Raw genomic sequence first — 111666 nt, forward strand, 5'->3', positions numbered from 1 at the left:
ACCCCTGAGCTGATTGGACAGGAAAAGGGTGGGCCCTCTTTCCCAAACTTCCAAAATACCTCCCCTGCCCCAGAGAAATTCCACAGGCCTTTTTACTAAAGCGGATATATACTCAGTGCTATTTTCATAGAAAAAGAGATGCTGGAACTCACCGTAAACGCCTCCTTTGTTTTCTTATAATGGCAATGGAGCCCACCTGAGAGGTGCTCAGTTCCAGCGAGTTCCGGCTGGGGGAAAAGCCCTGGATATACTAATATTGTCCTACATTAAAGGGAAAGGGACCCCTGACCACTAGGTCCAGTCGTGGCTGACTCTGGGGCTGCGGCGCTCATCTCGCTTTATTGGCCGAGGGAGCCAGCGTACAGCTTCCTGATCATGTGGCCAGCATGACTAAGCCGCTTCTGGCGAACCAGAGCAGCGCACGGAAACGCTGTTTACCTTCCCGCCGAAGCGGTACCTGTTTATCTACTTGCACTTTGACGTGCTTTCAAACTGCTAAGTTGGCAGGAGCAGGGACCGAGCAACGGGAGCTCACCCCGTCGCGGGGATTCGAACCACCAACCTTCTGATTGGCAAGTCCTAGGCTCTGTGGTTTAATCCACAGCGCCACCCGCATACGAGACTGTTATGAAAAATTTGGCACATTTAAAGATGCCCTTTAGAGAGGCATCATTATTATCTGAGTGGCAGGAGGCTGCTGTTTTAATTTAATTTTAATATTTTGGCTCAGGTGCAGAAATGTTTCCAGGCAGACAGGCAGATATTACTTTAGGCAAGGGTGCCACACAGTTAAGTGAAGTCCTCTGGGGAGGTTCACATACATCATAACCCAAGTCTCCTGCAGCATTTGGAAAATGGTCACAATATTGTTGTTTCAGCAGGTCTAAAGCTGGGCTTTTGTTGTTGTTTAATTTGATTGGGTGCTAAGGGATTGACTGAATTGTCTTTACCACGGCCTCGTTTTCTCTCGTTCCAATGAATATTTCATGTAGCCTTGCCCTGCTTCTCTCTGGTTTGGTGTTCTTTCCACCCCACCCTTCCTTGTTAAAAATAAAACAAAATTGCAGCAGCACGAAAGAATACAAATAGTCAGCAGGAGCAACCCAAAGCAGCAATTAAAACACCTCCACCACATAATAAGAATCATTATGCCTGTTATTATACCTCCACTGTAGAAACAATATGCATCTGAATACGAGGTGCTGGGAACCGCAGGTGGGAAAAGTGCTGCTGCGCATCTCTCTCTGTTGGGGAGAAAATAAACAGGTCTGTGCGGGGGCCACGACTGAGAAGGCCCTCCTGCCAGTTGCCATTCTTGGCAGGCTTCCAAAGAAATAACACCTGGGGGGCAGCCATATGTTAGGAGTAGCCAATTCTTCAGCTACCCAGGTCCCAAGCTATGTGGTGGAACTGGGAGCCAGTGCAATTGTTTCGGCACTGGGGAGCTGCCCAGCACTAGTTGGCATCCAAGCATATAATAAATAATAATAATAATAATAATAATAATAATAATAATAATAATAATAATAATAATTTATTTATACCCCATCCATTTGGCTGGGTTTCCCCAGCCACCCTGGGCAGCTCCCAGCAGAATATTAAAAACACGATAAAACATGAAACACCTAAAACTACCCTAAACAGGGCTGCTTTCAGATGTCTTCTAAATGTCAGATACAGTGGCACCATGGTTTAAGAACAGCTTAGTTTATGAACAACTCGGATTAAGAACGCTGCAAACCCGGAAGTAGGTGTTTTGGTTTGTGAACTTTGCCTTGGAATAAGAACATGTTTCGCTTCCTGTTGTGTATGTTCCATTTGTAAATTGAGTCCCCTGCTGCTATGGGAAAGCACACCTTGGTTTAAGAACGCTTTGATTTAAGAACGGACTTCCGGAACGGATTAAGTTCGTAAACCAAGGTACCCCTGTAGTTGTTTATTTCCTTGACATCTGATGGGAGGGCGTTCCACAGGGCGGGCGCCACCACCGAGAAGGCCTTCTGCCTGACTCCCTTTAACCCCACTTCTCGCAGCCAGAAGGCCCTCAGAGCTGGACCTCAGTGTCTGGGCTGAACAATGGGGGTGGAGACGCTCCTTCAGGTCTACTGGGCCGAGGTCATTTAAGACTTTCAAGCTCAGCACCAACACTTTGAATTGTGCTCAGAAATGTACTGGGAGCCAATGTAGGCCTTTCAGGACCGGTGTTATACGGTCTCAGCTGCTGCTCCCAGTCACCAGTTTAGCTGCCACATTCTGGACTAGTTGTAGTTGTAGCAATGGCTGAAGCCATACAACCTGGCCTTGCAGCAGCTCGGTGGCTGACTGGAGGCCTGGGCTTGTGGGCGGCCGCAGCTGGCTCCAGGCCTAGTACATCAGGTTACGCCGCACCTCCCTCTTGGTGGCCCTGATTCCCAGATTACAAACCTCCTCCTTTTGGTGGAGTACAACCGCATCCGGAACAAGTTGAAACAGCCTCCCAAAGCACATAAACACCCACCAGTCTTAATCCGAGCTGAGCTTCGGTTTATTGACTTGATGCGACACATGACGGGTGCCAGGCACCCAACCTAGCATGCACCTGAAATCGGATGTAAGGGAGTAGTAGAGCTGAGCATCATTAACCCATTGATGACCTCTCCTGCAACTCATCTCTTGATGGCCTCACTCAGGTAGATCAATTCTGGGGAAACTCCCCCCCCCCCTTTTAGGGTTGTTTTCCTTCAGGGGTAATCTTGGAGTGGGGGCTTGCATGACGCTTGGGTCACCATTTTTTCTCTCACTTCCTTTTTTCTCTCCCTGATCCCCTCTTCTCCTTTGCCTGCAGGTTGCTTGGGATGGGGCAGGGAAAACAGATCACTCTTGCCCAGAGCTTTCCAAACTGTGCGTCTCAACATGTTAGCGTATGGTTGCCAGATGTCCCCATTTCCCGGGGACAGTCCCTGGATTTACATATCTGTACCTGGACAAAATGGGACACGGGTGGCGCTGTGGGTTAAACCACAGAGCCTAGGACTTGCCAATCAGAAGGTCGGCGGTTCGAATCCCCGCGACGGGGTGAGCTCCCGTTGCCCCGTCCCTGCTCCTGCCAACCTAGCAGTTCAAAAGCACATCAAAGTGCAAGTAGATAAATAGGTACCTCTTTAGCGGGAAGGTAAACAGCGTTTCCGTGCGCTGCTCTGGTTCGCCAGAAGCGGATTAGTCATGCTGGCCACATGACCCGGAAGCTGTATGCCAGTTCCCTCGGCCAATAAAGCGAGATGAGCGCCGCAACCCTAGAGTCAGTCACGACTGGACCTAACGGTCAGGGGTCCCTTTACCTTTACCTTTACCTGGACAAAATCCGTTCCTGGAATGTCCCCGGATTTCTTTTAATGTCCCCGGATTTATATTTTAAGGGATTTATATTTTATATTAGTAGGGAATGAATGTTGTGTGATTGGTTCAACGGCACAAGACACATTATATGGGGACTTCCAGCGAGGCAAAATGGCGGGTGCCACGGCAGCGGGCAGCTCCTGAAGCCAGCCAGAGCCAACTGCGCTACCAGGCTGGCTGCGGGCTGCTGAGACTGCCACTGCCGAGGGAGAACCGGGGACGCCCGGCGCGTCAACCACTGACACACCCCCCCCCACGACCCAAATCAAGCTGGGAGCGAGAGAGCACCTGGCCAACTGCGCTCTGGGGCTAGGAAAACCCCGGAGCCAACACAGGGAGAAGGAGGAGAGGAGGAGGAGGAGGAGAAAGAGAGAGGAAGAAAAAAAGGGGAGCTCTTACCTTGCCACGCCACTGCCGCTCAGGAGGAGAGGTAGGAGAGCACTGGGAAGGCTAGCGCTCCAAGAGAGCAGGCCAGGGCGCAGAGGAAGGCCGCACGACAGAGGAGACTACAGAAAAGATATTACTTTTTTTTAACTTTAAAAAAATAACTTTTCTCTCTCTTTTTTTAAAAAAGTGTCCCCAGGTTCTGGTAACCTTACATTAGCGTGTCGGCTGCAGTGTGTAGGTGTGTCGCACAAAACACTCCCCGCACTCCTCCCAGGGCTGGAAAAAGGTTAGTTTAACCTCCGGTTCGCTAGTAAAACTGAACTAGGTAAAGGGTAAAGGGACCCCTGACCATTAGGTCCAGTCGTGGCCAACTCTGGGGTTGCGGCGCTCATCTTGCTTTACTAGCCGAGGGAGCTGATGTACAGCTTCTGGGTCATGTGGCCAGCATGACTAAGCCGCTTCTGGTGAACCAGAGCAGCGCACGGAAACGCCGTTTACCTTCCTGCTGGAGCAGTACCTATTTATCTACTTGCACTTTGACATGCTTTCGAACTGCTAGGTTGGCAGGAGCAGGGACCGAGCAACGGGAGCTCACCCCGTCGCAGGGATTCGAACCACCGACCTTCTGATTGGCAAGTCCTAGCCTCTGTGGTTTAACCCACAGTGCCACCAGCGTCCAAAACTGAACTATTGTGTCGCAAAATGGTGCATGTCTAAAAAGTGTGTCACCAACATGGAAAGTTTGGAAAGCTCTGCTCTTGTCAGAGGTCCGAGCTGATCGCTTGCTTGTAGATCACTTTTGAAATCAGGCTGCAGCTTAGCCCTGCCCCACTTGAAACAGAGGTTGGAAGCCATGGTGGCAAGGAAACCCAGGTAGGTATGGCCCCACAGAAGCACAGGACCCCCCAAACTCCAGTTCAGAGAGCTAATTCACAATGCCATGACTCATTGGCAGATAAAACCACTCAAGCTTTCAAGAGAATTATAGCAGGATTGTATTCCCCTCATCCTCCCAACACAGGTTATTAATCAGGATGGCCAAAGCAGTTCCTGTGCCAAAACCAGGCCAAACTGGATACAGGAAAGGAATAGTAGCTATCAGACAATAATTGCTACCATCTTCTGGGCTCCAAGGCTTTTTGAGGACACGTCCGGGAATCACTCCCAAAAATTGGCATCTGGGCGGATTTTTGCCAAATCGGCAAAGTGTCTGGGAAAACCCGGACATATGACAAGTGGAGCAATTTTTAACAGTGCCTTAAAAATCCCCCCAAAGCCTCAAAATGTAAATGATGTTCCCAAAAGAAGCTCAACAACGTTGACGAAGAACAAAACCAAACCTCTGTCCGGATTTTCACATTTGGGAACCTTAATTATGGGAGCGGGTGGGGTGTGATCTTTTGGCTTCCTCCTAACGCTGAGATTTGACATGCCATTTTTCAACGTGACATCTAAAAACCACCCTCCCATGCTGCTCACATTTCCTCATGTACATACACAGAGGCATCACTTCCTCTCCATACTCGCTTTAACTGAAACCACACTATTTCCCTAGCTGACCCATGCTATATTAATATCTTTGCTTCCGTCTCACATACTTACATCATTCCTGCCATTTGTATTGCATCTTTCCTCCACAGAGCTCAAGGCGGTATGCCTCATTTTATCCTCTCAAAATCTCAGTAAGGCTGTGATAGTGATTCACCCAGTCACCAATGTGTCTTAAAAATATATATTAAACATTCTCTCTCTCTCTCTCTCTCTCTCTCTCTCTCTCTAATACATTTTTAAATAATATCACCTGTTCATGGACCTTTCCTTTTTCTGTCAGAGTTACTGTCTTGTGTAAAGCATCTTCCTGAGTAGAAAGCCCATGCTGGTTGCCTGGTTTGTGTCAACAATGGAAAAGGACTTTTGGACTGCTGGAGAATCACAGCGCCTGCTGTGGCTGCAGAGACCCGTAACTCATAACGGCTGCCTCTTGTTTTTGCTGCATTAGCAGCACTGAAGTGATTTCCCCGGGGCTCGAGCCTGCCTAGGCAGTGTGCCTGGAGGTCCTGGGCTGCTCAGACGACAAGACCTCCCTTCTCAGCCTCGCTGACATGGTCCAAATGAAAGCAGAGCCACACGTTTGGCACCAGCTTGGCTGCAGGTGTTGCCAGAAGGAGGCGTACAAGACGCCACCCAACCATCTTAGTGTTAGTTTCTGTTTGCCACTGAGCAGCTGCTTTTGGAGTCACAAGACTCTGTTTACATTCCAGGGATTCCAGGCTATTGGAAGTCTCACGGGAGAAGGGAGACGGGATGTGACGTTAGTGGTGTCCTCTTTACAATGTAGCCCAAACCTCTTGTCGCTTCCCTGTGCTGGGACCTCTGCTGAAGAATGCGGCTTGGATCCTCATCAAAGGCTCAGATCATTAAACACGCCGGGAGGCGATTCTGAAGGCTCGGCTAGGAGGAAGGTGAGGCTTGGCCGAGCGCAGATTCCGACACTTAGGGCCTCCACTCTGGATTTGTGTAGGGTCTACTACTCCCTTAGCCTTTTCCTCTCCCGAAGATGTCCCACAAGACAGTGGGCATGGATTTTTGCTTCCAAAGCCTTTCTCACAAATGACGATAGCCGCAAGGCAGCAGAGATTTAGGATCAGAGTTTTCCTTCTCCTTGAGGGGTTACCTTACCTGGTCGACAAGCCCCATCTGTCACTCATTTCCCTCGACAACATGTGCAGTCACTGTCGTCTTGACCTCTGGACCCATGATTGGTCTCGTTTCCTCAATCCGCCGGAGCCTGTCTTCGCAGGCAGGGGATAGACAAGTCCCTAACCCATCAATGGTTTACGACTGCCCTCACCTGAGTTAGCCACCCACTCAAAGCTGTTTCCCTGATGTGGTCACTGTCGCATGCTCATAGCTTCTAGATGCCACTGGTGAGAGCTCTCAAGTGCAGGGTAGGAACCAAAGGTGAACAAACAATGTCTCCCCTAACACCCAAACTTTGAAGGCAAAGCAAGTTGCAAAGAAACGAGAGGTCCCTGAGTTAGTTCCTTATTAAATTACTTTTTATTATCTGCATAGAAGATTAAAATGGAAAATAAAAATTCATCTCTGGCACCCATTGGCCTAGCATTAAAAAAGAAGGAGCAGAGAAGTGGTTTATTATTTGTAAGAAGGTCACTTTGCTTAAGAGGGTGCTGGAATGTGTTTTCCCAGAGGATTCAGCAGCTGTTTGGCACGTGGCGATTCAGGGGTAGCCTGTAAAGTGCGGAAGGCACAAGAACTCTGCTACAAAGTGCATTAATTTAAAAACAAAACAGAAACCCCCCCACCCTTTCTTATCGCTTTTAGAATCAAAATGTCCGCTAACGTTTCGTCTCCCTAGGAGTCCAAGTCCGACAAGTCTTACGCGTATCAAATGCTTGCTGGGCCCGAAGCAGCCAGGTATTTTGTCTGCAGAGGCCGGAAAGAGACAGAAATGAAAGGATTGGCTCCAGGTGGCAGATCGGCAGATCGGCAGATCGGCAGAAGGAAGCCACTGCCTCCTTCCCACCTTTCTCTGTCAGAAATGTGATCCACAGCTGATGTTGCCAGAGCCCAGGTGTTCCCTGGTGGGTTGAACCTTCAGGGGAAAGGAGTTGTGTGACTAGCCAGGGCCTTCCTTCGCTCCAAAGCCTGCCTCTGTTCTTTTCCCAGCTGTCCTCTGGCTTGCCCCCTTAAGGGCTGTGGTCTGCCCCTCTTCAGGGAGAGGTCATTTGCAAAGGGACGCCTGCAGCTTCTGATGGTATTCCTCCCGGCGGACGCAGCGAGGACAGAAACTGGCATTTGCCTGGCAGCTGCTGTGGAAGACAGTCTTGCACACCTTGCACCTGTTGGGAAAAGAGGAGGTTAATCGCTGAAGCAATTCATGCAACCTGGAAGGGAGGGGAAAGAAGTACAGACAGCCCATTAAAGTGGGGGTGGGGTAGAGAACTCCCTCTGTCAAGAGCCGCATTCCCTCAAGCGGAATCTGTTGGGGGCCCTGATGTGGACAGGGCTGAAGTCAGTGGTGGGACCAGTCATTCTCCCACCCTCACCTTCTGACACCCAATTTTTCTTCTCTTCTCTCTTTCTTCCTCCACATCTAGCAAGCTGCCAAGGGAGGCACAGATCAACAGAGCTCTGAACCGCTCGCTTGCAGGTTTTTTTTTTACAAAATTATGCTTAGTTAAACATGTTAAATTAACTTAATTGGAAAGCTTGCAATTACCAGATAGGCTTAGGATTTAAATATGCAATGTGATGAATTAATATGTTTAAAGTTGAATGGTTAAGAAAGATGTCAAGTGATTAAGTTAAATTTTTAAGAGTTTAGGTTTTGGAAAACCGTTAAAATGATATACACTGAAATTCAACCAGGGGGATACGAGGAAGTCACTTAATAATGTTATGAAGATCGGTTTATTTACCGTGGATACGTATGTATGTTTGTCTGTCTGTCTGTTTTTTTTAAAAAAAAAATCTGGAAAATTAATTTGAAAATTTGAAAAAAACGAAAACAAAATTATGCTTAGGACTGCCGGCTACCACCTTCTCCATCCCCTGTCTCACCACCCCTTTTCAAGTCACCATGCTGGGCTTGTTTAAAAACCTCTCTGTGAATTTTGCGATCTGTTCAGTTCAGAACAAACTTCCATGCTTGCATTTGGCTTTTGGAAGAACCATCCCCCCGTTTGCAGCCAGCACGCAGCACAGCCCTCAGACTTATTTTTCTCTTTTCCTCTGCTCAAAAGCAGACTGGTAACTTTGTGCCCCTGCGGCTGAACGGCTACGCAAGAGGAAGTGACCCCAGGCTGCCACCTGTGCAGGACAGCGATTCAGGAAGCGCCTGCTCCTCCTCGGAGCCATTGTCAGGAGAGCTCCAGGCATATCCTGCCTCCCCAGGGAAATAGCCTGATTCGGGCGACAGGAAACTGCATCAGCTCAGCAAGCAGGCACTCTTCCTGCCTCAGCACAAAGCCAGCGAGCAGAGGGTGGTAATCTTCAGTGAACCAGGCCTGCCGACGGCTCTCTTGTCTGCGCTGCTCCGATCCCGCAGCCGTGTGAGATTGAGCTGGGGTGCGGGTAAAAGGAAGTCGGGTATTCAAAAGCTACTTTAAAAGAGGAACCGGTGCCTGAATTCCTGTTCAGCGCTCTGACCGTCCCTGCTGAACAGAGATGAGGAAGACGTTCTCTTCCAGAAGCTGTTGGTCCACTGGCTGCGAAGGCTGCAGGGCCAACGTCATCCTGATGGCTACAGGTTGCTAAAAAATGGTGGATCTTCTTGCCACTGAAGCATTATCCCAGCCCCCACCCCCGCTTTTCAAAAACACTGCCCTCTTACAATAATAGGATTGGAAGGGATGTCATGGAACACCAGTGTGCCTGAAGATAATGATATGATAGCCATGTTCAAATATATAAAAGGATGTCACATAGAGGAGGGAGAAAGGTTGTTTTCTGCTGCTCCAGAGAAGCGGACACGGAGCAATGGATCCAAACTACAAGAAAGAAGATTCCACCTAAACATTAGGAAGAACTTCCTGACAGTAAGAGCTGTTCGACAGTGGAATTTGCTGCCAAGGAGTGTGGTGGAGTCTCCTACTTTGGAGGTCTTTAAGCAGAGGCTTGACAACCATATGTCAGGAGTGCTCTGATGGTGTTTCCTGCTTGGCAGGGGGTTGGACTCGATGGCCCTTGTGGTCTCTTCCAACTCTATGATTCTATGATTCTATAATATACCTAAAGAACCCCCAATAAATGCCTTGCCAAGCCTTATTCCTCAGCTGCACCTTGAGCTCCAGGGCATGGGAGATAACACTGCAGGATGATTTTTTTGTTATTTTATTTATTTATTTATTTATTCATTGAATTGATATACCGTCCTATACCCGGGGGTCCGAGGGCGGTTCACAGAATAAAATCACAAAACACATAATAAAAATAAAAACAATAACCCAATACCCCTCCCCCCATTTTAATCATGTGTTTATATCTTTTTGGTGTATTTTAAATTTTGCATTATGTATGCTTTTACAGTTCTAAGTTGCTTTGGGGCATTTTTGTTGTAAGATACAGTGGTACCTCTGCTTGCGAACAGGATCCATTCTGGAGGCCCGTTCAAAACATGAAAAGCCCACAACCTGAAGCGCCGTATCTGTGCAGGTGCACGGCGTGATTTGGTGCTTGTGTGCATGCGTGAGCAGCAAAACCCGGAAGTAACCCTTTCCAGTACTTCCGGGTCTCTGCGGGACGCAACCTGAAAAAACGTAACATGAAGCAAACGTAACATGAGGTATGACTGTATTATTATTATTATTATTATTATTATTAATAATAATAATAATACAGTGGTGCCTCACAAGACGAAAATAATTCGTTCCGCGAGTCTTTTCGTCTTGCAATGTTTTCCGTCTTGCGAAGCACGATTCGTCGCAACTGCGCCTCTTCAAGCGGCTTTAAGAAAAAAGCGCAAGACGTTTTCGTCTTGCGAAGCAAGCCCATAGGGAAATTCGTCTAGCGAAGCAACGCAAAACCGAAAAACCCTTTCGTCTTGCGAGTTTTTCGTCTTGCGAGGCATTCGTCTTGCGGAGCACCACTGTAATAATAAATATTAATAAAGAAATACTTATTCTTCACCTCTCCCCCTCCATTGCAAAACAGGCAGTGTGGCGCAACAGTTAGTGTTGGACTATGGCCTGGGAGACCAGGGTTCGAATCCCCATTCAGCCATGAAGGTCCCTGGGTGACCTTGGTCCAGCCACCGTCTCTCAGCCTGACGAACCTCACAGGGTGGTTGTGAGGGTGAAGTGGGAAGGAGGAGAACCATCTACACCACCGCGAGCTCCTTGGAAGATAAAGGTGGTATAGACACATGACAAATAAATGAATAAAAATGAACACAACTGCGAAAAACGAATCGCTTCTTTGAAAACTTGACTCCAAAGCCAAGTTGGGGAAGAGAGGAAGAACGCTCACCTGGTCGTCGTGTCAAATTCAAAGGGGAAGATGATGTCGTTCCTGTTGCAGATCTCGCAGATGAAGCCCCTCTGGGTGCACAGGTCGCAATTGTAGACGTGATGGGAGGCAAACTGAATTAGAGACTGGAGGAATGTCTCAAACACGCCGTCCGCTATCTAGGAACAGAGGAGGGCTATTAATAATAATAATAAAAAATTATTTATATCCCGCCCTCCCCAGCCGAAGCCGGGCTCAGAGCAGCTAACGGCAATAAAAGTAACACAGCATTCTAAAATTAATATTCTAAAATACCGTATTTTTTGCTCTATAAGACTTACTTTTTCCCTCCTAAAAAGTAAGGGGAAATGTGTGTGCGTCTTATGGAGTGAATGCAGGCTGCGCAGCTATCCCAGAAGCCAGAACAGCAAGAGGGACTGCTGCTTTCAATGCGCAGCGATCCCTCTTGCTGTTCTGGCTTCTGAGATTCAGAATATTTTTTTTCTTGTTTTCCTCCTCCAAAAACTAGGTGCGTCTTGTGGTCTAGTGCGTCTTATAGAGCGAAAAATACGGCAATTCAAAATCAAATGGCAACCACTGGGCCAGAGTTCTACGAGGATCACCAGAGGAGGGGGTCAGACTGTGCCTTGGCCCAAGGCCTGGTGGAACAGCTCTGTCTTGCAGGCCCTGCGGAAAGATGTCAAGTCCCACAGGGCCCTACTCTCTTGTGACAGAGCGTTCCACCAGATCGGGGCCACAGCCGAAAAAGCCCTGGCTCTGGTTGAGGCCAGCCTAACCTCTCTGTGGCCTGGGACCTTCAGGATGTTTTTATTTGAAGACCGTAAGGTCCTCCGTGGGACATATCAGGAGAGGCGGTCCCGTAGGTATTAGCAGGTGGGGAAGGGTGGTCGTAAAAGGGAAACCTTTATCTATGAGGCAGCTGTGAATACAGAGAGGCCAGGTGACTGACTCACACCTGAAGGTCTGACACAGATAACAAAGCATCTGCAACATGCAGGACAAAAGGGAAATTTGGCACATATTGGGGAGAGCACCAATGAGGTTCCATACGAGCCCTTAAGACCCCAAAGCTGTTTTCGAAGCTCTCTCAAGGCAAAGGAATAAAAGCTTGCTTCGGAGCATGCTCAGACCAGTTTCTCTGTTTTGGTTCAGCACGCTGCATTCTAAGGTGTGTAGGTTAAGGGGCGCCAGCCTTGGGCTGGGTCGTGGGGGAATCGTGGATAAAGTGGGGTACGTTTTCCCGAGGCAAACCCTCGTTTCAGAAGCTTCCTCCTTCCAGATCTCCTACCTGCCTCAGGTCAGCCACGCTGTATTTATGGGGACATTCCAGGAGGTAGTGCCGGTGATCAAGCCTTCGGAAAGGATACAAAAGAGAAGGAACAGTTTATTAAGAGCTTTTCCCATCTGCTGCCAAGAGCTGTATAGACGCCATATAATCCCTATGCTCCTAATTGGCTTGCAAGGACAGGGCGATAGGGAAGGCCACACTCTTTCTTGCATGTCTACGGTCAACCTTCTTCGGCTTTTCCCCCCAATCTCATTTCTCTGCATCTCCTGCTTCTACATTTGCCACAGATATAAAAAATGCTGTGAAAATGCTTTTTTTAAAAATGTTGTAAAGTATGTCTGGAATTTGCCATTAGCTCATCAGTGCCATCTAGTGTCAGATTTGTATAATGCACTTAAAACGTTGTAAAAAAGAAAAGGAAAGGTAAAGGACCCCTGGATGGTTAAGTCCAGTCAACGGAGACTCTGGGGTTGCGGTGCTCATCTCACTTTTGAGAGTTTGAGTTTGTTTTCAAAAGCATTGTTTAATTTGATGACGGCACAGTGCCCTGGATAAGTAACGTGCAAGCAGCAAATATTTGCAAGCAGCCTCAAGTCCACTCCTAAGAATCTTGTTCAACTGAGGACCAGCTCAGCAAAAGAGGCTCTGCCCAAAATCTCATTCTTTCTTTGAAATCGTCACCTGGAGGGTTTATGGAGGGAGCGTTCCTTTTTTGAAATGTACGTAAAAAATGAAGCCAAGATCTTCAAGGATCTGCATGACATTTTCCATGCATGTTAGCTGCCTGCCCTTATCCAGTTAGGAACATGGACAAGAGAGAATGGGTCAAAGGCCAAAATCTGTTTCTGTATGGTACGGCCGCTGCAAGAACCCTCCTGGCCCAAAGATGGAAAACACAAGACATACCAACCATCCAGGAGTGGCAGGTGAAGCTGACAGAATATGCAGAACTTGCCAAATTGTCAGGGAGGATCCGGGGCCAGGAAGATCAAAGATACCAAAATAATTGGAGTAAATTTATTGAATATTTAAAGGAGAATTGTAAAGAGGTCAAGACACTAGCAGGATTGACATAATACCTTCAATGTATAATAGTACTATTGTGAGAATGATGTGCGTGATAGAAAGGGGTTAAATATACCAATTGCAGGGAGGGAGGGGAGTCGCGACTCGGCAGAGTCAAAGGGAATGTATGGCATTAATATGGTTTGTTGGAAAAGAATGTGTAAGGAAAACAATAAAAATTTACTTGGGGAAAGAAAAGAGGGTATGGGTCAAAGGCTTGGGGCCTGGAAGAAAGGGGGGGGGGGAGAAGGTGGACCCCCTGTATAGTGAAGCCTCACCTCTTGCTGATCTCTTTCAGGGCTCCACTGCGGCAAAGGACCAGGTAGTCACCAAGGAGTTTCAGCTGCTCCCGGCTCTTGTAGATGTGGCTCATGTGGTCCACATGGTCATAGAGAGTCTCGTTCACTAGCTTCAAGTTGATCAAGGGCTGGCTATGAATTTGGGACAGGAACTTCAGAGCCTGGCGGCAGACCTAAGAGATGGAAACACCTGTAAGTGTCCTACGTTGGCATCTAGAGAAGCCAGTCAGAGGGGCTGGTTACAATTTCAGGCTAGCACCCTGGATATTTCCCCATTATCAGTTCCGTTTATCTTCCTCTCAGCCTTGACAAGCCCAGATTTTTTGCAAGTAAAGGTAAAGGTAACGGTAAAGGGACCCCTGACCATTAGGTCTAGTCGTGGCCAACTCTCGGGTTGCTTTATTGGCCGAGGGAGCCGGGGTACAGCTTCCGGGTCATGTGGCCAGCATGACTAAGCCACTTCTGGCGAACCAGAGCAGCACACGGAAACACCGTTTACCTTTCCGCCCGAGTGGTATCTATTTATCTACTAGCACTTTGACGTGCTTTTGAACTGCTAGGTTGGCAGGAGCAGGGACCGAGCAACAGGAGCTCACCCCGTCGCGGGGATTCAAACCGCCGACCTTCTGATTGGCAAGTCCTAGGCTCTGTGGCTTAACCCACAGCGCCACCCGCGTCCCTCAGAATCAGGACAAATAAGAAACTGTTATAAGAATTTTAAGGTCTCAAATACAGAATATTCATAAATGCACACATATCTAAATGTATGAACCATGTGTCTGAAATAGTACGGAAGAGCAATCCTGAAGCCATTTTGACTCTCCCAATGATTTCAAATTTTCTTCTGCAGTAAGGGAGGCAAATGGGGAAAGCTTTCCCATTGTCTTTTTGCTTGCAAATCCTGTCTTAAGGTAGTCTTTGTGTATGAATAGGGTGAGCCTGTGACCTGGGATTCAGGAACTAAAGTATTAGCTATCACAAAAGAATGGCCAGGCTGCTCAGGTAATGCAATCAGCGACCATTATCAGGGTTCCTGGCAGACAGGATTTCTGCTGTAGACCACCTCCTTCTGTGATGTATGTGTGATATTTTAGGGGGGTGGTTGTGGGCTACAGGGTGGGCAATTTCAAAAGTCTATTTAAGGGCTTGCGCACTGTTTTTCAGGGTTCTCCTCCCTCTTGCATGTGGTGAGTGGGGACCCTGTTGCAACAGCTCCTTGAATAAAAATCAGGCTTAGTAGCTACTTTGCTTCTCAATATACTCTGGTTGGCCTGTTATTTTCTTCTACCGATAGGGAACCCACTTAAGGACTCTATATGGGCTCCGGAATACCCCATAAAGGAAAGGAAGCAGTTTTTATTATAACAAAATGAACAATGCACGAGCCACATCAGGAGTCAATCAGAGCACTGTACGCCCCCCCCCCGCCTCACTGGGGCTGTTGCCACCCCAGGCCTGTGCCCCCTATCCTCAAGTCGCCCAGACTTACCGGACGCCTGGTGAGATCCCAGTTGTGAATCAGCCGTGAAGGAATCACGGACTCTTCATCCCAGTGGCAGCTGTCGCAATAGTAGAGGCCTGTGAATGCGCAAAGCTTCGGCTTCACGAAGGAAAAGCCAATCTGCCTGGAGCAGCCTGGAAAGAAAAGCGGAAATGGTAATGGCTGCCGGCCACAACAACTAGGTTATATCTCCCCTGTCAGAGTGTCAGGCACTGGACTGAAAGGGGCGAGTTGGAGGGGGAATGGTGGAGGTCGCCCCCCATCCCTTCTCCTGAAGCTTCCAGAGGAGAGGAAGGCAGTACAGTGGATGCTTGGGTTGCAAACGTGATCCGTGCGGGATGCACGTTCGCAACCCACAGTGGCGCATTTGCGCACGCGCGGGTTGCAATTCAGTGCTTCCGTGCATGCAGAAAGTGCAATTTAGCACTTCTGCACATGCGCAACTGCCGAAACCCGGAAGTAACCCGTTCCGGTACTTCCGGGTTTCGGCGGTCCGTAACCTACAAAAAATGCAACCTGAAGTGTCTGTAACCCGAGGTATGATTGTATTGAATTACAGCAGTGGTTTGAGGAAGGTCACAGCTCAGAGACAGGCGAACAGAAGAGTTGGGAGGTGTTGGGAGAAGGGAGGGGGGAGACAGAGACAGAGCGGAATAGCTGATGTGTTATCACTGGATATTATTTCTGAGCCCCCTTCTCCCAGAACTCGACATTCATTGTGGGTGCAAGAGCAAAGAACTCAGAGACAATTAGCCCCTGGCGGCCACCGTAAGAGAAAGTGCTGTTGGAAGGAAGGGAGGCGGGAGCTCAGTTGGAGCAACGCCGTTAAGGGAGGCAGATTGCATTCCTTGTCTCTTGGTGCGATGACTGAATAAACTCATTAGTAAGAACTCTTTGTTTTTCTCTGCTCCTTGCGGCCACCGGGGAGGGAGAGAATTCCCCGGAGCCTGAAACAGAGGCAGGATGTCTCAGAATACCAGCTGCTCGGAATCGCTAGAATCAGAGAGTGCCGTTGCACTCGGGTCCTGCTGGGCACCTGGTTGGCCACTGTGGCAACAGATTGCTGGATAAAATGAGCCTTCGGCCTGATCTAGCAGGGCTCTTCTTATGCTAAGGGTTCCTAAAGATGCTACCCCCATGGATCACTGCCTTGCCGTGGCGAAGGGGCTTGAATAACTCAGAGAAGCTATGAGCTATGCCGTGCAGGGCCACCCAAGATGGACAGGTCATAGTGGAGAGTTTTGACCAAACGTGATCCACCTGGAGCAGGAACCGGCAAGCCACTCCAGTATCCCTGCCAAGAAAACTTCATGGACAAAGCCTGTTGTACTCTGCTCCATGGGGTCATGAAGAGTCGGACACGACTAAACGACTAAACAACAACAACAACAAGGATGCTACAAACTGGCCCTTGGCAATTTTGAGAGTCTTCTGTACAGTGGTACCTCGGGTTACATACGCTTCAGGTTACATACGCTTCAGGTTACAGACTCCGCTAACCCAGAAATAGTACCTCGGGTTAAGAACTTTGCTTCAGGATGAGAACAGAAATCGTGCTCTGGCGGCGCGGCGGCAGCAGGAGGCCCCATTAGCTAAAGTGGTGCTTCAGGTTAAGAACAGTTTCAGGTTAAGAACGGACCTCCGGAACGAATTAAGTACTGTATTTTTCGCTCTATAAGATGCACCAGACCACAAGGCGCACCTAGTTTTTGGCGGAGGAAAACAAGAAAAAATATATTCTGAATCTCAGAAGCCAGAACAGCAAGAGGGATCACTGTGCAGTAAAAGCAGCAATCCCTCTTGCTGTTCTGGCTTCTGTGATAGCTGCGCAGCCTGCATTCACTCCATACGACGCACACACATTTCCCCTTACTTTTTAGGAGGGGAAAAATGAGTCTTATAGAGCAAAAAATACGATACCTAACCCGAGGTACCACTGTATCTGTTTCCCCACCCCGAGCTCTGCGTGGCAGCCACCTTGCCGCTCCCCAACCTACCCGCACAGATGAAGCTCTGGCAGTCCAGGCCTTTCTCTGTGGGGATGGCAACCAGGTACTTGAGGAGGAAGCCATTCCCCTTGGTGGTGCTTCTCAAAACGGCCTGCGAGTTCCCGTCCAGGCTGCCCCCCAAGCTCAAGGCCTCCTCCGCCGTCTCCAGGTATGACATCAGCATCCGGCGGACCAAGTCCCTCCAGTCGGCTGCCTCCTCCGCGTTCTCGGCTCTCAGCTTCAGCACCGCTTTCGACGTGATGACCTTGAAAAAGGCCGGGCCCCCGAGGCTCACGTCGGGCAGGATGTCCTGTATGGTCTCGATCCCGTAGCTGTTGCTCAGCGTTTTCTCCCCGTTCCGGGCCCTGAAGCACTTCAGGGTTTCTAAGGACAAGGAGAACACAAAAGGGGACCACGTCTTTTCGGTTTCCAAGTACAAAACAGACTCCTTGACCGCATCCAGCTCGGGGTCCCCATCGCACGTCCAGTCCAGCCCGTTGCTGCCTGTCCCGTTGTATTGCAAGAGGGCCGAAAGCTCGCCGGGCGGACCACTGGCAGAGTTCGCATCCGGGTCCTCCGCTGCTTCGGTGCCCTCCAGGGTCTCCCAGCCTTCGTCCGGCTGAGGCCTACATTTCTGAAGTGCCTCGTGCAGCCGGTCCAGCCAATCCTCCGCCTCATCCTGAGAGGCGGCTCGGAGGCAAAGCCGTTTGCCCGAGAAGGACAGGTCAAAGCGGCCGTCGCTGTGAGCTGCCCCCAGGCAATCGCACCGCAGCAGGGAACAGGTCTCCACGCACACCCGCTCCTCACTGTCCACAAAGAGGCGCAGCTCCAGCGGCGAAAGCTCGCAGAAGAACTCCTTCCAGATGCCCATGCCTCCTCGCCGCTCCAGGGTCCCCAGCTTCAGCAGACCACGGAAAGGGTTCGAAAGGCCTGGAGGTGGAGGATAAAAAAGAAGAAGGGAATTACAGACCCAGCCAAAGTGATTCAGAAGTCATAAATAACGATGCTGCTGACCACCGTTTTGTCTTGTCTTCCGTCATAAGAATTCTAAGGTGACATAAACGCAATCAGCGCTCATAAGCGCACAAGGTAAACACACATACGTTAAGTACATAAACCACATATCTGAAATAGTACAGGGAAGCAATCCCGTGGTCATCTTGACTCTCTTAATGACTCCAAATATTTTCCTCTGCAAAGAAGGAAGTACCTAGACAGCATCTTAAAATGCAGAGACATCCCCTTGCCAACAAAGGTCCGTATAGTTCAAGCTATGGTTTTCCCAGTAGTGATGTGTGGAAGTGAGAGCTGGACCATAAAGAAGGCTGATCGCCGAAGAATTGATGCTTTAGAATTCTGGTGCTGGAGGAGACTCTTGAGAGTCCCATGGACTGCAAGAAGATCAAACCTCTCCATTCTTAAGGAAATCAGCCCTGAGTGCTCACTGGAAGGACAGATCCTGAAGCTGAGGCTCCAATACTTTGGCCACCTCACGAGAAGAGAAGACTCCCTGGAAAAGACCCTGATGTTGGGAAAGATGGAGGGCACAAGGAGAAGGGGACGACAGAGGACGAGATGGTTGGACAGTGTTCTCGAAGCTACCAGCATGAGTTTGACCAAACTGCGGGAGGCAGTGGAAGACAGGAGTGCCTGGTGTGCTCTGGTCCAGGGGGTCATGAAGAATCGGACACGACTAAACGACTAAACAACAACAAATCAGTCCTGCACTGCAGGGGGTTGGAATAGATGACCCTTGGGGTCCCTTCCAGCTTGACGATTCTATGATTTTGGAAATAGTTTTTTTCAGTTGCAAAATCCTTCAAACCCTGTAAACAGTCTTATCACATGAATAAGGGAAGTCTGGGACAATGGATTTAAGAACTAAGGTATTTACCATTTTGAAAGAATGGCCCAGACTGGCCAGGATAAGGCAATCAGTGACCATTATCTGATATCTTGACAGACAAGCCACACTCTCAAATTTCTGTTGAAATGTAGACTGCCTCTTAGTGGTATGATGCTTGTAGGTGGTCTTTGGCTAAGGGGGTCTGGCAAATTCTAAAGTCTTTAAAAGTTGTTACACACTTTCATTCTAGGCCCTCCCCTCCTTGCAAGGGAGGGAACTCTGCTGCAACTGGAAAAAATATAAAGATTTGCCTTGCTTCAACTGGTTCCTGCCTCCACAAGTTCTTCTCTGATTTAGGGGGACACTAAGTCCCTTGATGGGGAGTTGGGCTGCTAAAGCCAACCCCAAATTTATCTTCTATCACTTTCTCCTCCCTGCCCCATCATTCACCCCATGGCAGAAAGACCGTTACCCATTTGCCTCCGGTGAACGACGCTAAAGCCCTTCGATTCCGCCTCGGGGGACAGTTTGGGCTTCCTGGCCTTGGCTGAGGTCACGTGAAGCTTGTCTTGGTCCAGAGCGCCGCTTGGTATCGATGGCTGGCTATCGGCAGGATGCTCTGGCGAGGGACTGAGTGAACGGGAAAGGCCTTTCGCCGTCTCCTCAGGAGGAGGAGAGGGAAGGTAAATGTCATCCTCGGTGATCCAGTTTGTTTCCTGTCGGGGAACAAAAAGAGCTGAATTCAGCTGGACTATTCAACAGGGAAATTAACAAGTAGCAAATAACGTTTTTACCGCGCTAAGGGCTTTATAGAAGTGGCGCAGTTCCTGCCCAAGCCCTGCAGTAGGGCTGGAAGGCCTGTGCCCCTTGGCGTAATTTCAAGTTGCAGAGTGTGGGGAGTCCAAGGGAAAACCAGGATGAAAAACCAAAAGAAATGGAGAGATTGAAGGAGGGGAAATAAGTCTCCTATGAGCAATTAGTTCAGTCCCCCGACGAGACTGGTTCAGTTTCCTCCCAACATCCTGCTTGGACACGGAGGAAAGGGGAGGGAAGGGGTTTCCAAAAGAGAAAGGAAAGTGGGGTGTTTTCTCCCACTTTTGGCTTTGACCCCAACCATCACCTGCACGAGTCTCCCTCAATGGATTTAGAACAGGGTCAGTATTTGGAGTGGGTAGGTTTATCAGTGGCTAAGACTAAATGGAGCCCCCTTGATCCAAGTCAATATACACCCCGATGACCATATGGTGGGAGACATTGTATAGAGGTGGTTGTTATCCTGAGGGTGGCCTGTTTTAAATTAAGGTGGTCGAAACCGTCAATTTTAAACCATCAAGAAAAGACACCAATGATAAAACTTGATCTACATAAAGCTCACATACTTTTTGAGCAAGCATGCATTCTAAATGATTGCTCTAGTGATATGTATATATTGGTTTGTAACTAAATAGACACTTAAAGGTAAAGGGACCCCTGACCTCTAGGTCCAGCCGCGGACGACTCTGGGGTTGCGCGCTCATCTCGCTCTATAGGCAGAGGGAGCAGGCGTTTGTCCACAGACAGCTTCCGGGAGGTCATGTGGCCAGCATGACTAAGCTGCTTCTGGCAAACCAGAGCAGCGCACAGAAACGCTGTTTACCTTCCCGCTGGAGCGATACCTATTTATCTACTTGCACATGATGTGCTTTCGAACTGCTAGGTGGGCAGGAGCTGGGACCGAAAAGAATAGGACACTTAGGTAACCTCAAATCAAAATGTCTGGCCATGCTGCTCACACAGCTTTTGGTATTGCAGAACCAAATATGTCTCCTTATGAAGGATATGAAACAAAATAATTTACTTGAAGGTTTAGGCTTCTGTCTTATCCACCCTTATTCAGAAACAAGCACCACTGAACAAAGTGGAGTAAGATTTGGCTGTGGCATTAGTGTGTCCGAAAGCAAAATTACTGAGCGCAAAATTGTTTAATTGGTTTAAAGGTTACTAGTTTCTTCCAAACCGAACACAGTGCAGCACTCAGGGAGTTGGGCTTAAGGGTCTATGTGGGCTGAGTTGTTGATCCCAGTGAAATACAGGATGGCATGATTGAAGCAATGATTCTTCAACATCAACTTGGTTGGACTGGTCATGTTGTGCAGGTGCCTGATGATCGTCTTCCAAAGCAACTACTCTATTCCGAACTTAAAAGTGGAAAGCGTAATGCTGGTGGTCAACAAAAGAGGCTTAAAGACTCTCTCATGGCAAACCTAAAAAAATGTAGTATAAACACCGACAACTGGGAATCACTGGCCTGCAAGTGCTCCAAACAGCCTTTACCAAAGGTGTCACGGGCTTTGAAGACGCTCGAACTCAGGAAGAAAGGGAGGAACGAGCTGAGAGGAAGGCAAACTTGGCAAACCCTCACCATGATCGACTCCCACCCTGAAACCTATGTCCCCACTGTGGAAGGACGTGTGGATCCAGAACTGGCCTCCACAGTCACTTATGGACTCACTGCTAAGACCATGTTCATGGAAGACAATCTTACTCAGCTACGAGTGTTAAGTTCAGATTTAATTTTGAATGAGGTTATCTTAAAGAGAGAGAAAATTATAACAGAAACTTTTAAAAAAGCTTTTTTTAAAAATTTAAAAATCCACCTATTGTTAAGCATAGAATCATAGAATTGGAGAGTTGGAAGGGACTCAGAGGGTCATCTAGTCTGACCCCCTGCAATTCAGGAACAACCTTGATTATCCTTATGGTTAATAATTTGTGTATCACTAGAAAAATGACAAGCACCATTATCCCCTAAAGATCTGCAATACATTCAGGAATTTGAAATATTTGTTCAGCCCTGTGCGGGATTTCTGCCTTGTTTGCCCTGGCAGTAGCTTTGCAAGACAGATGATTAATACGCCTATTTTATAGATGAGGAACCAAGGCAATGAGTCACGGGCTGAGATGTGATATAAACCCATGGCTCCCAGATCTCTATAGACACAGGACCCACGGTGACTGGTTATGGGAACGCCTATCCGAAGTCTTAAGTGCAGCCAACTTTCAACCGCTGAACCTTAAGGTTTTAAAGGGCTCTCCTCTGCAGAACGCAGAGCAGGTATGTGGGCAGGTTGACTCAAGCAGCATGACATCACTTCCTGCTGCGTGTGTAACATACAGATTGGCTGACCGCCAGGTATGAGAGAGGCTTCCTTTGAAGGCACCCGGTACAAAGAGGAAATGGAGTTGGGGAGAGGAAGTTCCCAATTAACTGCAACGAAAAGCATTTCCTGACCTGCAGAGTAACTGCTTCGTCAACACCACTCACTCGCTGAGAGGAGCAGGAGAGACTCTGCTAATTCTTGCACCTATAATTGGTATTAGTCACAAGAGCCTGGTTGATGTCAGACGAACAGCCACATTTGAGCAGGTTAAGCCTTCCCACACCCCCTCAGGTTCCCAGAGGATCGTGAATGAACAGTGAGATCGTTCAATAAGTAGTGAAAATAAAAACTCAAGATTGACTAGTCAGTCTAATTTGGGCAGGGGGGCCTTTTTAAAAGCACAGTGTGATCTCCTAACTCAGGACGCGGGTGGCGCTGTGGGTTAAACCACAGAGCCTAGGACTTGCCGATCAGAAGGTCGGTGGTTCAAATCCCCGCGACAGGGTGAGCTCCCGTTGCTCGGTCCCTGCTCCTGCCAACCTAGCAGCTCGAAAGCACATCAAAGTAAGTGGATAAATAGGTACCGCTCCGGCGGGAAGGTAAACGGCATTTCCGTGTGCTGCTCTGGTTCACCAGAAGCGGCTTAGTCATGCTGGCCACATGACCCGGAAGCTGTACGCCGGCTCCCTCGCCAATAAAGTAAGATGAGCGCCGCAACCCCAGAGTCAGTCACGACTGGACCTAATGATCAGGGGTCCCTTTACCCTTTACCTATGATCTCCTAAAATTCCAAGCTTGGCCAAGAAGTCAAAAACCCTCTTGTGCACCAAACACATTCACACAACTTCAGAGACATGCTGTCACTAGGCTTTTGAGCAAAACATTTGGGCTTTTGCCCTTGCCACCAGAACTACAGTGGTGCCTCGCAAGACGAAATTAATTCGTTCCGCAATTCTCTTCGTCTTGCGGGTTTTTCGTCTTGCGATGCACGGTTTCCCATAGGAATGCATTGAAAATCAATTAATGCGTTCCTAGGGAAACCACCTTCAGACCAGGTCCGGGGACAGTCTGTCCCCGGACCTCTTCTGAAGGCTGGGGGGGGGGGGGACAAGGGCTTTTCTTCCCACCCCCAGCATTTTAAAAAACCCCGGGACAGCGGAGGACTTCTCCGCTGTCCGGGCGATCTTAAAATGCTGGCGGGCGGCATTTTAAAATCGCCCCGGACAGCGGAGGACTTCTCCGCTGTCGGGGCGATTTAAAAGCCCCTGGGAAGGCAGGCAGGGGGGACAAAGACTTTCGCCCCCTGCCCGCCTTCAGAAGGTGTTCCCACCCCCCCGCCCGGCTTCGCAGCAGCGCTACGAAGCCCGGCAGCTGGGGCAGCTGTTCCCGCCCCCCCTCCCCACTTCGGAACATCGTTCCGAAGTGGGGCGGATGGGGCAGCTGTTCCCGCCCCCCCTCCCCCCTTCGGAACATCGTTCCGAAGTGGGGCGGCTGGGGCAGCTGTTCCCGCCCCACCTCCCCCCTTCGGAACATCGTTCCGAAGTGGGGCGGCTGAGGCAGCTGTTCCCGCCCCACCTCCCCACTTCGGAACATCGTTCCGAAGTGGGGCGGCTGGGGCAGCTGTTCCCGCCCCACCTCCCCCCTTCGGAACATCGTTCCGAAGTGGGGCGGCTGGGGCAGCTGTTCCCGCCCCACCTCCCCACTTCGGAACATCGTTCCGAAGTGGGGCGGCTGGGGCAGCTGTTCCCGCCCCCCCTCCCCACTTCGGAACATCGTTCCGAAGTGGGGCGGCTGGGGCAGCTGTTCCCGCCCCCCCTCCCCCCTTCGGAACATCGTTCCGAAGAGGGGCGGATGGGGCAGCTGTTCCCGCCACCCGCTTCGGAACAGCGTTTTAAAATGCTGGGGGTCGGCAGCGAACGCTCCCGACCCCCAGCATTTTAAAATCTCCCCAGGACAGAGACTTCTCTGCTGTCCCTTGGAGATTTTAAAATGCTGGGGGTCGGCAGCGAACGCTTCGCTCCCGCCCGCCAGCATTTTAAGATCGCCCGGGGCAGGCGGGGGGAAGGCAGGCGGGGGGGAGCAAAGACTTTTGCCCCCCGCCGGCCTTCAGAAGAGGTCCTCTTCTGAAGGCCAGCTGTGGGCGAAAGTCTTTGCTCCCGACCGCCAGCATTTCCCTATGGGCTTTCGTCTTGCGATGCAAGCCCATAGGGAAATTCGTCTTGCGAAGCGCCTCCAAAACAGAAAACCCTTTCGTCTTGCGGGTTTTCCGTCTTGCGAGGCATTCGTCTTGCGGGGTACCACTGTATACGGAAATCCCATTCTGAATTTTCTTTTCACAAGAGCGAAATAGTAAAGATTTTAACAGGACCTCATAGGATTTGGGGAGGCAAGGTATGACTTACAGGTGAGATTGGTGAGAGAAGTCGTCCTGTCCTTGGGTGGCTTTCCTCACGGACAACAACTTGACTGATCCTATATTTAGCCCCTCCTCTCTTAAGGCTACGATGAGTTTGGGATGCATCCGCTACTCCTTTAGCGGCGTCTGCTGTGTCCAGCGCAGGCGATTGCTGGACCCTGGAACCAGGAGCTGCTTCCTTGGTTTGAGGTGGGTCACCTGGACTTGGAAGCTGTGAGTCTGCTGCGTCAGGAGGCTTGATGCTGGCAGGGTGTTTAGCTGTTACAGGACAAGGAAGGCGTGCGGTGCAGAGATCAGTGGTGGGACAGGGGCACTGCACTGAGGAAGAAGCCGACAAGGTGTCAAATTGCTTGGCTTCTGTCGATTCCGGCTTTCCCTGTGCTCTGCTGAATTCTGCTAGCACCCTTGAAAGAAAAACAAAAGTTTAAAACAAAACTCAAAAGAGTGTGAGGGGGGGGGCATGTTATCTGTTTGATCGCATCTCCCAGTATACCGTGTGCTATGCCAGGGTTTCCCAAACTTGGGTCTCTCTCCAGCTGCTTTTGGACTACAATTCCCATCATCCCTGACCATTGGTCCTGTTAGCTAGGGATGATGGGAGTTGTAGTCCAAAAACAGCTAGAGATCCAAAGTTTAGGAAACTCTGTGCTATGCCAACAGAGGCAAGGCATTCAGTAACCCCCTTTGGACATCAAATAGTCTCCAGGCTCCTTATCTGCTAAGACACTAATTCTAGCCTGAAATAAGGAATTTTAGCCCATGTATACAAATGTGTTAGTTCTATGCACAGAGTTGGATAATAAGATTAATGCAAAGGAATTTGCTTTTTTGTGGTTTAGCACTCCCTTTTGAGAATGGAGTGGATCGTTATACAGAAAGTAAGACGGAGGGGAGTATGTTGTGACTCAGGCACGAGTTCAAATTCTTCCTCAGCCACAAATTTTGTTGGGCAAGCCAGCCAGCCACCGCTTCCTCATCTCGTACAAAAGGTTGTTGTGGACCTGGAAGCTGGCTTAAAAGGTAGTTTCAGGCACAATACCTATTGCAGTATTTGCTTAACACCAATAAATGTCAAAATGGAAAGCTACCGTGGCTCTTCCTTCAATACTGGGAATTATCTGCTGAGCTCAAAAAGCTCAAGAGGGTAGAGGAGGTCGTGTTGGGAAAGCTACAGCTAAAAAATATGAGCACCCATACATTGCATATGTGTCAGTTATGGGTGATTTCCTCTGGGATCCACAGCTTCCTTCGGGATCTGAGCTTCACACCACATATATATGAGTCATTTAATAGAGTGTCTTTAATGTCTTTCTTTGGCTCACCAAGGTGAATGGTGATTGTGTGGTACCATAATGTTCTGTCTCTCTGGGGTTTTTTTTTTTATTAGCAGTGCAATCCTAGGCGTGCTTACTTATTTGAAAAAACAGAGTGGGGTTTATTCCCAGGTGTGTTTTTAGGATTGCAGCTTAGATCAGGGTACTGGGCTTAAAAGATAATGACTTTAGCTTCTGCGATCTGCTCGGCAACACCTTTTCTGTAATAAACCTTACTATGCTACTCAGAAGCAACTATCCTCAATTAGCGCTTTTGCTGTTTTCAAACTGAGAGTATTATTTGAGGCTGAGAAAGCGCCTCTCTATCGGCTGTGGAAGTGCGTGATCAAGTTCTCAGATCAGTCACATTTGTGATCTGGACTGGGCTACACAGAATACTGCAAACTGCCCTGCGATCCTTGGATGAAGGGCAGCCTATAAACTTAATAAAGCAAAAAGAAAGGAACTCTGACCACTCAACCCGGTAGAAATATCATGTAACAGATTCAAAACCAGACATCGCATGCCAGCTGTGGGCAAGCCCCTTAGCCATTGGCTGCGCTGCTGTGATGTCATGGACCATTCCAAGCAGAGAGTTGAAGACTGGAAGTGGAAAATATGTTTATTGGGGGAGTTGGGGACACCTCATATATACTCAAAGGGGACACCTCATATATACTCAAGAAATGCCTGACAAAGAGGTCTAACAATATCAGAGCAACTTTCTGTTAGGTAGGGGAAGAAGGCTGGTTTCCATACATTAATTCAGCCTGCCAAATATAAGGCTTCCATGCATGATTTTAATAACAGGTTGCTATCCACCTGGAACTTCCCAGGTACACCAAGATCAAAGATTAGGAAAAAATAAAATAAACTCATTGCCAAAGTAAGATATGATAAGGTCTAGGAGAAATCTGGTTTTCAATATCGTTATACAGTGGTATCTCGGGTTACATATGCTTCAGGTTACAGACTCCGCTAACCCAGAAATAGTACCTCGGGTTAAGAACTTTGCTTCAGGATGAGAACAGAAATCGTGCTCCGGCGGCGTGGCAACAGCAGGAGGCCCCATTAGCTAAAATGGTGCTTCAGGTTAAGAACAGTTTCAGGTTAAGAACAGACCTCCAGAACAAATTAAGTACTTAACCCAAGGTACCACTGTATAAAGGTAAAAAAAAAGGTAAAGGACCCCTGGACGGTTAAGTCCAGTCAAGGGAGACTCTGGGGTTGCAGCGCTCATCTCACTTTCAGGCCAAGGGAGCCGGCGTTTGTCCACAGGCAGCTTTCTGGGTCATGTGGCCAGCATGGCTAAACCGCTTCTGGCGCAACAGAACACCGTGACGGAAATCAGAGCTCACGGAAACGCTGTTGACCTACTTGCCACAGCGGTACCTATTTATCTACTTGCACCGGTGTGCTTTCGAACTGCTAGGTTGGCAGAAGCTGGGACACAGCAACGGGAACTCACTCCGTCGCAGGGATTCAAACCGCCGCCCTTCTGATCAGCAAGCCCAAGAGGCTCAGTGGTTTAGACCACAGCACCACCCGCATCCCCATCGTGATATATCACCAGCTGAATACTGTGATATGCTGATATATCACGATGTCTGGAATATTTCCCGGTGGCTTCTCCCTGCCCACCTTAGAAACAGCTGAGATATCCGCCCAGTTCTAATGAGCAAGCCCCCATACCATTCTGACTCATGAAAGCTGGAGGGGCATGGGGGCTTCCTTAAATTGCTCAGCTGTGGGGTGGGAAGCCTCCTGCCCGCCCCCCTAACTAAGCAAGCCCCAATACATCTCTAGCTTGCGCGAGGGGGGGGGGGGAAGGCAGGTAGGCAGACAGAGCCCAAGAATGTGCTTGCCCAAACCTTCTCAGGCTCCATCTTTGCTGTCTGCAGGCAATTTGAGCTGGGAATACATCGCGGCTCCCTGCCCACCGTGATGCATTGGCTAGCTCAAACTGGTATCAGGATCTGAACACCAATTTACCCGCTCTGTCAGGGGACTGCCATCAGAGCAGGGGCTGGAAACAGAGGGGCAGTTGTGTTACAGGGAGCCTCTGAAAATCTTGCGAAGCAGTTCCTCTTCCGGTGAGGAGCAAAGCCCCACCTCCAGTGGGGAAGAGATGAAAGGACCAGAGGATGCTGGGGGGAGCCTCAGCCCCACTCCTGGCCAAGCCGGCCAGGAGGGAAGCATACCCCTTCCGTCGCCCACCCTGCGCAGAAGTCTAAAGCGCAAAGAGGGAAGGAAAAGGCTGGGCATAACAAGACTTTTATGTTGGGGGAGGAAACAAGCACTCCTGGATTCTGCTAGCGATTGAGGCAGACATGAACTTTGGGGTTCTGCACTGTAAATAGTTTTGCACCTAAATAAAACCTGTAAAGACAGGTCAGAGTCCTGCCTGGTTACTCGTGAGCGACCACCTTTGCCATCTGACAAGCTCGAATAAGGTCTTCCCCTAGCATTTATGTATGCCACAACAGCAGCTGGGATTTTACTAGCCAGAAAATGGAAAACACAAGAATTACCAACGGTAGAAGAATGGCAGATGAAAATGATGGAATTTATGGAGCTGGCTGATCTCACCGGGAGAATCCGCGACCAGAAAGAAGAGGAATACCAAGAAGATTGGAAGAAATTTAAAGACTATTTGAACAAATATTCTAATATTGAAGTTATGTAATCACTTGAAAGAACCAATCAGGCCTAGGATTAAATTAGATTTAAATATATAAATAAGAAAATGTATTATAAGAAAGGTAAAGAAATTGGAATACGACTGTAATATTGTTTTATGAAATAATGATATTGGAAACTGCTACATTCAAATTAAGAGGAAATTCAGATGGGGGAAGATTAGAGGAAGTCAACCAAAATGTTTATGAAAATGCATTTTAATGAATTAATTGAGTTTCCTTTTTTCCTGTTTAGGTATCTTAAGTTTGTTACTCCCCCCCCCTTCTTTTTCACTTTTCTATTGTGTTGTTGTATATTTTCTTTTTTGTTATGTCTGTTGATGAAATTGAATAAATATTATTGTTAAAAAAAATAAAATAAGGTCTTCCCCTTTCCTCTGCATACTCACTCTTGGAGGGACTGGTCCAAGTCTTTTGCTGTTGCCACGCCAATTTCAGCATCATCCGAGATGGGCTCCTCACCCCTGTCCGCGTTCTGCGTGGCAGCAGATGTCCCAGGGGGGAGGCCGTCGGAGCTGAGGCTGGAAGACAGCTGTGAGGAACCTGTTGTGCTGATGCTCAGGTTGGATGCGGTGAGTTTCTCTGCCCGTTGGCTTTTAGCGGCGGGCAAGAGGGCTGGGGAAGCCTCAGTGTCATCCGAGCCAGAAGACAGCGAGAGGGAGCCCAGCGATTCTTTCCTCCGGGGCTCCAAACTCACAAGCAGCTCTGAGGCTGGGCAAAGTCCCGAGAGGGATAAAGGGGTGACCGTCCATTCGTTCAAAACTGCCGACTTGTAGGAGAGGTCAAAGGCCAGGGAGGACAAGCCCTGCAGGTAAGTGAGAAGGAACTCAACCTCCTCGGTGTCCAGTAGCAGGGCTGGCGAATGGTAATACTCAGAGAGGTGGGCTTTCTCGTGGAGCAAGAGCTTCAGGTAGCATTCCATCAAGCCGTCATTCAGCGCCAGCCTTAGCCAAGCACGGCAGCGGCCCACGTCTGTGTTGATGAAGTCCAGGTGCTCCAGCTCAGAAATGATGTTTCTGGAGAAAAGTAAAGAGAGGAGCAGGGAAGGGGGAGAGAGCACAAGGCCCATTAATGCTGCAGCTCTAATAATAATAATAATAATAATAATAATAATAATAATAATAATAATAATTTTTTATTTATATCCTGCCCTTCCCAGTTCAAAAACCGGGCTCAGGGCAGCTAACAACAAATTTAAAACACTTTAAAACAATTATAAAAGCAGCATAAAATACAGTATAAAATATGAATAACAATAAAATTCAAAAATCAATTACATAATCCCCAGGGCTTAATTGATCCTACTTGATCCCACATAACACCAGTCCTGAGAGATCTGCATTGGCTCCCAGTACGTTTCCGAGCACAATTCAAAGTGTTGGTGCTGACCTTTAAAGCCCTAAACGGCCTCGGTCCTGTATACCTGAAGAAGCATCTCCAACCCCATCGTTCAGCCCAGACACTGAGGTCCAGCGTCGAAGGCCTTCTGGCGGTTCCCTCATTGCGAGAAATGAGGTTACAGGGAACCAGACAGAGGGCCTCCTCGGTAGTGGCACCCGCCCTGTGGAACACCTTCCCTTCAGATGTGAAGGAAATAAGCAGCTATCCTATCTTTAAAAGACATCTGAAGGCAAGTTTTTCAGGGAAGTTTTTAATATTTAATGCTGTACTGTTTTTAACATTTGATTGGGAGCTGCCCAGAGTGGCTGGGGAAACTCAGACAGATGGGCGGGGTATAAATAATAAATTATTATTATTATTATTGGGCCAGCAAGGAGGCCAGGGGAGAATTAGCTGTGGGGTCTCAGAGCAGGTGATCTTCATAAAATGGGAGGGGGAAGGGGGAGCTCTGAAGGACCTTGGAAAGTGGGGAAGGGTTTGTTAAAAAACAAGACTTTTTTTATCCCCCATTCCTCCTCTGACCTGTCTTCACTGTCCCACCCCAACCCAAAGCCTTCCTCTTCTGAGGCTCATCCCTTTCAGGTTCTCTGACAGGGATCCCCGGCCACTCCTCATTGTCCAGCCAGCCCCTGACTTTTTTTGCCTATAAAGGTATAGGTAAAGGCACCCCTGACCATTAGGTCCAGTCGTGACCGACTCTGGGGTTGCGGTGCTCATCTCGCTTTATTGGCCGAGGGAGCCGGCGTACAGCTTCCAGGTCATGTGGCCAGCATGACTAAGCCGCTTCTGGCGAACCAGAGCAGCGCACAGAAACGCCGTTTACCTTCCCGCCAGAGCGGTACCTATTTATCTACTTGCACTTGGACTTGCTTTCGAACTGCTAGGTTGGCAGGAGTTTTTGCCTATATCCGCCTAAATTCCTAGCAGGACTTTAGCAAGAAGTCCCTCCATCAGCCACATCCCCTTGAACTTTGGTTAACCACCGTAAGCAGAAATCTCACATTTGCATCTCGCAAATGCCCCCACTCCACACCCAGCAATGTTCAAGCATGTAATATCAGCAAATTTTGCTGATGGCTGCAATCTCCACCCTCACAGCGGCTGTCTTCCCCACCTCACCTGTGTGTGATTGTTTTCAGCAGGGCCCAAAAGGCTGGTTGGGGAAGGGGCAGGCGCCCGGCAAATTTCTTCCCTTTCGCTCCCGATTCTGCCTTGATATGCTTGGCCTTCAAGCCGTGCACAAACACTGCTTCGAGGGCGCAGCAGAGGGTGTTGGCATCTCCATCGTCACTGGTCACGAGGGCGTCGGAAGTCACGTAATGTTTCTGCAGCGCTTTGATGGAGTTGACCAGGTGTGTCTTGATCAACTAGGGTAGCATAAAACAGAGGCTGTATTAGGTTAGGGCCAAGATGGAAGAAAGCCCTCCTCCCCAAGGATACAGTGGTACCTCGGGTTACATACGCTTCAGGTTACAGACACTTCAGGTTACAGACTCTACTAACCCAGAAATAGTGCTTCAGGTTAAGAACTTTGCTTCAGGATGAGAACAGAAATCGTGCTCCAGCGGCACAGCAGCAGCAGGTGGCCCCATTAGCTAAAGTGGTGCTTCAGGTTACGAACAGTTTCAGGTTGAGTACGGACTTCCGGAACGAATGAAGTACTTAACCTGAGGTACCACTGTATTGCCAAAATGTTGAGGACAGCAGGAAGGCCTCAACTGGAGCGCACTGTGTTAAGATCCGAAAGGTTGAGAAGAGGATTGTGAAACTAAGGCCTATAAAAACAAGGTGCTATTTATGTACAATGGCACCTCGGATTAAGTACTTAATTTGTCCGGAGGTCCATTCTTAACCTGAAACTATTCTTAACCGGAAGCACCACTTTAGCTAATGGGACTTCCCACTGCTGCTGCACCCCACTGCTTGATTTCTGTTCTCATCCTGAATCAAAGTTCTTAACCTGAGGTACTATTTCTGGGTTAGCGGAGACTGTAACCTGAAGCGTATGTAACCCGAGGTACCACTGTAGTATTTCAGACCTAGTCATATGATCAGATTCAAGTTACCTAAACTATGTCTGTTTGAGCAAGAAACAGATTATAGGTGGAGCAATAAATGTGAGACTATCAGCACCCCTGAAGCAACGGCACTGATTATAGCTCAGTAGGTTACAGCATGGTGCTGGTGATGCCAAGGCTGCAGGTTCGATCCCCGCGGGGGGGACGGGACAGCTGCATATTCCTGCCTTGCAGGGGGTTGGACTAGATGATTCTCAGGGTCCCTTCCAACTCTACAATTCTATGATTAAGGAGATATCACAACTTGATACTGTTAACATTTTCCTTCTGGTGTTGTCCTCTTGATCATGCCCAACAGCAATACTTACAAGATCCACATTTTCCAACTATGCCATCTGCCTTCCCCAATGGCCAAAGAGGATGGTCAGAGGAGGAGATTATTTCTATATTATTTACTATACAGTGGTGCCTCGCAAGACGAAAAGAATCCGTTCTGTGATTCTCTTCGTCTAGCGGTTTTTTCGTCTTGCGAAGCAGGCCCATTGACGGATTAGCGGCTTTTAGTGGCTTTTAGCGGCTTATCGGATCAGCTGATAAGCGGCTTAGCGGCTTAGAAAAAGGGGGGGAGGGGAAAAAACCAGCAGGAACTCGCAAGACATTGTCGTCTTGCGAAGCAAGCCCATAGGAAATTCGTTTTGCGAAGCACCTCCAAAACGGAAAACCCTTTCGTCTAGCGAGTTTTCCGTCTTGCAAGGCATTCGTCTTGCAGGGCACCACTGTACTGCCCATGGGCTGAGAACCCTACACGTAGTTTTCTATCCAAGTTGTTGTAGACCTTTTCTGTGCTTTCAGGTTTTTATAAAGATTTGCTTCCTGTTATTGAATCATGATAAAAAATACGGTGCCAACAGAAAAAGAATATTTTTACACAACTTGACATAAATTTCTCCAGGCTGCTGTTGTTGTTGCCTGTTTTATTTAAGCTTGCTGGTAAGCACCAACTGCTTCTTCCATTTGTATATCTCAATGACTGCACTTTGGAGTTTTTGGCTGAAATTAATTCTCCTCTGTTTGCGATCTCATACTGGATTGGCCTACAATAATCTTGAATTGGCCTTGAGGATTTTAAAAAGAAGAAATGGGCATCTGTTTAGAAGAAAAGTAATTGAAGGAACTGAGTGGGCTTAGGTTGGAGAAGAAATTAGGGGATGGGATGTGTGAGGGAGAGAGAAATTATAGAAATGTTGGCAATGGACAAAAACGCCAGTGTCCTAGGGTAGCTCAGTTGATGGAGAATGAGACTCTTGATCTCGGGATTGTGGGTTTGAAGAGGGTTGGAATAGATGACTCTTGGGGTCCCAGCTCTACAATTCTATGATTCTATGAAGCTGGGGAGGGGAGGGAATGTTCCATGTCCAGAATGAATCTCATAGCAGGTTTCCACGCAGCGTCATGTATGACTCAAGAAGGGCTGAGCTTGGTTGCCACCATCAATGGCTGTCGGAAGCAGTGCCTTCCCTCCATGGAACAAGATCACGAGATGCCTGTTCATGCATCCAGCCGCCACTTCCAAGTGATGCTCAGCCCCTTCCTCTGGAAAGGCCTGGAAATGTTTCACAGCCACTTGACACCCCTATGGCCAGTGAAGTCTCACCTCCACAGGCCAGCTAATCCAGAATGCGGCAGCTAGACTGGTGATTGGCCTACATTGGCTCCCAGTACATTTCTGAGCACAATTCAAAGTGTTGGTGCTGACCTTTAAAGCCCTAAACGGCCTCGGTCCAGTATACCTGAAGGAGCGTCTCCACCCCCATCATTCTGCCCGGATGCTGAGGTCCAGCGCCGAGGGCCTTCTGGTGGTTCCCTCATTGCGAGAAGCAAAGCTACAGGGAACCAGGCAGAGGGCCTTCTTGGTAGTGGCACCCGCCCTGTGGAACGCCCTTCCAGCAGATGTCAAAGCGATAAACAACTACCTGACATTCAGAAGACATCTTAAGGCAGCCCTGCTCAGGGAAGTTTTTAACGTGTGATATTTTACTGTATTTTTGGTTTCTATGGAAGCCGCCCAGAGTGGCTGGGGAGGCCCAGCCAGATGGGCGGGGTATAAATAATAAATTATTATTATTATTTATTATACCTGGGTAACTTCTTGGGGCTGGCATCCATTCTCAGCTTTGTGGTTGGAATGCATACCTACTGCTGCTTCTGCCCAGTTCTGGAATCACATGGTAACCTGAGGAAAAGCAAACAGGAAGAAAGTCAAACACCACGTGAACAAGTCCACTAGCCTGACCTCTGTGCTTATTAGTGTGATGGCCTGGGATTCGGACTCGGAGGCTGAACCTGAGGAATCCCAGCCTGCACAGGAGTCCCCGCCTCCAGGACCAGCTGAGCCGGGGCTGGGGCTTGAGCCTGAAGGGTCCCCACCTGTGCTGGATCCTCAGGTGCAGGCACCAGCTGAGTCTGCTCTGGCTCCGGAGGTGATGGAGGGCCCATTGCCTGCAGGTGCTCCACTCTCAGCCCCGTCAGGGGAAGCTAAGGTTGCCTCTGGGTCCAGTAACCCTCCAGCCTCTCCTGAGCTGCAGAGGCTCAGGGCAGAGAGGCGAGGGAACTAAGTTCCCGCAGGAGGAGTGCTCGCCTCCAGGCCAGGAGAGGCGAGTCACCTGTGGACCGGGGCCGCCCTAGGCCTCGGGGCGGATAAAAGCTGGCCAGTCCCAGGTTGCAGGAGCAACATTGTTGGTAGCCTGTTCCTGCCTGCACCCTGTCCTGCTCTTCTGCCAGAGTTCCTGACCACACCCGACTCCCCGCCTTGGACCCCGCTTCAGCTTTGACGGACAGCCTCCATACCGCACCCTCGACCTTGGACTGGACTCGGACCTCGCCGCACAGTTAACCCTCGGGACCAGCATAATTAGTCTGGAATACCCACCACATAACAGTCACATGAGCAGAGTCACATGACCAGAGGCCAGCTCGTACAGCCTTCCTCCAAGCTGGTGCTCTCGAGATGCTACAACTCCCATCAATATCTGGGGGACCAAGCAGCCAGGGAGCTGGCCATGAGTGCGAAACACCCCCCTCTAAAGATGTGAGACAAGTTCCCAGTTCCCCCCTCGAATTATGCCACGGATCCTGGGCCCCTCTTGCTTCTTCTACAGGCTCAGGGAGCTCAGCTCATGGCAGGCTCCTAGAATCATAGAACTGTAGAGCTGGAGGGGACCCTGAGGGTCATCTAGTCCAACCCCGGGCGACACAGGAATCTCAGCTAAAGCACCCATGACAGATGGCCGCCCAGCCTTGGCTTAAAAACCTCCAATGGAGGAGAGTCCACCACCTTCTTTGGGCCGTATGTCTGATCTAGAATCACAGACCTGGAAGCAACCAAAAGGCCATTCAGTTGAAGCCCCTGCGGGGAAGCGGCACCGCCCACCCAGAACCTCCCCCTCCCCACTCAAAAGACATCCCAGAAGAGCCCGTAACACCAGATACGGAGAGCAGGTGAGCTGCAGAAAGGTGCTAACTGAGCAAAACCGCTAGGTGGCTCAAGCAAGCGAGCCAAGCTGCATGCAACTCATTCCATCAGAACGGCAGGCAGTCAGACCACAGGGACCAAATTCCTTCTCAGAGCCACACGATCATTCGGCAGGGTCCTAGGATGAGCAGGCCCTTTCCGCTAAGCCTTCACAAGAGACAAAGATGGAAGGAAGAGACAACCCCGACCAGAGAAGAATGGCAAGCCAAGTTGATGGACTCTGCCAACATGGCAAAATTAACTAGGAAGCTCAGAAATCAAGACGACAAGAACTTTAAAAAAAGAATGGGAAAAGTTTATCATTTACTTACAAGACCACTGTAAGCAGGTTAAAACATTAGCAGGATTTTAACCTCACTTGTAAAGTAATGGAAAGTATGGATAATTTAGAAGGATAAAAATTTGGATCAGCATTGATATGCAGTTGTAAATATTATCATTAGGACCCATGGAAGAGATGGGGAGAAGTCAGGAGATTCAGAGTAATCTCAATATTTGGATTTTGAATTGTTTTTTGTTGTATTTTTATACTTTTAAAAATCAAATCAATTTTTTTAAAAAAAGACTTTACAAGAGAAACTTGAACAGAATAGTCCACCCACAGAGGAACATGGCAAAGTGCTCAATATTATATTAGTAGTCTCCCTTCCGCTTCCTAGTAAGCCCCTTTACCAGCAACGCCAGCCAGGATGGAAGCAACTGGGCTTCACGGCTACTAATCTATCCCCAAACTGACACAGCAGATGCACAAACACCAACCTGCTCCTCAAGGAGTTTGCGGACAGCCTGGGCAGGACCAACCGAGTCCAAGCAGAGAGAGGACAGTCACGGACAAAAGCTGCCTAGGGAGACGGGGCGGGTGGCGAGAATGTAAGCCCCTTGCCTCCCCGCTAGGCTTGTCACAAGACCTGCTGAACTCTGAACGCTGCAATTTTAAAAGCTAAGCACAGCAACCACAAAAGCCACAGCTCTCTTAACCTCTGATCTACATATTTATCGGACAGTCTAGGGAGACAAAAACAAGCCCCCAACTCCTCCCGTCATTTGCACTGACTTGTATTTCCTCCCGTGGAAAACTGAGAGAGGTGGAGGCATCCCCAGAATCTCAGATCAACACCTCTGCCTCATCCATACCCTGGATTGCCATGTTGGAGTCACATTCCCCCATGTCTAAATAACAGGCGGTTGGAGGATGGATGGCGGCTAACAGATTGAGGTTCAACCCTGACAAGGCAGAAGTACTGTTTTGGGGGGACAGGGGGCGGGCAGGTGCGGAGGACTCCCTGGTCCTGAATGGGATAACTGTGCCCCTGAAGGACCAGGTGCGCAGCCTGGGAGTCATTCTGGACTCGCAGCTGTCCATGGAGGCGCAGGTCAGTTCTGTGTCCAGGGCAGCTGTCTACCAGCTCCATCTGGTATGCAGGCTGAGACCATACCTGCCCGCAGACTGTCTCACCAGAGTGGTGCATGCTCTAGTTATCTCCCGCTTGGACTACTGCAATGCGCCCTATGTGGGGCTACCTTTGAAGGTGACCCGGAAACTACAACTAATCCAGAATGCGGCAGCTAGACTGGTGATTGGGAGCGGCCACCGAAACCACATAACACCGGTTTTGAAAGACCTACATTGGCTCCCAGTACGTTTCCGAGCACAGTTCAAAGTGCTGGTGCTGACCTTTAAAGCCCTAAACGGCCTCGGCCCAGTATACCCGAAGGAGCGTCTCCACCCCCATTGTTCTGCCCAGACACTGAGGTCCAGCTCCGAGGGCCTTCTGGCGGTTCCCTCGCTGCAAAAAGCCAAGTTACAGGAAACCAGGCCTTCTCGGTAGTGGCGCCCGCCACCAGATTTCAAAGAGGAAAACAACTACCAGACTTTTAGAAGACATCTGAAGGCAGCCCTGTTTAGGGAAGCTTTTGATGTTTGACGGACTATTGTATTTTAATATTTTGTTGGAAGACGCCCAGAGTGGCTGGGGAAACCCAGCCAGATGGGCGGGGTATATATAATATGTTATTATGATTATATAACATTGCAAGTTTCTTAGCTGGCTGAGAGACCTGGATTAGGGCCACAGCCCAATAGCAGGACACATATTTGCATGGTAGGGAGCCCAGAATTTTGAGTAGTAGGGCTGTTAAAGTCCCCGCATGACACCTTGTAAATCCACTGTTAGTCAGACCAGGTGGTACTGGGGGAGGCAGGCCATTGTGGAAAGAAAGCAACTACTTACAACCATTTCCACACAGATTCTGGGACATGCATGCTGTGGCAGCCCCATAGCCTATTTTAAACACCGGACCTTGACTCCAGTGCAGGAAATCATGGCACAAGTGTGTCTCTGAGCATGTACAAAACATCTTCTCCCAGCTGATATATGCCACCTCCACTCATCTGGAGCAGGCTGGACAACTTTGAAATCTTGGCCTGTGCACAAGGTTATGCCGTGTTCTGAAATGCTTCTGCTTTGAAGGCAACCTAAAGTGCAACAGCAAAAGCATTTCAGACTGCGGTACAATCTTGTGCACAGGCCAAGATTTCAAAGTTGCACTGCTCCACATGTCTCTGGGACACTTTCCTTTGCTGCTTTACAGTGGCTTAGCTGTACAGTTATTTAACTTTACAGTCCTTTCTAGCCAGGAGAACCCAGGGCCACACAGACAGCGCAAGTCCGATAAAAAGCAACTAAAAACATCCAAGTATAAACACACAAAAACCCTGTTCTCTATTCCATGGTTCAGCCTTGGAACACACCAAGTGATGAGAAGTGTGTGCTTTCTCCTCACTAAATAACTATCAGGCTCCATGCAGTTTTAGAAAGACAGATATATAAGCTTGGTGCCAAATGGCTCCTTAAACCAGGGTTACAGTTGCCAAAACAGAATGTCTAGTCATATTTTGGGGCCAGACAGCACAAAAGTCATATTTTTCAATACAGTGGTACCTCAGGTTAAGTACTTAATTTGTTCCGGAGGTCCGTTCTTAACTTGAAACTGTTCTTAACCTGAAGCACCACGTTAGCTAATGGAGCCTCCTGCTGCTGCTGTGCCGCCGGAGCACGATTTCTGTTCTCATCCTGAAGCAAAATTCTTAACCCGAGGTACTATTTCTGGGTTAGTGGAGTCTGTAACCTGAAGCATCTGTAACCTGAAGTGTATGTAACCCGAGGTACAGTGGTGCCTCGCAAGACAAATGCCTCGCAAGACGAAAAACGCGCAAGACGAAAGAGTTTTCCGTTTCTTGAGTCGCTCCACGAGACAAATTTCCCTATGGGCTTGCTTCGCAAGACGAAACGTCTTGCGAGTTCTTGCGAGTTTGTTTCCTTTTTCTTAAAGCCGCTAAGCCGTTAATAGCCGCTAAGCCGCTAATAGCCGTGCTTCGCAAGACGAAAAAACCGCAAGACGAAGAGACTCGCGGAACGGATTCATTTCGTCTTGCGAGGCACCACTGTACCAGTGTACAGTGGATGCTCAGGTTGCGAACGTGATCCGTGCGGGATGCACATTCGCAACCCGCAGCGTTCGCAACCCGCAGCGGCGCATCTGCGCACGCGCAGGTTGCGACTCGGCGCTTCTGCGCATGTGCAAAGCGCGATTTAGCACTTCTGCACATGCGCGGCCCCCGAAACCCGGAAATAACCCGTTCCGGTGCTTCCAGGTTCCGGCGGGTCCGTAACCTGAAAAAACGCAACCTGAAGTGTCTGTAACCCGAGGTATGACTGTACATACAAGGGGCTTGTTGACAGGATCCCACCACGGCCACCGCTTGCCGTCGGCACACAGAGCCTTCGCTGCTGCTCCTGACAAACAAGGGGTTGATGACTGTTGCCTCGCTACTTCCCATAACAGAAAAGCTGGGTGGCTGCTGACTAGAAACATATCTCCTCCTGAAAAACACCGGGCTGAACGCCAAAGTGTGTGACGGCTCAGAGGCACCGTTCCCAAAAGTCTCTTCACAAACAAACACTGGAAGAAAAGGACCGGGTTTGTGTGGCGAAGGGGGAGGCAGTGTGGAATCTTGCCGAAGGAAGGCATTTCGCAGCAGTGAAACATAAAGCTCACACAGATTTAAGTTCTCTCAGCTGCTCTTAGTAAATATGCATCGAAACGCAACACACTGAGAGCACAGGGGCTGGTTCAAATCTTTCTCGTGTACATTAGAGCAGCTGGAATAAAATCAAGGGCACACAATTGTTTGAACCCCCTGGTCTCAAGAACAGAATCCTCAATGCACAAACCCACTTCATTCAAGCAGCTTAAAAAACGAACAAACTCTAAAACAACTGGTTTTAAAACAGCATACTCCAAAAAAAGGGGGGGAAAGCACATACAGTATAAAGTGTGCTATGTAGGCACAATTATGACACGGAGACATAGTTGTGCAAGGATATATTTTGGCATTCCACCCACTCACCGTGATATTATCCATGAGGGAGCCACATCTATGTTAAAGCAGGCTGCTAAATCCGGAAGCCACTGGTATTCTCCAGAAATCTGAAACTGCACATCCCAGAGTCGGTCAGATCGCTCCTTTCTTTTAAGACAAAAGGCGGCTGTAAGCAGTGGACAGACTCCAAGTCATCGTCATGAGACGCAAGGTTATAAGCAACAATAGACAAGTCACATAGTGACTAAGTCGGAACCTGGAAACTTAAAAGCTATTCATCTCTGGGACGTGAACACTTTGTTCCGTGCAACGTGAACGATGAGACTTTTCCTCCTCACCTGACCGATGCTGTGTTCCCACATTTGGGGTCTTTATCGGGGATGCTGGCAAATGAAATATCTGTAAGCTTGGAATGTCTATGGTGATTATTTCTGAAGAAGCTGAGAAAGCTTTACAAAGCTTTTCCTGCTTGGCAGGGGGTTGGACTCGATGGCCCTTGTGGTCTCTTCCAACTCTATGATTCTAAGTCACCTGTTGGGTGAGCACCACATGGTTTTCTCCCTTTCAGATCCTGCTCATCCTATGCAAAGAGAAAGAGACAGGCAGGCAAGCAGGGAGTCCCACCCACTAGCTCTCTAGAAATCTGAAGACCTTGTTCAAAATAAATACAAAGAACTATTTTTTAAAGTCTAAAGACCCCCTCTGTAGAAATATCATGTCTCAACAGGTGGGAATGCCTTGCAGACAGCAGCAGCACGTGTAGACAACCAGCCAGGTCATGCTTCCATAGCAGCGGCCAGAGGAGGAATGACCACTGGGAGGAGCGCAGAAAGAAGAAACACCATCACCTGCAGCAGCAAAACTGGATGCCTTCATCTGCCCCAGCTGCAACGAAACATGTCTCTCCTTTATCGCTGTCCACAGCTACAGCAGGTGCTATAACCTTCCAGTGGTTTGACTTCGCCCTCCCCCAAGACACACTCTCCCATTGTCTCCCAAGACAGACGGATGCCAACATGTTGGTTCCAGAGGGTTTATAACGGGAGTCAAAGGAAGCAAGTTTTGAGTGTCTGAGATCCCAAATTCAGTCCCCAATATTTGCAACAGACCTCTGAATGAGATCATGGAATGCTGCTGCAAACCTGATGATGATGATGATGATATAGCAGAAGTAGGTGGCAGAGGGCATGAAGAATAGGACACCCAACTTAAAAGGCTGAGCCTTTGGTCCAGAAAATTAAAGACATTTCAGGAAAACTTCCTGATGACAAAGAGCAGTTCAGAACTCAAACAGGTGAAGCAGAGGAATCTCCTCTCTCGGGTTTTTTAAACACAGTAGTACCTCGGTTCTTGAACTTCATCTGTTCCGGGAGTCTGTTTGACTCCTGAAACAGTTCGGAAAACCAAGGCGCGGCTTCCGATTGGCTGCGGGAGCTTCCTGCACTCAAGCGGAAACCGCGTCGGACGTTCAGCTTCCGGAAAACATTTGCAAACCGGAACACTCACTTCCGGGTTTGCGGCGTTTGGGAACCAAGGTACAACTGTAAAAGGTTCAGCAAAAACATGTCAGAGATACTTCTCAGATTTGCAGTAAGGCTAACTAAATCAACGAATCACTATTTCTCATATTAATTGCCTCCCTCACTGGCCAAAGCCCAGGCACCACGGCCTTTAGGAAGGATTTCCGCCACACCTGCTCCCTTCAGTCCTCCACAGGACCCTCACCCCATCAAAAATTGACCGCTGACACTGAAAAGGTATTGTACAGACGTACCTGCTACCTCTGAGGTTGCTCTTTGTTGCCACGGCCCATGGCGGGAGCAGCAATCCACAGCAGGTGAGGAAGGACCTTCCACCTGTTTCTTACTAGCCAGCGTGACAAATGCTTTGGTGGCTTGTGAGTGAGGAACATCTCGTTCCCCATCACCTGCCCGGGGAGGCCATTAAGAAATGAGTGAGATTCCATCTGCATGAGCCGTTAGCCCTAAAGGGAATATTTCAAAATTCAACGTGCAGCCAGCACGGGATACAGAGGGCTCATCAACGTTGGCAATGCAGTTTCTGCACTGTAAACGTGCCTGCTTTTGCAAGCCTGAAGGAACTGCACTCATTTTGGAGGAAACTCTCTACTTTCTTCACTGCTGCGGTAAACAATGGTCAATGCATTTTGGGAAGCGGGGAGCTGCGCCCTTCCTCCTCCAAGCCAGCTTTGCACTGCTGGAATGACATACCCTCCACAAGCATTCAGGCCCTTTGCTTGCACCAATGCTCAGCCTGTTGGCATTCCTCATGACAGAAAGCATAGAGGGGTGAGCTGTTCCTCAGTCACCTCCAAGCTTTCATGAGTCCAAGCTGGGTAGTCTGCCTTAACTATGGGGCATGGCAGCGGAGATGGAAGGGAGAATCATTTTCAGCATTTTCCCATGATCCTCGACTGCCATGCCCCCTTTGGCACGAGAAATGATCCAAAATGATATCTAACAAAATGAAAAAAAAAAAGGTTTAGAATTTTGTTGTTGTTTAGTCGTTTAGTCGTGTCCGACTCTTTGTGACCCTATGGACCAGAGCACGCCAGGCACCCCTGTCCTCCACCGCCTCCCGCAGTTTGGTCAAACTCATGCTGGTAGCTTCGAGAACACTGCCCAACCATCTCGTCTTCTGTTGTCCCCTTCTCCTTGTGCCCTCCATCTTTCCCAACATCAGGGTCTTTTCCAGGGAGTCTTCCCTTCTCATGAGGTGGCCAAAGTGAGAGATTTTACTTTCTTGGGCTCCATGATCACTGCAGATGGTGACAGCAGTCACAAAATTAAAAGACACCTGCTTCTTGGGAGAAAAGCAATGACAAACCTAGACAGCATCTTAAAAAGCAGAGACATCACCTTGCCAACAAAGGTCCGTATAGTTAAAGCTATGTTTTCCCCAGTAGTGATGTATGGAAGTGAAAGCTGGACCATAAAGAAGGCTGATCGCTGTAGAATTGATGCTTTTGAATTATGGTGCTGGAGGAGACTCTTGAGAGTCCCATGGTCTGCAAGAAGATCAAACGCATCCATTCTGAAGGAAATCAGCCCTGAGTGCTCACTGGAAGGACAGATCCTGAAGCTGAGGCTCCAATACTTTGGCCACCTCATGAGAAGAGAAGACTCCCTGGAAAAGACCCTGATGTTGGGAAAGATGGAGGGCACAAGGAGAAGGGGACGTCAAGCATGAGTTTGGCCAAACTGCGGGAGGAAGTGGAAGACAGGAGTGCCTGGCGTGCTCTGGTCCATGGGGTCACGAAGAGTCGGACATGACTAAACGACTAAAGAACAACAACAACATGACCCTCGTGGTCCCTTCCAACTCTACAGTTCTATGAGTCTATGTGACGTAAACATCATGTCACCTTAGTTCAAATGGCTTTCTCTAGAGAAAAGCAGAAGGCATCAAGCCACGTAGCCAAGGGACCAGATAGATGCAGAGGCTGCATTCACAAGCTCCCAAGTTCTCCACACTGTTCCTAGCGCCCTTATGAACATGAATGAAATCAGAACTACAACCATCAGCAACGGGGGTAAATCAGCAGGAGCCCTTTCCCCCGTAAATAGTGAAATAAAGGCAAATGCTACACACATCAGGTAGAGGGAACCTGCGGTCCTCCAGGCACGCTCAGTTTCCAACACCCCTCAGCCCCAATCCACATGACCTGTGGTCAAAGATGATGGGAACTTGAGGGACGCAGGTTTCTCATCCCTAGCACAAACACTTGATGGCTATTGAGAGAAGCAGCAAAGTAATCTGCAGCTTTCTAGTCTGTCCTTGCAAGGGAAAAGACAACGCTTGGATAAAGAATTGCACAATTAAGCTTAAAAACTGATGCCAACGTCAGCTTGGGGAGGTCAGTAATTTTCATTAGGATTGTGGAATCGGGGAGAAGGTCAATTGCCCTTTCCGTGGTTCCAGTCTTGATTGGGCTGCCTGTAGCTGGTTTATTATTATTATTATTATTATTATTATTATTATTAAGAAACATCAATATAAGTTTGACATTTCATGTAACGTCCAGTTTGGCCTTGAAGAGAACAGAGAAACATCCCTTTTCAGGGGGGGCGGGAACCCACTTGCAATTAGGTAATTAAACAGTTCTGTTCATCTGACCTATCAAAAGTAAATGATCCCTCCTCCTTCACTCTTTACAGGTTACAACGGTTTAGGTCAGTGATGGCCAAACTTGGCCCTCCAGCTGTTTTGGGACTACAATTCCCATCATCCCTGACCACTGGTCCTGTTAGCTAGGGATGGTGGGAGTTGTAGTCCCAAAACAGCTGGAGGGCCAAGTTTGGCTATCACTGGTTTAGGTGATAAATGCCCATATTGTCCAAATGCCCAAATTATCAGGTAAACCCTCCAACAAGAGCAACAAGCAGTATTTTTGCACAGCGAGGAAATCGAGTATCTTGGCCATGACAACTTTTGTGCTCTTGGTGGCAGATTTCCCAACCTCTGAGATTGTAAAAGCTCGTACTGTCACATTTTGCAAGCTCCCAGCTCAGATTGTGGTTTCCTTGCATAACTGAGTGGGAAGGTTCACATGAGTGAAAGAAAGGCATTCAGCCCTGACACGAATTATGATCAAAGTTCATCATTATCTGTGCTTAAATGCCCATGAACAAGTAAACAAAAAACCAGACACAAAATATACTCAGATTCCAAAAATGAAAACAGCACACAAGACAGTGGTAAGCAGAGGCAGAAAGTTAGCAATAAATTTATCTGTAAAATCATTCTACGCAATCATTCACCTATGCGGGGAAAACACAGCCCTGTCATTTACCTGGATTCTGTATCTTGATCATACTAAAGAATAACACTATCTGCAAAATGCCTGTGCAGGGTGAGAGTGGGTGCTGTGTTTGTCTGTGTGTTCGGCATCACATATGGCAAGGTGCAGAATCAGTGGCCTTCTGGTCATTGTTGGGAGTCCAGTTCCCATCCAGCATGACAACTGGTCTAGGATGGTGGAAGGTGGTCTAACAACACCTGAAGTACCCTACGTTTGGTAGCTCTGCCCCACAGGATCCTTTTGGGGAGGGGCGGGATCATCGGGTACTGGATGTGGAAAGCAGTTATTTCCCCTTCTTTATTTTCAGCAGCGTTACTTTTCTGCCTTGATGGCAGTGATATGCTTAAAAAAATATATGTGATCTTTGCACCAAATGTTTTGCAACTATGGGCTTCAAGCAGAGTATGTTAAAGAGCTTTAGGTGCTCATAAAATCTTGCATGATGGTTTTATTGCATTGACATGTGAAATAAAGAGCACACACTTTATATAAACTTTATAAACACACTTTATAAACTCAAATGCACACATTCACACTGCACAGCTATAATGTTTGCAGAGCAATCCTATGGGGAAATGCATACGACTACTGTCAATAAACTGAGCAAACCATTTACAGTGTGTTGCACAACTAATATGATGCTTCCAATGATTCAGAAGGAATACTTTGAATACTATTTTAAATACAAGTACTTATGCAAATTGTCAAAGAAGAGCAAGCAGGCTGTCTGCAGGTGTCTGGTGATGTGAAAAGGAATGGCTGTAATCCTTCACAAATGAGTAAATCCCATTTAGATCACTGTCCTTGGTTAAACTAAATATAGGTGGGCTTGCAGCTCACAGGCAATAACTTAATTAAAAACTTCTTTATAGCTGCTATTCTATTTTGTGCTTTTAGTTTACTGGAGTCTGCTGTTTTATATTCTCCTGTATTTATCAGTGTCTGCTGACCGTATTGGGGCTGAATATGTTATCCATAAATTGTTATTAATCCGTTTTTGTGAGCTGGCTTGTGAGGAAAGCTGTCCTAAAAGGCAGAGTATAGCTTTACTAGGAATCCTTTATAGAAACAAATAGGTCTGTGTGCAGAAACACAAAGACATTCTTACCCCTCAATTCAGCAGAAATGAGAAAATGCCTCTGCTGGATTAAGTGTGTTGTAACATGTTACAGCAAATGTGCTTTTTCCTGTATAACTATTTTTCGTATGCTAATTTATGCAGATATAATCTTAAATATAGACCTTAAATATATACAGCTACATGACTGACCCGATTTCTTATTCAGATTGACAGCCCTAACATAACACACCTGCACAAACGCATAGAGAGCTGGGTGTTGGTGATGCAAGCACAAATTACATTGTAAGCACATCAAAGAGTACAGTGCTATGTGCCACTGTCTGTGGACAAGCATCGCACCCTCCTGTGGGGTGTGCTTCAGTGGTGGCCCAACCAAAGTTTCACATGCTCGGGGGCAGGCATTACCTTACAGCAAGTGTCCCCCATGAGCAAGGTTTTACCAGTGTTGAAGCAATAATTCTTCAACATCAACTTCATTGGACTGGTCATATTGTGCAGATGCCTGATTATTGTCTTCCAAAGCAACTATTCTATTCCGAACTTAAAAATGGAAAGCATAATGCTTGTGGTCAACAAAAGAGGTTTAAAGAGTCTCTCAAGGCAAATCTTTAAAAAAGTAATAGTCATACCTCTTGTTATGTTTGCTTCATGTTACGTACTTTCAGGATACGTACTGCGCGACCCGGAAGTACTGGAGAGGGTTACTTCTGGGTTTCGCCGCTAGCGCATGCGCAAACGCGCTAAATGATGTCGCACACATGCGCAGAAGTGGCAAATCGCGACCCGTGTGTGCGCAGATGCGGGGTGCATTCCTTTCATGTTGCGAACGGGCCTCCAGAATGGATCCCGTTTGCGACCAGAGGTACCACTGTATAAACATCAACAATTGGGAAACACTGGTGGGCGAACGCTTCAATTAGAGAATAGCATTTACCAAAGGTGACATGGGCTTTGAGACACTTGAACTCAGAACGAAAGGGGGAAGCGCGCTAAGAGGAAGGCATGTTTGTCAAACTGTGATCGACTCCCGCCTGGAAACCTATGTCCCCACTGTGGAAGGACGTGGATCCAGAATTGGCCTCCACAGGCGCTTACAGAATCACTGTTACAACCGTGTTCATGGAAGGCCATCTTCCTCAGCTAAGAGGGATCTCCAAAGAAGACTCTTTCCGTTATAGCAACTACTGAGAAAGCAAAGGGGTGAACTCTGGGGCACCACTGTGGTGGAAGCTGGCGCCCTCCCATACGTGACTACTCAGAATTAGGTGCCATTGAATTCAAGGCTAGATTACTGCAAGGTATTATACATGGGGCTGCCTCTGATGACGGCTCAGAAACTTCAGCCGGTGCGGAATTCACCGGAGCAAGATGGTTTGAGCATATTACACAGATTCTGCCCCAACTGTACTGGCTGCCAGTTAGTTTCAATGCAAAGTACTGGTTTTGAACTATAAAGTCTTAAGCGGCTCAGGACTGCAATACCCCAAGGACTGCCTCTCTCCATATGACCCTACCCTGAACCTGAGATCATCTTCTGAGGCCCTTCTTTGTGTATCTCCTCCCGAAGAGGTCTGGAGGGTGGCAACATGAGAATAGGCCTTTTGTACAGTGGCTCCCCACTTGCAGGATACTCCCCCTAGGGAGGCTCGCCCGGCACTTTTGCTACATATTTTTAGGTGCCAGGCAAAAATGTTCTCCCAGGCCTTGGGATGATTAAACAACGCATGGCCTTTTAAATGTGTTACTGCTTTTCTGTTATGCATTTCTGTGTTTTTATACTGCAAACCGTGCTGCGTTCTTCAGATGAAAGGTAGAATATAAATTTAATAAATAACAACAACAACAAAACAACAACAACAACAATGTGTGCATAGGACTGCGGTCTAAAGCTGCTCCTTGCTGCTGGTGACCTTAGCCATAAATAAATTATCTGTACTTTTGCATTCTTATCCGCGCTCGAGTTAAGGCAGTGCAGGCAGATCGCCTCCCAAGGCTGCCGAGCTGAGTACCGTATTTTTCGCTCCATAAGACGCACCAGGCCATAAAACACACCTAGTTTTTGGAGGAGGAAAACAAGAAAAAAAATATTCTGAATCTCAGAAGCCAGAACAACAAGAGGGATCGCTGCACAGCGAAAGCAGTGATCCCTCTTGCTGTTCTGGCTTCTGGGATAGCTGCGCAGCGTGCATTCGCTCCATAAGACACACACACATTTCCCCTTACTTTTTAGGAGGCAAAAAGTGAGTCTTATAGAGCAAAAAATACGGTAGGTGCAAAATAACAACAACTATATTTGTACAAGCACCTCCTAAGAAGATCCATAAAAAGAAACTGTAGCAAAAGGAATTGTTTTGAAAATAAGAATTATTTTCGAAAGAAAATAAGAACGGTTTCCTCCTGGCTTGGGGCGCCCTGTTAGTGAAGTCTGCTCCTGTGCTTAGCACCTCTGCCCTGGGTTCTGCTCTTGGTCACGAGAGAGGGTGACAGTGTGGTGGCTGTTGGTCACACTAAAGCATGGGTAGGCAAACTAAGGCCTGGAGGCCAGATCTGGCCCAATCGCCTTCTAAATCTGGCCCGCAGACGGTCCAGGAATCAGCGTGTTTCTACATGAGTAGAAAGTGTCCTTTTATTTAAACTGCAACTCTGGGATATTTGTGGGGCCTGCCCGGCGTTTCTACATTAGCAGAATGTGTGCTTTTATTTAAAATGCACTTCTGGGTTATTTGTGGGGCATAGGAATTCGTTCATTTTTTCCCCCAAAATATTGTCTGGCGCACCACATGGTCTGAGGGACAGTGGACCGGCCCACGACTGAAAAAGGTTACTGACCCCTGCACTAAAGGGTGACAGGAAAAGCAACTGTAGCAAAAGGAATTGTTTTGAAAATAAGAACTACAGCATTTTGGAAAGAAAATAAGAACGGTTTCCTCCTGGCTTGAGGCGCCCTGTTAGTGAAGTCCGCCCCTGTGCTTAGCACCCCTGCCCTGGGTTCTGCTCTTGGTCACGAGAAAGAGTGACAGTGGGATGGCTGTTGGTCACACTAAAGGGTGACAGAAAAAGCAACTATAGCAAAAGGAATTCTTTTGAAAATAAGAACTGAAGTCCACCCCTGTGCTTTGCACCGCAGCGCTGGGTTCTACTGTTGGTCACGAGAGAGGGTGACTAGTGGCTGCTGTTGGTCACACTAAAGGGGGACGGGGAAAGAGAGAGACCTCTATCTCAAGAGATTATCCCTATGCTTTGCACCGCAGCGCTGGGTTCTGCTCTTGGTCACGAGAGAGGGTGACAGAGTGGCTGCTGTTGGTCACGCTAAAGGGTGACAGGGAAAGAGAGAGACCTCAAGAGATCCATCCCTTCACCTGACACCGAGCTTTTCTTCCTCTTCGTCCCCCCCCCCGTCCACGCACCTTAACCCTTCATCTTCTACCCCCCCCCACTTTCTCCCCCCCCCCGAATATGCTCCCCCGACTCCTCCTCCCTCTGCACGGCCTCCTTTCACCCCCACCAGAGGCGGCGCTTGAAGAGAATGGCGGACAAGAAGGCGGCGGGGGGGGGGAAGGGAGAGAGAGAGAAAGAAATTCTCACCCGCTCGGCGGCGCGGCGCGGATGGCGGAGCTGGACTGAGGGAACCCGGAAGTCAGCTCCCAACAAGCTAAGAGGGAGGGAGCGCGCCACTCCTGACGTCACGCCGCCCGCCCGAGGAGCCGCAGAGATAAGTAGGCGGGGAAAGGGTAGAGCGGCCCACGAGGTCACAAATTGCCAGCTGCAAAGCCTACTCTGTCCCCGCCCCGTCCAGCCTCTCCCTCGCCGGGGGCCGCTGCGATTCCCCATTCAGGCTACGCGGGGGAAATATTTTATTTTATTTATTAATTTATAATCCCAAAAACAATAGGGGGGAAGCGATTAAGCAGCAGCGTGATCCCCATTCAGGCTACGGGGGGGGGGGAAATGTTTTATTTATTTACGTATTCATTTATAACCCCAAAAATAATAGGGGAGAAAAAGCGAGTAAGCAGCAGCGTATTCCCCATTCAGGCTACGGGGGGAAATATTGTATTTATTTATTCATTTATAACCCCAAAAATAATAGGGGAGAAAGCGATTAAGCAGCAGCGTATTCCCCATTCAGGCTACGCGGGGAAAATATTTTATTCATTCATTCATTCATTTATAATCCCAAAAATAATAGGGGAGAAAAAGCGATTAAGCAGCAGCGTATTCCCCATTCAGGCTACGCGGGGGAAATATTTTATTTATTTATTCATTCATTCATTTATAACCACAAAAATAATAGGGGCGGGGGGGGGGCGATTAAGCAGCAGCGTATTCCCTATTCAGGCTACATGGTGCAAATCCTTTATTTATTTATAATCTAGAAAATAATAGGGGGGAGGGGAAATGTGGTTAAGCAGCAACATATTCCGCATTCAGGCTATGCGGGGGAAGTCATTCATTCATTCATTCATTCATTGATATCCCGTGTGATTATCTGAATTGCTTGCACTTTGGGGATAGCTGCGTCTGCAGCTGGTCTACATTGCAGCGAAGGGCCACAGCTCAGCGGCAGAACATCTGCTCTGCATGCAGAAAGCCCTGGGTTTAGGGCCAGCCCAATCAAGAAGTGCATTGTCCACTGTTGCTGTGCCACGCTCCTTGGAGGCTGGATCTGCCACCTGGCCTCAGTGAATAGAAAGTGCTACTCTCAACCCTAGGGAGAAAATAGGGGGACGGGGGACGGACCAAAGGTGAGATGTTCTGGAAGCTCTGCAAACTCAGCACCTTAGTAATCAAGTGTAATAAAAAACAACAACCAAGGTCTTCTATATATAATAAATGTTCATAAATGTACCAAACAAGCACGTACATAGATATGTGGACCACATGTCTGGAGCAGCACGGGAGGACCGCCCTGAAACCATTTTGACTCCCCAACTGACCTAATCTTTTCTCTGCAATTGGGTAATCACCATGTCAAAGGAATGGGCAGACTACCAGGAAAGGCAAACAGATAAGGCATGATCAGATAACCTGACAGACAGGAAAAACAACAACATTCACATTTCTGTTGTAGACCACCTTTTCTGTGATGTAGGTATGATGTTTGTGGGGGGTGGTCATGGGTTACACCCCTTCTGTGATGTATGTATGATGTATGGAGGGGTGGTCCTGAGCGCCAGGGCAGGGAATTTAAAATGTCTACGTGGGTGGCACTGTGGGTTAAACCACAGAGCCTAGGGCTTGCCAATCAGAAGGTTGGTGGTTCGAATCCCCATGACATGGTGAGCTCCCATTGCTCGGTCCCTGCTCCTGCCAACCTAGCAGTTTGAAAGCATGTCAAAGTGCAAGTAGATAAATATACAGTGGTACCTCAGGTTACATACGCTTCAGGTTACAGACTCCGCTAACCGTGGCCGACTCTGGGGTTGCGGCGCTCATCTCGCTTTATTGGCCAAGGGAGCCGGCGTACAGCTTCCGGGTCATGTGGCCAGCATGACTAAGCCGCTTCTGGCAAACCAGAGCAGCGCACGGAAATGCCGTTTGCCTTCCCGCTGGAGCGGTACCTAGTTATCTACTTGCACTTTGACGTGCTTTCGAACTGCTAGGTTGGCAGGAGCAGGGACTGAGCAACAGGAGCTCACCCCGTCACCGGGATTCGAACCGCCGACCTTCTGATCGGCAAGTCCTAGGCTCTGTAGTTTAACCCACAGCGCTACCTGCGTCCCTTTTAATCCTGGTGTTACATGCACCCAATGTTATATCTGTGCTGCCTGGTATTAGTTTTATTCCTGGAGTTTTTTGTAAGTAGGTTTGGGAGCTTCGTGAGAGGCTGTGAAGTGGGATACAGTTATTTTACAGACGTAAATGTGAACTGCTTTGAAATCCCCCTGGCTTGTATGAGTGCTAAACCATGAGATAACAAAAGATGTTAGCTAACGAAAAGGGTACCTTTCAGAGGAATGCATTTAATAGTATTCCTTATAAACAACAATAGTACTTTATAAAGTGCTCTAGATAATATACAGCAATATTCACAAAAGGACAATCATTCATCCTCCTCTTCATCCCCTTCGCCTTCTTCAGCTGAACTCCTGCAAATGAAAAGGGAAGACGAGGTTAAAATTGAACCAGTTGAACTGGATTCTACTCCGACGCGTGTTGCAAACTTTCTCCCCAGTGCCATTACTGCGGCAGACTAAGAACTGGGACCCAGCCTTTCTCTTCTGTACTGCTGTTTCTGCTTTTCGATTCCCCCTTTGAAAGACAAATGTCTACAATTTCTGGCATCGGAGAGGCTGCGCCTCTGAATACCAGTACTGGGAATCAGAATTGGAGAGGGTGCCACTGAACTCAGGTCCGCTAGCGAGTTTCGCATCAGCATCTGGCTGGTGTGAACACGATGGTGACCTTTGTCCCGAGCTCTCCTGGGCACATTGTCAACACAAGAATTACCGTATTTTTTGCCCTATAAGACACACCAGACTACAAGACGCACCTAGTTTTTGGAGGAGGAAAACAAGAAAAAAAATATTCTGAATCTCAGAAGCCAGAACAGCAAGAGGGATTGCTGCGCAGTGATAGCAGCAATCCCTCTTGCTGTTCTGGCTTCTGGGATAGCTGCGCAGCCTGCATTCGCTCCATAAGATGCACACACATTTCCCCTTACTTTTTAGGAGGGAAAAAGTGAGTCTTATAAGGCAAAAAATACGGTATTCTGAGGCTCTGTACACCCACCCACCCACACCTTCAAAGTTCATTCAGAGCACAGTCTTCCAAAGAATTATGGGAGCCGTAGTTTGCTAAGAGTTGCTGGAAATTGTAACTCTGTGATGGGTAAACTACAGCCTTGTTATGGACTGACCAGGCATTCAATAAGAGCACCACCAAACCAGAGGGCTCCATGCGTCAGTAAAATCTGGAGGAGAGGAAAGGCTGAGCCAAGGACAAAAGATTTAGACCTTCAACCCAGATGGTGGTCAGGCACAGCACCTCAGCTATACCTTGACCTGCTCACCACCACTGAAATTGGGGCCGCTTCTTCGCCACTACCTATTGCCTGCCCACCAGACAGATCCTAGCACCACCACCCAATGTCACTATACAGCTGGGAGATTAGGACCACAGATAAGAAACAAGGACCCTGTAGTGGGTGAACCCTTCACTGTTAGGTGGGAGGCAGTAATTTCGCTAAAACTCTCCTTATCTCCTTTTGGAAGGGGCGGGCTGTACATTTAACAGCTGGGGGCATGCAGAAATTCAGTATAGTTATTAAAGATGTACGAGGCCTTGCCATAAAAATAATAATAAGGTAGCAGCTGTATTTGGCAGGGGCTAAGAGACCCACGCAATCTGGTACAAAAAGAGAAAAAGGTCTGCGATCTGCAGTGGAACCAATGCTTTTCCATCTTGTTGGAGCTACCCAGAGGACACAGTCATGTCTCAATCCTGTGTATGCTCACTTAAGAGCAAGTCCCATTGGAACATACCTTTGAAACAACAAGAATGGAATCAGGATGCACATTTCCATATACAGTGGTGCCTCGCAAGACAAAAAGAATCCGTTCTGTGATTCTCTTCGTCTTGCGAAGCAAGCCCATTGAAGGATTAGCGGATTAGCGCTTTTAGCGGCTTTTAGCAGCTTATCTGCTGATCGGATCAGCTGATAAGCGGCTTAGCGGCTTAGAAAAAGGGGGGTGGAAGGGGAAAAAACCAGCAGGAACTCGCAAGACATTGTCGTCTTGCGAAGCAAGCCCATAGGAAATTCGTTTTGCGAAGCACCTCCAAAACGGAAAACTCTTTCGTCTAGCGAGTTTTCCGTCTTGCGAGCCTTTCGTCTTGTGGGGCACCACTGTAGACACATATAGTTTATTGTTGTACATTGTTTCTAAATTTATTGTTGTACATTGTTTTAATTGTCTGTTTTAACCTTATTTGCACATCAGTTTCTAATGTTGTGAGTGTCCTCTATTTCAGAGGCTTCTACTCTGCAGCCTCTTATAGTTGTTTTAACTGCGAGTCTTTTAGTTCTTATGCTCTTACAGTTGTTTTAACTGCGTGTTTTTAGTTCTTATCTGTTTTAATTATCAGTTTTTATCCATCCATTATCCGTGTTTAATCTTGTGTTTTATTCAGATGTTTTATCCTGTGCTTGTTTCTTTGTCCTTATTTGCTCTAACAATTATTGGTTTAAAAAACACACACACCCTAACTGCTATTTTATTTACATTTTTTTGTTTTGTTTTGTTTTATCCTGGTCTGTGACCGTAATAAAGTTCATTCTTTCATATAGACACACCTGTTCTGCAACAGGCAGGCCACAGACCACATCTAGCCTACCTACGGAAATGGTCCAAACTGGTCCCGCTTCTTTGCTCGGTTCCCTACAATCTTTTCCTGTGATTTGCCAGCACGAACCAATTCTGGCCTGCTAGTTTAGTTTATGATGCTGCAGGTGTATACACAAGGCATCTTGCAGTACCTAAACACAGCCTCCTAAAGTGGCATTATTGATGCTGTTGCAAGACCTTTGTTGGCATACTTTGGCAGAGATAATAGATTAGTGTTTGTAGAGCAGGAATATTTTAGCTTAAACTTAGGAACAGGTTCTGGCAGGGTGGGGGGTGGGAATGCAAATTATACAACCACCTGGGGGTTGATGTTCTGTGCATATATGTATGTGTTGCTTTTAGTGAAGGTTAAGCGGAAGTAGGCTTTGGCTGGCTGGCAACCACGTTTACAACAAGGACCTCTTGGAGGAAGCAGAAATCCTAAGCAAGTCCTATCACTTCCTCATTCTCGTCCCTGGATTTGGTTCCAGGGGGCACCAGCTGCTGATATATACAGGGGAAGGAGTCTAAATCTCCCCCATTTGTAGTTAAAAGAACTAGTAAGTGTGCAGAAAGAAAAGAACAAGCAAATATAACAAGCAAATACAAACACTACCCAATGCCTCCGAGATGGACTTCCTAAAAGAGATCTCTGGCCACCTGAGGAGATCTAAACCTAGATCTGACAGAGGAAAACTGATTCATATGCTAAAAAATAAAATAATAATAGTACTGATTCTACCCCCCCCCCCCGCCAGTAATTTTTTTTGGGGTAAAAAAGAAAAGAGAGGAAAAAAGAGGTGCAGGTACTTAAATCTTGATAAACAGGCTGGTTGGTTGGAATACCATCAAATATATGAAATGTTTAAACAAGATAAAAAGATTGGATTTGATAATCAGCCCTCTAAACTCGAAACAGAATTAATAAATAATAAAATCAGGGTAATTTTGAGAATACATCGACTCCTCCTGGAATGGGAAGTTGAGGAGGAGGAGGTTAAGGCAACAATGATTAGATGGGCACAGGACATTGGACGTCCAATAATGATGGCCGAATGGGAAGAGCTTTGGAGAACAAATATGATAAACAGGCTGTGGGTGCCTCAGCACAAAATGACTGCTGGCAATACAGTATTCCACACTGTTAGCGAGTACCATCACAGGAATCACTGTCTTTAGCCACATACAGCTTTGTTACAAATACCCATGGGTATTATTGAGAAGTACTGATTAACTGAGGTTCTGCCTCCCTCCAGCAGAAGTCTCCCCCCACTACCAAAGCCTGCCCCCTGTATGCTCCTAGGGGGTATTTCCCCCCCAAAAAAGCTCAACAGATTTATGGGGCAACAACTTTGGGCTGCTCTCCCCAACAAAAATCATGGCTACGCCCATGCAAATACCCTGTATTCCTAAAGAAGTCTTAAGAGGAAGAGATACCCAGGGAAAACTCCTTTCCCTCCCACACAACTTTTATAATTTCAGAACTAGAGATGGAGAATAGTTATTTTCAGAGAGATGAAGGCAGGTAGTTTGAAACCGGTGCTGCTGCTCAGAATGTGTGCACATTTTTGCCTCTAGCCAAACAGGTTTGGCAGTTTTTTGTATTGCCTAATGCACGCACATACACACACACTTGCAAAACCTGCTCGATCAGAGAGTGGGAAACACAAGAAATCTGGGATTGGAAGCCTCTTTCTGAACACTTCCAACTCTTTTTCCCCCTGCTTGTCTCTAGGTTTTAAGTTTCCAGTGGTTCTCCTGACTTGTCTTTTAACAAATATATACTGGAGATCCAGTTTAGAAACAAAACCTAAAACAAAAATGGAAAGAAGCCTCCAGTTTGCTTAGAGAGAGTTGCACAGCAGCCAGTGTCCGATTTGCAAAGAAGCCACAGAATGCAATTCTGCCAGAAACATGTCATGTGCGTGAAAATGCGACGGGAAAGAAATTGTTCTTTTGCGTAGCGCTACAGCACCAGAAAGACAAAACCTTCATGCCAAACAGAATAAAAGACGGAAAGCCAATGGGAATGGCTGTTGATCAAAGGAAGGGGACCGGGCGGGAAGAAATCACCTTCTCCAGATATTATGAAGCAAATGCATGTTTCGATTTCTGAGCCTCTACTTTAAATGAAAAAAAATATATCCATCAAATGCCACCCAGGACTGCTTCTGCTCCACAACTTACTCCCCAACCCCTCCACCATTTTCTTTCCTCCACAGCTCAATTCCTTTCTCCTTTTCCAGTAATGCATGTTGTTTCATTTTGTTCCTAACAATAACTACATTAATAAGGTAGGAAAACCTTTCCACAATTATCTGCGCTTTGAAGATCGTGAATCTGCAATAGGCTGCATTATGTAGCCGAGCTCTAAAAATCAAACCATCTGAAGGAGGGGTGGGAAAACTTTTCTCTGATTGAAGGCAACCTTTGGGGCACATACGGCAGTGCTGGGTGGGGTCAGAGGCAAAAGTAGGAAAAGCAATAAGTGCAAGGTTTGCAAAGTAGGTGAGTTTCTGCCTGCACTCACACAATCCTATCCTCCATCCAGAGAACTAAGAATCCCAAGGGCCAGATATCTGCCCCCTGGGCTTGAGGTTTGCCCACCTCTGGTTTGAATGGGAGAAGGAACTGACTCTGGCGTTACTTACGGTTTCTTTGACCCACTATCGTCTTCTCCTCCTGAAGACCTGATGAGCAAGAGAGAAAAGCAGGAGTTACGTCACAGCAGCTGATCAATACATCCCTCCCTCCCTCCCTCCCTTCCCTCCTGTTATGTACTGAAGTTCTCACCCTGGGCCAGCAGGGCGATACTGAGATAGTTATGCAAATGAAGGATCGAAAGTGACGTTCAGTGATTGGATAGTTTTAGAACGTTGCTACAGTAACGTTGTACTGGAGCTCTATATAAGCAGGCTGACTGAGTCCTTCAGTTCAGTTCTGTTCTGGCCTCTGAATAAAGAAGAGCTGTTGGAAGAATCGCTGTGTCGTCTGATATGTTCACCCACAACTTAACACCTCCCTCTCCTAAATTGCAGCTGTGTGTGCTTTTACTCCATGTCATGTTCATGGCCACATTTGGGGCAGTGGAAAAGGGCAACTTTTGGATTCCAATCACAGTAGGCAGATGAAAAGGGGACAAGGTTATGCAACAGAGCAAAATTTCAGACAGCAACGTGACCCTTGCTGAAATCCCCTCTTCTGCATAGCTAGAAACCTTGTCCTCTTTTTGCTTCTGGACACTCCTAATTCCCAAAGTGTGGAAGCAGAGTTGCTGTTCCCTTGCAGCTTGAAGCAAACTGAGTGCTGCGAAATAACCCACATATCTGAGCACTTTCTGATTGATCCTCTCAGTGTTAGAAACAGAGATATGAAAGCGACGAGCTAAATGGCACCTTAAAACCTAGGTTGTGAGCACAACAATGGAATGCCTAGGCGTGCTTTTTTATAGCAAGAACACAAAGCTGAAAATGAATGAACTGTAGCTAAAATATTATGTTCATTTAGCCTTTCCCCTGACCACCCCCGTAATATTCTTAAGAGGGTCTCTTCTCCAGTCTTCAGAGAGTAGCTGGAAGTGAGGAGGCAGAAAAAGGTCCCTCTTTCCTTCCCCTCTGCAGTTTTAATCTGAATTCTTAGTCGGAGTACTGCGCCCAGAGCTCAGAAACTGCTCACACTAATGAAATTCCCTGTCGCAAAATGCACCTAGAACAATGGGAATTTTGAACACTGGACCCTCTTCCCTTCCCTAATCTGATTATCTAATCTAAACTGGTCTTAAAAACTGAAGGCTGTTCAGGAGCTCTAGATTTTCGCCACTAAGATATCCCGTCCTAAAAACTTAGGGACTCAAAGCAATCCCCCCTTTGCCTCTTTACAGATTAAGTTCTTTTCTTCCTATGTTTTTGGGAGAACAGATCCCTTCTCTTATTCTCCCCCCCCCCTTTTTTTTAGGAAGAAGAAAATGTGCTACAGTGCTGCGCAAAGCATCCTGTATTAAGTTTGTGGGGATGTGCATATCTGATGTCTTTTTAGAACATATAATCTGGCGAGCCTTTCCTCTAGCAGACTGCTTTACAGACCAGCTGTAAAATTAGATTTTTAAAAAGCCCAAACATTTGCTAGTTACTTACTCTGGCTTCGGAGCTGGAGGTGGGGGTTCTGGCGCCCTGATTAAGAGTTAAAAAGGAGATGTTAAAGAGTATCTGCTGCATCTAGGCTATCTTCCTTCCTCAATATGGCTTACTTGTTTTTGGTGCTGCAGGATGCTTTGATTAATTCAATAACCTAAGCAACCATTGCCTCTTTTGCCTAAGACATCCTATGCATCTTCTGATACAGTAGTACCTTGGAAGTTGAACAGAATCCGTTCTAGAAGTCCGTTCGACTTCCAAAATGTTTGGAAACCAAAGCGCTGCTTCTGATTGGGTGCAGGAAGCTCCTGCAGCCAATCGGAAGCCCCGTCAGATGTTCGGCGTCCAAAAATAGTTTGCAAACCGGAACAGTCACTTCTGGGTTTGCAGCGTTCGGGAGCCAAACTGTTCAACTTGCAAGGCATTCGGGACCCAAGGTACAATTGTACAGTCAAACCTTGGTTGTCAAACGTAATCCGTTCCAGAAGACTGTTTGACTTCCGAAACGTTCGACAGCTGAGGTATGGCGGTTGCAAGAGCTTATTGTACTCAAGCAGAAGCCGCGTCGGATGTTCTGCTTCCGAAAAACATTTGAAAACCAGAGCATTTACTTCTGGGTTTTCAGCGTTCGGGAGCCAAAACATACGACAACGGAGGTGTTCGGGAACCGAGGTTTGACTGTCCTTCAAGGAAACTTTCCCCACGAGGCTGATTCCTAGTTCCATATTCAATACAACAGCCTGTGCATAGCTGTCAATTTACAGATTTGAAAATAAGGGGCCAGCAACCTCGAAAATAAGGGATCAGCCACCAAAATAAGGGATTTTGCTATTATAAAGAGTTACATACATTGGTAGGATTGACAGATGCTGTCAATCTGGCATGAGGCGGTTGTGGCGCCGCAGCGGCCACTGAAGCACCGGCCTTCTGTGTCCCTCCCCATCCCCTCCTCTTCCTCCTCCCTCAGGCCGCCTCCTCAGCTGCCACCACCGCTGCCGCCTCCGGGCTCGCAGGCAGCGTGGGCGAGAGTCTCTCTCCCTCCCCCCCCTCGGGCGGGGAAGGGCCAATGGAACTCCTCGTGCCAGGATGACGGTGCCAGTGCACGCTCTCTCTCATGGCGGAGGACCCCGAGCCGCTGCTTCCCTCCTGAGCCGGGCGAGCATGAAACCCGGGAAATTTAAGGGACATCACCAATAAGGGACAGCAGCGGGACACGGCGCTGGGATAAGGGAGTTTCCCGCCAAATAAGGGACAGTTGACAGCTATGAGCCTGTGTCACATGCAAATTAATAAGGATCGAGATGCGTGAAGCCCACTTTGGATCAACTCAAATGGCAAACTCCAACGCAGCAGAGACTGCTCTGAATAAGACCAGCTAGCATAATCTACGGCCTTGTCTTTTTGTTTTTGTGTAAGCCAATACAGGTCACTGGATGGGCGAGCACCCAGATCCTCGTTCCGTTATTAAAAACGCTTTGGCATAAATCCCCCACCCATTTTTGGTTTCTACCTGTATTGAAGAAAGGATTGGCACAGGGACAGCATGCCTGAGAATGACTTGGGGGCAATTAAGCACCGGACCAGACATGTGAGGCCATTTGGTAGGAGACAGACAGCCTCCAGACGGTGTGGATATGCCGTTTGGGATAATGCCTCATCCCATCTGCTTATTCACTGATACATTCTTCTTTAGCAGTTGTTGGTGTGGGGGCAGCAGATCTGAGACTTGCACAGGAATGATGCAGTGGTCTGGACCTGATCTACACGTTTTCACATATGGAAGCATCTCCTGACTGTTGAGATATATCATGTGGGATACATCAAAGCTTATTTTAGGGAGTGCTTTGGGCTGGAGAGAGTGCTCTCAAAGAGACTCGTGGAGGTCTGTGATATGGGGTCGCCCCACGCTTGTTTTGGAGCGCAGAAGGATGCAAACTTTAGTGTTGGTGTTGTGTACTGAGTTGAATAGGATCCAAAAGGCAGCAGTCTGATTGGTCCTAGAACAATAGGATTCAGAATGCAGCAGTCTGATTGGTCCTAGAACAATAGGATTCAGAATGTAGCAGTCTGATTGGTCCTAGAACAATAGGGTCCAGAATGCAGCAGTCTGATTGGTCCGCAGGAGCCACCCAATCCAGCTCCAGGTGGAAGTGAATCCGCAACCAGATTGGCCTACAGGTGAATCCCGGAATTAGCCAATCAAATGGGGCCCATTGTGTAAATAATGTATATAAAGCAGACATTCTGGGGGAACTTCCATTCCTCCTCACCACTATGAGCTGAATAAAGAGCATGAAATCCACTCTCGACTCCGAGTATATTTCAGTTGGAATAAGGAACTGGGACGGGGGGGGGGGGCGGGAGAGAACCAACTTTAGCTTGGTTCCATAATACACCCACACCACATAGATCTAGTCTGTTGAAGAGCTGCGTCAATTGATTGGCATAAGATTCAGGGCATTAATTTTATAATGAAATGATTTTAGAATGTTGTACTATTTTATTGTTGTTAGCCGCCCTGAGCCCGGCTTCGGCTGGGGAGGGCGGGATATAAATAAAATTTATTATTATTTTTTATTATTATTATTATAGACGAAAGAAAGTGCTTCTTTGTCGCACGGCATGGAATTAACTCATGGAATTCACTGCTGCCACATGCTGTGGAATGCTTAATGGAAGCCCCATGCGCCGAGGCAGCATATTTCGCTATCATGGTTAACGTAGTAACACCTTCCATGTGCGTGGTGCATTGCAGGGAATGAGAGGGGCAGGTCTCTGCCCCAGAGAACTTACAATCTATAACGGACACAAAGGAGACAACAGAGGAAGCAGGGGGAATGGAGAAAGGGGGAAAAGAAGAACACGGAAACACTTCAGTGTGGAATGTGGGGTTCTTCGAAAAGCAGCATCTCTTCAGGATTTCAGGCAAGAGTCTAAAATCAGGGCAAAAATGTTGATTCGCACCAACCTCTCTCTCCATTAATCTAGGGACACCCACACAATGACTTTCCCATACCAGTGTTGTCCCAAATCTTTTCCCCTTTATACCTGGAAAGTCTGAAACAGCCAGGATAAACAACAACAACCCACATTCAAAGGGGAAAAGATTTGGGACAACCTGGGGAGGGGTTGTCCACTTTTTGCTCTGGTGTGGACAGGTCCTTAAATACACTGGGACTCAGAATACCCCACATTCAGATGTTGTGCAGGGGGGAGTAGACCAGGAGCGCAACAGATCTGCTGAAATATGATTCAGATACCAAGCAACTCAGACGTCTTGGTGGTGGAGCTGCCAACCCTCTAGGTTGTATCCTAACGCCTAGCTGCAAGAGGAAAAAATTAGAGCCAAGGCTGATTATTTTGCGGTTGCATAATAATACTCACAGTTTCTTTGAACTGGCCTTTTTAACAGGGGGCTCTTCAACTCTGTCAAAGCAAGAAAAACAGAGGTTAAGGGAAGTCGATTGCACTCAGGGGTTGCATTCCCTTCACTCTCCTCCTGGTCATCACATAAAAAAGCCGACTCCAAATATAGCATTTTATTTGAAGCTGCTCATGACATGAGCTGTCCTAGATAGGTGTGTTGTAAAATTGGGCACAGGGGAAAGTACCGTATTTTTCGCTCTATAGGACGCACCCGACCATAGGACACACCTTGTTTTAGAGGGGGGAGAACAAGAAAAAAAATTTCTCCCCCTCTCTGCTCAGCGCCCCTTCAGCGAAGCGGCAGGAGAAACAGAGCCCCTTCCATTTCTCCTCCTGCTTGGCTGAAGGGGCGCTGCGCAGCTCTCCCTCTCCCACATTGCCTTCGCCTTCAGTGAAGGCAACCCGAAGCCTCCGGAGCACAGCGGGAGTTCCTGCTGCGATCCGGAGGCTTCAGGGGGCTATCTCTGAAGCCAGGAGAGTCTTGCTCTCCTGGCTTCAGCGAAAGGAACCCAAAGCTTCCGGAGGACGGCGGGAGTTCCCGCTGCGCTCCGGAGGCTTCAGGCTTTTGAAGCCTGGAGAGTGAGAGGGGTCGGTGTGCACCGACCCCTCTCACTCTCCAGGCTTCAGCAAAAGCAACGCGAAGCCTCTGGAGCGCGGCGGGAGCGCTCCCACTGCGCTTTGGAGGTTTTGCATTGCTATCGCTGAAGCCAAGGAGCCTGCATTCGCTCCATAAGACGCACACACATTTCCCCTTAATTTTTGGAGGGGAAAATGTGCGTCTTATAGAGCGAAAAATACGGTATTATGCTAACCCAAACCCAGTTACCTAGGAGCAATTTCCTTTGAATACAATGCAGTTTACTTCCGAGTAGCCTTCATGAATAGGGTTGCTTTAAAAAAACAAAAAACACTGTAGGTGTATCGTGCAACAAGTTCTTGACACCATAGTAGTGTGTCGGGGTGGATTTATTCTGCTTTAGTTTGTTTTGCGATGCTTCCCACGAACTACCACGTTATGTTTGTCCAGAGGGGCTGAAGCACCACAAAAAAAGCTGGACAAAAGCAAACCAGAACTTCTGTGGTGTAAAAAGCTAGGGGATTTCACCAGGAAGTTACAGGATAGGCATTGCGTGGAAATGAAGAGTGTTACTACCCCAAAACATTTGCAAGCACAAACGGTATTGAATGCGAGTTAGTGTATGACCCCCAATAGCATCATGAGCACAAATAATAATAATAATAATAACAACAACAAATAAATTTTATTTATACCCCGCCCTCCCCAGCCAAGACCAGGCTCAGGGCGGCTGACAACCAATATAAAAACAAATTGATTGAAATACAACTTAAAAACAAGAATAAATTACATTAAAACATTAAAATGCAGCTTCATTTCAATGGAAACTCAAATCAAAAACTTTTTTGGGGATGAAAACATCAGGTCTTCACCAAGGCTAACTATCCAGACTGGTCCTACACGGGCCAGAAAAAAGCCAGGGAAGTCCCCAAATAGGAGTTCCAACACAGGAGGAGAAAGGAAAAAAGAAAGAGGGGGAGGGAATCAAATTGATTCCAAGCCAAAGGCCAGGCGGAACAACTCTGCCTTACAGGCTCTGTGGAAAGAAATCAGATTCCGCAGGGCCCTGGTCTCATGAGACAGAGAGTCCCACCAGGCTGGAGCCAGTGTTGAAAAGGCCCTGGCTCTGGTTGAGGCATGAATGTGCAGTATATAAGATGTCTGAAGGGGTCCTCAGTTTCACTTTAAGTGGGGCTTCAGATCTTGCCTTGCCAAAGCCCCAAACAAACCCCTCTTCACTTTTCTAACTTGCCCTTCAGACGTCGTTGACATGGAATGATAGCAAAAGCTGACTGGGCGGAACTAGCTAGTACTAGCCTAACTTTGCTTTCCTTGCTAAAGAACAGGAGACCCTTGGAGACTGATTTGGTTTAGCAGGGCTGGGGATTGGAGTGTGAGATTATTCCCCTTTCCAGATACGTATTCCGTTAGGTAGCGGAATTCTTTTCGGAATGCAAAACTTAAAGAGAGAAGTTCCGCATCATCTCTTGCTTTGCAAATCAGCAAAAGCACAAACTTAACTCTGTAACAGCCCAGAGTCGTACTGCAAGGGGGTAGGTACTTACACTTTTACTGAACTGGGCTTTTCCACAGGGGGTGGTTCCCTGGAAAACAGAGAAGAGCAGAGGTTAGGTTGCATGGCAGTCAAGTCTGAAGGGTTTCGAAGCTTAGCACAGTTAGAACTCGGCTACATTGGCGCAGCGGAGTCCCATTTTCACCAATGGGATTTCCCTGTATGAAGTTTTCGACGCATTTCTGACGGAATCGCTTCTTTGATGCGTCTAGATCTAGTCTGAGTTAAGACTCTGGGTCAGGCATGTCCAAAGTCCGGTCAATTTAATCCGGCCCCCATGGCAGTACAGTCATACCTCATGTTACGTCCGCTTCATGTTACGTTCTTTCAGGTTACGTCCCGCGGTGACCCGGAAGTACCAGAAAGGGTTACTTCCGGGTTTTGCTGCTCACGCATGCACAGAAGCGCAAAATGACATCATGCACATGTGCAGAAGCAGCGAATCGCAACCCGCGCGTGTTTTTTTTTTTATGTTGCGAACAGGCCTCCGGAACGGATCCCATTCACAACCAGAGGAACCACTGTATATGTCCTTGGGTTAAATCCTTAAGAAAAAACAAACCTCAACAACTTCAATCCTTAAGAAAGCTCAACAAGTTTGGTCGGCCCTCACGCATGTTCACTTCAGCAAATCTGATCCTCTTTGAAAAAAGTTTGGTCACCCCTGCTCTGGGTGAATGTTTAAAATGCTGATGGATCTGCAAAGTAAAAAGGTAAAGGTACCCCTGCCCATACGGGCCAGTCGTGACAGACTCTTAGGGTTGTGCGCTCATCTCACTTAAGAGGCTGGGAGCCGGCGCCGTCCGAAGACACTTCTGGGTCACGTGGCCAGCGTGACGAAGCTGCACTAGTGAGCCAGCACCAGTGCCGCACACGGAAACGCCGTTTACCGTCCCGCTTTAAAGCAGTACCTATTTATCTACTTGCACTTAGGGGTGCTTTCGAACTGCTAGGTGGGCAGGAGCTGGGACCGAACGACGGGAGCGCACCCCGCCGCGGGGATACGAACCGCCGACCTTACGATCGGCAAGTCCTAGGCACTGAGGTTTTACCCACAGCGCCATCCGCGTTCCTATATCTGCAAAGTGGCACTACACAAATTTGGCCTGTGATGGTTCACTTCCCACAGCCGGGATTTGGTTTAAAGCAGAAAATGAAGTTGTGCAAATGAGGCTGTTTGGCATGTATGTATTTCTTTACTGCACCTAATCTATCTATCTGTCTGTCTGTCTGTCTGTCTGTCTGTCTGTCTGTCTATTTTCTTTCTATACTGCCCTATACCCGAAGGTCTCAGGGCGGTCCCTATATAGTATCAAATACATAAAATCCAAACAAAAACAACAACCCAAGAACCCGCCTCCCTCCAAAAAAGAGCCAGGATTTAACAAAGGGTATAGGATGTAGTCAGGCAAAGGCCTGGTTTAAAAGGAACGTTTTTGCCTCACGCCTAAAGGTGTATAGTGAAGGCGTCAGGCGAACTTCCCTGGGGAGAGCATTCCACAGACAGGGAGCCACTGCAGAGAAGGCCCCGTTCTTGTGTTGCCACCCTCCGCACCTCTCGAGGAGGAGGCACACGAAGGAGGACCTCAGATGGTGGTTGCAGGGTTCAGGTAGGTTCATGTGGGAAGAGGCGGTCCTTGAGGTATTGCGGTCCTGAGCCGTTTAAGGCTTTATAGGTCAAAACCAGCATTTTGAATTGGGCCCGGAAACTAATCAGTAGCCAGTGCAGTTGGTCCAGGATCAATGTAATAATGCTCAAACATCTTGCTCTGGTGAGCAACCTGGCTGCTAATTTCTGCACCAGCTGAAGTTTCTGAACCTTGCCACTTCTGCAAGCCTGGGGCAAGTGGGGAGAACAAGGATCTATGCCAATGTGGTCCAACTTTTCATACCAAGTGGGCTGCAAGAGTACTTTGACGCAGAATGTGTGGGCTGCACACTGCCTTCTCATTCTGGGGGCAGGCAGCAAGGCCAAAATCTGACGCACAGCCCAGCTCTTGCCTTCCCAAAGCGAGCTATGCAAGGCAAGGCGCAGGGTTTTGGGAAGAAAGCGCAAGCCTCTGGCAGGGTCCTAGAACCCTCCCACCTCCTTCCCAAAGCTGAGAAAGCGCCAGCTAAGTTTTGGGACAGAGGACGGAGGACTCTAGGACCCTGTCAGAGCCTTCACCCCTCCTTCCCAAAGCCCAGGGCTTGGTGGGGGCGCCAAATGTTGCCAAGGGCCACAATTAAAGCCTCGAGGGCCACATGTGTTGGACCTCCCTGATCTATGCATTGCATAGTGCTGAAGTCTCCACCGTCTTGATTCCATATGCCCCAAGTGATCAGGCAGGGCTCTGTGCCTTAATCAATTGTGCAACAGGCAAAAATGGAAAGGAGGAAGCTTTTCCCATTAAACACGTATCTGCTGAACGTCTGCTGGTTACACAGCTGCCAGGAACGGAAGAAGACGAAAAAGGTGTGTTATGTACTGACTTGAATAGGATCCAAAATGCAGCCGTCTGAATGGTCCTAGAACACTAGGATCCAGAATGCAGCAGTCTGATTGGTCCGCAGAAGCCACCCAATCCAATTCCGGGTGGAAGTGAACCCGCAACCTGATTGGCCTACAGAAGAATCCCAGAATTGGCCAATCACGTGGGACCCATTGAGTATATAAAGCAAACATTTCGGGGGAACTTCTGCACTACTCTGAGCTGAATAAAGAGCATGAAATCCACACTCGACTCTGAGTATATTTCAAGGTGACTCAGTCCATCCGCACATACCCCAGGTTTCATCTGCAGCCATAAGAGGAAAAAGTGTGTGTGTGGTTTTTTTTAAAGGAAGCTGCAAGTCATACAAGTCTGGTCGCAGCAGCTCGTTCGTTCCTACCTTGATTTGGCCCAGTTGAATATATCTTCCTCATCCGAGGTCTCTTCGTCGTGAAGTTTACCAATCATGCTCCTCCTCCGAGCATCATCCAGAGGCTGGTACATGTCTTTGAGCCAAAGGGGCTTGTCGACAGAACCCTGAGAAGGAAGGAGGGATTTGAGAATGGGTCACAAAGCGAGGGAGCCCTTTGAGAGTTAGGACTGCCACATGTGGTGGGCGTGTGAAAAGATGAAATTTTTTTGGGATTTAATACATAATGAACTGAAGAAACTTCTTAAGTACACATTTCCGAAAAAACCGGAAGCCTTTCTATTAGGGATCATAGGGGAAGAAGTTAAGAAGGAGGACCACAAACTATTCCAATATGCTACTACTGCAGCACCTAGAATACTGGTAGCTCAAAAATGGAAATTACAGGAGACCCCAATGATATTGGAATGGCAGGCTAAATTTTTTGAGTATACAGAATTAGCTAAAATGACCTACAGAATTCGAGACCAAAAAGGGACAAAGTTTGAAGAAGAGTGGGGTAAATTTATGGCATATATAAGATCTAACTGTAGAAGTTTAAAGACTACAGCAGGGTTGATATAAATCCTGTGATGTGTATGGAAGGTGGATAAGAATCTACAAGAGAAGACATATATTAAGAAAACCGAAGCGGGAAGGAAGGAAGAATGGGTGTGAATATACGCAGTGTAAATAAGATGACATAAAATGATGAATGTAAAAGATTGTTTTATTTTGTTTTATTTTTGTTTGTGAAAAATTTAATAAAAAGCAATTTTTAAAAAAGAGAGAGTTAGGACTGTCAGAATCAAGATCGGAGGCAACATGCCTTTTGGCCTCTCCGATATTGTTGGGCTAATACAATTCCTATAATCCATGACCATTACCCAGGATGGCTGTGGCTGATGGGAGTCCAACTACATTTGCAGCACAGGTAAGAATGGGGGAGATGTTCACGTGGTCCACATTTCAACGTGAAATTTCCTAATTCACGCTCCCCAAACCAATGTGCCAACTGAAATGCAGCAATCCTACAAAATTAGCTTTCTTCATATTTCACAGAGGGGGTCTCCCATGAATATGCATATATTAAAGGGATAGTGCAAACATGATTTTATTAGCCAGATGTGGGCTTGAGGTGCTTCTGTTCAGAAAACTGCATTGAAATAATGCATACAGATATATATATATATATATATATATATATATATATATATATATATGCAGGTTTTGGTGTCTTCGGGTGTCTTCCCGTGTAAGAGTCGGGGTGTCTGTGCGACGTTTCGACGAGGTCTCACTCGTCATCTTCAGGCTGGTGCTTTCGGCTTCTTGTTACTGGAACAGAGCAGAATCTGGTGTTTGAGTTCCTATAAATACTGTTGAGGGGTGTGGTGTATAGCCTCCAACGTTCTGGGCAGAGAGGAGGCTATACACCACACCCCTCAACAGTATTTATAGGAACTCAAACACCAGATTCTGCTCTGTTCCAGTAACAAGAAGCCGAAAGCACCAGCCTGAAGATGACGAGTGAGACCTCGTCGAAACGTCGCACAGACACCCCGACTCTTACACGGGAAGACACCCGAAGACACCAAAACCTGCATTCCTGTAATATATATATATATAATTGCAAACAGATGCAATTGCAATGCATATATATATATATATGTATGTATATATATATAAATAAAATTATTTTAAATTTTAAAAATTAATTTTTTTAAAATTTAAATTTACTTTTTTTTTTTACAGTAATTGCAAACAGATGCAGAAGTTGGGCAAACTCAAGTTAAGATTGGGAAAATGAGAAACGGGAAGAAACGGAAAGTGGCAGAATCTTGAGAGGCAGTAATTATCTCTCATTGTCAGATTTGGGGACAAACAACTGCAGATCGCTGCCTCCATCATTCCCCAAGGACACCTGGCTGCTCACTGATACCAGATCAGGGTTTCCCCAAACTTTGGCCGCCCATTGTTTCTGGACTACAACTCCCATCATCCCTGATCACTGCTCCTGCTAGCTAGGGATGATGGGAGTTGTAGTCCACAAACTGCTGGTGCCCCTGGACTAGATGCTTAGTAAGGGAAATAAACTGGGGCTTGCTCAAGGTCACACAGTGCATCCCTAGTTCAGATGGAAATGGGGACCCAAATCTCTCAGGCCCAATGAGACGACTTACCTGTCTATCTGCACCTTTCTTCCTTCTGCCCAGAAAGGTCCTTTAATGTAAAAAAGAAAAAAGAGAGAAATGTGTGTGCTTGATATTAGTTCTAGGAAGATGTAAAAGACCTTTTGTTGGTGTGTGCAGATACCTTAAAGGTAAAGGGACCCCTGACCATTAGGTCCAGTCGTGGCCCACTCTGGGGTTGCGCCGCTCATCTCGCTTTATTGGCCGAGGGAGCCGGCGTACAGCTTTCGGGTCATGTGGCCAGCATGACTACGCCGCTTCTGGCAAACCAGAGCAGCGCACAGAAACGCCGTTTACCTTCCCGCTGGAGTGGTACCTATTTATCTACTTGCACTTTGACGTGCTTTCGAACTGTTAGGTTGGCAGGAGCTGGGACCGAGCAACGGGACCTCACCCCATCGCGGGGATTCAAACCACGACCTTCTGATCGGCAAGCCCTAGGCTTTGTGGTTTAACCCACAGCGCCACCCGCGTCCCACCTTAGGAATGAGCAATAAACAAAATCTTGAATCTCAGTGCACTGCTTTACGAATTCCCGCCTCTTAAATTTGAGGTCCGGGTTTCTAAATGTAAAGACTGGCATTTGTACACTTCTTCCGCAAATGTTTCAGGTACTTTTTCACAATAATGTGAGAGAGATTCAGTTTGGTAGCATAAAGCTGTCCTGGTTACTGGAAGCACCTGAAAAAGAGACAGGAATCTCTCTGTCTCCTTCTCTCAAAAGCCTTTTTCAATTATTAGGGTTGTTCTCTGTATGCACAAGGAACATGCAAATGGCAGTAGGTCCTGCCGCCACATGCTGAACTTTGAGGCGGATGTCCAAAATGCGCCTCCATGCATACTGAAGTAGGTGCATAGACAATAATGCTTCTACTTGCCTTCCTGAACATATGGTTGCAAAATTACTCTGTGGTGACTAAAGTCCACCTAAAAGGTAAAGGTAAAGGTACCCATGACCGTTAGGTCCAGTCGCGGACGACTCTGGGGTTGCGTGCTCATCTTGCTCTATAGGCCGAGGGAGCCAGCGTTTGTCTACAGACAGCTTCTGGGTCATGTGGCCAGCATGACTAAGCCGCTTCTGGTGAACCAGAGCAGCGCACGGAAATGCCGTTTACCTTCCTGCCAGAGTGGTACCTATTTATCTACTTGCACTTTGGCGTGCTTTCAAACTGCTAGGTGGGCAGGAGCAGGGACTGAACAATGGGAGCTCCACCTACAGACCACCAACAAATCAAAAATTTGGCATACACATGACTAAAGATACACTGATTACTAGACCAGTTTAAAAGGAAGACATTGGCATACCTCTCCGTAGAAACATGGGGTTTTGTCTTAAGACAAAAGGCTGCTAAGGCAGGACGTGTTGAATTTTCCAACTTTGAAATTCCCCAAATGAGGGGGTGTTGAATATTCGTAACACGACTTGGGAATTCAAAATATATTTTGGCTAAATTAATATAATTTAGTTTTGTTTGGTGAGTAAAATGTGTGTAAAAATGGCATAGAAATCAGTTTTAAAAACCAAGTACTTGCAGTTTTAGTATTTATTAATTATCTAGCATTACCTAAGCCTTTTAGAAAGTAAAAATAAAAATTCTTTGGTTTTCCAAAAGCGGTTTGCGTGCTTCCTCATCAAACATACTTAACAAGCTAAATGTTGTCCAGATCACAAAAATAATAGCAGATTTGGATTCCTTACACCCCAAAACGTATTTTTAAGACCCCTCACTGAAGAAATTTGCACAAATTAGGCTTCACTCCCTAAAATGACACGTCCTACTGCTAAGGGCTAAACTTGACTTGCTCTTAAATATGTAGCAGGAAGCTACAGTATAGGACAGGCATCCCCAACCTGCGGCCCTCCAGATGTTTTGGCCTACAACTCCCATGATCCCTAGCTAACAGGACCCGTGGTCAGGGATGATGGGAATTGTAGTCCAAAACATCTGGAGGGACGAAAGTTGGGGGTGCCTGGTATCAGCGGCGTAGCGTGGGTTGTCAGCACCCGGGGCAAGGCAAGTAATTTGCGCCCCCTAACCCGGGGCAAGGCAAGTAATTTGCGCCCCCTAACCCCTAACCTGCCGCCGCTGCCAGCTTCTTCTTGCTGCTGCCTGGTCTGGTCTGGTGTGGTTCTCTCCCGCGCTCAGCGCTGCGCTGGGCAGCCGCTGCACTGTCCCTCCCCCAGATAGTCCCTCGCTCTTTCTCCGCACCGCACGCCTGGCACCCACCCCCTCCACAGTGGGCGGCGACCCAGCGGCTCGGATCGGATTCGCACAGCCAGCACTGCAGTGAGAGAGAGTGAGTGAGCCAGGTAGGGGCAGAGAGCTGCGAGTGCGAGCGCGCCCCCCCAGATGTTGCGCCCGGTGCGGCCAGCCCCCCCTGCACCCCCCCACGCTACGCCACCCTGCACCCCCCACGCTACGCCACTGCCTGGTATAGGACTTGATTTTCCTTAACTAATTGTTGGGGGACAACTAATTGTTGTTCTCACAGAGGAAGGGATAGAATCCCCAGCACCCAAATCATGAGCTTGAGACTGAGTCCTGCATGCAGAAATCTAAATTGCAGAGAACTAAGGATTCCTGGGGAAGAATTACCTTTTTTCAGAGCTGCCGTCCTTTGATTTAGCTGCTGAACGCTGAGAGCAGATCTGTTTAACAAGAAGAGGAAGAAGCGATTGTGACTGACTCAAGATTCTAAGATTACTCACAGGTGGGTAGAAGGAATGGTTGGGGTGGCCAAGCAAGAGACTAATTTGTTGTCATGCCTATAATTATAATTGTTATTATTAATTGTTATTACTATTATTACTTATTCCATTTATATGCCGCCCTTTATCCAAAAGATCCCTGGGCAGTGTACAATATTAAGAACATAATTTATGCAGCCTAATAATAAGAACATACTGTATTTTTTGCTCTATACGACTCACTTTTTCCCTCCGAAAAAGTAAGGGGAAATGTGTGTGCATCTTATGGAGCGAATGCAGGCTGCGCATCTATCCCAGAAGCCAGAATAGCAAGAGGGATTGCTGCTTTCACTGCGCAGCGATCCCTCTTGCTGTTCTGCCTTCTGAGATTCAGAATTTGTTTCTTCTTGTTTTCCTCCTCCAAAAACTAGGTGCATCTTGTGGTCTGGTGCGTCTTATAGAGCGAAAAATACGGTAATACGGAGTATAATTATAAAATAATCATAATAACACTCCCCCCCCATTTAACAGGCAATAGATTATTTAATGATGGAGGCCGGTCTAAAGAAGAATGGCTTTGCCTGGCGTTTAAGACATGTAATGATGGCACCAGGTGAGACTCTCTGGGGAGAGCATTCCACAGACGAGGAGCCAACACAGCAAAGGCTTGTTCTTACATTGTCACCCTCCGAACCTCGCAGGGAGGGGGACATTGAGATAGGCCTCGGATAACAAGCGCAGGGTCCTTTCTATTTAAAAGGAAGGAGCTAGAGCTCAAAGCTGCTTGGATACCTCAGTCCTACTCCCTGTTGTGAAGACGCTTGCTGCGGTCATTTATTCACTTCCTGGTCTTAGCCTTGACATTATAGAAGCAGAAGACCCGTTTCAGAAGAGATGTGTGTGTGTGTGTGTGTGGTAGGGGTATAGGAGGAAATTGATTTAGTGCACATTTAAATACAGTGCAAATTCACACTTTCTGAAACAGTTCGTGAGCCAAAACAAAGCTATGCTTCAAAATTCAGTGTTATCTAAATTTTGCAAAGCAGTTCTCCAACCCAAACGTGTTTAGGGGGAGAAATGCATAAATTGGAGGGATGTGGGCATAAAAATAAACATAATAGTGAAAACAACAAACAAAAATGTATTGTATTAATGGCAAAAATGTGCGCATCAGCCAAAACTGGGTATACAAATATGTTTAATAAGATTTCTTTTTTTAAAAAATGTCACTAATTGCTGTAAAAAGTGGGAAAGTGCATTTAAGACTGGAAAAAAATGAGAAAATAAGAGAACTAAAATTGACAGATTCTTCATCCTTATGTGTAACTCTGGCTTAAATTAAGGCGAAGAACAAGGTGTTACAACCAGCAGGGTGTTGGTCCTTCCACAGCAGCAGAATATAGTGTGTTTTGGGGATATATGCTACTTTTTCAAAGCAATGGAATATAGGGCAAGTTAAGAGATCAAAATAAGGATTTTTAAAACAACAACAACAACAGATTTTTAGCTTACCTCAATCAGGCAAATTACTGCAATGATAATCATTATCACAGCCGTCACTGAAATAGCCAGCAACAGTTTGTTGCCGTACCCATATTCTGGAATCCCCTGCCTTGCTATCTGCAAGATTGGACAGAAGAAAGTAAAATAAGGCAGTTGGCTTTTTCTGTGTTTCTCTCCTTTCATCAGCCACAAACACTGTTTGAGGGTGGCTTGCACTCATACAAACACATAAAGCTGCCTTATACAGTGGTACCTCAGGTTAAGAACTTGATTCGTTCCGGAGGTCCGTTTTTAACCTGAAACTGTTCTTAACCTGAAGCACCACTTTAGCTAATGGGGCCTCCTGCTGCCGCGTGGTTTCTGTTCTCATCCTGAAGTGAAGTTCTTAACCCAAGGTACTATTTCTGGGTTAGCGGAGTCTGTAACCTGAAGCATCTGTAACCTGAAGCGTCTGTAACCCAAGGTACCACTGTACTAGAATCAGATTTTGATCCATGAATCCCAGCCTATTGAATCTGGCAACCAATGTTTTTCCTTATTGCCCGGGATATATTTAACTACCGATGCCAGGGACGGAGGCCTGGATTCAATTAAACACGCACGCCAGCAGAAGCTGGTGCAAGGTTTTTTGCTAGTGCGATGCGGCTTCCAACTTCTTCCCTCTGCACACTCCCTGCATCTCCCCCAAATCTTCTCTGGAGGGTCCGGAGAACAGTGCAGGAGAGCAGGAGAGTGAATCCACCTGACAAGCACAAACACTGTCACCGACGGAAGAATCAGAGCAGCACAATGCAGAACTCCCCCCTATATCTGGGTTCTTCTGTATGCTAACTGTTATGTACTGAAGTTCTCACCCTGGGCCAGCAGGGGGATACTGTAGATAGTTATGCAAATAAGGGGTCGAAAGTAACATTCAGTGATTGGATAGTTTTAGAAAATTGTTACAGTTACGTTGTACTGGAGCTCTACACAGTGGTGTCTCGCAAGACGAAATTAATTCGTTCCGCGAGTTTTGTCGTCTTGCGATTTTTTCCGTCTTGCGAAGCACGGTGCCGGGAAAGTTTTGGAAAAGCTTCAAAAATCACCAAAGTCTTTAAAAACCTCAAAAAAGGCTACCACACCGCGTTCTATGAGTTGCTCCTCGAAGACAAGTCACAACTGTATTAACGGTGTTAAGAAAAAGGAAATAAACTTGCAAGACGTTTCCGTTTTGCGAAGCAAGCCCATAGGGAAAATCGTCTTGCGAAGCAGCTCAAAAAACAAAAAACCCTTTCGTCTAGCGAGTTTTTTTGTCTTGCGAGGCATTCGTCTTGCGAGGTACCACTGTATAAGCAGGCTGACTGAACACTTCAGTTCAGTTCTGTTCTGGCCTGTGAATAAACAAGAGCTGTTTGAAGAATTGCTGTGTCGTCTGATATGTTCACCCACAACTTAACACTAACCATGTGGTTCACCACAAAGCTATGGGCCTTCTCAGAGGCAGCCAAAGGAGCTCTGCATCACCTGCCTACATCAATAATTTTTTGACTCTCCTTTCTCCCTTATGAAGTGCGTTTAAAGCGTAAGAACGAATCTTCTTAGAAACCTACGCCAAATCAATCCCTGGAGCAAACAGACTGTAGGAGCACACCCAACTAAGCAGGGCGTTGGCCAACCTTCTGAGAGACCACTGGTAGGCTTGCCTACACTTGCCCCTTACCTCAGTCTTTGAGGGATGTAACATAAGCAGTCAAGTACAACACTTCCTGTTTGCCCAGAGTGGACACGCAGGGGGTGTTACTCCAGCCAGGAGAACTTCCTGTCACACCTGGTCTGGAGCATCCTCCCCCTGCGTGTGACCAGGTAGTGGGCGTGACCCTGGGAGACCCCATAAAAGGAGCTGGTCAGGCAGCCATCTCTCTTTTGATGCTCTCTTCCATTTTGGCCACTGCTCCTGATGCTGTCTGCTGGCTCTCTGCCAGCAGCACATGGGCCCATCCTTACAACAGGAAGAAGAAGAAGAAGAAGAAGAAGAAGAGGAGGAGGAGGAGGAGGAGGAGGAGTTTGGATTTGATATCCCGCCTTTCACTCCCTTTAAGGAGTCTCAAAGCGGCTAACAATCTCCTTTCCCTTCCTCCCCCCACAACAAACACTCTGTGAGGTGAGTGGGGCTGAGAGACTTCAGAGAAGTGTGACTAGCCCCAGGTTCACCCAGCAGCTGCATGTGGAAGAGCGGAGATGCGAACCCGGTTCGCCAGATTACGAGACTACCGCTCTTAACCACTATACCACATTGGCTCTTACAAGGATGTAAGCCACACTGTGTCTATCCCTACAAGCTAAAGGCTGCCTTCAGGGATCATACTGTGAACTGAATGGGAATAAACTTTTCATTACTTATAAGGAAGACTCTTTATTCTTTTAGGAGAGAATCAAAGGGGTCTTCCCAGGAATATACTCCAATCTGGGCATGCCAGATTAGACTGCTTGACTAAAGAGATTCAAACGAATATGCAACTAGCTTCTTGCTGTGTAAAACGGGGAATGAGCTCTGCTATATAGTGGTACCTTGGGTTACATACGCTTCAGGTTACATACGCTTCAGGTTACAGACTCCACTAACCCAGAAATAGTGCTTCAGGTTAAGAACTTTGCTTCAGGATGAGAACAGAAATCGTGCTCCGGCGACGCGGCAGCAGCAGGAGTGCCCATTAGCTAAAGTGGTGCTTCAGGTTAAGAACAGTTTCAGGTTAAGTACGGACCTCCGGAACGAATTAAGTATTTAACCTGAGGTACCATGAACCTGGGTAAGTTGGATGTGGTCAAAAATGAGATGGCAAGAATAAATATTGACATCCTGGGCATCAGTGAACTAAAATGGACAGGAATGGGCGAATTCAGTTTGGATGACTATCATATCTACTCCTGTGGGCAAGAAACCCGTAAAAGAAATGGAGTGGCCCTCATAGTCAACAAAAGAGTGGCGAAAGCTGTACTGGGATGCAATCTCAAAAATGATAGAATGATCTCGATACGAATCCAAGGCAGACCTTTTAACATCACAGTAGTCCAAGTTTATGCACCAACTACTGGTGCTGAAGAAACGGAAATTGACCAGTTCTATGAAGACTTACAAGACCTTATAGAAGTGACACCAAAGAAGGATGTTCTTCTCATTATAGGGGATTGGAATGCTAAAGTAGGGAATCAAGAGATAAAAGGAACAACTGGAAAGTTTGGCCTTGGAGATCAAAACGAAGCAGGGCAAAGGCTAATAGAGTTCTGTCAAGAGAACAAGCTGGTCATCACAAACACGCTTTTCCAACAACACAAGAGACAACTCTACACATGGACATCACCAGATGGGCTACATCGAAATCAGATTGATTATATTCTCTGCAGCCAAAGATGGAGAAGCTCTATACAGTCAGCAAAAACAAGACCTGGAGCTGACTGTGGCTCAGATCATCAGCTTCTTATAGCAAAATTCAAGCTTAAACTGAAGAAAGCAGGAAAAACCACTGGGCCGGTAAGATACAATCTAAACCAAATCCCTTATGAATACGCAGTGGAAGTGAGGAACAGGTTTAAGGATTTAGATTTGCTGGACAGAGTGCCTGAAGAACTATGGGTGGAGGCTCGCAACATTATACAGGAGGCAGCAACTAAAACCATCCCAATGAAAAAGGAATGCAAGAAAACAAAGTGGCTGTCCAACGAGGCCTTACAAATAGCGGGGGAGAGAAGGCAAGCAAAATGCGAGGGAGATAGTGAAAGATACAGGAAATTGAATGCAGATTTCCAAAGAATAGCAAGGAGAGACAAGAAGGCCTTCTTAAACGAGCAATGCAAAGAAATAGAGGAAAACAATAGAATGGGAAGAACCAGAGATCTGTTCAAGAAAATCGGAAATATGAAAGGAACATTTCGTACAAAGATTACCATAATAAAGGACAAAAGTGGTAAGGACCTAACAGAAGCAGAAGACATCAAGAGGTGGCAAGAATACACAGAGGAATTATACCAGAAAGATATGGATGTCTCGTACACCCCAGGTAGTGTGGTTGCTGACCTTGAGCCAGACATCCTGGAGAGTGAAGTCAAATGGGCCTTAGAAAGCACTGCAAATAACAAGGCCAGTGGAAGTGATGGTATTCCAGCTGAACTATTTAAAATTTTAAAAGATGATGCTGTTAAGGTGCTACACTCAATATGCCAGCAAGTTTGGAAAACTCGGCAGTGGCCAGAGGATTGGAGAAGATCAGTCTACATCCCACTCCCAAAGAAGGGCAGTGCCAAAGAATGCTCCAACTACCGCACAATTTCACTCATTTCACACGCTAGCAAGGTTATGCTTAAAATTCTACAAGGCAGGCTTAAGCAGTATGTGGACCAAGAACTCCCAGAAGTGCAAGCTGGATTTAGAAGAGGCAGAGGAACCAGAGACCAAATTGCAAACATGCGCTGAATTATGGAGAAATCTAGAGAGTTCCAGAAAGACATCTACTTCTGCTTCATTGACTATGCAAAAGCCTTTGACTGTGTCGACCACAGCAAACTATGGCAAGTTCTTAAAGAAATGGGAGTGCCTGATCACCTCATCTGTCTCCTGAGAAATCTCTACGTGGGACAAGAAGCTACAGTTAGAACTGGATATGGAACAACTGATTGGTTCAAAATTGGGAAAGGAGTACGACAAGGCTGTATATTGTCTCCCTGCTTATTTAACTTATATGCAGAATTCATCATGCGAAAGGCTGGGCTGGATGAATCTGAAGCCGGAATTAAGATTGCCGGAAGAAATATCAACAACCTCAGATATGCAGATGACACAACCTTGATGGCAGAAAGTGAGGAGGAATTAAAGAACCTTTTATTGAGGGTGAAAGAGGAGAGCGCAAAATATGGTCTGAAGCTCAGCATAAAAAAAAAACGAAGATCATGGCCACGGGTCCCATCACCTCCTGGCAAATAGAAGGGGAAGAAATGGAGGCAGTAAGAGATTTTACTTTCTTGGGCTCCATGATCACTGCAGATGGTGACAGCAGTCACGAAATTAAAAGACACCTGCTTCTTGGGAGAAAAGCAATGACAAACCTAGACAGCATCTTAAAAAGTAGAGACATCACCTTGCCAACAAAGGTCCGTATAGTAAAAGCTATGGTTTTCCCAGTAGTGATGTATGGAAGTGAGAGCTGGACCATAAAGAAGGCTGATCGCCGAAGAATTGATGCTTTTGAATTATGGTGCTGGAGGACACTCTTGAGAGTCCCATGGACTGCAAGAAGATCAAACCTCTCCATTCTTAAGGAAATCAGCCCTGAGTGCTCACTGGAAGGACAGATCATGAAGCTGAGGCTCCAATACTTTGGCCACCTCATGAGAAGAGAAGACTCCCTGGAAAAGACCCTGATGTTGGGAAAGATGGAGGGCACAAGGAGAAGGGGACGACAGAAGATGAGATGGCCGGATGGTGTTCTTGAAGCTACTAGCATGAGTTTGATCAAACTGCAGGAGGCAGTGGAAGACAGGGGTGCCTGGCGTGCTCTGGTCCATGGGGTCACGAAGAGTCGGACACGACTAAACGACTAAACAACAACAACAACCACTGTATATATATGACTCACTAGCGTGAGTTAGGAAGGATAATATTTAATCAATATGTCCTCTCCTACTATCCACAACATTCCCACAGTCTTCTGCAACTTTGGACTGTAGTCTTCAGATCACAACTTCCATCAGTCCCAAGCAGCATAGCCAATGATCAGGGACGATGGAATTTGTAACTCAACGCCATCTGAAAAGCACCAGGTTGGCGGAAGCTGCCTTACCTCGTCGGAAGGTTTCCCCATTTTCCTTGGGCTCAACGTGGTCTTGTTGGCTTTATTCTTGGCAGACCAAAGGTACGACTTCCACAGGGAGGTGGTCTCCTTGATGTTTTCTCTCTCGCTGAAGAGCTTCATGAGGAGGCCTGTTCTGGAGATGAGCTTAGCACAAGCCAGCTGGATGGCGGGTTCTGTGCAGTCCATCTTCAAGATGCGGATCACGTGGGAGATGAGATTCCTCACCGGCGCATTGGGGATGAGGGGCTCCAAACGCTTGTTCAGCTCTGCTTCAAAGAGGTCGCCCTGAAGCAAATAGTCGTCTGGAGCTGGCAAGAGCTGAAGGCGTGGGGAATACGTGGTCCTCTGCTCGTGGTGCTCCCAGTGCGTCTCTTGCGACAAGGTGATGTCAGGGGAGATCTCGTTCAAGGTTTCCGAGTCGTCGGGCGGGGGCTTGGATTTATCTTGTTTCATCAGCTGGCTGAGCAGCTCCTCCTTCTTCAATATCTCAGACTCCAGGCGCTCCCGCAAAATTTCCTCTGACTTGTCTGTGCTCTCTTCACGTGGAGATGCGACGGCAGGCTGGGCCTCGGCGGCCGGCTGGGCCTCGGCGGCCGGCTGAGCCTCGGCGGCCGGCTGAACCTCGGCGGCCGGCTGAGCCTCGGCGGCCGGCTGAGCCTCGACGGGTGAAACCGGGTTAGGTGCTACTTGCACCTCCTCCTTCACAGCAGGGCTTTGCTCTCCCTGCTCTGCACTGCTGGTTTTGTTGGGGTGCTTCAAGATAATCACTACCTTGCCTGTCATGTCTTCGGGATTCTCGTCCACCATGATGGAGGCGGTCAAGGGAGGGGACTGGGTCGGGTACTGTCCGGCGGAGCGTTTCCAAGAGGAACCAAGAGCTGCTCGGCGGAGCCGAGCCATACTTAGAGGCTCTAAACCCCCGGCTATCTTCCTCCAGTTCCGAGGCCTAGCAGGGGAATCTGTGCTGCTTTGCTGCCCCGCATGCTGCCTGGCAGACTCTGCAAATTCTCGCCTCTCTCTGCCAGCCCTGAGAAACGACTCCACCCATCTTGGGGTGTTGCCACGCCAAGTTTCTCTTCTCACCCTTCTTAGGTGTCTTCCCTTCGCTTGGGCAGCCCTTGTAGCCTGCTGTGTTTTCGGAGGCTCCTGAGCCGGCTGTGGCCCGCCTTGACTCTCCCGTTCGTCTTCTGCGATTTTTTCTTTGAGCGCCACCTGCAGCAAGTTAGCCAGCAGGTACAGCTTCTTCAGCTCGCTCTGATCAGCCCACTTCACATCCAGGAGGTCCTCGCTTTTCAGCTTTTTGAAGCCCTTGACGGATTCGAAAAGGCTGGTGGGGAGTCGGTGGAAATGGAGGTCCAAGTGAGACTTGCCCTCGGTGGCCGAGAGGGTCAGAGTCAGGTTGGCGCGGAAAGACCTCTCGGGCAGAATGTTCAGGGTGCTGCCGCTGTCGTTCAGCTTCCTGGTTTCCAACACCTTGATGACATCTTCTTGCATCTTGCTCATCGCCTCCTCTTTCTCTGCTCGGAGAAAGAAGAACAAGGGAAGAACAACAGAGTTGTCCTGTGAGCTTCGGGAAGGGAACTTGGAAATGGGACAAATACAGCGAAATCACACGGCTTCCCTTCAAGGAATCCTGAGAACTTCGAATTGTTCAGGGTTCCTGGGAATCATAGTTCTGTAAAAGGGTGAGCTACAGTTCCCAGGATTCTTGCGGGGGGGAGCCATATGTTATAAATGTATGGTGTGAATGTGACCATTCTGTCCAGTTTGGGCTGAATATGGCCCCTGTTGCAACCCTATACCCTTCTACCTGGGAGTAAGCCCCACTGAATTCAATGGGGCAAGTGTGTGTGTGTGTGTGTGTGTTTTCTCTCTCAGCCCTGTTGTTTTGGGGCAATGCTACTGCGAATCTAGGGACGTGGGTGGTGCTGTGGGTTAAACCACAGAGCCTAGGACTTGCCGATCAGAAGTTCGGCGGTTCGAATCCCCGCGACGGGGTGAGCTCCCGTTGCTCTGTCCCTGCTCCTGCCAACCTAGCAGTTCGAAAGCACGAAGTGCAAGTAGATCAATAGGTACCGCTCCAGCGGGAAGGTAAACGGCATTTCCGTGCCCTGCTCTGTTTCTCCAGAAGTGGCTTAGTCATGCTGGCCACATGACCTGGAAGCTGTACGCCAGCTCCCTCAGCCAATAAAGCGAGATGAGCACCGCAACCCCAGAGTCGATCACGACTGGACCTAATGGTCAGGGGTCCCTTTACCCTTTATTGCGAATCTAGCACCACTTGCATGCCTGTGTTTTATCTGACCACCCTTTGTGTTAGTTTCTTACAGATTCTGTATTACTCTGAACCTGTAAGCTTTTAAATAAACCGTTTATTTCAGTTTAGTTTCCCTTTAGAAGGCCAATTAGAAATGTGGAGGAAGAGCCTAAATGCAGGATTCTGGGGGTAAAAAGATTGCACTTTGTGGATTTGTTTCGATTTTGGTGCCATTTTGAACACTGGCGTTTCTGGCGTCATTTGTTAACGTGTTCCGTTTCCCAACATTTCCCCCCCTTAGGCTGGGTTGTGCACGATACCATTAAAGCACATTCTTCCCCTCAAAGAATTCTGGGTAGTGTGGTTTGCCCCTCACAGAGTTACAGTTCCCAGAAACCCTTAACAAACCACAAGGCCCAGAATTCTTTGAGGGAACGATTGTGCTTCACATTTGCTTTAAAGATACAGTGGTACCTCGGTTTTCGAACGTCTCGGAAGTCAAACGTTTCGGCTTCCAAACGCCAAAAACCTGCTGCGGTTTCTGAACGCTTTTTGGAAGCTGAATGTGCCATGTGGCTTCCGTATTGAGTTTTCCGGATGTAAATGCTTCCGGAAATGCATGCTTTGGTTTTTGAACGTTTTGGAAGTTGAACGGTCTTCTGGAATGGATTACATTCGAAAATGGAGGTATAGTTTCTACCCAGCCTTTGTGTGAAACTAGACAGACAGAAACAAACGTTTTAATTTAAAAAGACAAACCTACCACACAAAGTGACGTTAGCGGCACATGTGTTGGCACAATCCAACTTGACCGACTCACACAAAAGCTCAATGTCGTCCTGAATATGGCAGAGGCAACAGGCCATCTTTCTGGGCAAGATGCTGCAGATGGAAAAAACGACAAACATCTTTAGCCTCTTCTCGTTGCAATTTACCAGCAATCTGAGCGCAAACAGCCCAGATACTTGAGTGACAACAGGAGGAGCAGAAAGGAAAAAGGTAGGTAAGATAAGATTAGCTGCCATTTTCAGTTCTTACTTCTCACTCTTGGACCCCCAGCAAAAGAAAAGGGTCACACACGATACTTACAGAGTTTTCAGTTGTAGGCAAGTTCTGAGAAGCGCCTCCAATATCTCTGGAGTCACATCAGTGGCACCAAGATCCCTGGGAAAAGGACGCAAGAGTCTTTGCTGTGTGAAACGCCAAGGCATACCAAGAGATATAAAAGATGGAGCACCTCACTGGGTGACCTCAGTCTGGTCAATTACCGTATTTTTCGCTCTATAACACGCACCCGACCATAACACGCACATAGTTTTTAGAGGAGGAAAACAAGAAGAAAAAAAATTCTAAACAAAACAGTGGATGTATGATTTTTGTGGTTCAGACATGTGATCTGACGGTGACTTTGGGGTAGCCCAATGCAAAAATCCTGAGGATCCATGTGGATCCATGCTTTGTAACCACGTTTTAAGTGGGGAGGGAAGGAAAAGCACCCAAGGGACAAGGGACACGCGTGGGGTGGGTGGAGAAGGATGCTGTTAATAATGCAGAAGAGGGGTATAAGAGGAGAAGGCTCCTCTCCTCTCCCACTTTGCTCCTTTAAAGGCTCTACTTCTCTCCCTCCTCCCTGGCTCGCTGAAAAACTTTGCTGCTATTTAGCCAGCTGAGTGGGGAGGAGAGAGGGACAGAGAGCCTGCTTGCTTTAAAGGAGCCAACCGGACAGGAGTCGCTTACACTCGTGTAAGCGGCTCCTCTCCTCTCCCACTTTGCTCCTTTAAAGCAAGCAGGCTCTCTGTCCCTCTCTCCTCCCCACTCAGCGGCTCTTCTCCCGCTTTGCTGTTTCAAAGCGAGCCACGGAGGAGGGAAGGAAGGGGAAGCATGGATCCTCTGCTCACGACTGCAGCAGATCCCCCCCGCCATCCGTAGGCATTCGCTCCATAACACGCACAGACATTTCCCCTTACTTTCTAGGAGGAAAAAAGTGAGTGTTATGGTGCAAAAAATACGGTATGTCTTAGACCAGACTGGCCTAGCCTACAGGGTTGTTGAGAGGATGAAATGGCATTAACCCCGTGCCTGCTACCCCAGAGTTCCCCAGAGAAAGGATGGGATGCAATTGTGAGAAGTAATAGGCCATCGTCAATAGGCCATCGTTCTCACCAGGGCAGCTTCTACGGGGAAAAAGGTATGCTGCTTCTGAATTATACACAGCTCCACATCATGCAGAATGGGAAGAGAGAGAGCCTGAGGCTCAGTCCTTGCCACCTATCGGACAACACTAAAGACAAGAGTGCCTCCAAGCACATGCAGAGTTCATTTCTTTTGCCACTGAACAAAGAACAGTCTGCCCCTATGCATCTGGGTGTGGAGAGGAAAGCTTTCTGATAAAGTTGGGGGCTTTGAAGCAAGCTTGAGCCCTCAACTCAGCCTGGCCTAGGAGCATAGCTGTCAACTTTCCCCTTTTCTTGCGAGGAATCCTATTCAGAATAAGGGAATTTCCCTTAAAAAACGGGAAACGTTGACAGCTATGCCTAGGAGTCATGCTTTTGACTGGAAATCTGCATTCCTGGCATCAATTAGGGATGCAAAAATCTATCAGTTTGTGTCTTTCTCTCTGTTTCTCATTTTTTGAATCTTCAGTTTGCCACATTTCTGCATATTTTGCATTAAAAACCACAACGGTCCTTGCTCACCAGAACTTGTTACCATTTTAGTGTGTGTTTCTTCTTATAGACACATTTTTGAAAGCATTTTTTTCCTAACGCAATGCATTCTTTTATGTTGTTTTCACTAATATAATCATTTTTATGCAAACTTTCCTTTAACATGCAGACTTTTTTTATAGTTGGAGAACTGCATAGCTGTGTTTTGGTGCATTAATTCCCTATATTACATTGGGCTGATCCAGGTTCCTCAGTGATTCACAAAAGCAACCTAAACATATGATCAAAGGCAATTGACTTCTTCTTTCTTCTTCTTCTTCTTCTTCTTCTTCTTCTTCTTCTTCTTCTTCTTCTTCTTCTTCGTCTCCCCGCCCATCTGGCTGGGTTGCCCCAGCCATTCTGGACTTCCAACAGAATATGCAAAAACCCAACAGAACATCACACATGAAAAGCTTCCCAATACAGGGCTGCCTGCAGACATCTACGGAAAGTCATATAATTAGTTATCTCTTTGACATTTGACAGGACAGCGCTCCATAGGGCGGGTGGTGTTATGTACTGAAGTTCTCATCCTGGGCCAGCAGGGGGATACTGTAGATAGTTATGCAAATGAAGGATCGAAAGTGACGTTCAGTGACTGGATGGATACTGTAGATAGTTATGCAAATAAGGGATCGAAAGTGACGTTCAGTGATTGGATAGTTTTAGAAAGTTGTTACAGTGACGTGGTACTGGAGCTCTATATAAGCAGGCTGACTGAGCCCTTCAGTTCAGTTCTGTTCTGGCCTCTGAATAAAGAAGAGCTGTTTGAAGAATCGCTGTGTCGTCTGATATGTTCACCCACAACGTAACAGGTATCACTACCAAGAAGGCCCTTATCATTCACTTATGTGTTCCAGGAACAAAAAAACCTAGTTTCCAGTCAAAACTAAATGCTGCAATCTGTGTGTGCTCAGAGACAAACACTCTCCTTTTTATATATTACTTCACACATTTTGTGGCCGAGACCTGGCAGGAAAACTGGGCTGCAGGGGAATGCCTTTAACTATGAGAGTTACTCGGAGGCACTATCAAGCGGTTAATTTAGATGTATTTTTAAATTTCATTTCTCTTTATTTGTTACATTGCCATCCAGCCTTTCCTCAAAGTTATTCAAGGAAGCGTACATGCCTCCCTCTCCAACCTCTGACCAATTTAGTATTCCCAACAGTCTTGCGAGGCAGAGGATCTGAGAAAATATAGCAACCAACCAACCAACCAATAGTCATTAAGTGTGCTTCATGGCTGAGTCCAGACTTGAACTTTGGGCTACCTTGCCCTAGTCCAGTCTAACCACTATACCACATTGGCTCTTCAGATGTTATAAAGGTAAAGGGACCCCTGACCATTAGGTCCAGTCATGGCCAACTCTGGGGTTGTGGTGCTCATCTCGCTTTATTGGCCGAGGGAGCCGGCGTACAGCTTCCGGGTCATGTGGCCAGCATGACTAAGCCGCTTCTGGCCAACCAGAGCAGCGCACGGAAACACCGTTTACCTTCCCACCAGAGTGGTACCTATTTATCTACTTGTAATTTGAAGTGATTTCGAACTGCTAGGTTGGCAGAAGCAGGGACCGAGCAATGGGATCCCTGTCGCGGGGATTTGAACCTTCTGATTGGCAAGTCCTAGGCTCTGTGGTTTAACCCATAGCACCACCCGCTGTGACAAAAATAACAGGAGGAAGATGAATGAAGCTCCTTGCGACCCAAGCAAACCCGAATAGTAGCATCTGTAGTAGAAAAATCCCAAGCGAAGACGCAAGCAAATGTATTTCAGGTACTTACAGGAACTTCAGCGAGGGCAGTTTGTAAAAACGAGCATCTTCAATGACCGTTAGTGGATTATGGTTGAGAACCCTGCAGAAAAACCGGGCAAAGGGAACTGGTTGTTGTAACCAGCTTAAAAAGCAAACAAAACCATCCGCTTAAAAATACCTGGCCAGACCAAGGCAGTTTGCTGCCTCAAGCAGATGAACTGCACAGAGCAATAATCAGTCATTAGAGATACTGTGAAATTCTAAAGTTTTAAAGAGAGATTATGGTGCTCGACTCTGTGTGGAAATATGGAAGCCATTCATCATCATCCATTATTGTTCCAGTTACAGATAGGTAGCCGTGTTGGTCTGCCATAGTCAAAATAAAAAAATTCCTTCCAGTAGCACCTTAAAGACCAACTAAGTTAGTTCTTGGTATGAGCTTTCGTGTGCATGCACACTTCTTCAGAGTCGTCAACAGGCTCATCTCAGCTATCTGCCAATCTCCCATTCCCACCACCCTTCTGAGTAATACCCCTCCCCACCTTCTCACTATATAAAAGGATCTGGCAACTTCTGTTTCAGTGTATCTGAAGAAGTGTGCATGCACACGAAAGCTCATACCAAGAACTAACTTAGTTGATCTTTAAGGTGCTACTGGAAGGAATTTTTTTATCCATTATTGTTGTTTTATTATTTATACCCCACCCATCTGCCTGGGTTTCCCCAGTCACTCTGCTTGGCTTACAAGCACATATAAAAACATAGCAAAAAGTCAAACATTAAAAACTTCAGACCTTCCAAGTGTCCCTATTTTTCAGCAACAGTCCTAGATTTACAGAAGCCATCCCAGTTTCTGGTTTGATCCCGGAATGGCATGGTTTTGTTTAGGATGTCTCTATTTTCATTGGAGATGTGTTGGAAGGTATGGTAAGTCATCCCTATTTCCATCAGAGAAATATTGGAGGGTATGGAGTTATGCGACCCTCAAGCTAAGGAGATAAGCAACTATACAACCTTTAGTAGACAATGTTTTATTCTGTTTTTATATATCCTGGAAGCCACCCAGCAAAGGCGTCATTTGGGAGTCCAACAATACCTGGAGGTTCACTACGCCTGAATTAACATACCCTCCAACATTTCTCTGATGAAAACAGGGGTGTCCTATTCCATAATAATAGGCTTTTGTAAATCTGGGACTGTCAATGGAAAATAGGGACACTTGGAGGGCCAGCCCTGCACCAACCCTGGTATCGGTGATTTATACTTTTAGGAGGAGAAAAACACTGGGGTTAAGGCAATTTCAAAGTTCTTGCTTCTGATAGAAACACTTTTTTTTGCTGACCCTGAATATATGTCCTGAAGGGCTCTGGTTACCCCGTGACAAGAAAATAGTTCTCTGCACATGCTCAGAGGCCCTTTCTTCCTCACAAGTGCATGCTACATCTTGCAGGGCCGATGGCTACAATTCGGAACTATGGTTGCGGGCTGAAGAAAAGTCAAAGGCAAGCAGAGTACTTTCAGCATTACCCTAAAGGCATTAATTGCTGACACACCGTTTTGGGTTGTGTGCGAGGGTGGATCTACACACACAGGAAAAACATGCTTTAAATAAGCCAGAAATTAAATTGTTATAACAAAAGGGGGGAACGGTATAGAAAATTGCATAGAATTTCTTTTATCTTCTGGCGCCATCTGGTGTTGCATGTTGATAACTCATTCAAAACAGTGTTTCCTCACTAATGTAGCTCAGGCTCTAGAGCAGGGGTCAGCAACCTTTTTCAGCCGTGGGCTTGTCCACCGTCCCTCAGACCATGTGGGGGGCCAGACTATATTTTGGAGGGGGGGGGGAATGAACAAATTCCTATGCCCCATAAATAACCCAGAGATGCATTTTAAATAAAAGCACACATTCTACTCATGTAAAAACATGCTGATTCCCGGACCGTCTGCGGGCCGGATTGAGAAGGCGATTGGGCCGCATCCAGCCCACGGGTCTTAGGTTGCCTACCCCTGCCCTAGAGCCTGGCTGCTCTCAAGCCCTTGCAGGTTTTGATTTCACTTACATCTTGAGCAAAAACTGCATTCCGTGCCAGGCCTCAAACGCCCCTTGCGTGATCCGCCCAATAACGTTGCCGCTGAGATTTCTGCGAAGGGAAACAAAATCAATCGTGGTGTATAGGACTTTGCATTTGTACAAATGCAAGCTCTTCCCGCCCCCACCCCCCGCCCATCACTGTCCAGTAAGGTAAAGGTAAAGGGACCCCTGACGATTAGGTCCAGTTGTGACCGACTCTGGGGTTGCGGGGCTCATCTCACTTTATTGGCCGAGGGAGCCGGCATACAGCTTCTGGGTCATGTGGCCAGCATGACTAAGCCGCTTCTGGCGAACCAGAGCAGCGCACGGAAACACCGTTTACCTTCCCGCCGGAGCGGTACCTATTTATCTACTTGCACTTTGACATGCTTTCGAACTGCTAGGTTGGCAGGAGCAGGGACCGAGCAACGGGAGCTCACCCCGTCGTGGGGACTCGAACCGCCGACCTTCTGATCGGCAAGCCCTAGGCTCTGTGGTTTAACCCACAGCGCCACCCGCGTCCCACTATCCCTGTCCAGTAGTGGATATCAATTCTCACTCTGAGTTGTGATGGAACATGAGGGTAGTTCCTTATTCCCTCCCCTGTTCCATTGGCTTCCCCTGACCCCCCCCCCTTTCCTGACCCCTTCAATTTCCATTGCCAGTTTCTCTTCTGGATGAACTCTGGGACAGATCTCTAAGGGATATTTTTACTTAAGTCTGCCTGGAAGCTGTTCAGAGTCCTGTTGGCGTTTTCCAAGTTACCAGGACCGGACAGAGAATCCGTTCTAGGACTGAAGCCTGACTTAGCCCCGCTGCTTCAGAATTCCAGTCTGATTCACACAAATCACATTGTTCGGGGTACCTCTGAGCATGTGCAGAGGTCGCTTTCCTCCCTCAGCAGCGAATCAACCCATCCCATCTGGGATCATGGGGCAAGGCTTCCAGAGATAATGTACTCTCCCCACACCCAGCAGACTTGACCCCCAGCACCCGGTTGCTTTTAGAAATAGTTGGGGGTGGGAAATTATTTCCAGGGCAGGGGCTTGGCAGATTCAGGACATGGGGGGCTGAAAGCCATTCCATTTCTGCTGCTCCCCCGCTCCCAGAAAAGACCGTTTTACGCCCCCAACAACTTACATAAATTGCAGAAACGGGACAGGTTCAAAGGCGTTTTTCTCAATGAAGTGGATTTTATTGCACGACAAGTCCCTGTTTAAGACAGCACACAGAGCTTATCAAACTAGAGACTATAAGAAAGACATGTCCATCCCATGATTTCTGCTTTTGACGTTTTTTTTTTTTTTACCGGATGCTTTTGGCCTAGTTTAGTCAGCTTTAATAAAGATCAATAATCCTTTAGCACTACCCAGAGTGGAATCTGCACAGAATGTGGCATATAGCAAAACCATAGCTGTCAACTTACAGATTTGAAAATAAGGGACCAGCAGCCTCGAAAATAAGGGATCAGCAGCCAAAATAAGAGATTTTCCGGGCACAGGTATGTTCAACTTCTGAGCCCCTCTGAGCCAAAGGCAGAAAGCCTAGCCAGCAGCCAAATGAAGCCTCATCAATAAGGGACAGAAACAGGACATGGCGCTGGGATAAGGGACTGTCCCGCCAAATAAGGGACACTTGACAGCTATGAGCAAAACGTACTTATACAGTTGTTCCTCCATGGATCCATCCTTGTAGCTTGACTCATGTTTATGACATCACTGTAATAGTATTAGCCAGGACAGCTAAATGGAACCTTCATGCACAGAGGCAGTATACCTTGAAATATCAGATGTTAAGGACAAACCTTGGGAGAAGACTGTCACCTTCGGGCTCTGCTTATTAGCTTTCTGGAGGTATGTGTCTGGCCACTTATATGTCAAGATGCTTGCCTAGACAGATCTCTTACGAGTTGGGAGATAGATGTGGCAAAGCAATGCAGGCTATTTACTTTTCCACATGCCAACCTGATTTTGTCATTAGGATCCTCTTCTTTTTAATCTTTCTCCACAAATCTGAAAACTGGATGTGTATCTGATCTCTGATAGGACATTTCAGATTTTGAAATTTCTAGCACCGCAAATTAAATTTCGCAAGAATTCAAAATTCAACAGATTCATCTGCTTTGGTTGGCTCAAAGCATGGCTAAAAAATGGAATGTACTAAATTCCATTGCATGCCTGCTGTTTGGCTGCCATTTGTGAGTAAGCCTAGGTGAATCTCAGACTCATACCCTCCCCTCTGCTCCTTCAGCAAAGCCTTTAAGAATTTGGAATCTTTTGTTTCCGTTTTTGCTTAACTGCAGCTTGCCATTTTGCCTAGACCTAGATAAAGGTAAAGGGACCCTTGAACATTAGGTCCAGACGTGAACGACTCTGGGGTTGCGGCACTCATCTCGCTTTATTGGCCGAGGGAGCCGGCATACAGCTTCCTGGTCATGTGGCCAGCATGACTAAGCCGCTTCTGGCGAACTAGAGCAGTGCACAGAAACGCCATTTACCTTCCCGCCAGAGCGGTACCTATTTATCTACTTGCACTTTGACATGCTTTCAAACTGCTAGGTTGGCAAGAGCAGGGACCGAGCAACGGGAGCTCACCCCGTCACAGGGATTTGAACCGCCGACCTTCTGATTGGCAAGTCCTAGGCTCTGTGGTTTAACCCACGGCGCCACCCACGTCCCTCTAGACCTATATAAATTGTGGTTAATGTTAGTTATGGCTTGTTTGAAATACATCAGTGGGTCTGTGTGTATGGATGTTAACCAGAAAGTTGGTGTTTTGGGCCCACCCATGGCTGGCTTTGGGCAGGATTTCTGCACTTGTAGGAGTTAGACTAGAAATTAGGGTTGCCATACGTCAGGAATTTCCTGGACATAGCCTGAATATGTCATTTGGAAACAATGTGCAGGAGGAAAATCTGGATGTATGACAACTCATGTCAGAAGTCTAGATTTTGGCAAATTTGCTTAAAAATAGCTGAAAAACTTACTTGAGATTTTGCAACAACTTTGGGCAAAAAAAAGAAAAGAAAAAACAGCTCAACAAATTTTGTGTCTGGATTTTCACTTTTTGAAATATGGCAACCCAACATTAGATGATTCTTGAGGTCAGTTCCAAATCTATGGTTTTCCTGTCCAGAGACACGTGGGAAAGATCTCTTTGTCATTTGTATATTCAGTTTTTGAAATTCTTATTTCGATGTTGAAATTTGACACCAGCAGAAAGTGTTCCTCAACTTTTGAAAGTTTTTGTGTGTTTGATTAGCTTTTTGGAAATTCACACGTTGGCGTAAAAAATACACAAATTCAAAAACTTCTACCATGCGGTATGACTTAGCTTCTGAATAAGAGGTATGGAATAAATCTTGTATGGAATTCCTACTTTGATGAAAACAGCAAGGTTAACAATCGCAGCCCTACCAAGTCAAAATGTTACCTGCCACCACTGATGAAGCTTTGAATGTCATGGAGATGGAACATTATATTACTTCCCTAAGAAAGGTGGCAATAAAGCCAATAAATTACTGCAACCAGACGCAGAAACTTACAGGTGAGTAAGGGAAAGCAAGCCATCCAGAGAGGTATTCTGAAGTCTGCTCAGGCTGTTGCTCTTGAGGACCCTAGAGAGGTGGAGACAAGGTCACAGCCATGTTGCCTGCCTTAACAGAACGGGCATAACTAAAGCACAGTCCTTCTGCACTTGCAGAACTCAGGACCAGCTGCGGCCATGAGCAACTTGCCATGCATAGCAACTGGCTCCAGGTGGAGACTCGCATCCACCTCCTGCACGTCCAAAAAATGGCCCGAATCACTTTCATAATGGAGATGCAAATCCGCTTTCCTGGAAACTGCTTACAGAGGTGGATCTCCATCGTTGGACTGGAGCTAGATTTCCCCAGTCCTAATATGCACATTTGCAAAATTCGGGGAAGCGTGAATTCGGGAGGCTGGGATGTGCTTTAGTTCACTTATTGTTTCAGAAAGTACATATTAGGTAGTTTTGCCCTTAAATGACAACCGAACTGAATTTGTTCCCCATTCCTAGCCCCTTACTCACACCGCCTTGATTAAGATGCTCTGTGTTGCCCCTGCTTTTAAAAGTTGTATCAATCTATTTGTCATGTTTGGGGATTTATGAGTACAGTATGCTGGCAAAGGAAGCAATGTTCTTAGCTGGGAGCTTTCTACTACCTCGGATTTAGACCACAGCTGTCAACTTTTCCCTTTTCTTGCGAGGAATCCTATTTGGAATAAGGGAATTCCCCTTAATAAGAAGGAAAGTGTTGACAGCTATGGTTTAGACAAATGTATATTTATTAACTCACAAAACTTCCACGAACCTGCAGGGACCCTGTCCCAACACCTTAAGCTTTCAAATTGATTTGCAGCGTAACTGAACTTCATCTAGCTAGATCAAGGTCTTTTGCCTTGATCTCGCCCAGCTCACGCCACATTCACACCACACATTTAAAGGCCCATGATCCCACAATCATGGCTTCCCCCAAAGTATTCTGGGAGCTACAGTTTGTTAAGGGTGCTGAGGGTTGTTAGGAGATCCCTATTCCCCTCACAGAACTGTTTTTCCCAGAGTAGTACAATGGTGGAAATAGTAGAAATAGTGCTTCAGGTTAAGAACGTTGCTTCAGGATGAGAACAGAAATCGTGCTCCGGCGGAGGCCCCATTAGCTAAAGTGGTGCTTCAGGTTAAGAACAGTTTCAGGTTAAGAACAGACCTCCGGAACGAATTAAGTACTTAACCCGAAGTACCACTGTACTTAACCCGAAGTACCACTGTATATCAATCCCTCTCCACAGGGAGAACAGCTTGGTGAGGGGAATAGGAATCGCCTAACAATTCTCATCACCAGGGCCAGCCCACCCATGAGGCGAGGTGAGGCGATTGCCTCAGGCAGCATGATCCACGGAGGCAGCAGACCCCAAAGCAGATCTTTATTCCCCCACTCCCGTTCCTGATGTAGATTTTCATTCACTCCTTTTTCCCTGGCTGGGAGCAGTGTGCCATTTTATGGTTCGCCTCAGGTGCCAAAATGTCTTGGACTGGCCCTGATCAGCACCTCTAGCAAATGACAGCTCCTAGAATTGTTTGGGGGAAGCCATGACTGTTTAAAGTGGAATCATGGTGCCTTCTTTAAATGTATAGTTTGAATGTGGCCTTAGTCGTCGGTCAACTTCCAATAGCTTAAAACCAAAAACCACCATGACTGAAACTGGCCAAAACCAAGGCCAGGGTAGGTACTCACTGACGACACTAAATAATACTCACAAGTACTCAGCCCAAGGATAGGCCCTCCACACCTGTTTCCCAATGGAAGAAATCGCATTATCAGTGAAGTCTCTGGGGAAAACAATAAACATGGGGGAACGAAAATTAAACGGATACTCCTGGTGTGGGAAAATGAACTCTGCATCTCTTGTGTAGCATGTTTATCTGGCATCCTGAATGTCAAATTTCCAGACGTGCAGTGTTCAAGCCTCCACAGAACACTGTTTCCTGAACCTGGAAGACTCACATTTATGGGGGCAATGGCCAAGAGGAGATGAACTCCACCCATGCCCAGAAGAATTTCTCCTCTATGTTGATGGCTTCTAGGAAAGAAGGTCTTAGGAAGAGCTGGTGCAAATAGATCCAAACTCTTCTGTTAAAATGTGCATAGCAGAGGTTCATTTTTCAAACCCAGGGCCACATTCCCCTGAGTGGGACCTTCTGGGGGCCAGAGCTGGATCCGAGGCAAATTGAGTAGAGGAATGAATTCTCACTATAGGCTACATTCCAGCCAACACAAGTCAGAGATTTCTACACAACCCTCCAATTTTGTCCAGGCATTATGGCAGTTCATGTACACACTCTAGCCAGGTGGAAGTACTCAAGGGGGAGAAGGGGTGCAGAGCAGGCCCGGGGAGATGTGTGGCCCAGGAGGAGCCCCAGTTTGCCCGCTGGACCTTAAGGTTCCCCAGTCCTCCTGAATATTTTCCTTAGGGTCACGCTTCTCCTCCATGAATGGCAGGGGAAGGCAAACTTCAGAGTTCGGTGCAAAGGACATTCAGCTAGACTCAAAAGCACATGGTGCCTTTCAGCAACTGATTTAGTTGGGGATGTTTTTAGACCTGAAGCTCACAGTCCTTCCACACCCAAATCCATGCCTGGCTACCTAGGGTTGCCGTATGTCCAGAATTTCCCGGACATGGCCCGTATTCAGCCCTCATAAACAGTGTCCAGGTAGAAATTGCCAAAGTGTCCAGGAAAATCCAGACGTATGGCAGCCCGTGTCTTGACGAACTTCATAAACAGCTCAACAACTCAACTTTGCCAGAGAAAAACGCTCAACAACTTTTGTGTCTGTATTTCCCCTTTTTTGAAATAGCAGGCTAACTATGGGTGGGTGTCATTTTGCGGTCGCCATTATTAAAACAACTGAGAATAATCCCTGACAATCTACTGCAAATAACCGAGAGAAAGAGGCATGACACATTTCCCCCTGCACATCTGTCCCGTTAGCAGCTGCAGGAGAGGCAGAGAACTACACTGTCACATTTCCCCTCCAGTTCAAAAGCAGAGGAGCCCTTCTAGGAAAAAACAATACAGTAACCATTCTAAGCAAGTATTGGGTGTGCTTCTTCATGCCAATTAACAGTGGTGCTGAACTCCCCAAATTATAGAGAGGACAGGCTGTAGTTTTCTACCACCTTAAGCAGGGTGGAGATACTTAGATGTTCCTGGAGCATGCACTCATTTTGTGTAGAAAGCCAGCCCTACCAAAACCAACATGAGAAACCCAGTCTTGAACACTGCTTGTCATGGCAGGCAGAGTCCAAACAGGGATGCCCTAGGCCTAGAAACCTGCTTAGGCAGCATGTGTGATTGAATGAGCCCTGCAGGAGGAAGGTGTGATGTGATAAACTCCATCTTTGCTGATGTACCTTCTTTCCCTTAAGCCCCCTAGGGAAGGACTCAGAGGAGGAAGGATCAGAGCCAGGGGAGTGGGGGGTGGGACACTGGAAGACAAGTCAGAGGATGAAAGGGGGCAAGGAAATGGTTGGATGCTGAACAAGCAACAGGCTTGAGTGAGAGAGAGGAATCAGAGGCAGAAGGTACTGCAGACGCAGGACAGGCAGCTGAGGAGACAGAGGCTGCAGCAGCTACTCGGGAGCCTGCTGGTCCCTCTGTATTCAGCTCCCTTCCTCCCTTGTCTCCGAGGGCACGGAGGGCCATGTAGCAGAACAAAGAGCACAGGGAGTCCCTCTCCAGTAAGAGTTAAAGACTGCAGGGAAAACAGCCAAGGAGGCTATTATCAGCTCTGGAAACTGCTTTAATGGGGCCTGCCATGCCCATAGGTTTCTCGTTTGTATTCCGTTTACTTGAATAAAGAATCAACGTTACTGCACGTCTCTGAGCTGCCCTGCAGTGAACCAACCCAGACAGCCCGCGCCCTTTGGTCGTTTGCCTTTGTTTACTTGGATGGAGATTCCCGAAGGTCACACCTATACTACAGGTCTCGGCAGATACACAACCAGCTCTCTACCTAGTCGTCCCTCAAGTTGCCTGGGAGTCAGAAGTCCCCTGCCCCCATCTCGCTCACCCCTAAGTCTTAAATAATACATTTTTATTTATACCCCGCCCTTCCCGGTTTAAAAACTGGGCTCAAGGTGGCTAACAGCAAATATAAAACATTGATTAAAATGTGACTTAAAAACAGCATAAAATACAACATAAATGCAGCATCAATGTCAATAAAATTCTAAAATTCAGGGGTCATTTTTTTGGGGGGGGGAACCCCAATCAGTAAACATCAAATGATCACCAGGGCTAACTGGCCAAGTTGGTCCTACTAGGGCCAGCAAGGAGACCAGGGAAGAGTTTAAATGTGGGACCCCAGAAGGGTTTCTTCATAGAAAAGGAAAGGGAAAAGGGAATAGAGGATCAGGCTAATTCAAATTGAAGGCCAGGCGGAATAGCTCTGTCTTACAGGCCCTGCGGAAGGAGATCAAGTCCTGCAGGGCCCTGGTCTCGTGGGACAGAGTATTCTACCAGGTCGGAGCCATCACTGAAAAAGCCCTGGCCCTGGTGGAGGATAGCCTGGCTTCTTTAGGGCCCGGGACCCGATCATCTCTCGGGTTCTCGAATACTTACAAGAAGAAAAAAACGTGAGCATGGCCAAAGGGCTTGGGGAGAGGCACGCGGTGGAGTCCCGGAGGGCTGCTGATCCGGCTACAGTTGAGGATCTCCAAGGTGCAACGGCATGGGGTTGGGCAAGGCTCTATGGCTAAGTCCACCCTCGTCAAGGACACCAGCAGTATCGCGAGGAAGAAGAAGAGATGGGCATTAGAGGAGGCAACGCGGCCCATACTACAGAGCGGATTCCAGGCCCCGCTCCCCTCTTGCTCATCTGACCCCAGCAAAGGATGATTTGGGAAATGGCGGCCAACACTGGTGGTGGCTCCATGCGGTTACCAAGCAACCACAGCCACATGCCTCTCCATTACGGAGGCTGCACTGGCGAGGCTCTTGGAAGAGGCCACCGCATCACCACCCCATGTCTGTGTATTCCCTGATCTTTGACCCCTTCACAGTAAGCCTCTGTGTGCGAGTTCCAAGCATTCCGCTCGGTTGTGACATCGTTTCTGCGTTACTCCCGGCATCCTAGAATTCTCATAGCCATGGCAACAATGGAAGTCCAATTTCATAGCCAATGCCTTCATGTTCTTGAGATGTTTGGTGCTTGATGTGATATCCCTAAATGTCAAATATGACACACGGTGATCTGGATGACAGGGTGATTTGATGTTGGGTGGTGATGTCTTACAACTGAGGAATCTGGCTAGATGGCCTTGCCGGTTAACCTCTCCCAGCCCTTGACAATAAGCCAATCTCTTTATCCATGTATAACGCTGAAATATTTCACTGGAACTTAGTGAACAGTAGAACCAGGGGAAACACAAAGAATTTACATTAAAAAAAAAAAAAAACGTTTACACAATGTCATTTACAACTGGGCTAGTATGGGGAAAAGGCTCGGTTTTTTGGGTGGGGGGTAAAGTATACATTCAAAGCAACATAATTAACACAAGACCAAAATATTATCGTAAATATTTCAAAATAAAACATTTCTAAGGAGGTCCACTACAGAATGCACATTTAACGCAGCAAAGTGAACCAAAATTTGTTTTATCTTAAACATTACTAAAGGAAGTCAAATATAAAATGCATATTTAACAGTATAATTAGCAAGAGAATTAATATATATATATATAATAATCAGAGAACGTATCTTCTGATATCGCTGCCAATCCTGCCAATAGTGGTTCATTGTAGGCGGTGGCAGGACTGGCCCCAATGAGCTGGCCCTGTGCTAAGAGACAGCCAAGATGGATGGATGGATATAGGAGCAAATTAAACTCCATTACACTGAGTCCAACCACTGGCCCATGTAGCACTGTAGTTCTTACTCTGACTGGCAACAGTTATCAGGCAATTCCTAATCCCAGGCTCGTATTTGCTATACAGTGGTACCTCGGGTTAAGTACTTAATTCGTTCCAGAGGTCTGTACTTAACCTGAAACTGTTCTTAACCTGAAGCACCACTTTAGCTAATGGGGCCTCCTGCTGCCACCAAAGCACGATTTCTGTTCTCATCCTGAAGCAAAGTTCTTAACCTGAAGCACTATTTCTGGGTTAGCGGAGTGTGTAACCTGAAGCGTATGTAACCTGAAGCGAATGTAACCCGAGGTACCACTGTACTGAGGACTAATTCTCACCTTTGAATGAAAGAAACATAACAGAACATTTTTTTCAGGAACCAGTTTATTAGGAAAAAAGAGACTAAATTGGTGAGAAGGGAATCACCCCACTTCGCTAAAAATAAATAGGCAATTATAGGCAATCGTTTGATAGGCAGGTGTCAATTTATGGAAATCATCATCTGCAACCACGGCAAACAACAAAATGGGACTTCCAATAATGTCATGAGCTTCAGATGCAGCAGTTGCCCTTTCAAAGCAGTGAGGACTCAACAGGTGTAAAATATCCTCCTTTAAAGGCATTACTCTGTGGGCACCAGGTGCTATTTTCAATGCATGCTAAAATCAAGAGATCTCCTCTTCCTCTACAGGACTTAACTGTGAGAGTGATAATTCAGTCACCTGAGAAGAGAAGGAAGCGTTTGTTATCTGCGCAATCTGGATCACTTACATTTCACAGTGGACCAGTGGTACCAAATAGCATGGGAAACAGCCTTACTAGAAAAATCACCGTATTTTTCGCTCTATAAGACGCACCAGACCACAAGACGCACCATGTTTTTGGAGGAGGAAAACAAGAAAAAAAATATTCTGAATCTCAGAAGTCAGAATAGCAAGAGGGATCGCTGCGCAGTGAAAGTAGCAATCCCTCTTGCTGTTCTGGCTTCTGGGATAGCTGCGCAGCCTGCATTCGCTCCATAGGACGCACACACATTTCCCCTTACTTTTTAGGAGGGAAAAAGTGAGTCTTATAGAGCAAAAAATACGGTAACCAATAAACTGAAACTGACACAGCCCAACAAGACGACGACAAAAATCCACCAACAGCATACAAATCAATATGGCTAACCTGATCCAAAACACCCACCCACCCCACTCACACACGAAAACAAAGATCACCACAGCCAACCACCAACGAACAGCCACACCCCAGGCCAACCCCAACCTCTCTCACCACCAAAGGAACACAAGCGAACAGCAAGGAACCTGCACAAGCAACGCTGACACCAAACCCCACATATATTAAGTAAAATGGAAACATCACCACCCAACCCCACTCATCTTCCCTCCCCTCCACCTCTTTCCACCTATTCTTCCTAATGTCTCAACAAATGAAACCAATTTGTAAAAAATAAAATAAAATAAATTATATGGAGAGAAAAAATACACGAGAGAGAGACATTGCAATTAGCTTTGTAAATCAAGAAAATCTTTAATAAAAATACATTAAAACTTACATTTCACAGACTGGGGCTGTGTACACAGCATACATTGAAAGCACATTATTTCCCCTCAAGAACTGTACGCCCCTCGTACAGCTACAATTGCTAGGACCCTTAATGAATTACTCTTCCCTTTTTAAAAAAAATAAAATTGGGAGGAACTCATGTATTTTAAATGTATGCTGGGTACGCAGGCTGAGGCTGCTGTAACGGTATTTTCAATATCTGTGCCTGGTGCTGTACACCCAATGATCCTTCCCTCGCCACAGTGGGTGATTTTTTTTTGGGGGGGGCAAGCTTGCATGTGGGCCTGAGCAATCAGGAATTTGTTTTTGAAATACGCCAGCCACCTTTCCCTTGCTTTCATTCTGCTTTCACCCTGCCCCACATGCAACTAAAAAGGAGCTCGTTCTGACAGGATCTGACAGGGCTGCAGAATCCCTAAAAAAATAAAATAAACAGAAATTGCTTTGATGGATTAGACGAGAAGAGCTCTCCCCAGTTGAAAACCACTGTGAATCTGAGCATGATAGGGGATAAAAAGGTAAAGGGACCCCTGACCATTAGGTCCAGTTGCGGACGACTCTGGGGTTGTGGCGCTCATCTTGCTTTACTGGCCGAGGGAGACGGAGTACAGCTTCTGAGTCATGTGGCCAGCATGACTAAGCCGCTTCTGGCAAAACAGAGCAGCGCACGGAAACGCCGTTTACCTTCCCGCCGGAGCGGTACCTATTTATCTACTTGCACTTTGAAGTGCTTTGGAACTACTACATTGGCAGGAGCAGAGACCGGGCAACGGGAGCTCACCCCGTCGCGGGGATTCGAACCACCGACCTTCTGATCGGCAAGTCCTAGGCTCTGTGGTTTACTCTTCTGCAAAGCCAGCCATCTGGGTTCCTAAGCGACCCTGACAAGCAGTTCATCCTCAGCGGATTTTCTCAACTTTCTAACAACAGAGAAGCCATATTTTCTCTGATCACTCTCTCCTATGAAGCTAAGGTGCCCAAAAACTGAGTTTAACAGATCAAAGCAATCCGACGCTGTACATTAGATAGTGTTCCAGCTTACCTGGATGAGACCTTTGAGTTCCTCTTCTGTTAAAAGGTCAACGTGGTCTTCCTGGGGACAGCTGTACTCCACAGCTACCTTCCCATTCTCTGAAAACAGTCAAGCAAATGTGAACAAGATAAAACAAGGAAAAAGCTTTCTGTATTATTTCCTGACGTACTTGACATTTATTTAGGGGTTTTTTTTGATACAGGACCAGATTCAACTAGACCAGGCTTCCTCAACCTCGGCCCTCCAGATGTTTTTGGCCTACAACTCCCATGATCCCTAGCTAGCAGGACCAGTGGTCAGGGATGATGGGAATTGTAGTCTCAAAACATCTGAAGGGCCGAGGTTGAGGAAGCCTGAACTGGACAGACCCACTAGCAGAAGCCTGTGAGAGGACTTCTGCTAGCCCAACAGAGCTTCCCCTCCTCGTCTTCCAGCCTACTCCCTGAAATTGGCTCTGGGTGGTGGTGGAACCCCCAGAACCACACACTGGAAAGAGGAGCTCATTCCATCAGGCAAACAAAAATACTTGTCTCCTTAGTGCTATGCTGAATTCCTCCTGTAGGATTAACATAGGATTTCGGAATTACCGTATTTTTCGCTCCATAGGACGCACCGGACCATAGGAGGCGGAGAACAGGGAAAATTTTTTTTTCTTGTTCTCCCCCTCTAAAACAAGGTGCGTTCAAGGTACATTCACCCGAGCTTGTGGGGCTGGCGGTGGGAAGCGCTGCTTTCCCCCACCGCCAGCCTCAAAGATCCCTGAAGCCTTTGGAGCGCAGCGCCCGCTGCCCTTGTGAGGCTGTGCGCGCAGCCATCCCCAAGCTAGAACAGCGAGACGGAGCGCTCCGCAGTGCTCCGTCTCCCTATTCTGGCTTGGGGCTTAGCAGCGCAGCCTGCGTTCGCTCTATAGGATGCACACACATTTCCCCTTAATTTTTGGAGGGGGAAAGGTGCATCCTATAGAACGAAAAATACGGTAAAAGTATGATTTAATATTTCATAGAGACATCGTATTGTAGAGCAGGAAGGGGCTCTGGGGGTCATTTAACCCAACCCCCTGAAATGCAGGAATCTCAGGTAGATCAATAATAATAATAATAATAATAATAATAATAATAATAATAATAATAATAATAATATTTTATTTATATCCCGCCCTCCCCAGCCGAAGCCGGGCTCAGAGCTGCTAACAACAATAAAAGTAACACAACGTTCTAAAATCAATTCGTTCTAAAATAAATTCAAAGTCAAAATGATGGCAACCATTGGGCTAGAGTTCTGTGCGGATTACCAAAGGAGGGGGTCAGACTGTGCCTCGGCCAAAGGCCTGGTGGAACAGCACTGTCTTGCAGTCCCTGCAGAAAGATGTCAAGTCCTGCAGGGCCCTAGTCTCTTGAGACAGAGTGTTCCACCAGATTGGGTGGACCGTTGCCGCCCCCCCAACCTCTGCTTATAAACCTCCAAGGAAGGAGCCCACAATCTCCCAAGGGAGTCCATTTCCAGGGAGACAAATGTGTGCCCCAAGAAAGAGCAAACAGAAAGTATATATGAAAAAATAAACAAAAATAAAGAGCCTTGCCTAGAACTATAATGAGAATCTTCTGAAATGCATCTGAGAGGGCTCGATGCACGGCAAGCTTCTGGATGTTGTTTGCGGCCAGGAGAAACTCTGAAAGACAGAAGCCAGCAGAAGACCAGATTGTTTCAAGATACATCTGTCTGCCAGCCAGCTGCTGTCAGCCTCTGAACTAATCAATGCTTTAAGCCGTAGCAGTTTGACTGTCCTTATAATGTTGGACCTGAAACACTAATACTCTTTAATATTATTCCAGATGTCTGTGATATCAAAGAAAATAATTAAATCTGTAATATTACAAAGGAGTATCTTTAATCATAACAAAACACACAATGAAACTCCAGATGGTCATTATAGTTATAATATAAATACAGTGGTACCTCGGGTTAAGAACTTAATTCGTTCTGGAGGTCTGTTCTTAACCTGAAACTGTTCTTAACCTGAAGCACCACTTTAGCTAATGGGGCCTCCCGCTGCTGCCGCACAATTTCTGTTCTCATCCTGAAGCAAAGTTCTTAACCCGGGGTAATATTTATGGGTTAGCGGAGTCTGTAACCTGAAGCGTATGTAACCTGAAGCGTATGTAACCCGAGGTACCACTGTATAAGGATATTTTTAATACATTCCTACAAAAAAAGGGGGGGGAGAAAACTATGACTACACATTTCCAGATTTGACTAGATATTTGTCATAATAAGGCATGTCCATGATTTCTTCCATAATTTGACTTCCCAAAATATTAATACAGTAGTACCTTGGGTTACATATGCTTCAGGTTAAATACGCTTCAGGTTACAGACTCCGCTAACCCAGAAATAGTACCTCGGGTCAAGAACTTTGCTTCAGGGTGAGAACAGAAATCGCGTTGTGGCGCGTCAGCAGCAGGAGGCCTCATTAGCTAAAGTGGTACTTCAGGTTAAGAACAGTTTCAGATTAAGAACAAACTTCCGGAACGAATTAAGTATGTAACCTGAGGTACCACTGTACATTGTAAATTCTTAGGTCTCCGTTGGTTCTAAACAACGTCTTAGTATAAGCTATGAATTTCTGCCATCGTGCCCAAAAGGTATCTTGTCTGTCTTCTCTGTCAAGATCTTAAAAAAGAAGAAGTCATTTTTGCCACAACTGCAAAATCCCGTATCCTTTCATTGATTTTTTGGTTTGCCCTGTGATCTCTTACGTACTTTAGAAACCAAAAATCTGAACAACACAAAACAGTCCAGTGAAATCTTGTCTCCACTGCTGTCTTTTGTGCTGCAGAGTGCAGCAAAGAGACTACGGGTCAGTTGCTATATTTCAGCCAAACCTATTGCCCAGGATCCTGGTTCTTCAGGCTCAAGCAATAACCCTCTTCCTGATCAATGTTCTTAAAGGTAAAGGGTCCCCTGACCATTAGGTCCAGTTGTGACCGACTCTGGGGTTGCAGCGCTCATTTCGCTTTATAGGCCGAGGGAACCGGCCTACAGCTTCCGGGTCATGTGGCCAGCATGACTAAGCCGCTTCTGGCGGAAATGCCATTTACCTTCCCGCCGGAGCGGTACCTATTTATCTATTTGCACTAGTGTGCTTTCAAACTGCTAGGTTGGCAGGAGCAGGGACCAAGCAACGGGAGCTCACCCCATCGCGGGGATTCGAACCGCCGACCTGCCGATTGGCAAATCCTAGGCTCTGTGGTTTAACCCACAGCGCCACCCGCCTCCCGATCAGCGTTCCTACTGACCACATAATTAATAACAACAAAACTTTTATACTTCCCGTTTTATTCTGTCTTCCCACCTCGCCCCATATTACCTTGGCTGGGATCTACATTAAGCTCAGCCAGACCAATCCCTCTGGTGCGGATCCCATATCGAGGGAAGGTTAATTCTTGGATACACAGATATTTGGCATTCCTGCTCCTGGGTGATGTCCTCACTTCTTCCACATCATTCTCCTCGTCTTCAAAACCAGATATGTTCTGGAGCTGCTCCCAACAGAAACTGTGTTAGCAAAGGTCCAGCTGCTTTTAGCTACCCCAAAAGTTGCTCCCCTGTCCCTTCATAATTCCAGGGAATCTTTCTGCATGCCAGGACTCAAAAAATGCAGTTGCCAGGTTGCCACCAGCAACCAGTAATATTTTTATGGCAACCACAAAATAAGTTATTTCTCTTCCAAGTCCTCTGGCACAATCAGAGTTCCAGTTTATCTTCTTCTTTTTACATAATGCTTTCACAGTGGTACCTCTGGCTGCGAACAGGATCCATTCCAGAGGCCTGTTCGCAACATAAAAAGAGCGCAACCTGCAGTGGTGCGTCTGCGCACATGCGAGTTGCGATTCGGCGCTTCTGCGCATGACATTATTTTACGCTTCTGCGCATGTGCGAGCGGCGAAACCCAAAAGTAACCCTTTCTGGTAATTCCGGGTTGCCGCAGGACGTAACCTGAAAGAACGTAACATGAAGCAAAAGTAACATGAGGTCTGACTGTATTTATTTTTCACAGTATCTCCCTCTCTTCTTGACCAAGGTTTGGGGTGGTGGTCAAAAGGAGTGAAGGTAATTAGTAGGGTGGCCCCCATAATCCTCTAGGGCCCAGAGGAAGGGGAGAGTTGTTCTCACAAGTTAACACTGAGTTTTGGAGACTTTCACAAGTCGAGAGAGATTTTCACTGCACCTGAACATCTCTCCCAGCTCACTGCAAAATGAGAGGTTGACCTCTCAGCACTCCACCCTGAACATGCTGGAAGACCCAGGAGAGGGGAGCAATTAGCAACTGGTGACAACATCAAAAATGGCTGGCTACTAAGAGCAGCTGAGATTTGTGGACCCCTAAAAGCGATGCCTGAAGTGGAAGAAATTGAGGTGGTGAGACGAGACTGTTTACGTCTCCCTGAAGAGAAGAGAGGGAGGACTGGTCTGCTTGAAAATTGGGATGGAAGCATCATTCTCAACTTTAAAATGCCAGGCTTTTGCTTTTTAATTAGGATCATATGGTATGATGATACCCTAGCCTGTTGTGATCTTCATCTTTTTTTAGTGGGGCTGGGTAAGATTTGTCCCTATTTATACTATTGCAAAATGAGAATTTTTAGTAAAAAAAAATTGTTGTTTTAACCTTTTGTACCTGTATGCTTTTTTAAAAAATGTAAGCCATTTTGAGTGATGAATACATGTAATAATAATAATAATAATAATAATAACAATAATAATAATAATAGTAATAGTAATAGTGCCAACCCACCCCATCCCACTTTGAGCACGTCCTATAAAGCTTACAATGGACAGCCATTTTTTTAAAAATAAGATATACAGTGGTACCTCGGGTTAAGTACTTAATTCGTTCTGGAGGTCCGTTCTTAACCTGAAACTGTTCTTAACCTGAAGCACCACTTTAACTAATGGGGCCTCCTGCTGCCACTGCACGATTCCTGTTCTCATCCAGAAGCAAAGTTCTTAACCTGAAGCACTATTTTTGGGTTAGCAGAGTCTGTAACCTGAAGCGTATGTAACCTGAAGCATATGTAACCCGAGGTACCACTGTAATTTGTTCACCGCCTCTCATGATGTCAGGGACTGGGTAGAAGAGGAATGGTGGAGACCACCACTCCGGCCTGATTTATTTTTCAGAGAAGAAGACAGTTTGGAATTACAACAAAGGGAGATCACAGCTCAGGTAGATGAGGGGGAAAGCTGGGAAATAACGGGAGAGGAGGGGGAGGAAGTAGCAGCAGCACCAGAGCAGTGACAGCTGACGGACACAGTGTCTTTAGAAAGCATTCCAGACACACACACCCTCTCCCAGAACCTGGCGAGCATTGAAAGTAGAAGAGCAAAGAGCTCAAAGGCAGATGGCCCTTTTCAGCACCCGTAGCTATGACACATGAGGGGGGGGGGTGGAGACTTACACGGGGCAACACCATTATTCCAAGAGACTATTTCCAAGCCTCTCTCTCTGAATATTGATTAAAAAATAGTTGGTAAGAACTCTTCCTTGTCTTATCCATTTCTGGCAACCTGCCGTGGGGGTTGCATCGTCCGCCGCCTGACACATAGGTAGCAAACCCCCACGTGACTGTTTATATAAGCGGCCGACGACCGTCAGACTTGGTCTATTAGTTTTTCTCCCAAGCCTTAGAGCAGTGGTGGCCAAACTTGGCCCTCCAGCTGTTTTGGGACTACAATCCCCATCATCCCTGACCCCTGGTCCTGTTAGCTAGGGATGATGGAAGTTGTAGTCCCAAAACAGCTGGAAGGCCAAGTTTGGCCACCACTGCCTTAGAGAAAGCTTTCTCAACCTCAGCCCTCCAGATGTTTTGGGCCTACAACTCCCATGATTCCTAGCTAGGAGGACCAGTGGTCAGGGATGATGGGAACTGTAGTCTCAAAACATCTGGCGGGTCGAGTTTGAGGAAGCCTGCCTTAGAGGGAAGCTGTGACACTTAGCAGACTTAGCATCTCATATGAAAGTGGGAGTAAAAACAAGAAACCTAAGTGCAAATAGCAGGCCATCCTTACCGTGATGATACGACTGGACCAGCTGTTGAAACCAAGGAAGTGATTGGCTAATTCCCGGCATCTGTAGCTGCTCAGACCCAAGCCTTGCTGTGAAAAGGGCCGCTGTCTGGTACAGAGGCAAACCTGGGCATGGAAGGGGTGGGGGAAGAAAAAGACGTCCCAGGTGATAACAACCCACAGTCATCATCATCTTTTCTTCCACAGGTGAAGACAAGAAGCGATGGCATTTCAACTATTTGCATCAAGAGCCATTGGACTACTGCAATGCGCTCTACGTGGGGCTACCTTCGAAGGTGACCCGAAAACTACAACTAAGCCAGAAAGCAGCAGCTAGACTGGTGACTGGGAGCGGCCACCGAGACCATATAACATCGGTCTTGAAAGACCTACATTGGCTCCCAGTACGTTTCCGAGCACAATTCAAAGTGCTGGTGCTGACCTTTAAAGCCCTAAATGGCCTTGGCCCAGTATACCTGAAGGAGCGTCTCCACCCCCATCGTTCTGAACGGACACTGAGGTCCAGCACCGAGGCCTTCTGGCGGTTCCCTTACTGCAAGAAGCCAAGTTACAGGGAACCAGGCAGAGGGCCTTCTCGGTAGTGGCACCCGCCCTGTGGAACACCCTCCCACCAGATGTCAAATAGAACAACAACTACCAGACTTTTAGAAGACATCTGAAGGCAGTCCTGTTTAGGGAAGCTTTTAGTGTTTGATGTATTACAGTATTTTAATATTTTTTTGGAAGCCGCCCAGAGTGGCTGGGGAAGCCCAGCCAGATGGGTGGGGTATAAATATAATAATAATAATAATAATAATAATAATAATAATAATAATAATAATAATAGTTGTTGTTGTTGTTGTTGTTGTTATTTCAGAACATTCTCCCATTCACTTTGGTTTTTTTTAACACAAAGCAAAGCCTTACAATGGTTTTACAATCTTGCCTTTCCTTTGCATTAAGAAGATGTTGCCACCCCACCCATCAGTATGAAGAGTCGCAGGAGGAGGAAAGAACTGCTTCCTGGCCTTGGGATCTGTAGCAGCATGACACGGAAGGGGGAAGGTCTAAGGTAGTGGTTTTCAACCTTGAGTCCCGAGATGTTTTTGGCCTACAACTCCCATGATCCCTAGCGCACAGGACCAGTGGTCAGGGATGATGGCAGTTGTAGGCCAAAAACATCTGGGGACCCAAGGTTGAGAAAGGCTGGTCTAAGGGGTTACCCTAGGAGGGCAGTAGTGAGGGAAGTGTGGGAGGAGGGGATTGGCAAGAGAACCAAGCAGTGGGTGGCACTGTGGTCTAAACCACTGAGCCTCTTGGGCTTGCCGATCAGAAGGTTGGCAGTTCAAATCCCTGCAATGGGGTGAGCTCCCATTGCTCTGTCCCAGCTCCTGCCAACCTAGCACACCAGTGCAAGTAGATAAATAGGTACCGCTGTGGCGGGAAGGTAAATGGCGTTTCCGTGCACTCTGATTTCCATCACGGTGTTCTGTTGTGCCAGAAGTGGTTTAGCCATGCTGACTGTGGACAAACGCTGGCTCCCTTGGCCTGAAAGCAACCCCATAGTCGCCTTGGACTGGACTTAACCATCCAGGGGTCCTTTACTTTACTTTTTTTAGAAAATGTGTATATTAGGAGAGTTCGCACTAAAATACCAAAGCTAATTTTCACAAAGACTGAATTTGCAAACTGATGAGAAAATGTGGAGAACTGTACTTAACAATGGGGGGGGGGATGAGAAACTGCAAGAACCCAAAATGGACAGTACAGTGGTACCTCAGGTTAAGTACTTAATTTGTTCCAGAGGTCCGTACTTAACCTGAAGCACCACTTTAACTAATGGGGCCTCCTGCTGCTGCCGCGCCGCCGGAGCACGATTTCTCTTCTCATCCTGAAGCAAAGTTCTTAACCCGAGGTACTATTTCTGGGTTAGTGGAGTCTGTAACCTGAAGCGTATTGTAACCCAAGGTATCACTGTACCTACTATAATGTGTGAGATGGGGGGTGCTTGATTTACAGTCAAACTATACATGATGTGAAGCCTCTGTGATTAAAACGTGCAACATGTTTTTATTTTACACCCCCACCAAAAAAGCAGCTGTGTGAGTCCCCACTTGAACTGGGATGGGGGCACAGGGCCAGAGTGTTATGTGGCAGTTGGAGAAGCTTCGTGGCTGCTTTTGGTAAAATAAAAAGATGTCAGAAATTCCAGTCATGGCACATTCTACATCCTGTTTCTAACCCCAGGGGAAAACTACCTCGTTGCATTAGAATTTACTCATAAGCGCACACAGACTATTCTGCAGAGAATACACCTGTAACATAGACACAGTCTTAAGATTCTGCGATGATAATATACCTTCAAAGGGGATTTCTGAAACAGGGGCCGCTGGTTACAAGCAGATTGTGCCTTGCTGGCATCTCTCGCAGAGTAGAACTTCACAAGGGCATAATAGCCAGGCCCAGCGACTGGAGCATTTTGGTGAACCCTCACGGAATAGAGCGGCCCAAAGGCAGAGAAGGTTAAATACAGAGCATGCTGGAAGGGAAGGGGGAAAAATTCCATTGGAAAATGCAAAGCTAGAAAATCTACTAGCATAGCATAGCATGAGGTCTCTGCAGCATAAGATTCCGGGTGCTACGGCAGAGTAAAAGGTAGATCCATGGGGCACAACCTACCAGAACATCTCCTGAGCAAACTCCATTGAAAATAATAGGGGCTGTGCCCATATAACATGCTACAATCCTTTGTCTCGGTGCATCAGGTGATAGCATTCAACCTCTTGATATTTTGTCCAATTCAAGATGCTGCTTTTGACCTTTATAGTCATAGCTGTCAACTTTCCCATTTTTTAAAGGGAAATTCTCACAAGAAAAGGGAAAAGTTGACAGCTATGTTTATAGTCTTTCACAGCTTGGGATGGGGCACCCTAAAGACCACTTTCACCCCTATCAACTTGCCCAGGCACTAAGATTTCCCACAGCAGCTCCTCTCAGAGCACCAACAGCTGAGATTGCAACTTCATTGTGAAGCTGCTTCCTTAGGGCACCCCCCTTTCTATCAAGTATCAGGCTAATCCATTTTTTATTTCTTGGGGCATTTTTAATGCTATGTACCGAGAAACAGCATTGAGAGGGCAATCTATTTTCAAACCGGTTGTTTTCACTTGACTGTTTCAATTGTTTATTTGAGTTGTGTGTTGTGCTAATGGTTGATTGCCTTTAACTAGCTTATTGCAGTGTTTCCCAACCTTTTTTGGGCAAAGGCACACTTGTTTCATGAAAAAAATCTCGAGGCACACCACCATTACAGCCCCGTGACGTCAGCGCGCAGCGTCACACCGGGAGGGACGCACGAAAGTGAAAGTTTCAATTTTTTCCCTCCCCCTTGCCTTCCTTCTGTGCCAACCGCCAAAAAGCCATGAATCGCGGGACCGCCGGCGGAGGGGGGGGAGGGCGAGCGGAGGCAGCGGCGAGCCCCGTTCCTCCCCATCCTGAGGGAACCGCCGCGCTCGCGCCGCCGCTCTCTGACACGCGAGAAAGAGAAAGGAACGGAGCGGCGGGGTAGTCGGGGGAAGGAGGGGCCAGAACGGAAGCGCGAGGCGAGCTGCGTATGCCCAGCAGGAAGAGGCGGAGAGCGCCACAGAGAGAGAGAGAGAAGCAAGGGAGGGCGGGGAGTGGGCGGGAAGACGTTTCATGCGTCACAATAACGGACAAGGGGCGCTCGAGGGATAGATTAGGACCTAATTTGACTTTTACAAAAAAAAAAAATTCTTTTTACTTTTTCCCACGGCACACCAGGCAACATCTCGCGGCACACTAGTGTGCCACGGAACAGTGGTTGGGAAACACTGGCTTATTGCACATTTTATCGTTGTTTTGATTCCTAAACTGCATCGTATATCGTCCTAGGATAAATATCTATAAAATGCTGGAATAAGCAAAGGTGTTTCTGATCCGTTTTACAAAGCCAGGAACCGGTCGTTACTCCAAAGCGCGAAGACCGATTCAAAAGCTGCTTCCAATCAGGGACAAGGAATCAGCGGGCCTCCTGATCTTATTGGACTACAACTTCCGCCAGCCGCAGCCAGCACAGCCGGTAGTTAGGGATGATGGGAGTTGTAGTCCAACAACAGTGCGCCAACGGCGAAAGGTCCCCCGGGCTCCCCAGCCCCGCTCGAAGAGTTCCGGCCCAGGCGGAGGTTAGCCAGTCCCGCATCTGCTGCCCATCCCGACGTTCATCCGTACACGGATCCAGCGGAGGCGGGACAGGAGCGATAGCTCCTCGCGCGAGCCTTTTCAAATTCAGTTCCGCTTCCAAACGATTCCAATAAATTTGTGTGCCAGGTCCCCCGCAGCATAAACGCTATTTTTTCATTTCATTTTTTTAAAAGCAGAGCCAAAGCGAGTGCAGCTCTTAGCCCCGGGCAAGCGGACACAGTGCGTCCCGACACGCGTTCGCGAGCAGCCCCGAACGTCTGAAGAGGTCTGCAAAGAAACCCTCTCTCGCCCCTTAAACCATGCATGCATGTCGGGCGCCGAAGGTTCCCCACCCGAATACCTGAATAACCCACCCAAATACAGGGCAAATCCAGGGAAATAGAAAACTATTGCTGCCTTGCAGGGGGTTTGACTAGATGACCCTCGGGATTCCCCTCTACAATTCTGCGATCTTGCCTCTGACGCGTCTGTCTCCAATCCCAAAATGAGCAGGGTCCGTCCGTTTCCATCCGGGACGCGGAACTCCACTATTTCTGCCATGGATCAGCTGCAGAGCATGAAGCGGATTTGCAGCCAAAAAAACAAAAGCCCCACTCCCTCCTGGGGGCGGCCCTCTAGTCCACGTGTTTGCAGACGGAGGGCTCCGTTGACTTCCCGGGACTCCCTCTGCCCTCGCCCCCCCGCGTCGAAGTTCAACACCAGACCTCATATCTGGAGCACAAAAAAGCCTCCAGTAATTTAAGGCTGTGATAGCAGCCACGAAATTAAAATCGGGAGAAATGTCATTCCGAAGGAAACCCAGCTGATGTTTGGTCCGATTTAGCGCTAAAGATCAGGTTTTCCCCAGGGGAAAGTTGCAGGGCAAATGGAAGTTTGGATGAGCCTAGAATCATAACCAATCAGGGCTAGATTGGCATCCATCTGTCTCGGGAGACAACAGAGGAGTAGTCCTTTGGTCAAACTGTTGGAGGTTTGCAGGAGAGACCAGTGCAGGAAAGACATGTTTTGTTGCATCTGGTCAGGGATAAAGGGGGAAGGAAAGGGCTTCCAAATCAGAAGGTGGCAAGAACTTTATCCAGAAATGAAGCACTTTATTATAATTTTTAAAATGAAGTAAGCTCCATAGGCACAAACACTGTGTGGGTGATTTGCAATTTATGTGCATTAAACTTGTGCACATTCAGCTTTATTTGCTTGGCAAAAAAATAAAAATGGGTTGGACGTCCTGGAAATAAACCTTTGGCAGTCTCACTTGCCACTGAACTCAACGTGCTTTGACTATACATAATTTTGGTTTTAGGCACTTTCTCTAGAACGTCAACCCAGCATAAGCTGAGAGTCACCCTTGCTTCAGACCTTCATGCAACTTTCATGAAAGGAATTTTAAATGATGATATTCCAAAAGACAAAACTAAAATTTTCTTATACGCAACATCTGCAGCAAGAATCCTGGTGGCTAAGTATTGGAAAGGGAATCAGTTACCCACTAGGGGAGAGTGGTTATGTAAGCTTTCAGAATACTTAGAAATAGCCAAATTGACAGACATAATAAGACAAAAACCAAAAAGTGAAGTAAAAAAAGAATGGGAGTGCCTAAATGAATACCTTAAAAGTCAAGGTTCGAGGACAGAAATCTGTCTGAGTCTGGAATAACCTTGTGAAGTGAAAGGATAAGAAATCTAGATATTAGGATAGAGATGATAAGGAAAACAGGAAGACACAATGAGAGTTAAAGGAGGTGCTGTGGGATTGGTGAAAGTCAATGTTTGTTTTTTTTAGTGTTTATATTATTAACTTGTAAGCTATGGATTTGTTTTTTGAATGTTGGTTTTTGTGTGTTGTGTATTGTTATTTGTCGATATTTTTTGTGTTGTTTGGAAAATCCTAATAAA

General features: G+C 47.2%; 3 protein-coding genes and 1 long non-coding RNA gene across 9 annotated transcripts; 1 reads left to right on the forward strand and 3 right to left on the reverse strand.

Moving 5' to 3' along the window:
* Positions 1-6799: 6799 nt before the first annotated feature.
* On the reverse strand, positions 6800-49232 carry PLEKHM1 (pleckstrin homology and RUN domain containing M1). Of its 4 annotated transcripts, XM_082194735.1 has the most exons (13): positions 49131-49150; positions 39670-39789; positions 33864-33959; positions 30828-31075; positions 28697-29323; positions 24282-24699; positions 19212-19455; positions 16903-17823; positions 14894-15039; positions 13384-13577; positions 12041-12104; positions 10753-10910; positions 6800-7625 (listed from the first exon to the last, which is right to left on the reverse strand). In XM_082194735.1, the coding sequence occupies exons 3-13, from the start codon at positions 33915-33917 to the stop codon at positions 7508-7510; spliced, it is 3192 nt and encodes a 1063-aa protein (XP_082050861.1). In that variant the 5' UTR covers positions 33918-33959; positions 39670-39789; positions 49131-49150; the 3' UTR covers positions 6800-7507. The 4 variants fall into 4 exon arrangements, with proteins under 4 accessions (XP_082050861.1, XP_082050862.1, XP_082050863.1 ...); XM_082194736.1 differs by lacking the exon at positions 39670-39789 and having other exon boundaries at positions 49131-49232; XM_082194737.1 differs by lacking the exons at positions 39670-39789; positions 49131-49150 and adding an exon at positions 41417-41539.
* A 2256-nt stretch (positions 49233-51488) lies between these two features.
* Positions 51489-96027, reverse strand: LOC309516183 (leucine-rich repeat-containing protein 37A-like). 2 transcript variants are annotated; one of them, XM_082194757.1, is made up of 19 exons: positions 95599-96027; positions 92734-92805; positions 90998-91069; positions 88594-88665; positions 87443-87523; positions 85408-85479; positions 82008-82082; positions 81682-81800; positions 79283-80178; positions 78650-79246; positions 72849-72956; positions 71245-71297; positions 68639-68678; positions 66450-66586; positions 63571-63609; positions 61387-61428; positions 58003-58038; positions 56521-56559; positions 51489-51634 (listed from the first exon to the last, which is right to left on the reverse strand). In XM_082194757.1, the coding sequence occupies exons 1-19, from the start codon at positions 95811-95813 to the stop codon at positions 51589-51591; spliced, it is 2811 nt and encodes a 936-aa protein (XP_082050883.1). In that variant the 5' UTR covers positions 95814-96027; the 3' UTR covers positions 51489-51588. The 2 variants fall into 2 exon arrangements, with proteins under 2 accessions (XP_082050883.1, XP_082050882.1); XM_082194756.1 differs by having other exon boundaries at positions 78650-80178.
* On the forward strand, positions 56566-84399 carry LOC309516452. Its single transcript, XR_014212936.1, has 2 exons — positions 56566-56744; positions 84169-84399. It is a non-coding gene; the product is annotated as an uncharacterized lncRNA (long non-coding RNA).
* Positions 96028-97284: 1257 nt separating the features above from the next.
* Positions 97285-110379, reverse strand: RDM1 (RAD52 motif containing 1). Of its 2 annotated transcripts, none has more exons than XM_082195113.1 (7): positions 108233-108343; positions 107913-108092; positions 105557-105679; positions 102855-103026; positions 101067-101156; positions 99497-99585; positions 97285-97607 (listed from the first exon to the last, which is right to left on the reverse strand). In XM_082195113.1, exons 1-7 carry the CDS (start codon positions 108326-108328, stop codon positions 97551-97553), a joined length of 807 nt encoding a protein of 268 aa, XP_082051239.1. In that variant the 5' UTR covers positions 108329-108343; the 3' UTR covers positions 97285-97550. The 2 variants fall into 2 exon arrangements, with proteins under 2 accessions (XP_082051239.1, XP_082051240.1); XM_082195114.1 differs by lacking the exon at positions 108233-108343 and adding an exon at positions 110231-110379 and having other exon boundaries at positions 97287-97607.
* Positions 110380-111666: the final 1287 nt, after the last annotated feature.

This window comes from Podarcis vaucheri, assembly GCF_965113315.1.
Source record: "Podarcis vaucheri genome assembly, chromosome: 13".
Taxonomy (NCBI): Eukaryota; Metazoa; Chordata; class Lepidosauria; order Squamata; family Lacertidae; genus Podarcis; species Podarcis vaucheri.

Bases quoted from the DNA above. Each gene is read 5' to 3' on its own strand.
- RDM1 (XM_082195113.1), bottom strand. From the start codon at position 108,328: ATGCTATCACCTGATGCACCGAGACAAAGGATTGTAGCATGTTATATG. The intron at 105,680-107,912 runs GTATATTATCAT...TTCCATGCCCAG, and splicing joins TTCAGAAATCCCCTTTGAAG to GTTTGCCTCTGTACCAGACA. The intron at 99,586-101,066 runs GCAAGGCTCTTT...GACTGTTTTCAG, and splicing joins GATTCTCATTATAGTTCTAG to AGAATGGGAAGGTAGCTGTG.
- PLEKHM1 (XM_082194736.1), bottom strand. From the start codon at position 33,917: ATGCATTCCAACCACAAAGCTGAGAATGGATGCCAGCCCCAAGAAGTT. The intron at 19,456-24,281 runs GTAAGTCATACC...GTTCCCCGACAG, and splicing joins TTCTCTCACCAATCTCACCT to GAAACAAACTGGATCACCGA. The intron at 10,911-12,040 runs GTAGGAGATCTG...CTCTGTTCCTAG, and splicing joins GCGTGGCTGACCTGAGGCAG to ATAGCGGACGGCGTGTTTGA.
- LOC309516183 (XM_082194756.1), bottom strand. From the start codon at position 95,813: ATGGGCCGCGTTGCCTCCTCTAATGCCCATCTCTTCTTCTTCCTCGCG. The intron at 71,298-72,848 runs GTAAGCTAAAAA...CTTGTTAAACAG, and splicing joins CAGTAATTTGCCTGATTGAG to ATCTGCTCTCAGCGTTCAGC. The intron at 61,429-63,570 runs GTAAGTACCTAC...TTGCTTTGACAG, and splicing joins AAGCCCAGTTCAGTAAAAGT to AGTTGAAGAGCCCCCTGTTA.